At 46.3% G+C, this 143362-nt stretch overlaps 1 protein-coding gene across 17 annotated transcripts; it reads left to right on the forward strand.

Moving 5' to 3' along the window:
• Positions 1-40891: 40891 nt before the first annotated feature.
• On the forward strand, positions 40892-96983 carry BIN1 (bridging integrator 1). Of its 17 annotated transcripts, none has more exons than XM_045203035.3 (20): positions 40892-41229; positions 70879-70959; positions 75286-75340; positions 75559-75653; positions 75872-75967; positions 77044-77151; positions 78024-78116; positions 81836-81921; positions 82091-82166; positions 83549-83631; positions 85025-85069; positions 86743-86890; positions 88300-88428; positions 91326-91433; positions 91941-91964; positions 92898-93005; positions 93809-93898; positions 94149-94259; positions 94570-94671; positions 96546-96983. In XM_045203035.3, the coding sequence occupies exons 1-20, from the start codon at positions 41146-41148 to the stop codon at positions 96570-96572; spliced, it is 1749 nt and encodes a 582-aa protein (XP_045058970.1). In that variant the 5' UTR covers positions 40892-41145; the 3' UTR covers positions 96573-96983. The 17 variants fall into 17 exon arrangements, with proteins under 17 accessions (XP_045058970.1, XP_045058969.1, XP_045058971.1 ...); XM_045203034.3 differs by having other exon boundaries at positions 40897-41229; positions 96335-96983; XM_045203042.3 differs by lacking the exon at positions 40892-41229 and adding an exon at positions 65420-65440 and having other exon boundaries at positions 96335-96983.
• Positions 96984-143362: the final 46379 nt, after the last annotated feature.

The raw sequence follows: 143362 nt of genomic DNA on the forward strand, positions 1-143362 counted from the left end.
AGACTAACTTGCCAATGTTGTGTAGCCCTCAGGATGCATTAGCTCCATGCCTCAGGTTTTAAGGGGTATGTCAGCTGGACACGCTTCCAATTCAGTCACTCTCAAGAGAGGCCTCTGAGAGCTCCTCAGCTTTAATACCTGGCTGTAATGTGAGTCAAGTTCACACTGCTAAGCTCACTGATGAAGCACAGCTGAGGGGTCCTCTCATCTTTCCCCCAAGATGTGCAGCCATAGGGATCCTGAGCCCTTTTTGAACCACGGCATTCTGCTAAGAATAGTGAGAGTACAGTATGCGTGCCTCTGAAGACCTTACCACAGAGTCATAAGTACTTTCAGCACTTCCTGGAATAAATAAATCCTCAGCTTGCAATGCTTCTTTGAAAGTGACTTGTATTTTCTCTTCTGGGAGGATAAGCTATTGGGGTGGTGTGGGGAATTTAGGGGGTGGAGGAATTGAGCAAAAAGAAGAAAGGACTCATGGACATGGACAACAGTACTGTGGTTGCTGGGGTGAGGGAGGTGTAAGGGGACTAAATAGTAATGGAAAAAATACAGTAAAAACTTTAAAAAATCAGAAAAAAAATTCAGCCTTAAGTTCCCCTCCTTCAGGAATGTGTCTTTATATTACCAAACTTCTCTGATTGAATTTCTGTAATGACTAAAACTGAATTTGGCTGATGAATATATCAGTGCTTTTGAGAAGCAGGTCTTTGGGCTGTGAGGAAGGACTCTGGCCCCAGTATTTTATTTTGGGTAAACTAATATATAACATGAATATTAATTACAACTCTTTGGTTTTAAGTGACAAAAACCCAACCCAAACTTGAGTAGTAGCTGGGCTGATGGAACTAGGGACTCAGTGCTACCAGGATGTCCCCTCTTTTGTAACTACTGCTTCTCTTGGGACGTTGCCATTCTCTTCCATGACACACTAGCTTTTTCCACACAGTGAAAAGCATGACCCAGAAACTTCCAGGATGACCTCTTCACGTATTTGTTGCCTATGAGGAGTGGACTTTCTCCTGGCTCCCAGTTCAGAAAACCTCTGGGAAGGGCTCTGATTGGCCCAACCTGAATCAGGTGCTTGACATGGGTCAGACTATGTGGCTGAAGGGAGAGGAAAATCTTTCAGGGAAGGAGGTGACACTTTTTAGAGGAATGGGAGCAGTACTGAGCAGACAAACAAATGATATTTACACTATGCTTACTGGATTCTTTGATGCTGAAGCTGCTTGGGATGATAAGTTCTTGAGATATCAGACTGGGAGTGACATTTGTTATTTTTTTGTCTGCCTAATACCCATCCTTCTTTTCCATAACAACTACATCAATTTCCTTTTGGGAATCACCCTACTCTTCTCAGCCCATTTGTTGGGATGGGATCCCATCCCAGCCAGAAGTGAAACACATGGCCCAGCTGGTCAGTTAACACAGTCTATTCCCTGTGCTCCCCCTCACAGTTCCTGTGAGTGCCTTGAGGTCAGGGACTATGGGTCACTCCCTTCTGGACCGTCCCCCTACCCCCTGCCACCACAGCAGTGATTCTCAGACCTGGATGACCTAGGGGTCCCTTCCTAGATGTTCTGAATCTGCAAATTTGGGGCTGGCCCTGGGCATCTATATTTTTAATAAGCTCCCTAGTGAATATGGAAGATTAGGTTTGAGAGTCATTTCCCTCACTGTGTTTGTACACAATAGGTGCTTTATAGTTGCTGGTATAATGGGAAGGCTGGAGTCAGTTTTCTGACAGGTCTGATCATGGTAGCTGCCTTTGAATTGTCCATAAAAACAGAGCCTCCAGGACTCTGTATGTGTGTTTTGAGGTGATCCTGCCTTTTTCAGTTGGTGATCCAGGTCCTTCATGTTGGTCAGATGGCATTTACTGATGGGATCAAGACCTCCCAATTCCAGGAGCTGGTAGAGGCCCAGAGGTCTGGGTCACTTGAGAAGAGAGCCCAATTAGTTCCAATCAGGCTAGCTCAGGATGACTCAGTTGGAATGTCAGGGTCATCAGAAATTAATCTTTAGCCACCCTAAAACCAGCAGCTTGTGTAAAGTCACCAGCTTCTCCTTACCCAACAAAGGATTTGGAAACCTGGAGGAGCTGGGCCTGCACTGCCTCCATCTGTCAGTCCTTCAGACATTTTTCTGAATTTAGACTTTGCTAACAGACAGTTCCCTTCTGCTTTTCCTTTTCCTTTTTAAAAAAGCTCTCTTCCTTCTAACTGCACACAAAGGCTATTTTTATGGCCAAGGATTTCATTTCTCAAAAGTAGAATGACAGGTGATGGATATTTTATTATAATACCAGGTCCTTTGTTCTAATTAAAAGAATTTAGATGCAAATTCAATCCAAAATATTCAAAGCTTTTAAAGATTTTTTTCTGATTAAAAGAGTTGAATATAATTTTTATAAAAAATTCATATGATACTGAAAGCTCTAAAGAAGAAAAAATAATAATGACTTAAATTCATCATTCTGAGAGAAACACTTGTTGGCATGTTGGTACATTTTCTCTTAATGCTTTTTAACAAAACCTTAAATCCCACAGATTAAAAAATGCATAATTTGCATGTATGGAAGTAAATGGTAAATCCAAGCAAGTCCTTGGATTCTTTGTGTGATACAGTCTCCTGGAGGGAAAAAGTCAGATATCTGGAGTCTCTACATCAGTGTTGCTTTTAAACTGTTACTTTCACAGTCTGTTGGTTATATTATAAATGAAAACCTTCTGGAAAGCATTTTGGACTTATGTGTCCAATATTTATTTATTTTAAAGATTTTATGTATTTATTTTTAGGGAGAGAGGAAGGGAGGGAGAAAGAGAGGGAGAGAAGCATCAATGTGTGGCTGCCCTCCACTGTGGACCTGACTAGGTTGTGGACCTCCACAACCCAGGCATGTGCCCTGACTAGGAATTGAACCAGCCACTTCTCTCTTTGCAGGCCAGTGCTCAATCCACTGAGCCACACCAGCCAGGGATATGTCCAATATTTAAAAAGCCCTGCATACCCTTTAATGCAGCAAATACAATTATAGTACAATTATAATCCTAGCCTATATAGGAGCTTTTGTACAGAGCTTTTCAAACTTTCTTGGTCCTTGGTGTTTTCAAGTCTCAAGAATTTTTTTATGGTTCTCCCTAGTCCAAAGGAAGCACCTAATAGTTCCATTTATTAAGTAGTTAGGTCCTAACTTTAGTATTTTTTTTCTAACAACTTAGTGGTCATTTGAAAAAGTAGTACACATAATTTGAAATGATTATTGCTTAAGTAACATGCATAATTGATAATTAGACAGTATAATTAGTAATTAGAAGGAATGGAACAGTGTTTTCAATATTCTGAAGGAAAATGTTTTACAGTCTGAATGTTGTGTCTCCTATCATTCATCCCTGGATCTCCAGCACCTAAAAAGAGTGCTTGCCAGAGTAGATGCTCCATGAGCAAGTGTTACACAAACAAATGGCTGAATTAATGAATTTTTAGGGCCTGCTAGTTTCCTATTTTTCCTGAAAGTCTTTGGGGAAAAAAAGGCATCATCTATCACTGAAGCCTGAGTCTTAGAAAGTTGCTCTGCATCAGAGGCAAGGCAGAGGGCAGGAGGTGGAGAGGATGTGCACCACCCTCACTCAAAAATGTGCCATATGACCATTAGGGGAGAGGGTCAGGGAGCAGGCACAGGAAGCAAATGGCCTTTTGCTTTCAAAACCTGGTTTACAAGAGACTATGGTTCCATAGGCGAGGACCCCAAATAGCCAATTTTAGATTCTCCTTTGCTGGCTCACTTAAATCATCTACCAAACAGGAATAATAAGGGTATCTATTCTCATAGTGAGAGTTAAGTGAGTTTAATAGCATCTTGGCAAATGATTAGCACTCCATAACATCTAGCTCACAGTAAGAATTGGAGAAGACAACTGTGGGCACTACCCAGGCTTACCACAGGTCCATAGGACCAGGCCTTTCCTCTTGGCTCCTGCATCAGCTGCCTGGGCAGACTTGCTATGTTCCCCTTCAGTTCCTCTTCTTCATGTCCTTGTCTCAGCCCTCTTGCTTTTCACACCAAGAGGAACAGGAAGTAAAAGCAATAAAAGTAGAAAAAGAAAAGGACCTTTACCTGTACATAAGAAATGCCTCTTGAAGTGCTGGGCTCCTGTTGCCCTAGTCTTGGATTTGGGGTTTTTGAGGGCAGTCAACATGTCTTCCTGTATGGTCTTTGTGAAATTCCCTGGGTAATAAGGTTTAGGATTAAATTAGCTCTTGTAAGATCACGGTCCTGGTGGACTTCTTCATTCTCGAACTGGGAAGTGTGATTGACTCTCTCCCTGCAGTGCTCAGACTGCTCACTTGTGGAAATCCAACCAGTCTAGGTGATCCCAGGGAGTGAGAGGGATTTTGGAGGGGCTGAAGGTGGAGATGAAGGAAAGCTATTTTTAACACCCTTTGGGCGCTAGGCTCAAATAAGTTAATTGCTTTACTGAATGTTTGAAGTGAACCTGGGGTTTCCATTTACGCTAAGCAGGACTCCTAGGAGATAAAGTAGCAAATCATAATCATAACTATCATACAGCAGCTGCTAATTTAGCACCTAAAATGAATCAAGAACCATACCAGGCTTTTATGTACTTGACCTACTTTAATAACAATACATACTATATGCAATATATGTCATTTATATTATTTTGCGGTTGAGGAAATGGAGGTTAAAATTTGTCCAAGGTCACACAGGTGGCAAAGCTGATATTCACCACAGTGTGTCTGATGTGAAGTTTAATAATATAAGATATGAGAATATTAAGGAAAAGATTTATATATAATCATGACATTTGGAAATCTGCCTTTGATTTCCAACAATAGGGTATTGATTAAATAACATGTAATACATCCATAAAATGGAGTATCATCCAAGGATTGAGAATGACGTTGCTGTATTTAAAACAGGGGGATATTTGCACAGTATACTCTTAAGGAGAAATAGTATATATAGTGTGTGTGGTTATTTTTTTATTTGTAAAATACAACAAATGCTGTGAGACCTTACAAATATTGTTAAGAAAATATCATGTATGTATAGAAAAATGTCTAGAAGGATAAATGCCAAAATGTTATTAATCTTGGACATTTGCAAGGTTGGATTATAGGTGTTATTTCCTTTATTCTTTATTACTCACTTGTATTTTCTAATTATCCAATAATAGAGGAAAAGGAAGTAATGGTCTGCAAATAAGGAAATTCGGTGTTCAAATGCCAGTTCTGCCTCTGACTTGTGATCTGGGACAAGTGCTTTTCCTTCTGAGTTTTGGCATCTTCATCATGAGTGAGTGCTTAGCAGACAGGAAGGCTGTGAAGGTAAGGATCATGCATATTTTGTTCTAGAAGTATCTGCAGCATAGGCTGTGCTCAGTAAATAGTGAATTAATGGGTAAACAAATGAATGATATGATATTTGAGAATTAGGGCAGTGATGTGTGGGAGAGTTTCAGAGGCATGGCATGCAGCATGGTCCTCATACGCGGTCCAGAAGCAGAAGACGTGGAGGTTCTAGGAGTTTCTGTGGACACCATGACATAATTGTGAGACTGGTCTCTGTTAAATTTAGCTTCTAAACACAGGAAGTTGGTTCAGAGCTCTGGGTTCAGTGTGGGAAAAACATTGCTTTTGGTGCTAATGCTGCCATTTGCTAGCTGTGAAATCTTGAACAAATTATATGTATTTTCCCTAAGCTTGTTTTCTCATTTGTAAAATAAAAGTAAAAATTAGTACTAAGCTATAGATTGCCCTGAGCATTTGAACAATCTGTTTAAATATTAGTTCAAAATGACAGACTAAATTTCATCTACTTTTTCTTATCCCAAACCTTAGAAATATCAGGAAAGATAAAAACATATATAATTCATAAAAGTTCTGGCAAACAAGAAGGGAAACTTCAGTGGATTTGAAATTGTGAGTAATTCCTGAAAGAAGAAAGATGATGGAGTTGAAAGAAAGAAATCTCTGCCTACAATGTCAGCAGGAGAGACTTGCAGTAAGAAGTGAGAGAGGTACTGAAGATGCCCCAAGCGTGGAGAATCGATGAGGGTGGTCATAACTAACAGCATAATGGATTGGGATATTACAGTAGGAACAAATAAGACACCAGCTGTTTACTCCTCCAACCCCATCTTCCCTGTTTAGCCAAACAGCAGCAACAGAGATACCTACCTCCATCGTACAAATATGGACACTTAGGTGAGAGAAGCAAGGCAACACCCAAGAAGAATGGACACTGGTTACTGGAACACCTTTGTCACCAGTTTAGTTTGTTTCTTACCCTCTATCATCCCTCCCACACAAACACTGGAGACATCATCCATACATTGAGTAAGAAAGAATCTGAAATCCAAATGAGAACATGACCAAGAGTCATTAAGCATTGAGGAGAAACACCACCATGAAAGAGGCCCAGAGCACAATAAACAGAAGCATAGGCACCAGAGCTAGTAAAGCAGACAAATTAGACTTTTAGAAGCAACATAAACATTATCAGACAGCTATTAGTGAAAGCAGTCTGAGAACTGAGAGATAAAAAAATAAGATTCCCTAATGCACCCTCAATAAATGGACTATGAAGAAGTTGGACACAGATGAATAATAGCATATAAATGAGTTGGCTAGAAAATTGAATTGAGGAGTTCTAGAATGCACTGGAATAAAAAAAAAGAAATAAGTAGCATAACATAAAAGTTAAGATATGTGAAGAATAGATTCAGAAATTTCAATGTTCACCAAACTGAAGTTTCAGAAAGAGGAAATAAAGAGAAAGAAAGTTAGGAATATTGAAAAAAAATAGGGAAGAAAATTTCTCAAGGTGATAAAATGTACCTTATATAGGCTTACCACATGACAAGCAGGAAAGAAAGTAAAACAATGAGTAGACATGTCAGAAATTTAAAACATGAAGCATAGAGAAAAAGAAAACAAGATTACTTATAAAGGAAAGCAGGTTAGTATCAAATTCAAATACAGCATTGCACACTGGGATATTTTTAGAGATCCAAGACAAAATTACTTGACCCAACCAAGCTAACATTTAAGCATGAAGACATTATATATAAAGACAATTTCAGGTATCCAGAAGTAATAAAATAAATTACCTTTAATTTTACCTGTAAGAATGTATACTCTAACACAATAAAAATAAATGCCAGAGAAATCTACAGGATTCAAGAAGTGTAAAAAAATCAGTAGAAGTTTTTTGAAGTCTAAATAAGTATTAATTGAAAACAAACAAACATTGACATCTGGAACTGGAATTCCAAATGATATTAACATTGCAGGTGGAGAGAGAGGGAGAAGAAGGAAGTGGAAGTCAATGCTTTGTTGATTGGGTGATCACAAGAGGCACTATACTTGTATAGGCTATGAAATGGAAAAGATATTATTAGGTATTGAAGTTACAAACTTAAGCATCACAAATTAAATAAGACCAAATCAAGTGACAAAAAGTAAAAAGTAAGGAAAAACAGAAAATATGGTAAATATAAAATACATGATAAGATAGCAATAATAAGCTTTCTCTTATTAATAATCACAATAAATGCAAGTGGGTTACATTGTTTTATGAAAAAATAGCAAACCATGAGGAAAAGAAATCTCTAAAATCTAACTACATGCTGTTTCTAGGGGTGACAGATAAAACAGATAAAATGACAGAAAAGTTAAAAATAAAAAATGGATAAAGATATAGTAAATATATGCTAAGAAAAAGGGAGAAAGTCTCATGATATTAATGTCAGAAAAATGCAATTCAAGGCAAAAAAATTTTAAGGGATAAAGAAAATTATTTAATAATGATGTAGCAATTATAAATTTCTATTAACCTAACAACCTAACATTAAAATATACAAAAAACCACATTAACTGAAGCCATAAGCAAATAGGGTTTACTTAATAAATATAATATGTGTTAATAGATGAGAAGTTTAAAAAATTATAATATATTCCCTATAGATGAAGAGGTATTTGATAAAGTTCAATATCCCTTATTAATAAAACAATTAATGAATTAGGAATAGATGACCTCATATTTAACACCATAAAATGTAGACATACTGCAACCAAAAAAGAAAAGCACTAGAAATGTTCCTGTTAATATTAGAAAGAAGAAAGGCTGCCCCTTATCACCAATATTATTTAATATAGTTCTTTATTATCTAAAATATAGATAATTTATTGGAAAACTATAACAAATAATAGAGCATTCAGTAAGTTTGGGCATTTAAAAAATTAATATACAAAACACAGTAAACAACATATATACCAAGAACAATTAAAAGTTATGTAATGGAATAGATGGCTTTACAGACAATAGCAATAACAGAGATAAAATGCTAAGGTAGGTAGTGTCAGAAGTGTGTTAAGGTAGATCTCCAGAAATTTCCATTAAAGCTCAGAGCATCAGGGCCATGGAGTACAGCCAGCCTCTTTGTACCAGAGGCCCATGTGATGGCATCTACTGGGGATCCTGGGCCATAGGTCCCAAGGATAAGGAGTGACTACTGTATCCCTCCAGATAGTCTATGTACAAAGAGGAAAAAAGATGGCAGTGGAGTAGGAGAATATATCATGCACTTTCAGAACCAAATTGGAAATATAACTAAAGACAGGGCTAGACACCTGAAATAAACTGAAGACTATGGGGAAAAGAGGCTTTTAACCAAAGATGGGGGAAAAAATCACCACAACCAGTAAGAAAGTTAAGGTCATTAAAGTGGCCAGCCCATTCACAAGGGCAGTGGGTTGAGACACAATGCAACTGCTGGAGCTTCCTCTCGAAAGGAGAGAAGTGGGGAACACAAAACAGAGTGCCAGTGTTGGAATCAGCTGACTGTGTAACACCCAGTGGTGAAAGGCCTTTGGGTTTGTCTATGCTGGGGAGGGATGAGATATGCTGGAGTGGAAGCCACTAATTTTTTTGTTAATTCTTAAAGGGGCCAAAGCACAAGTCTACTGTTTGCAACCACTGACCTTGGGCTCCAGTGAAGGGAATGTGGCATGGACTGCAGTCTTGTGAGGAGGGTCCAGTGTAGGGGGCACTGGGGAAGGACATGGGAGAGCAGCTGTGGGGCTTTCTGTGAAGGATATACCTGCATTCTATGGTAGTCATTTTGCTTGAGAAGAGCAAGCTCCTCCCAGTGAGATATCACTCATCCCACTCTTCCTCTAAATTCCACTCCCTCTACCCTGCATCTTTTTTTCTTTCTTTTTCTGTGGTTTGTTCAGCTTCTTTTTTTATTTTGTGTTTGTTTTCCTTTTATTCTTTTTTTCTCTCCTTTCATGTACCTTAACCCCTGCTGAGGAGATAGCAGCACACACAGACTCAGGGGGTGTCAGAGACTGGCTGTAGGGTGCAGCCATACCACATACTCTCCTGGGAAACAGACTGGCACTTCCCTCTCACTGGAGAGCCATAGAAACGCCCTCCTGGTTTCTGGCAGATCCAAGATATAAACTCTGGAGGCCCCACCAAATAGCCTACTAGGGGCCCCACTCTGCTGAGTACATGGAAATAATACCAAACACTCACCAGTGGCTCTGGGTGAAGGACAGGGGAACTCATCAACCAGCCTCACTACAGTAAGGCCATATCCATAGGGAGAACCCAGCAAGCAAGCACTGAACTCTGCTGAGATGAATTCCACTTTGTTCTTTTTCATATGTTTCTTTTTCATAGTCCTTCCATTAGTTTTTTCTATTTTTTATTTCTTTTATTTTTATTGCTCTATTTTTTTTCTGTCATATCTCTTATTTTACTCTTATCATTGATTACCCCATTGTTCCCTTATTTCCTTTTCTTATGTTAGTTATTCTTTCCCTTTCTTTGTCCCATTTCCCTGTTTCCCTCCTTCAAATCATTATTTGTATTAGTCCCCCCTCTGTCCCCCATTTCTCCTCCCATAATCACTTTTCTGTCTTTTGGCTTCTCTTATTCTTTTCATTTTCCCATTTCCTTAATACTGCATTTCTCTCTCCACTTTTACTATTCTTGGATCTTTTGTCATTAAAATTGCTGTTGTAGTTGGGGGGTGGTTGCTTATTTTGGTTTCTTTTTTGTGTGTTTTGCTTTGTTCTGCCAGTACCTGTAAAACAGTGTATAAGATGTGGTAGGGGTTGAGTCTCTCAGTCAGCCAGCCAGAGGGGAGACATCACCAATGAAAAAACCAACAACAACTAGGATCCAAATACAGTAGGAGAGACCATGTAACCCATACCAAGGACATTCCTAGAGCATCTAGATCAGGAAATCAAGAAGTTTGCACCACTGGGAACCATAGGTGTCCTACCACATAAGGCTACCCCAAAAGACAGGGAGTCAAAGAAAAGCTAAAACATAGAAATAAACAAAAAGAGACAGCGAAAAAGGGAAGATAAAGAAACAAATTGCAAATGAAAGAAAAGGAAGAATCCCCATAAAAAGAGATAAATGAAATCGAGGCAAACAAGTGATCACACATAGAGTTCAAACTAAGGGTTATAAGGATGCTCAAAGAACTTACAGAAAATTTCATCAGCATGAAAAAGGACATAGAAACTATGAATACAACCAGCTGGAAATGAAGAATGCAATATCTGAAATGAAGAATACGCTAGAAGGAATTAGAAGCAGGCTAGACAAAGTAGAGAATTGAATCAATGATTTGGAAGATAAAGTAGAAAAAAATACTTAGAGCAACAAAATGAAAAAAGACTTAAAAAGAATGAGGATAGTTTAAGAGAGCTTTGGGACAACATGAAATGTAGCAATATTTGCATCACAGGGATACCAGAAGGAGAATAAAGGGAGGAAGGGATAGAAAACCTGTTTGAAAAAATAATGACCAAAAAATATTCCTAACCTGGTGATGGAAAAAATTCACACAAGTTCAGGAAGCACAGAGAGTGCAAATCAAGATGAATCCAAAGAGGCCAACACCACGACATGTCACAATTAAAATGGCAAAGTTTAAAGACAAAGAGGAAATCTTAAAGGCAACAAGAGAGAAACAATTAAGTTCCTACAAGAGAGCTTAAATAAGGCTGTTGGCTGATTTCTCAACAGAAACAATATAGGCCATAAGGGATTGGCATGAAATATTCCAAGTAATGAAAAGCAAGGACCTTAAACCAAAGATACTCTATCCAGCAAAGCTCTCATTTAAAATGAAAGGTGAAATGAAGAGCTTCTGAGAAAAAGAAAAGGCTGAAGGAGTACATTTCCAACAAACCAGCATTGTAAGACATGCTAAAGAGACTGGTTTAAGAAGAAGAAATAGAGCCCTGGCTGCTGTGGCTCAGTGGATTGAGTGCCAACCTGTAAAATGGGGGTCACCAGTTTGATTCTCAGTTGGGGTTCATGCTGGGGTTGCAGGCCAGGTCCCCAGTGAGGGGCCTATGAACGGCAGCTACACATTGATGTTTTTTTCCCTTTGTTTCTCCTTCCCTTCCCCTCTCTCTAAAATTAAATAAATAAAATTCTTAAAAAGAAGAAGAAATAGGGAGAGAGAGAGAGGAACACAGGTACAAAGTGACAGTGAATAAGTATCTATCAATAATAATCTTAAATTTATTTATTTTTCTTTTTTTAAAATTTTTATTGTTATTCAATTACAGTTGTATGCCTTTTCTCCCCATCCCTCCACCCCACCCCAGCTGAACCCACCTCCCTCCCCCACCTCCACCCTCCCCCCCGATTTTGTCCATGTGTCCTTTATAGTAGTTCCTGTAATCCCCTCTTCCGGCTGTCCCCACCCCACTCCCCCCTGGCCACTGCTAGACTGTTCCCAACCTCATGTCTCTGGTTGTATTTTGTTTGCTTTTTTCTTCTATTGATTATGTTCCAGTTAAGGGTGAGATCATATGGTATTTGTCCCTCACCGTCTGGCTTATTTCACTTAGCATAATGCTCTCCAGTTCCATCCATGCTGTTGCAAAGGGTATAAGCTCCTTCTTTCTCTCTGCTGCGTAGAATTTCATTGTGTAAATATACCATAGTTTTTGGATGCACTCGTTTGCTAATGGGCCCTTAGGTTGCTTCCAGTATTTAGCTATTGTAAATTGTGCTGCTATGAACATTGGAGTGCACAGGTTCTTTTGGATTGGTGTTTCAGGGTTCTTAGGGTATAATCCCAGCAGTGGAATTGCTGGGTCAAAATGCAGTTCCATTTTTAGTTTTCTGAGGAAATTCCATACTGTTTTCCACAGTGGCCTCACCAGTCTGCATTCCCACCAACAGTGCACTAGGGTTCCCTTTTCTCCGCATCCTCTCCAACATTTGTTTGTGGATTTGTTTATGTTGGCCACTCTGACTGGTGTGAGATGGTACCTCATTGTGGTTTTAATTTCCATCTCTCTGATGGCTAGTGATGCCGAAAATCTTTTCATATGTCTCTGGGCCCTCTGTATGTCTTCCTTGGAGAAGTGTCTGTTCACCTCCTTTGCCCATTTTTTAATTGAGTTGTTTGTCTTCCTGGAGTGGAGTCGTGTGAGTTCTTTATCTATTTTGGAGATCAGGCCCTTGTCTGAGGTATCATTGGCAAATATGTTTTCCCATACTGTTGGTTCTCTTTGTAATTTGGTGCTGTTTTCTTTAGCAATGCAGAAGATTTTTATTTTGATGAGGTCCCATTTGTTTAGTCTTTCCTTTATGTCCCTTGCTTTAGGGAACATGTCTGTGAGGATGTTGCTGCGTGGAATGTCTGAGATTTTCCTGTCAATGTTTTCCTTGAGGACTTTTATGGTGTTACGACTTATATTTAAGTCTTTTATCCATCTTGAGTTTATTTTTGTGTATGGCATAAGTTGGTGATCGAGTTTCATTTTTTTGCACGTAGCTGTCCAGATCTGCCAACACCATCTGTTGAAGAGGCTGTTTTTGCTCCATTTTATGCTTCTGCCTCCTTTGTCAAACATTAATTGACCGTAAAGACTTGAGTTTCTTTCTGGGCTCTCTGTTCTGTTCCATTGGTCTATGTGCCTGTTTTTATGCCAGTACGAGGCTGTTTTGATTACAGTGGCCGTGTAATACAGTTTGATATCAGGTATTGTGATCCCTCCTGCTTTGTTCTTCTTTCTCAAAATTGTTGCAGCTATTCGGGGTCATCTATGGTTCCATATAAATTTCTGAAATGTTTGTTCTATATCTGTGAAATATGTCATGGGTACTCTAATAGGGATTGCATTGAATCTATAAATTGCTTTGGGTAGTATGGCCATTTTGATGATGTTCATTCTTCCAATCCATGAGCACGGTACATGCTTCCATTTGTTTGTATCTTCCTTAATTTCTTTCTTCAGTGTTGTGTCATTTTCTGAGTACAGGTATTTCACCTCCTTGGTTAGGTTTATTCCTAGGTACTTTATTTTTCTTGTTGCTATATCAAATGGGATTTTTTTCCTGATTTCTCTTTCTGCAGTTTCGTTATTGGTGTACAGGAATGCCTTTGATTTCTGAGTATTGACTTTGTATCCAGCTGTTTTGCCAAATTCATTTATTAGGTCGAGTAGTTTTTTGGTGGAGTCTATGGGATTTTCCATGTACACTATCATGTCATCTGCAAACAGTGACAGTTTCATTTCCTCCTTTCCAATTTGGATGCCTTTTATTTCTTTTTCTTGTCTGATTGCTGTGGCTAGGACTTCCAATACTATGTTGAATAGGAGTGGTGAGAGAGGGTATCCTTGTCTTGTTCCTGATCTTAGTGGGAAAGCTCTAAGTTTTTGTCCATTGAGTATGATGTTGGCTGTAGGTCTCTCATATATGGCCTTTATTGTGTTGAGGAATGCTCCCTCTATTCCCACTTTGCTGGGTGTTTTTATCAGAAATGGGTGCTGTAGCTTATCAAATGCTTTTTCCGCATCTATTAATATGATCACGTGATTTTTGTCTTTGCTGTTGTTGATGTGATGTATTATGTTTATTGATTTGCGAATATTGTACCATCCTTGCATCCCTGGGATGAATCCCACTTGGTCATGGTGTATGATCTTTTTAATGTATTGCTGGATGCGGTTTGCCAATATTTTATTGAGGATTTTAGCGTCTACGTTCATCAGCGATGAAGTTTTCTTTCCTCGTTGTGTCTTTATCTGGTTTTGGGATTAGGATGATGCTGGCTTCATAAAAAGAGTTTGGGAGTCTTCCATCAGTCTGGATTTTTTCGAATAGTCTGTGAAGGGTAGGGGTTAGCTCTTCCTTAAAGGCTTTGTAGAATTATCCTGTGAAACCATCTGGTCCAGGGCTTTTGTGTGTTGGGAGTTTTTTGGTGACTGCTTCAATTTCGTCTGCTGTTATTGGTCTGTTCACGTTTTCTGCTTCTTCTTCATTCAGTTTTGGAAGATTATATTTTTCTAGAAATGTGTCCATTTCATCTAGGTTTTCAAATTTCTTGGCATACAGTTCTTCGTAGGAATTTCTTACCATCCTTTGTATTTCTGTGGTATCAGTTGTAATCTCTCCTCTTTCATTTCTAATTCTGTTTATTTGGATCCTCTCTCTTTTTTTCTTGATGAGCCTACTTAAAGGCTTGTGGATTTTGTTTATCTTTTCAAAGAACCAGCTCCTGGATTCATTGGTCCGTAGAATTGTGCTTTTAGTCTCTATGTCATTTAACTCTGCTCTGATCTTGGTTATTTCCTTCCTTCTGCTTGCTCTGGGCTGTCTTTGTTGTTGTTCCTCCAGTTCATGTAGGCGTAGGGTTAGGTTGTTTGTTTGAAATGTTTTTATCTTTTTTTTTTGTAATTTTTTTTTAAATTTTTATTGTTATTCAATTACAGTTGTATGCCTTTTCTCCCCATCCCTCCACCCCACCCCAGGTGAACCCACCTCTCTCCCCCACCTCCACCCTCCCCCTTGGTTTTGTCCATGTGTCCTTTATAGTAGTTCCTGTAATCCCCTCTTCCCACTGTCCCCGCCCCCGCCCCCCCCCCCCCGCCCTGGCTATTAGATTGTTCTTAACTTCAATGTCTCTGGTTATATTTTGTTTGCTTTTTTCTTCTATTGATTATGTTCCAGTTAAAGGTGAGATCATATGGTATTTGTCCCTCACCTCCTGGCTTATTTCACTTAGCATAATGCTCTCCAGTTTCATCCATGCTGTTGCACAGGGTATAAGCTCCTTCTTTCTCTCCGCTGCGTAGAATTCCATTGTGTAAATATGCCCTAATTTTTGGATCCACTCGTTTGCTGATGGGCACTTCGGTTGCTTCCAGTACTTGGCTATTGTAAATTGTGCTGCTATGAACATTGTGGTGCACAGGTTCTTTTCGATTGGTGTTTCAGTTTTCTTAGGGTATAATCCCAGCAGCGGAATTGTTGGGTCAAAGGGCAGTTCCATTTTTAGTTTTCTGAGGAAATTCCATATTGTTTTCCACAGTGGCCTCACCAGTCTGCATTCCCACCAACAGTACACTAGGGTTCCCCTTCTCCGCATCCCCTCCATTTGTTTGTGGATTTGTTTATGTTGGCCACTCTGGTGTGAGATGGTACCTCATTGTGGTTTTGATTTGTATCTCTCTGATGGCTAGTGATGTTGAGCATCTTTTCATATGTCTCTGGGTCCTCTATATGTCTTCCTTGCTTAAGCTGTTTTTATCTTTTTAAGGTAGGCCTGTATTGCTATGAACTTCCCTCTCAGGACTGTCTTTGCTGTGTCCCATAGGTTTTGGGTTGTTGTGAGTTCATTTTCATTTGTTTCCAGAAAGTTTTTGATTTCTTCCCTAATCTCGTTCTTGACCCATTCATTGTTGAAGAGCATGCTATTCAGTCTCCATGATTTTGAGTGTTTGGGGTTTTTTCCTTTGGGGTTGGTTTCTAGTTTCAGTCCCTTGTGGTCAGAGAAAATGCTTGACGTGATTTCAATTTTCCTGAATTTGTTGAGGCTTTGTTTCTGCCCTATCATGTGGTCTATCTTTGAAAAACTTCCATGGACACTTGAAAAGAATGTGTATTTTCCTTCTTTGGGATGAAAAGCTCTGCATATATCAGTTAAGTCCATTTCCTCTAGGGTATTGTTAAGTGACACAATATCCTTGTTGATATTTTGTTTGGAAGACCTGTCCATTTTTGACAGTGGGGTCTTAAAGTCCCCTACTATAATTGTGTTGCTGTCAATGTCTTTCTTGAAGTCCTCCAAGATTTTCTTTATGTATTTGGGTACTCGTATGTTGGGTGCATATATATTTACAATGTTTATGTCTTCTTGGTGGATTCTCCCTTTTAGTATTATGAAGTGACCTTCTGGGTCTGTCTTTATGGCCCTTCTTTGGAAGTCTATTTTGTCTGATATGAGTATTGCTATCCCTGCTTGTTTTTCCTGTCCGTTTGCTTGGAAAGTTTGTTTCCAGCCCTTTACTTCCAGTCTGTGTAAGTCTTTTGTCCTGAGATGGGTCTCTTGTAGGTAGCATATGTGTGGGTCATGTTTTCTTATCCATTCAGCTATTCTGTGTGTTTTGATTGGAGCATTTAATCCATTTACGTTTAAGGTTCTTATCGATAGGTAGTTATTCATTGCCATATTTTCCTACCTGTGTTCCTCTGTCTTTCTCTTTTCCTTCCTTTCCTTAAAGCAGTCCCTTTAGCATCTCTTGCAGAGCTGGTTTGGTGGAAGTGTATTCGTTTAGACTTCTTTTGTCTGGGAAACGCTTTATTTGGCCTTCTATCTTGATTGAGAGCCTTGCTGGGTAAAGTAATCTTGGTTGCAGGCCTCTGTTTCTCATTACTTGGAATATTTTTTGCCATTCTCTTCTGGCTTGGAGTGTTTCCATTGAGAAGTCAGTTGCTAACCTTATTGGGGCTCCCTTGTATGTTACTTCTTGTTTCTCCCTTGCTGCCTTTACGATCATGTCTTTGTCTTGGAATTTTGCCATTTCAATTATGATGTGTCTTGCAGTGGGCCTCTTTGGGTTCCTCTTGCTTGGGACTCTCTATGTTTCCTGAATTTGGGTGACTTTTTCTCTCCTCAGATTAGGGAAATTTTCCATCATTACTTTTTCAAACAGGTTTTCTATTCCTTGCTCTTCTTCTTCTCCTTCTGCTATTCCTATTATATGGATATTGTTACGTTTCATGTTGTTCTGCATTTCCCTTAATCCTTGTTCATTCTTTCTGAGCCTGTTTTTCTTTTCTTGCTCTTTCTGGGTGTTCTTTTCTACTTTGTCCTGCAGCTCTGCTGATCCGATCCTCTGCTTCATCAAGTCTGCTTTTGATTCCTTCAACTGTGTTCTTCAATTCAGAAATTGTATTCTTCATTTCGTCTTGGCCTTTGTTGATAGTTTCTATTTCCTTTTTCATGTTGATATCGTTTGCAGTGAGCTCATTGTAGTTTCCCTGTTGTTTCTGGTAGTTCTCTTTGAGCTCAGAGAGCTTAGTGAGCTTCCTGATGACCATTGCTTTGAACTTAGTATCTGATAGTTGAGTTTCCTCTTTTTCAGTTAGCATTCTTGCTGAGGCTTCATCCTTTCCTTTCATTTGGGAATTGTTTCTTTGTCTTCCCATTGTTTGTGAGACTCTTCTTGTTAGCCTCTGCTTCTTAAATTGATCTGTTCTGACTCCCTGAGTTTATGGTATGAAGTTCTTTGGTAGAATGCCAGTGGGATTCACTGGTGCTGTCTCCTTAATCTCCTGTGCTCACTGGTCTCGAGCTGATGTTTATAGGTGTAACACGGTCTATCTCTGGTCGTTTCAGCACTCCAGGTTTTGTTGTCTCACCTGTGGGAAAAAGAGGAATGGGGGCAAAAAAAAAAAAAAAAAAAAAGAAGGGAAGGAGGGGAAAAGGGAATAGAAAAGGAAAGGAAGGAAGGAAGAAGGAATAAAGAAAGATCAGAGGCAAGATAAGAAGGAATTTTAACAAAAATTAAAAGAACAGAATAAATAAAAGAATGCAGGAAGAAGGAATAAAAAAGGTAAAGGATGGAAAGAAGAAGGAATAAAAAAATGAAAGAAGGACAGAAATGAAGAAGAAATTCAGGGGGAAAGGAGGAAAGAAAAAAAAATAGTATTCAGCTGGCTTTAAACTGGTCAGGTTAGTTCTGCTGGTCTTCCTGTTTGTGGAACGGGAGGGGGTGGTTGGAAGGATTGATTTCACTTTTCTCTCTCCCTGAGCCACACTCTTCGCTGTTGTTCAGCCTTCAGTCCAGCTCCTCCGGGTCCTTCTGCTCCCCACTAGGCCTTTAGTTCACCAGCTGTGCTGTCCTTGTGTTGCACCAATTGGGGGCAACTCACACTCCACCTTCTTCCTCTTTGCTGTCTTAGATGCTAGGGGCTCTTCGTGCTGCTATGGGGTAGTTCAGCCCCCTAATGTGTCGAGTCTTTCCGGAGAATGCACTCTCTGCTAGCTCTGCAGCTCCCCTCTGCTGTGCATTCTGCCTTCCTCCTAGAGATCCCGTAGGCCCTGCAGGGTTCTCTGCGCAGGGGATAGGTAGGAGTTTATCAGAACCGGTGCTTTTGTGTGTGGTCGCCTGCTGGCAGCCAGGCTGTTGATCGGGTTGTGTGGCCGATCTCCGCCTTGGACTTGGGTTGGCTGTCAATCCCAGCTTTGGGTCTGTGCGTGGGGGCAGCCAGCCACTGATATGGTTGCGCACCCATCCAGGTGCTTTTTGTCTGTGCGCCCAGGCAGCCTGGCTGCTTATCAAGGCGTGCGCCCACCCGGGGTTTCCGGTGTGGGCCCCAGGCCACTGATTGGGGTACGCACCCACTGGGGCACTTTGGGTCTGGTACCCAGGCAGCCGGGCCGCTTATCAGGGCGCACGCTCACCTGGAGTTTCAGTTGTGGGACCCCAGTCCGCTAATCTGGGTCCCTGCCAGCCAGGCTTGAGGTGAGCACTGGGGCTGCTTATCCCGTGTTCACAGTCCAGCGGCTGAGGGGTGTGGGGTGCCAGAGGCAGCGGCTGCTGCAGAGAGTTCTCTAACTAGCTGCTGCGTGCCTCTATTTTCTTTTCCTTTTTGAAAAATTCTTCCTATTCAAGCCCCCCTGGTCCAAACAAGCACCTGGCTGCTCACACAGCCCAGCCTGGCTCTCTCCCAAGAATCCTCCAGCAGACCCTGCACCCAGGCTGGGGCTTCAGCCGCCGTGGTCCCCGCTCTGGTGCCAGGTACCTTATTGTCCTTAAGCACTCTTCTTACCATCAGATCTTTCAATGTCCTCTATCTTTGGTCTCTGATCTTTATATATGCTGGAATACTGTTGGCTGTTTGCTCTACTCCTCAGATCAACTAGGTATTTCACTGGCATTGAGGGGAAGTGGACTCCGCTCCCACCTATCTCGCTGCCATCTTCCGCAGACCTTCTTCATCTTCTTAAATCAGTCCCTTTAGCATATCTTGCAATGCTGCTTGATGGACGTGTATTCTTTTAGCCTTCTTTTGTCTTGGAAACTCCTTATTTCACCTTCCATTTTAATTGAGAGCCTTGCTGGATAGAGAAGTCTTGGTTGCAGGCCTTTTCTTATCATTACTTGGAATATTTCTTGCCATTCCCTCCTGACTTGCAGTGTTTCTGTTGAGAAGTCTGCTGCTACTCTTATAAGAGCACCTTGTGTGTTACTTCCTGTTTCTGTCTTGTAGCCTTCAGGATTCTATATCTTGGAATTTTGTCATTTTAATTATGATGTGTATTGGAGTGGGGCTCTTTGGGTTCCTCTTGATTTGGACTCTCTGTGTTTCCTGGACTTCTGTGACTTTTTCTCTACTCAAATTAGGTAAGTTTTCCATCTTTACTTTTTCAGGCAGGTTTTCTATCCCTTGCTCCTCTTCTTCTCTTTCTGGTATCCATGTTATATGGATATTATTATGTTTCATATTGTCCTGAAGTTCCCTTAACCCCTCTGTATTCTTTTTGAGGGTTTTTCTTTTCCTTTTCTTGCCCTTTCTGGGAATTTTTTATTTTTTCCCCTAACCTTGTCCTCCAGCTTGCTGATTTGATCCTCTGCTTCATATAGCCTGCTTTTGATTCTTTCTACTGTGTTCTTCAATTCAGAAATTGTATTCTTCACTTCATCTTGGCTCTTGTTGATAGTTTCTGTGTCCTTTTTCATTCTGATGTAGTTTGCAGTAAGTTCCTTGTAGCTTCCCTTTAGTTTTTGGTAATTCTGACTGAACTCACTGAGCTGTCTTATAACCATTGTTTTGAACTCAATATATGATAATTTACTTGCCTCTATTTCATGTAGCACTCTTTCTGGAGATTCCTCCTTTCTTTTCAGTTGGGATTTGTTTCTTTGTCTTCTCATTATTTGTGAGACTCTTCTTGTTCACCTCTGCTTCTTAAATTGATCTGTTTTGACTCCCTGTCTTTATGGCATGAACTTCTATGGTAGGAGACCTGTGAGATTCAGTGGTTCAGTCTCCTTATCTTCTGAACTTGATACTTTGGGGATGCCCTTTATGCTGTTTATGTTGGTTCTTTGGTTGTAATTAGGTTTTGATTGCTATTGGGTCATTCCTTCGTGAGTCCTTCCCTCCAGCTGGTTGACTGAGGGGCACTCCACCCACCATGTCTTGCATGCTGTTGTACAGGTGCCGCCAGAACATAACCACAAAGCCCAGGAAACAAACCCACATCTGCAAAAATATCTTCCACCAGCAATCCCACTATTAACAGCAAATGAACTAGTATTAACAAGCGTATAAATAGATTAGGACTATTATAAGAATGGAGAGTGAATATGAGATGACCTACTGAAGGAAAATGATTTTGAGACGGCAGAGGGAGGAACACTAATAAGAGTTGGGAATCAGAACAATGCAAAGAGAGAAAGTTAAATTTATGTCATAAATTAAAAAGGGAATAAAGAAGGTAGAATAGAGTAAGAGAGGGGAAGCATATAGCACTATGTTTCTATATAAATTAAAGTAAAATAAAATAAAATAAAGTGAGAGAGAGAAAGAAAAAGGAAAAAAGTAAATAAATAATAAAAAAATATGAACCCTATTAGAGAGAAAGATCTACTACAGCACTATCAAGAACAAATGAGCCAAAATTAATATAGGTGGGATGGGAGTAAGAGGGGAAAAAGAAAGAAAAGTTTAAGAGATGTCTAGAGGAATGGGAAGTGATTTTGAAATAATAGAGTGAGAGAGAATTTTAAGAGTGAGGAATGAAAACCAGGGTAAGACAAGGAAAAATTAAAATATGAGATGAAAAGAAAAAGAAAAAAGATAAAAAGGAGAATAAAGAAAAACAAAAGGGCAGGATGAAAGAGCAATAGAAGAAAGGAAAATGCAAGCTAAGACAGGGCAAAATTGAAAATCTGAGACAAAAAAAATGTAGGAGAGAGGACTGGTAAAATTTGAGATTTGAAATACCAAATTAGTGAAGATGTAGAGATAAAATTGAAAAAAATGCAACAACAGCTACCATATCCACAATGAATGAGCAAAGATTGCTAAAGGTGGAGAGAGAACATGGGTATTTTAAGAGTGAGGAGAAAGAAATGTTAGATGACCATTAACAAGAAAATTGGTTTTGTTAGGCTGAATGGGGGAGAAATAGTAAAAGTGTGGAATGGAAACAAGTGAGAGCAAGAGAGAAAACAAAATTTAAAACAAAAATAATGAGAGGAAAGTAGAAGGTAAAATGGGGTAAGGGAAAGGAGGGGCAAAATATGTGAATTAAAATAAACAATAGTATAAAATCCAGTGACTTAATATGCACAAATTTGATAGACAAGAAATGAATGTTAAAAAGCTATGCAGGAAGAAAATAAATCATGGAGAAGACCATGGTGGACTTCATCTTGGTAGCTTCTAGTATTTACTACTGTTTTTTCTTTCTGGATCCGCCTCTGGTGATGTCAGATGTTGACCCTGTCTGACTTTAGGCAGCCTGTTCCAGACTTCCAGGGGATCTACTGTCTGTGGCTGTCTCCTTCAGTTGTTAATCTAGTCACCCTGCACTCAGCAGTCAGGCTAAGCCTCATAGGGTGGGAGAGAATTCCTCCTGGGGTTTGCACTATTGTTTCCCCTTAGGCTTCTGCCTTTTGGAGGTGAGTGGTCTGCTTGAGCATGATGGCTACTGCTGTATGGGGCATGACTCAGCACCAGGACCCTTGTGGGTGCTTCCTCATTTCTCTCCCCAAAGCCACCACCCACAGCCTCTCATCAAGCATCTCTAGTCCACTCTGGCCCCCACCCTCCTTTGCTGGAGCCCAGGGTAAGTGGCTGCAAATGAAAATTTTTGCATTGGCCCTTTAAATAGCTCTTTGTTTCTCCAGCCATCCATGTCTGGCAGAGAGAAGCCCTGCTGCCACTGGATGTTATCTGTATACTTTTGGGGCTCTGTTGCTCTAGGGTGGGGATTCCAGCTTAGGATTTAGAACCCACACTTCTCATGGGAATCTGCCGGCCACTTAAGTATCCCTCTAGTGCTTCAGCTGTCACCTGTGTGCACTCAGCCAGCCCTCCACTGCACTCCTTACCAGTCAGGTTGTATTGAAGCTGATTCTTCTCTCTGTCTGAGGTTATAAGGTTCTCTCTTGCTATGCAGGTGTTTGTTCCAGGGTATTTCTCAACAATTGAGTTGTAATTCCTGATTGGTCCTGGGAGGGGGTTAGTTTAACTTCCATGTACTCTTCTGCCATCTTGGATCTCTCCTCCCACTCTATTCTTAATTGCCACACTATGGGAGTAGCACCTGCCAGTCCTTGTCTCTACTCCTCCTACCAGTCTCATCGTGGTTTCTTTATATCATTAGTTACAAGACTTCTGTTCAGATGTGTCCAGATGGTTCTCAACAATGCTTGTTTTATAATTTAATTGTAACTTTGATGTAGTCATAAGAGGAGGCAAGCACTGTATTTACTTACTCTGCCATGTTGACCAGAAGATATAACTCTTTACTTTGTTTTTTGTTTGTTTTCTTTTGTCTTTGTTTAGCATTCCTAAACTTCCAAGGACAAAATAATTGAAATATTGTCTTAAACTTCATTCACTGGTTTTAGTCCTCCAAGTAACCTTAGATATGTAATTTAAAAATTATTTAATGCATGTTGTAGGTTAAGGTAAATAAGTAAGTATACTGATTGAAGCCAAGATTTTCAGCTTAAGAGAAAAGACATATAAATGTAAAATAAGACAAGTTAAGGAAGAAAAACTCTATAACATTAGATTTAAATTTGAAATATCAGTTAGAATACATATTTTTTAAAATGTACATTTTCTAGCACTGTCCACTAAAAGGACCCAGCACCAATCACATATAGGGAGCAATGAGCATACCTAGCAACCAAATTTTGGGTTTTAATACCATTTTCCAGTGAAAGAAATTAGAACACTTAGAAAAATGACTGATTCTAGGGATGGGGAAAAATACGAGGTGAGTTTTGGAATATCTTATGCTAGCAATTAAGAGAGTCTTTTGTGCTAGGTAGCTCAGTTGGTTAGAGCATCCTCCTGATATGCCAAGGTTGTGGGTTTGATCTTTGGTCAGGGCACATACAAGAACCAACCAATGAATGCATAAGCAGTAAGTGAAATAACAAAGCAATGTTTTTTCTGTCTTTTTTCTCTCCCTTCTTCTCTCTCTCTAAAAGCCAAAAGAAAACCTTTGTGGTGGTAAATTTTATGTGTCAACTTGGCAAGACTGTGATGCCCAGTCTTGGTCAAATACTAGTCTAGATATTGCTGTGAAGGTACCTTATAGATGTGTTTAATATCTGCAATCAGTTGACTTTAAGTGAAGAACTTACCCTTGATAATGTGGGTGACATCTTAAACTTGAAGGCTTTAAGAGCAAAAATTTCCTAGAGCAGAAGGCATTCTGACTGAAAGTAACATAAAAATCATGTGGGATGCCCTATAGATTTCAAACTTGCTCAGCACCAGCAAGTGCTTAAAATTATATATATGTAGATATATATTATGTATATGTACATATATGCATACATATACACAGAACTAATATGATATATACATATATGTATAAATATTGCATTAGTTCTGTTTCTCTGGAAACCCTGTCTGATACATCTTCAAAGACTAATAGGGACATATCAGAAGGACAAGGAATCAGGTGAAAGAGACTCCCACTGAATAAATAAAAATCCATGAGTCCATAGCAATATTTAAAAAGAAAGAAAAAGGAAAAGCCCACTTTATTTACCTCCATCAATGATGATTATAGCAATTATTAATTCTGAAAATAAAGAGCAAAAATTAAGCATTTATGTTATCTTTTTAGCAGGAAATATAGAAGGAATGTTAGAATTAGAAAATAGCCATTTAGCAGTCTCCAATGAAATAATTGATTTGGGAATCAGTCAATGGATGCTAAACCCATTAGTTGAAAGTTTGCTAGGGATCATGATACCTGCATAGTGCCAAACTATAATACTACAGTTCATCCACTAATGGCAAGATAAAATACCTTTACAGTGGAAAGAATGGGCTGTCACTACGTTAGCCAAGTAACCAAACTGAGTATCACTAATAATGGGATCCGCTAATGTTCTTGCTGTGGTATAGTGTGAAGTACACAGCATCTCAGGTCAAGGAAGCCTGCCAAAGAGTAGTTAGACTTACCTTCCAGTTTGTAGTAACCCACGAGAACAAGTCAAAGCTAACACCAAGGAAACACATTTTGGAATATGGGACATTTTATAAGACACCTGACCTGATCTCTTCAAGCAGGCAATATCACATCCCCCAAAAGGTGGGGCCTGTTCAAAATGGAAAATGTCTCAGCAACAAATGCAATGTGTCAACCTTAATTAAATCCTGTTTCCCCAGAAAACCTCACAATATAAATGTCTTTGTGATTACTGGTAAAATTAAATCTAATTTAATATGCATTGGGTATTAGATGATATTAGACATATTGTTAAATTCCTCAGGTAATTAAATTTGTGAGAATTCTTTACTCTTAGGAGATGTACACTGAAGTCTCTAGGAATGAGGTGTCATGGTATCTGCAAATGACTTTCAAATGGTTCATATATATTATATAATATGTAAGTCACATACATTATATATGATATATTATACAGATAGTTAATATAATGTATGTGTAATTTTTACAAGTATATATAATTGTTTAGCACATATATAATACATGGCAAAGTGTTCACAACTGTTCCATTGGGGCGATGTGGATTTGAGTGTTTGTTGTCTTATCTTTTCCATTTTTCTTTATGTTTAAAATTTTCCATTAGAAAAAGTTAGAAAAAAACCAATAAAATCAAAATAACAAATTTAATGTGAGGAAGGATATTATTTTACTAAAAATAAATCATGCTTTTTAGGGTGACCAGTTGGATGCCAGCTCTTGCTGCTGTTTTAATTTTTAGGTGCAGCATGCCCATAGAACTCAGAGTCAAGAGAAGACTCAATTTTCCAACTACTTCCTCTACCCAAACTATTGTCAAACCTTTTTATAGAGCATTATGAAGTTGTTTGCCTTCTCTTGGTTTGATGCCAGTATTGACATATAAAATCTGCCTGTCCTTTTATAACTTCCATGAGATACAGTAATACTTGGTACAAGTATGATCGTGAATGGAAACATAAACTCCAGCCTGATGTGGCTGGTAGCACTCAGTCATAAGGTGGTCATGTAGGTGATCCAGGGTGACAACATTGATGGTTGCCTTCTCTCAGGTAATGACACTGGCGGTTCTAGCCTATCAGCACACTGAGTCTAGCACTGTGCCTGCTTTAAAAGTCACTTTCCCAAATTTCCCTGTTGCTAAGCAGGGATATGATTTAGTTCTGGCTAATTTGAGATGGAAGCACAAGTCACTCATCAGATGGGGCTTCTGATAACCTTGGCACAGGAGATATACTTGGAAAGTATGTAGCCTCAGTCCTTACCTTGTCCCTCCCTTTCTTCCTAACTAAAATGGAAATGCAACAGCTATTCTACAGCTGTGAAGATAAACATCCTACAAACTATTACTAAAGTAATGGAGTTGGAAGATGGAAGGAAGCTGTCTTTAATGGCATCCTTGAACAGCTCCATATGCCATTGACTGGCTTTCTCAAGACTTCTTATTACATAAGGAAAAATAAACTCAGGTGTTTAAACCAATGTTCATGGACTTGACTTGTAAATAAATTAATTCATAATATACTAATGTGAAATGTTTAGATTTCATATGTGGCATGAATGTAGATGCAAAAATTGTTAACAAATATTAACAAATACTATTCAGCAACATATAAGATATAAGTTTACATATATAAAATAGCCAAATTGGATTTATTCCAGGGAGGCAAGGCTGGTTCAATATTCAAAAATCAATTAATGTAATTCATTTATTAATGGCCTACAAAGAAGAAAAATTATATGATCACACCAGTTGATGCAGTAAAAGCATTGGAAAGAATTCAACACCCATTCATGATAAATACACTTAGAAAACAAGGAATAGAGGAAACTTCATCAATCTGATAAACCTACAGCTAACATCATACTTAATAGTGAAAGATTGAATGCTTTCCCCCAGACACTGGGAACAAGGCAAGGTTGTCCACTGTTATTCAACATAGTACTGGGAAATCTAGCCAGGTCAATAAGTCACGAAAAGGACATTAAAGGTCTATAGATGAGATAGATAGAAATTAAACTATCCCTATTTGCAAGTAACATGTTTGTCCACATAGAAAACCCTGATGAAAGGATACTAACTAAATGGAAACATATATATATAGTGTTTAGGGGTTGTGAGGCTCAACATTGTAAAGATGTCAATTCTCTCTGAATAGACATACAATGCATTTCCTATCAAAATCCCAGCACAACATTTTATAGATATAAACAAGATTATCCCAAAATTTATATGGAAAGTCAAAGGAACTAATATAGCTATTCCATTTAAATCCCAAGTATTCTGGAGCCAATGAGTGTACTGCAGTAAAATTCTGACACTAACCACCTGGATTTGGCACGACCTCACTAATTAAAGGTCATGGTCCCCAATAAAACTGCTCCCACTTCAATTACCAGCTACAAGTCAGGTCCTAGGACACCTGCATTTCTGACCAACTAGCTACAAATCTGGGGGTTCTCACGACCTCCTCTTGTTTGATAATTCACTAGCACGACTCAAAGAACTAAGGAAAATTCTACACTTATGATTACAGTATTGTTATAAAGGATATAAGCAGCCAAATGAAGAGACACATAGGACAGGTCTGGAAGGAAATGAGCTTCTGTGCCCTCTTCCAGTATAATCAGAGCACATCACTCTCCTGGCACCTCAGTGTGCTCACCAACTTGGATATTCCCTGAGTTCCAGTGTCCAGAGTTTTTACTGGAGTTTTATTATGTATTGAATCATTGGCCATGTGCTTAAACTCAATCTCTAGATCCCAACTGACTTCCTCAGATGTTGGGTTGATATCCACGTGGCTCAAAGTCCCAGCCTTCTAATCACATGGTTGGCTCTCTGGTAATGAGCCCCCATCCTCAGTCATTTCATCTCTTAGCATAAACTGAGGTGAAATCTTAAAGCTCATGAAAAACAGATACTCTTATTATTTGAGGAATTTCAAGGATTTCATTTATCTTTCAGGAACCAGGGACAAATGCCAGTCAAATTCTTTGTTATATAGTAATAGCTAAAATAATTTTGAAAAAGTGAAGAGAGGAAGGAACCACTCTGTTTTCAAGACTTATTATATAGTTGCTGTTATTAAGACTATGTGGTATTGGTAAAGGAATAGACATGCAGATCACTAGAACAAAACAGAGAACCCAGAAATAGACCCACACAAATATGGCCAACTGATTTTGACAAAGAAACATTTTTGAAAAAGAATATAGATAAATAGGAAAACTTCTTCAGGACTCAGACTTGATGAAGAGCTCTTAAACATGACATCAAAAGTGAATTCACTAAGGGAAAAAAAATGAATAAATTGAACTTCAAAATGAAAAGCCTTGGCTGCAAAAGATGCTGTTAAATGGATGAAAAGATAAGCTACAGACTGTGAGAACACACTTGGAAACCACACCACATTTCCAACAAATAAGTATTATCTAGAATATAGAAAGAGCTCTCAAAACACAACAGTGAAAAATTAGAAAAAAGGTGGAAGACATAAAGCGAACTCACTGAAGAGCATATACAGATGGTAAATTAGCACAGAGAAGATTCACATCACCAGTAGCCATTAGGGAAATGCAAATGAAGGCCACAATGAGATACAATTATACACCTGTCAGAAAGACTAAAATGAAAAATAATGACAACACCAAATTCTGGCAAGGATGCAGAAAGCATGAGTGTTTTATATTTTGTTGATGGAAAGGTAAAATTGTACATACATTCTGGAAAGTTTGGCAGTTTCTTAAAAAATGAAACACATACTTATCATATTATCTGGCATTTATACTCCTGGGTATTTATTCCAGAGAAATGAAAACTTACATTCACACAAAAAACATGTACACGATTGCTCACAGTAGCTTTATTTATAGTCATCAAATACTAGAGTCAACAAAAATACCACTGAAGGTAATGGTTAAGCAGTGTGGGGCATCCAACCACACCATGGAATACTGCTTAGTAATACCAAGGAATGAGGTATCTATCCATGAAACAGCTGGGAGGGATCTCAAGGGCATTATGCTGGGGACAAAGCCAATCTCAAAACATCACAAACTCTATGATTCTATGTGTATAACATTCTTGGAATGATGAAATTATGTAAATGGAGAACAGATTAGTGGTTGCCAGAGTTGAAGGATGGTGGGAGGGGAAGCTGTGAAGGGGTAGTATTAAGGATGTCTTTGTGAGGCTAAGGCTGGAATAGTTCTGTGGTAGTTAATAGGAATCTACACATGTAGCCCTGTCTGGGTAGCTCAGTTGGTTTGAGCATCATCCCAAGATTCCAAGGTTGCAGGCTTGCTCTCCAGTTGCAGGGTACACAAATATCAACCAATGAACAAATAAATAAGTGGAACAACAAATCAATGTTTCTCTCTCCCCCTTCCTTTCTCTCTCTAAAATCAATAAATAAAAATTAAAAAATAAAAAATATTAAAAAATCTACATGTAATAAAAAGACAAAGAGCTATATGCATACATTGTACCAATATAAAATTCTTGATTTTATATTGCTTTATAGTTATGCAAGATGTTACCATTAGGAAAACTTAGGTGGAGGGTCCCTGGGATTTCTCTATACCACCTTGCATCTTACTGTGAATTTGCCATTATTTCAAAAGTGAAAGCAAAGGAAAAATGGTGGCAAAATAAAGACGCCTTCAGAAAAAAAAAATTGGAATAGAGTGCATGGACCTCCTTGCACACCTCCATATACCTCATAGACCTCTGAGGCTCACAACCCCAATTTGACAATCACAGAGGTGAGTGGTGGGGGGGGGTAGGGGGTAGGGGGGAGGAGATGGGATTAAGTCCTATTATGTGTAGATGCTGTCTGGTTGAGGTTCTGATGAAGTCAGCAGGGCTTGTGGCAGAGGAAGGCTCCTAGTCATAAAAAGGACAAATAATATAATGTTTCTTGCTTTCTCCCTTGGGTTGGTTGAGCCTGGGAGTGCAGGAAGAGAAAGGCACAGAGGCAGGAGGGGCTGGCAGAAGGCTGCATATTAATCTAATATATTTGGGATTTATTCTAACATTTTGGAAGCAGTGAAAGGCAGGAGAGTGACATGGTCAAAATAACAGTGAAGAGGGCATGTTGGAGGGGATGGACCAGGATTTAACCAGCAGGGCAATGCAGGTGAAGTGGGATGCCTGAAGGAGGCACAAGGAAAAGGGTTCGGAAGAGGCAGTATTTGGGGGCAGAGTTAACCAGGGCTGCATGGACACAACACAGCTATAATGAATGGTTCTAGAAACCAGGCCAGGCCCCTCCAGGAAATATTGGAACACACTTCCTTCTGGCTGCCAAACTGTCCCTGCCTGGACTTTGGGGCAGGGAGGGCACAGCCCTGGGCTACAGCATAGTATCTTTTAAGCTGCTGGGTCAAGAGCTCACTCACTGCTTGGGAATGTTCCTGCAGGGACCTCCCCACCCACCAGGGAGCTGCAGTTGCAGATAGTAAAAACCTCAGGTATAGGTCCCACAATTAGAGTTACTAGGCAGTTGCTTTCCTCCAAAGGGGTCTATGGGGCTGGCCAAAAAGTTTGTTAGGTTTTTTTCTATAAGGTAGCTCTAGTAGCACTTAGTTGTCTTTAACTTCTCAAAGTAATTTTGTTAGATTGTATTGTGACAGCTGTCATATCAGCATGCATTATAAAAACTTATCAAAATTGGTGAATTTTTGTGTAGCCATTTTATTATTGAAAATGGAAGAAACTATGTGACATTTTTGGCATGTCGTTATTTCAAGAAAGGTAAAAATGCAACTGAAACACACACACACACACACACACACACAAAACAGTTGTGTAGTGTATGGAGAAGGTACCATGTCAGATCAAGCATGACAAAAGTGGTTTGTGAAGCTTTGTGCTAGACATTTCTCGTTGGATGATGCTCCATGGTCAGTAGACCAGTTGTTGATAGCGATCAAATTGAGACATTAATTGAGAACAATCAATATTATACCACATGGAAGATAGCTGACATACTCAAAATATCCAAATCAATAAAGTTATTGGTGAAAATGAATTTTATTTAACAGAAAAAACTAAACAGACTTTTTGGCCAACCCAATATGTTTGTATGTCTATAATTTAAAGCCAATTCAAAATATTTATCCTTGTTCAGGTTTTTCTCCCATTTGTAGAAGTTTGGGCAAGAAGTAGCAATTCTTTGTGTTACAGATGGTCACTTACTATGGGTTGTTTATAGAGTATTGTCTGTCTCCTTCCAGACTGAAGACTCCTGCCCTCAGGGATTTGCTGCATTCTCCCCTGGGGGTCTCCAGTGTCCAGGACCACCAGCTCAGTGCCCAGTGCATGCTGATGGGAGCAGATTCACTCTCAACAGCATTTGTTTCTGCTCTGACTGGCTGGCAGTGCTTGGGCCTTGTTGGACTATACAAAACACCTCCCTGCTTTATGTTTGCAGTGGGGTTTGTATAAGCTGTTTATATATATAAGCTATATATTGTGATATATACAGGATGGTATTTGGAATCCTAACGAAGGCTTCTCCCCTCAGCATTTTCTGTTACCCCGTTCCCCAGCCTGTTTCAAACAGATGAGCTATCTGCTTTGATTGCCTCAAGGAATGAACTTTTGAAAAGCCTGGACCTGTTTATTTAGCTCGTAGACTGGGGACAGTGCCTGATGAGTTAACCTAGAGCAAGTCTTCCTCTTATCAAATCAGAAAGGTATTCTTGCCCTGGCTGTTCTGGCTCAGTGGGTTGTGCATCAGCCTGTGAACCCTAATGTTGCCGGTTGGATTCCCAGTCAGGGCACATACCTGGATTGAGGACCAAGTCCCTGGCTGGGGACATGGGAGAGGCAACTGATTGATGTTTCACACACTGTGTGAGATTGATCTCACACATTGATGTTTCTCTCCATCTCTTTTTCCCTCCCTACCCCTCTCTAAGAAATAAATAAAAATCTTTTTTTAAAAAAGACAGCTATTCTTATAGTGGAATTGTGGGGAATCAGAGAAGTAGAGAATGTTGACACTTCCAGGTTCTTGAGAGATGCCCTGGTCCTGCTATTGGGACCAATACCCAGGAACAGGGAGAGTGAGAAAAATCCCAGCAGGTTTAAGAAAATCTGAGGACAGAATACAGCAGTCATGCAGAAGGCAGGAGAAACTCTGCCATCCCATGTTAGTGATGGGCCTAAGGAAGCCTCAGAAAGTTATATCTATGGCCCCACCATGGAGGGAGAAGAAAAATGATTCCTTATGTCTGCCCAACAGCCTGAGAGGCCACCAAAGTTGGGTAATCTAAAACCGAGTCATGAAGGATGTTTCTTTCCTGCCCTGGAACAGACATGTGATACAAATATATGGATGACCCATGGACCTCAGACTGAAGAGAGACAGGAAGAGCACACTAGGTGGATAGAAGTGGCCAGAAGATAGATGTGAGGATCTGGACCTTTAAGTCTGGAGACATGGGAGCCGAGGGCAGTAGTGACCTGACAATGAAATAAGAATTTGAGAGAGGAATAAAGGAAGTCAATTATTTCTTCATAGCCAGAACTGTGGATTGAGATCTACCCCATTACTATGAGTGTACATTTTGCATTCTTTTTTTTTTTTAATTTAAGGAAGCATTGTTTTGGGGGCAGAACCCATTGAATTGGGCATTGTCAGATGTTTACTTAGAATGAACAAAAACTATCATTATGTTGTGTCCTGCTCTGTAAAATATAAAATGCAAGAAACATGATTTCATTGCAAGAGTAATGCTGGCCACCTGCATTCTGTGAATGTGTGTCTCTGTCTGCCCTGATGCACCTGACACCCAGAGGTCCACCAGCCAGAGTTCAGCCATGTCCTCAGTGCTTTCACCAGCTTCCAGTGGCCATGAACAAGGCTGGGGTGGTAGAAGCTGACTCTAGAATACAGGTCATCAGGAAATAAGTGAATTAAGCATGGCCAATGACTTATAAAACCATTATATCATACTCATGATATGATGGTTTTTATACCATGAGTATCATACTCATCATATCATACTCATGATATTTGCTTACCAAAGCAAATGTGAAAGAGAGAGGAGATGACAACAGTGGGATCTATGAGAAAAGATGAAAAGGCAGGAGACTTTGAACAAATGCAGCTTTCCCATTTATGAGACACCAGCTATGACAGGTTTCATACTCTTGAGTCTTGAACACCTTCCCTGATCTTAGGTGGACTACTCTGAGAACCAGTGAAAACATCCAGCATACATTTGGTGAGTACCTGGTCTGTGCCTGGAGTCATGGAGGACATGGGGTCAGAGCCTATCAGACCCAGTCCTTGCCACCCAGAAGCCGTAGTTGGAGGCTGTGGTTTTCAGATGGGGAACCATATAATAGAACCAGAGGCATGGAAACATGGAACAGACTGACAGATGTAAGAGGGGAGGAGGGAGGTGGGGACTGGTTGAAAGATGGGAAGGGATTAGTCAAAGAACATATATGAATAACCCATGGACATGGACAATGGTGCGGGGATTGACTGTGGGAGTGGGGGGAGGCTGGGTGGAGGGGGGAAAAGGGAAAAATTGGGACAACTGGAATAGCATAAATAAAATATTTAAATTAAAAATAATTAAAAAATAAAAACAGAAATTAAAAAAATCTATGAGCATCATGTAAACTCAAAGGCAATCACAATTCTTTGCAGGAGGTTGTCATTTCTCAAGTTGGAGTCTGAATGATTCTTCCCTACTAAGGATCATAACCTCCCCCCCACCCCCAACTCTGGTCATCACCAGGCCAGGATGAACACAGTAGATGCACCCTCATTAACTGTCAGAATTAGGAATTGGGTCCCAGAGTGCCTTCCCCCCAATATTACAAAATAACTTTTGGGCAAGCACAAGATTCTGGGGAGTACAGTGAAGGGCTACTTAGCCCTGCCTAAGTAAGATGGGTTGAAGAAGACTCTCTGGAGAGGTGACATGTGAATAGATCTGAAGGACAAGGAGGGGTTGTCAGGTAGCAGATAAATATGAGGGAAGGAGAGGTGGGCAGTGTGTGCAGGACTTTGGGAAGGACACATTAAAAGTCCCAGCGTACATCAGGGGCCTGTCTGAGCTGCCCAGATCTCTTAATCCAGGCTGTTATTTGCAGCCATAAGAATGCTCAGGGGGTGAAATATGTAGCTGGGCTCACAATTAGACTTCAGGTACATATGATGAACTTGAGTAGAACATGCAGGAGGAAAAGATAGAAAAAGAAATATTCATCATGAGGAAAGAAAAAGAAATCTGTTATAAGGTGTAAGTGGCTCTGGGCAGAGCTCCAGTTGCTCCATATCCTAAGAAACATTTGATGTTGTCAGTCTTTTTAATTTGGGGGAGTGTGTAGTGTTAGCTCATTGTGATTTTAATTTGTATTTTCCTAAAGACTACTGAAGTTTAGCATCTTCTCATGTGCTATTGCCATCCTTTTTGGTGAAGATTAATCTCTTCATATCATTTGGTTCTTTTGTTTGTTTGTTTTTTAGTGCATTATTTGCCTTGTTATTGCATTACAACAGTGTTTATATACCCTGGATACAAGTCCTTTGACAGTTATAAGTATCATAAGTAGTTTTTATATGAGTGAATTACTCTCCATTTTCATAATGATATCTTTGGAAGAGCAGACTTTCAAAAATTTTAAGAAGTTCCAGTTATCAACTTCTAATGGTAGCTCAATATTCAAATATAGATATACCAAAATTTAGAAATTTAACTCACTTAACCAACTCGTGCTTGGACATTTGGGCTGTGTCCACCTTTTCAGTATTTTATTTGTTCAAAGGAATATCACTGTACTTAAAACTGTGTTCTAAGGATAGTACCAGATGTATCTCAAGAGGCAGCATTTGTAAGGTTTTTGTTTTACACCCTGGAATGGCTTTCCTAAAGGGCAACTCGTATCTTGTCAGTGAAGCCCAGTTTCAAGTAACTGGCCAGTCCTCTTAATATTCGGTAGCTTGTTAATTTGTTTATAAATAAATAAAACTTCAGAAATGCTTAAAAACATACATGTACAATCTTGTCCTACACTTTGTTTAATAAACCATTTTTTCATAGATAAAGATAATTGCCCTGGCTGGTGTGGCTCAGTGGATTGAGTGTTGGACTGTGAAGCAAAGGGTCACCAGTTCAATTCCCAGTTGGGGCACATGACTGAGTTGTGGGCCAGGTCCCCTGTAGGGGATGCATGAGGAGCAACCATATGTAGATGTTTCTCTCCCTCTCTTTCTCTCTCACTTTTCCTCTCTCTAAAAACAAACAAACAAACAAATAAATAAACAAACCTTTTTTAAAAAGATAATTATAGTAAATTTCCAGTGAGCAATTCCAGAAGCTGAAATCTCATTTCTAAAGGAACTTAGCAGTGATTTATTGAAGGAGTGCTGGGCAAAGTGTGCTTTTTTGAAACTCTAATTACCCATCTGTGAAGCTGGCAAAGGTCAGCCTACTGTGTCTCACCAGCAAAGAGGCCACAAACCAGATTAACTAAGAGACACTGTTCCTGAGCTGAAGAACAGGATGTCATAATAGTAACCACCATTTACCCAGGCCACTATATCCTGGCTACCTTTAATCTTCAACAACTGCCTTGCTTGCTATTATTGTTCTACTTAGAAGGAGCAGGCAGTGGCTGGTTCAAGGTCACATGACTGATAACAACAGAGCCAGAAACTGGCGGTATAAAGCCTATGTAGTTGTCATTTTCTTCGCCTACTACCTTCCAGCCATACCAGAGAACACACACAGGTCACTAAAAGTTTAAAGACATGTGGGAGGAACACAAAGAAGTCCGTTATATACGAATTTTTTTTTGCTTTTGGAGAGAATTAATTTGCTGGTGGCAAAAGAGAGTAACTGGGTTGTGCTGGAAGCCTTGGAAACATCCTGGAGCCAGTTGGTGGCCCCATGACTAGCCGGGCTACTCCTGCATGGCATGGTTAAACTGGATCAAGACTGGAGCTAAACATCTGGGTCTGTAAATTTGGAAGCCAGGAGGTAAAGTCTGGGGACATGTCTCCTTTCAGAAGGTCCTCTGGAGTGTCACTTTCCCATCTCTGCAAGGATCCCATAAAGGATGGCTGGAAAGGCCTGGAGAATGGACAGGTGCTGTGTCAGTACCGGCTTAAACACCAACTGTGAACTGCATGACTAGCCTCCTCTCCCACCTTTATTCTTTAAAAAAGAAAAAGATTTTATTTATTTTTTGAGGGAGGGTAAAGGAGGGAGAAAGAGAGGGAGAGAAGCATCAATAGGCTGCCTCCTACACGCCCCGACCGGGGACTCCTTTCCTTGCAGGATGATGCCCAACCAACTGAGCCATACTGGTCAGGGCTCCCACCTTTACTCTTAACTCCAATCCCCCAACTTAGGTGCTTAGATATCACAATTTGCCTAGGACAGTCCTGGTTTATGCCTACTGGCCGGGTGTAACTATTTTTATCCCCTTGCACTCAAAACTGAGTTTAGATAGTATATATTAATTCAGATGGACCTGGTGGCGACACTCATGAGAAACTCTACCTTAAAGCTCCATTAGATTTGTTTTAAGAAGGACATTTTATGATAATATATTAGTCATGACCCTGTAGATTGCAAGTGACCTCAAAATGACTTTTGCAAGAAATATTGTTACGTCCGTCTCTCTGCCTCTTTTTTTTTCTCTGTCCCCATCTCTCTAACTCTCAACTCTTGATGATTTTATCTTGTAGGCAGGATCTTTAATATGGTGGGCAAGCTGGCCTCTGGAGACTCTAGACTCACATCCTCCCATTTTAACAACTCTAGCAGAAAGAGGAACTTCTGTGTCCTAAAAGCATGCATCCTTACAAATCCAGGGAAGGCTCTCAGTGGCTCTTCTTGGCTCATGCATTTATCCTCAGGCCAACTGTCATGGTTGCAGTGAAAGGCTCACCTATGGTTCAGAGTCTCTTACTCAATTCTTGAAGAACAGAATAAAAACATGGGTTGGTGCTCTTTTCTCTCCATGGGAAGGGAGGGCTGCCCTTTGTTTGACTGAGTTCTTCATGGTTTGAAAAATCACTTCCCCAGACTTCACAGTTCAGATGTGCAGGCACAGCACACACGCTCTCCCCTGTGCTTTCTCTTTCTACTCTACCACATTGTGGTTGCCCAGCTAAAGTCTTGGGGGGCAGTTGCCTCATTTCAATAAAAATATTTGTATTTTTAGCCCAGGCTGGTGTGGGTCAGTGGATTGAGTGCTGGCCTGCAAACCAAAGGGTTGCAGGTTCGATTCCCAGTCTAGGGCACATGCCTGGGTTGCAGGCCAGGTCCCCAATTGGGGGCACTTGAGAAGCAACCACACACTGGTGTTTCTCTCCCTCTCTTTCTCCCTCCCTTCCCCTCTCTAAAAAATAAATAAATCTTTGAAAAAATGAAAAAAATTGTATTTTTAATAGCATTTCTTTCTGACTACATGAATAATACATATGTAAAATTTGAAAAAGAAAAAAGAAAAGAAAAAATCCCTCATTCCAAATTGCTCCACCCAAAAGTCCCAATACTAAACACATTTGGATAGCAGTTAACACTATATTGTTATACAACTTAATATCCTGTATTATTTTAACAATACATTATGGTACCTCACCATCACAAGAAACTCCATGAGCATTATTATTTTGACAAACATTTCATGTATGTTTATACTGTAGTATAGTTAATTACAGGTGGCAATAGACCTTTTGCAGGTGTCTGGGGGTGGGCTGGACAGATGGGCCCAGTGGTATCTGCTGTGGAGAGCTGGAGGCATGCAGGGATCAGAGGCTGGACTGCTGAAGAGGCAGAAGAAAAGGGAGGCCAGTAATGCACTGAATATTTGCTTGTCTGTCATTTCTTCTGGTCTCAACATTTAAGGGATCTGTTAGGCACCAGACTCCCTCCCTGTTCTGTCAATGCTGACTTCAGGTCTTCAACATCACCCCTTCAAAGAGCCTCCAGTCCCTCCCTACATAGGGATGTATCCCTGGAAGGGACTTCATTGAACCCACTGCTGTTTCTGCAATGAGCCTAGGGCTGGTACTTCATGCTCAGAAATGTTTGCAGGCTGAGGGAGTGAGCAAGCATGAATGACAACAGTTCACACTCACATGCTTTCAATTTTTTACAATTATAATAAATCTGATGAACATCTGTGTTATTAAAGCTTTGCTAAAATTTTGAATTTTGTCATAGACTTAAGATTCTAGGGCTGAAGAATAGATATTTTGACGATTCTTAACACATATTGCAAAATTGCTTTTCAGAAATTATCAGTTACAGTCTCAAAAGCAGTATGTGAGAGTGTCTGTCTCTGGTTTTAAGTAACGTAATTTAAAAAGTGATTTTGCTAATTTGATGAAAGTGGGGTCAGGAATGGTATCTCACTGATTTAACTTCTTTCCCTCCAGTAAAACTGAATTTTAAAAACCTATTTATTGACCATTTGCATTTCCAATTTTGAGAACTGTCCATTTGTAGCATACACTCATCCATTTGTAAAAGTGGAATCTTAATGTTTTCCTAATGAATTGTAAGAGTTCTATTTTATTTTTAAAAGTATTTTCCTAGTTTTTTACACTTCAATTTTTTATGCCAAATTTCTTTCCAAAATGGAAATAGCTGTTTTGTTTTTTTTTACCCCAATAGTAAAGACAATGGGCTACAATGGTAAAAATAAAAATAAATAAATAAACACCCCTGACTGGTTAGCTCAGTGGATTGAGCACGGGCCTACAAACCAAAGGGTTGCCAGTTCGATTCCCAGTCAGGGCACATTCCTGGGTTGTGGGCCTGGTCCTCAGTGGGGGTGCATGAGAGGTAACCACACATTGATGTTTCTCTCCCTGTCTTTCTCCTTCCCTTCCCCTCTCTCGAAAGTTAAATAAATAAAATCTTTTTTTAAAATCCCCTAATAAAAAAAATGAACATTATAGAAAATCACACAGAAGAAAGTAAAAATCTCCTACATTCCTACCCTTGGACTTATATTGACATTTTGACATTTTTGGAGCATTTCCTTCCAAACTTTCACCCTATGTATTGATGGTATTTTTTGAACTTTAAAAATTTTAATTTTTACATAACACTAAGCTAGAATTTTTGATTTCAATATATCTTCCAATGCTTTTGTGCTTGGAAAAGTCTTTCCAATTTAGAGATCAAATAAAGAATTACCTTCTTAACAATAGAGCTATATTTGGTTTTACTTATGAAGGCATTAGAGAATATTACAGAATATTTAGGAAATTAAGAGAAAAAAATCAGCCATAATGGCTTAACCTTAGCACATCTATTTCCTTTGTACATAGTTCTTTTGAGTCTTTGGTCATGAGCATTTATATTTATTTTTATGTGGTTGCAAGGATAATGTAGACAATTTATCTTCTTTCACTCGTAAGTATACCATAAGCATTATTTTTATGTTGCTACATAATCTCTGTAGTTGTTCTTTAAAGTGATCCTCTAATGGCCCCTCTTGTCATTGTGCCATCTAGCTGACCCTATCCTGCTGAAAACCATAGAAGTTGGTTCCATTATTGTCAACTGATATTTCAAAATACCAAAGAGCAGCAGCAGAGCAGACTCTCCCACTGTTCCTGGGGCTGACTGTAATAGGATTTGACTTCTGATCATTCCCTCCTTTCCTCAGAGGAGTGCTGGAAGAAATTGCTCTTTGAGAGTGGTTAGAAAAATGACAAATATAAAATGAGGAGAGAGACTAGAGGTGAGAGCATATTGAGCTTTTAGGAGAAAGCTCCCTTGAAACTGAGGCTGCACTATTTAGGTTTTGTTTTTGTGACTCACATGTCAGGTATGAGCTTATAATAATAATTTTGACAAAACACTTTTCATTCAGGTGTGCTTGGTGCTTTTTCTGGGAAGCAGTTCGGTGTATTGACTGAGGGCTTAGTGCAGGAGGGCCTGGGTCTGAATCTCTGATTATCTGATGTGACCTTAAGCCGCTGCAGAGCTTCAGTCTATCTTTCTGTAAAATAGGAATAATTGGCCAGGAGGGAGGGCTGATCAAGATTCCCACTTATAGGTGCTGAGCAGTAATGGCAGGAACCGGGAGTATCCAGAGAGACTACAGGGGGCCCACAGGCAGAGGGAAGAGAGAATGGTTGTGGAACCCAGGCTGAATCTCTTATTCTTGAGCCTGTTTCTCTGCTTGTATAAGGAGGCTTGGCTTATGGTCTACAAGGGTCCTTCCTGCTCCTAGGGACCCCTGGCTCCTGTCCACACACTGGACATGTCTGGGTCTTGTCATTCTCAGCCGGGCCTCCAGGACACCTCTCTCCATTCAACTCAGCCCATAGTCCCTGAGGAAACATCTACCGAGGCAAAGAGCTGCAGCATCCTTCACAGCCCTGACATGGTTTGGGGGGGGGGGGATACATACAGGGTGGGGCAAAAGTAGGTTTACAGTTGTTCATATGGAAAATAATGCAATAATTAATAAATAATACAAGAATAAACTATGTTTCACGTAGTCACAACTGCAAACCTACTTTTGCCCCACCCTGTATTTATTCATGTTGAATAATTGTCATTGGTCTTTTGGCAAAGCTGGTTAGCAGTAACCGTATCTTCTCTTTGAGTACTGATCATTAATCATTTTTCTTCCAGCAAGCAATAGGAGCCCCCTAGGGTGTAGTGGTTGAAAACCTGAGAGTTAAGAGCTGGTTCCTGGACTCTCTGTGCTTCATTTGTAATATAAGAATAACACATTTATTACATTAAAATGCATTTTAATGATAGCACCTAACTCATAGGGCTGTTATGGAGACTGGACGAGGTAACACCTGTCTGGGAAGCACCTAGGAGAGTGCAAGCCCACAGTGAGCGCTCACTAACGTTAGGTTATTATTATAATAAAATAACTCTTGGCAAACTGGAAGACTGAGCGCCTGGTTGGCGTGGGACTACGCTCCTGGGACACAGACGTGAACATGTCCGGGAGGCATGAGAGAACCCAGGTAGAGACCGCTGAGTCTGCAGGCCCGGAGGAGGCCGAGAGTGGAGCGCGGGGCCACAGAAACCCGGGAAGGAGACGGGGCTCCTGGATTCCAGGGGCACGCACCAATACCGCACGTTATGTCTGCTTTTTGAAGGCACCCTGCTACGGCATCTGGCCTCCTTTCCTGGGCTGCGGGAGGTGACTAATGGAGAGAACCGGGCCCGCGGCGGCGCGGGACCCACGACTGTCATAGTAGTCCTCGTCCTGGGAGTCTCGCTCCGGGAAGCCCAGCGCACATGCGCGCCGCTCGCTCTGGTCAGGCTGAGTGGTTCCCGCGCGTGAGAGGCCCTTTAAAAGGCAGTGTCTAGTCGCGCCGGGTTGGCTGGGGCCGCTGACCGCCCCCGCAGGTTCGGCCCCTCCTCTCCTCTCCTGTCCCCACCTCCGTCCCATCTTCCCTCCCTCGGTCCCCGCCTTGCTCGCGTGCTGGCTCACGGGCGCAGGCTCCCCCTCCGCCAGTCGGCTCGGGTATTCAGCGCGCGGCTTGGAGCCGGACCCGACCCCCGGAGCCGGTGGCCCGAGCTGGGAGCTCGGTGCCCGACACCGGGCGAGGTCCTAGGCGCGATGGCAGAGATGGGCAGTAAGGGGGTGACGGCGGGGAAGATTGCCAGCAACGTGCAGAAGAAGCTCACCCGCGCGCAGGAGAAGGTGAGCGAGCAGAGACCCGGCAGCCGCACGGTTCCTGCCTCCATCCCTTCCGAGGGGCTGGTCCTCACCAGGGGTCGGGCGCTGTAACCTCCGGACGACCGCTGCTGAAGGCCTTCGTGGCTACACGGGCTGCGCTTCCCGGAGCTCTGGTCTCCTTCTCCGATCCGCGTCATCTCTTTTCCCCACCCCCCACGGCGTGCTGGAGAGAGCGCAGCTGTCTCCCTTTCCATCTACCCTCCGGGACTACTTTGTATTTTCCCCGCAGGTCTGCGGAGAAGCGGCGGCCCACGCTGATCTCCGGAGCTTGAGGTCCAGGCTAACTCCGCCCTGGAGGCCGAGGGCCGAGAGAATTGGGACGAAGTGGCGCCCCCGGCGGTTCAGGCCCCCACGGGTCCTGTAGGCGGACAGCGCAGGGGGAGGGCCCTCCGCCCTGGTTTTCTGAGTAGCAGTGCAGAGGGAATCCCGAGGGTGCCCCTCGGCCTAGGGGCCCGCGCGCTAGCTGCTGGTCTCTGTCGGCCCTCCTCCCACTCCCGCCTTGTGTCCCCGCTGGCCGCCGGAGGATTGGGTTTCCTTTTCTGAGGGTGCCCGCGGCCTGGAAGCTCTGGGGAATGCAAGGCTGCGCACCCCTTGGGGGCTTTGCATTTCCTGAGGCGGGGAAGGGGCTTTTGGGGCTCACAGCCGGGGTCGGGAGCCGACCGACCCGTAGGAGGGCGGCGGCCCTCAGGGTCGAGGAGGGCACCGCGGGAAACCTGAGCCCTAGAGTCGGGAACTACTGGCTACGGGCCGGGCCTGGAGCCCGGCCTTCTGCGGTGTTTAGGAAATGTAGGACTCGGGGCGGAGGTCCTGCAGGCTCGGCCTTCTGCTCCCAGCCACCTCTGGCTTATTGCATTGTATTGTGCCAGCTGCTGGCGCCACTTCCCCTGCCCACTCGGACTCTGAAATCTGAGATTGCAGAATATGTGCTCCCTGCCGGGGTGGCCCCTGTCCTCCCCACCTTGGGTTCTGCCCCGCGCCCGCGAGATGCGCGGACCAGTGGGAACCCGGGGACCGCCGGCCTTCCCTTGCAAGGCTTGTGGCTGTTTATAAACAATGACTTTTGCACAGCTGGGACCTGGGGGCTCCCTCAGGATGCAGCCACGTGATGGAGGAGGTGCACGGGCTAGAGCTTCCCCTTGCCTCCCTCACAGTCCAGCTGCTCATCCTGGTGGTCCTGGGCTGAGGAGGTGAATGGCAGTGGGTGGAGGTGAGGGCCCTCAGCCAAGCTGCAGATCTGGTCTGTCCCAGCTGCCCTCCCTGCCACCTTTCCGCCCCAGGTTTGGAGGCCGGATTAGGGCCCTATAGATTGTCAGTGGGTGCTGGGAAGGCTTCAGCCTCCTCGGTTAAGGAGGGCAGATGCTGCTGCCTTTCCGTCCCCACCCCTCCCAACTCCATTCCCTTTTTGTGACTGGATAATCCATCTCCTTGCCTGGAGGGGCTGCTCTGGGCCTAAACCTGCTTCCTGCTGCTAAGGGGCCAGGAAGATGAATGGGAAGCAGAGAACTGAAACCAAGTTCCCTGCCCCCACTCCACTGAAGTCCTATTCCTTCTTGGCCCCCCTTTGCTCTTGCTGTGTCCCCTTTGCCCTGGTTGCCTTGTCACTGCAGAGGCATCTTTCAGTAATTCAGGGGCAGTAGGCTTATATGAAGTGTTCCCTTCATATAAACTGTAATATCATCACTGGCCCCTCCGAGCTGCCACCCCTCTCTCTTTAACCCAGTTTGTGGCCACAGGCAGTTAGTTGGCTGACAGCTGGTCAGCTATGGATGCTGATCTTCCACGACTGCTGGCCCTACCTGAGCTGGGACTGGAGCAGCTTAATGCTACTGGTGGGCAATGGTTAGGATATTGTCCCTCATCAAAAGCCAGAGCAGCACAACAGGCTTCCTGGCTAAGTCTCAGAAAGTACCCTTTCTTCTGTCCTCTCCCTTGTTAGCCCAGCTGGGTACCCCTTTCCAGGAAGTCTGATGTGTCAACCCTCCAGGACCGTTCCCCTCTCCCTCCTGCAGCTCAGAGTCTGTCACAGCCTGAGTGCCATGACCTGGCTGCCTCCTAGCACCTTCTGATAGTGACAAAACCACACTGAACCCACATTGTCAAGTGGTCTCACAGGCACCCCTGTCCTTGACCCACCTGTCAAATCAGTGAGCAATGTGGTGATTCCAGTTGTCCAGTTGCTACAGGAGGACACTTTCTGAGCAGGACCAAACAGTAGCTCAGACTGTCAGGACTCGGAGGGTGACAGTGTGGTCAAGGAAAGCTTGCTCTGTGGTGCCTGTGGAGCCGGCTCTCCTGTCCCTCAGCTCCGAGTGTCTCTCCATAGGTCCTGGCTTGGCAACCCATCGACCAGCCTATATCTACCACTGCTCTGGGTGCTTCCTGAGGGACAGGGCATTCATTTGGTCCCTGCAGGTGCTGAGTGACTGTTGATGAACAAATAAGGGTGTTTGGAGGCTTGGCTTGGGAGCTCTTACACTGATCTGTGGGTGGGCTGGTTTGTGCTGTCTGCTCCTTTGCCTTCCCTTGTTTAGCAAATCGTGACTGGACATGTGTCCTGTGCCTGATCCTTGGCTGAACCCAGGAACAGTGGGGAGCAAGGTGTGCATGGCTCTGGTTGGCGTGGAGCTATGGTTGTAAGGTCCTGTGGCCTCTGGGCCTGGTGTGGGGAGAACATGAGAATATATGGGAAGGGTCACCAGGGTCTGCCAGCATGGCACCACTGCTGCTCACCTTCCAGCTCCCAGTTGCCCCCTGGGGTGCAGAATGCATGCCTGGAGCTCAGGCCCCTGGCACCATGAGGTCATCTTCCCATTGTGTTTGGCTTCTTGGACCCTCTATAAATGACACTGTCCATTTTTGGGCCTGGTAGGGTGGTTGGGCAGAGCTAATTTAGGGTGGAGCTGGGTCAAATGACAGAGGATTAGAGATTGTCTGGCTTGGCCCCTTGGGGGAGGAGATGGTTGGGGAGAAGGGACAGCTGGAGTGGGGGTGGAATCTGGCTTGCTCCCCACTAAGGTCCACTGCCCAGAAGTCCTCATAGACCGTGCACGAGGGAGGCTGGCCTTGAGCTGAGGGTCTGGGCTGATGGTGAAGGAGAAGGCCCTGTGGGGGCGAGTGGGTGAGCGTGTGTACTCTTTGTCTGGTGGGGAGGCCCCTCTGAGAGGGACAGGGCCTAGGGCTGTCAGTGGACAGAAAACCCTGGAATGTGGGAGCATATGCTTCCTGGAGGAAAGGTGCAATGGCAGTTATTTATAGAAGTGTGACACATGACCAGGGTGGCACCATGCTTATCTGGTGATCAAGGGCTTCTCCTGCAGCATCCATTTTGGTCCCTCAGTAGGAGTCAGGCCTTTACAATCTATGCTTATTCTCACACCAGCCTCAAGAGTAGCCTCCTTACACCAAAGAGCAGGCCCTGGGAGCAGCAAGCCCACCCAGGTCTCCTCCTCCCACCCCCCATCCCCCTTTCCCATGCCCTAGTCCAAAGGTTCTCCTCCTTACTTATATTCTCCATTTCTGTTTCCCCTTGGCATCCATCTCTCTGCCCTTGAGCATCTGAGGAATTTCCTGCTCTCCTGCTCCACTCACTCATCGGTGCCCCAGCCCTCCTTTTCCTTGCTTTCTCTCTCTTTATGTTCCTGGTCTGTGTCTCTCTCCTTTGAGTTTTACAAGCTTTTCTGCACCTCTTGAAACTCAGATCAGCTTCTCTCTGAGCTCGAGCTGTTGATATACATGGTTCCATTTTGCTGGAGGAAAGAAGGCATCGGAGCTGGGCATCATCTCTAGGTGGGGTGTTTACAGGGGCTTGGTGGACATCTGGCTAAGGAACGTGGATGTGGGAAATGGGCAGCCTGGCCTCCAGTCTTCCCTGAGGCCCATGGGCCCTGTATGGGTTGAGTCTGCTGGTTCATGGCAGGGCTTAAAGTGAGGCTAAGGCTGTTTTGCTCAGGGGCCTGCAAATAGGTGAGCACATTGGGCTGCGTGGGGTGTGGAGTAAGGTGTTTCTGGAGGGTCAGTACGGACCAAGGTATAGTGTGGGTGTGAGAATTGTAAAGCTGCCTGTACAACTGAAGGGAAGGGGTGTGGTGAATGGTGGGTGGGCAGTAGATTCGGGCCATTTTGATCAAGTTTTGAATCCAAGGGTATTTGTGTACCCTGCGGGTTCTCAGAGAAGCTGAGGCTTGAACGCTTGTGCATTCTAACCCCACCAGAGCCCCTTCTCACCTTCATCCTCTGGCATCTGGCCAGGCCATGCCCTGGACTCTGCCATCTCAGTCCAGCTCATGCTGTACAAGCTGTGTGAGTTGGACAATGTGAGGAGAATGCACTGCCCCTCCCTCCTCACATGGTTCTTTTTTCATGAGGTTCTGGAATTCCTGGGTCCTACTCTTGGTGGTAGGCCTCTGTCTTACCAAAGGTGAAGAGGGAGTGCATGTGTGGGCATGGCAGGTAGGCTGTCCTGGGCTCCCTGCTAGTCAGGACCTTGGGCAAGTTGCAGGACCGTCCTCAGCCCAGTTGCCTTATGTATAAGATGGGAATAATAATGGTTCCTCTTCACATGTTGTGGAGTAAAGCCTTGGACAAGTGCTCATTAAATACCAGCTCTGGGGCAGAACAGTGTGATTGAATGCAAGCTGCAGCCTGTTACAGGCCTCGATAGACAACTAATCCCTGCTGAGCCCTTGGCTGATCAGGGATTATGATGTTGCCCTAGTCCCAGGAGGTGTGTGTGTGTGTGTGTGATGTAGAGGGGTGGCTTGCAGTGGGGAGTGAATCAGACAGCTCGGGGTGATCTTGATTTGCCTGCATATAACTGTAGGTCTGGGTCAGTTTTCCCTCTCTGGGTTCTGCTTTGGCTCTTGGCAAAGGGATGAGGATGCTCAGTCATTCATTTATTCGTGAAACAAATGTTGAGCACCTCTAGGTGGTGGACACTGTTCTAGGGACAGGGGCACAGGCCAAACAAAACCAAGACTCACATTCAGGGAGCTGACATTCTAGCTGAAGAGACAATAAAGAACATGCATCTGTGGTGGCAGGTAATTATTATAAGGGCAGTGAAGCAGGGAGTGGTGGCCTTTAGCTTTTCCTCAGCAGAATGTGATGGATAGGCTCAGCTTTTCCTGAGCATCCCCAGTGCAGGTGCTGAGGACTCAGTATGTATGTGGATATGGGTTCTCACACAGGAGATTGGTAGGGAGAAGCTGAGTGGAAGCTTCTTGTCTCCAGGTTACAAGACATCTTTCACCTGGGGGTGAAAGGTTTCCTATGGGATGTCACCCTGGTATATTATGTTTCTCTATTGTGTTTGGTAAGTCTCCTTTTGGGATTAAAGGTGCAAAGAAAAGGACACTAGTGTTAAAACCAGCCATCAGAGGGCAGGTGTGGGCAGCCTTGGAGGGCAAGGACTCCCGCCCAGGATATAGGATGGGGAAGTGAGAGGGCTGCTAAAAGAGGAGAAAGGCAGCAAATATGGCCTAGTCTGAGCAGGCCACTTGTAAGACTTTCACATCAAGCATCACTGCAGTATGGGAAAAACCACTTGGGCTCTGGACCTGTAGGTTTGGATCCCTCACCATCAATTACGAGTAAAGTCACATTTACTTCACTGAGCCTCAGTCTCCTTATCTGAACTAGGTGATGTGTACCACAGATTAAATGTTGTGCAGATTAAATGGACAAGAGCAAAGGGCAGGGTCCTGGTTCCCTAAAGGAGCTGTTGTCTGTGGGAGGGGCACACCTCATGGGAACTGGCTGGAACCCAAGGTTCCTTGTGCCCTCCCCAAAGAGGTGTTGCCTCCCAAAGAGGCCACATGGTTCTCTGGACTGAGCAGGGAAGCTGGCTCCATGCCAAGGCTGGGGACTTGAAAAGAGAAGGGCAGGTTACTGCCCCAAGGGAACCCTTTGTTAAATATTAACTTAATAGTAATAGCCCTGGTTTATTATGTAGCTGAGTGCCAGGTGCTTGGTAAATATTCTCATCCTTACAGCAGCCTGGTGAGGTCATTAGGATTCCCGTTCAGTAGACGAAGAAACAGAGGCCCAGAACAGTGGTGTGATTTGGGCTGTCCTGGTCAGCTGTCTGGGTTGTCTGGGGGACTTGCAAATAAGATGAGTGAGGCCCTCCTGACCAGGAAGGCTATCTCTTAGTTGGGGGGTGGGGGGAGCACTGGACAGATTTTCATCCCTAAGACCTCTCCCTTTCCTATTAAATGAGATTTGGGACCCCAGTCTCCCCCTGGATCCCCACCCACTATTCATTATGAAAGAACACCCTTTATTATGACATATCTATTTTTGTTTAAGTGTTTCTTTGATGAATGATGGTAATACTAGCTGTTTCTTAATGTTCTTGGGGAGGAAATAGTCCTGCTGCTGATCACACCACATAGACGTACACACATATGGGGAAGACTTTACTTTTCCAGGTGTGGAGTCTGAAAGTCTGGAACCTACTGCTCTGGGAGCTTGCTGCCCACCCTCTGGACTGGCCATGTGGGTGGGGAGGCAGCTCTCCTGGGTCCAGGCTGCAGGAAGGCCCATGATATTCTGGGGCAAGGTCCCTAGAATAGCTGCTCCATGAAATTGGGTCCTGCCTCCTGTAGTTGCTCTGGTGTCCCCAGCTTGGCACACAGGTATTCAGTGTATACTTGTTGCACAGATGTATGGGTTCTTCAGGGAGGGGAGAACACAGGCTGATGGCTGACAGAGGCCCAGGAAGCTCATTGGGTTTCAGGGTTCAGGGGGAGGGAGCAGTGGCTGTAGGATTTCAGCCTTCAGAGAGCAGGGGAGGCAGCAGTGGGAGCTCAGGTCTTGGAGTCAGATGGAGGGGCACATCCCATCCCACTACAGGCCATTCGGAGGGACCTGGGCCTCACTGCACAGCACCTTCTCCTGCAGAAGAATGGCTCAGAGCTGTGGTGGTGCTTGCCTGAGCCAGGGGTTGTGATGTTTGGGCCAGAAACGGGGTTCCCGGAAATGGACTGGGGCCCTTCTGGGGAGTCCTGCCTGGCTTTAGGCCATATGCCTGGACCCTCTGCAGGGGTGCTCTTCCCACTTGAGAAATTTTTTAGGTGACACAGGTGCTGGAGGTCGCTGACCTGGGGGTCAGCTGGACCCGAGACCTCACTGTTTAGGGGCCAGTGAGCTGTTGCCCTCACACCCATCTCCACTCTTTGCCAGGCCTCTTCTCCCTGCTTCCAGGACTTCACCTGGGGTGGGATGGGGACCACAGCATGGGGAAGGGTGGGAGTGGAGCCTGATGGTGGGCAGTGGTCTGTGGGCACTGAGAACTTTCCGTGCTGCCCCTGGAAGTGGGCATTGGTGCCCCCTGTGCTGTACCCACGCCTGGGGCGAAGGGCCGGGTCCCACTGCTATTTCTGCCCCATGGAAGGCCAGCAAGCTGCAGATATCTCCACCTCTGCAGTTCAAAATCATGGAGCAGCGAGCAGCAAGCAGTGTATCTGGAGCTGAGGGAGTGAGGGGGTAGCTACAAGCTGCAGTTACCACAGGACTGGAGGAGGGACTCACCACTGGCCTGCTGGGCTGGGGTCCTAGGCCTTCTTGGTCCCTGCAGGCCACCATTCTGGATGGAGCTCCCGGGGCACCTTTGGGTGGACATTCTTGCTGGCTCCTTGTTCCAGGAGCTTCAACTTCATACACTGAATTATCTCCAGTGGCTGTGATGACCTTATTCACTGCCAATGTCATTCTCTGTCTTATGACCCATACACTGTGGGCCAAGATGCTGAGGCACTGAGGGCACTGAGAAGAGAACCTGCCCCTGCTCCCAAGGAGCTCCCAGCCCCTACAAAGTGCCCAGCACAGCACTGGGGGAACATTAGGGCAAGGGCACTAGGGCCCTGAAGAGCTTCCCATCCACCCTGGGCAGTCAAGGAAGGCTTCCCAGGGGATGTGGCCCCTGATCTGGGTTTCAAGGGCAAAGGAGGCAGGTTGTGGAGTGGGGAGTGATGTTTCTGGAAGCCTGTTCAGGGTGGCTGGAATGTGTGTGAGGGGGATGGGGTGGGATGAGCCTGAATCTGAAGACAGGTGAGGGAGATCAGGCCTTGGAGGACCAAGAGGGGCCAGCAGGCTCTGCCGCCAGATCCCCATTTTCCCAGCCTGTTCACCTTTCTTCCTCAGATGTGGCCTGAGCCATTTGTTCATCTCCCAGTGTGCTCACTGAGGACCCATTGTCTCACAGTCCTGGGCCTCGGAAGCCTCTGGCTTTCTAAGGAACAGGAGGAGGCAGAGTGAGGGGTGGGTGAACCTCAGACTAACCTCAGACTCAGGTTAGAATGCAGCCCTGTCCAGGAAGGCACAGGGGTCTGGGAAGGGCTGCTGTCCCAAGGTTTACCCCTTCAGGGCTGGGGTCACAGGGGCTGGTTGGTGCTTGTGCCCTAGCCTTACTGGAAAGGTAGGTGTGTATCCCATTACATGGATACCTGCTCCACTGTCTTTTTGGGGTCCTCAAGGTGACACTGAGGAGCAGGGGACACTGCTGGGCTTGGAGAACTTAAGAGCTGGGAGGGGCCATCAGTAGATCAGTTCGCCCTTCTCCACAGCACGCTGTATACTCTGCCCTTCGAGGTCAGGCTATTGACCAGACGGGGTCCCCTAGCTTCTGGGTCAGAACTGGGGAGACTCCTCAGAGCAGGAGGGTCCTCACAGGAGGAGGGGGCATGCCAGCTGGTAGGGATGTGTGGCTGTAAGCCCCGCTCTCTGGGTGGGGAGCGGACGGCTGTATGGAAATGTGTGGATGGAGGGTTAGGGGAAGCAGTGGACTGTTGAGAGGTCAGGGTTTCCACACATGCCTGTGGCCTGAGGTGCCTTAAGAGGCCATGGGGCCAGAAGAGGGATGGGGTGACAGGAGAGCCCTTGCTAGAGGCCACTTTCTCCAACGGTTGCTGCTACTTTCTTTGGAGCCTTTGCTCAGCTCAGCCTCTCCCCAGAACTATAGCCAATGTGTCTGAACCTTGGGGGAGCCTGGACCCGACATGGGCAGTAGGGACAGACCTGGTTCAGGGAGACCTAGGCTGGAAGAGACCCCTCCGAGGGGCCTTGCCTTCCCCCATCCCATCTGTTGTGGCTCCCTCCCCTCTTTCTCTGCTCCAAGATAGCATCAAGTGTCCCCTCACATGTCCTCCAGCCCTCTGATAGCTACCTCAGTGATGGGCACATGAGGTGCGAACCCTGGGCCTGTGAGCACTGCAGCTGGGCAAGGGTAGAGGAAGGACTGAAGGGTGAAAAGGGAAGAGACAGTTAGGAGGTTTGTCTGGGAGGAAGACAGACCCAAATACGGAGGAAAAGGAATATGGTCTCAGTGACCACTTGCCCTCTTTGGGACCCTGTGCAAGCCATGCCCTCCCTGGGCCCTCATTTCATGCTCTGTCAATGGGCATGGGAGTTCCTGCCCCAGGATTTATGGAGAGGGTCCAGGAGGAGGTGAATGTGTGGTCAGTGCCTGGTCCCTGGTGGGGGTCATCTTGGGGAAGCCCCCCAGAGCCCACATGTATGTACCATTCTGGCTTTTGTGTTTTGAGCCATTTGTTTTTGTGTATGACAGATCCTTGAAATTGAATTGCAATGCATTTCCTCCTTTTTTCCTGTATAGTCTGAAAAAGCTAAACTGGGAGGTAGTGGTATCACCTCCCTGAGGTGGGAAGTCAGAGTGCCCCCCCCCCCAAACAAAAGCCTGACTGAATGGGAGAGGGCAAATGGTTCCAGGTGGTGTTGTGGTTTGAGAGTCCAGATAAGGGCAGGGAGCTTGGGGCAGACGTGAGGGGTCTCCCATCATTCATTCATTCATTCATTCATTTATGGAGCCTGATGTGTAGCAGAAGGGCACACAGGCTTGACAGACTTGAGTTGATCCTTGACTGGACTCCTGAGTATATGTCCACCAGGGAACCGGGAAGTTGAGATCCCCATCCAGCCTGTGCGATGCAGTGACCTCTAGGACTCCTGTAGGTAATAATGGCAGAGCTGAATTCCTGCTGGGTCCAGCCAGGTCTAGATGGTTCAGGAAGGGAGGACAATCTTAACATTTCCATGACACTCTGTAATTTACTAAGAACCTTCACACCCACGGTTTTTCATTTGTCTCATGGTGTGAAGTAGCCGGACTGGAATGTGGTTCCCTTTGACAGACGAGAGCCCTGAGGCTCAGGGAATCCCTGGGATTTTCTCCCTGGAATTTCAGTCATCAGACTTGGCCCCAAGTTGGCCTTTCCCAGATGCTACCTCTGGCCATCCCTGAATGCAGGGAATCAGAGGGTGATAGTGACAATTAAAGTGCAAATATGAGTGCTTAGGAGTTTTCAATGAAAGTGTGGGGGCTGCTTTTGTGGGGCACACACATGTTGTCTGCATTGTATGTGTGGGTAGCTTGGAATCCTTGGTTATGCCAGGAGGCTGGCACACTAGAGGAGAAGATGAACCTGCAGAGCAGGCCCTTCAATGTGTTGGGGAACCCCCAAAGGATCCATGATGGGGCAGTAGGGGGGTCATATTTGGAAGGAGCTGGCCCAACTTTGCACTCCCTAGGGAGCCTCAAGATAGAGGAAGAACTGGGCACAGATACTACAGCTTCCACCTCCCACAAAGAAAGAGTTGAGGAGGATCCTGGGGCCAGGGAGACTATTTAAGACATGTTAATGGTCAGGAATACAAATTGAATCTTGTGATCTAAACCAAGAAAAAGGATCCACAATTAATTGGATGCATTTGCTGAACCTGGGCCAGGACCCAAATATTACTTTTCTGAAACTTAAACTAAGCCAGGAGTTTATATATTTGTGTCCTTCCCGCCCTCCTCCCTGAGGACTCAGTGGAGCAGCCTACTCTGGAAGCAGGCCTGGCTGAGCTAGAATGCCACCGTCTTCCCCAAGCCTGGCCCTCCTGGTTGGTGGACGGTGGGCCTGGGGGATGCCACAGCCAAGGGAGGCCCTAGATCCTTTTTGAGTGTCAACGTAAGAAACATTCAAACCTGTAAGAACTGTTACAAACTTATTTAAGCCAAACTGACAATTGCTGGGAAGCAAACCCTCAGTGGATTGAGAAAATACTCCAGAAAATGGTAGTTTTGCACCTTATTTTATGCATTACAATCAAAAGAGAAGATGTAAATGGGTTGCATGGAATCCACTGGTGATAGATTAGGGAGATGGGAGAAAGCAAAATGGAGAAGCTTCTGGGATTGGATAAAAAGTAACATGATAGACACATACTTCTTTTACATAGGTGGGTACAGGATAGGTAACAGTCACCAATTAATTCAATAACAATGAAGGGATTTATGGTTTTTCTCTCTGGTGTGATACCTATGTTCTGAGTGGTCTGGAAAAAGGAAATTTGACATTCTGAAGGCATGTTATAGTAGATGCAAAAAGGGAATAGACAGACTCACTAAAGGTAAAGATTGACTTGTGCCAGGGAAGATTCTATCCTGGAACATGACTACCCACCATAACCTGCCTCCAGTTAGAAAGTTTTAATTTCAGACCATCCTATGTTTTTTACTTTAGGTGTCTGAGATTGCAAGGCCATCACACAGGCCTCCTTCAGGTTTACCCTTTTTGTCTACATGAAAATTTTGAGCACCATCCTGGGTCCTGATCTTTGCCATACTGGCCTGGGCTCTGTGAAAGCTGCCTTGAGGGCAGGTGTGTGCAGGGCCTGGGGAGGGAAGCTGAGTCATCACTGTGGGGAAGCCGTGGTCAGCTAGTGGGACAGAACCTGATGCCTGTGTCCTAACTTTGTACCACTGTACTCGTGAGTCACCTTGCCTGCTATGCACTCCAGGAGACTAGGGGAAGCCACCTCCATCTGCTGCAGCCAGCACTGCCACTCCTGAGCAGATGGTGGAGGGAGAGGCCTGGGTAATCAAGTGTGCTCAGCATACCTGTAGCCCCACATGGTCCAGAGCTTGTTCCTTTTTCCCTCCACCTGGGACTGGGACCAGCTACTTAACCCCTCTCACTTTGGTTTGCTTCCTGTAAAGTGGGGTAACTGTCTCTCTCCCGGAGGTTGAGCCTTGAAGGGTGGAGGCTATGACCCTGGCACTGCACATAGTAGGTATTCAATGCCAAGTGAATTGGAGTGTGAGGCTCCTGTACATAAAGGATGAGAAAGGTTTTGCAAAGCATCTTACATAGTGTGGCAAGGTAGAAGACCCAGGCTCAAATCTCAGCTCTGTTCTTCTCAAGCCCTTGACTTTGAGCAAGTTACTTATTTCCTCTGAGCCTCACTTTTGCTATTTTTGAGGATTAAATGGGAGAACAGTGCCTCCATTTCACACTCAAGGACATGAATTTGAGGTAGCAGCTTGTGGTCTCAGTTCTGTAGGGTTAGGGTGGCTGAGATGCCTTAGGCAAGTATGGGATGTTCAGTTGTACCCATGCCCTGTGTGTGTGTCCTGTTGGGCCATTCTGCCCAAGTCCAGGCTGGTTTTGGCCCATCAACAGCCAAAAAGTCAAGGCCCAGCTTGAAATCCAGATGGTGGGGCCTGAGACCTTAGGGGAGAGGATTGCTCTGAGAGGACCTATGGGGGCCAGGGGCCAGGTGACAGCATGGATACCCCTCCACTTCGCACCATTTCAGACCTTCTACCCTGACCGCCTCTCCATGTAGGCAGCAGGAATCCCTTCCAGCTTTTAGATGATCTGGACATTTCCAGAGCTGCAGCGTGGGATGGCCAAGGGCCAACCTCCAGGACCGGGGGCTGGGCGTTCAGACTGAGACCTAGTCCCATTCTGCTCTTTTCTGTGTTTTTTGCATGCTTCCTTTGGCACGCTCCCTTGATTTTGTCTTTTTTTTTTTTTTTTTAACAAAAGGGATTGGTTACTGTGTGGCTACTCAAATTTCCCCGTGTTTCTCCTGGAAGACAGTAGGCATGAACCCCTCCCCAGCAGGCAGAAAGCATGTACTGGAATTAGCTGTGGTATCTAGAGGGGACTTCTGCCACCTCTCCCTGTCCTCACTGCCTCAGCTTTTCTGGAGCCTTTGGAGGGAGCCTGGAGGTATTAAAAGGAAGAATGTGGGCCAAGCCCCAGAGACCTCCTGAGATGGTGAGACAGGGGCTCTGGGGTGGACCCTGCCTGAGTCCTGGGAAGCCAGAGCTAGGTCTTTCTTGCTCACCTGGTCCTCATGTCCCTCCTCCAATTGTAGAGGTGGGACACTGAGATCTGGAAAGCTATGAACCACCTGCCCAGGGCTCTGGTATGGAGTCATAAGGCAGTGAGGTGGGGCCCTCTGTGTGCTGACCTGCATCTGCTGGGATTGGAGGATGGTGCCTTCTTCTTCAGTACCCTGCTGTGCACTCTGTTTCTCTTACCCCTCCATACCCCACTAGCATAAGAATAGTAGGGTACAGGGTTAGTAGGAGGAAGCCCGGAAAAGCCCGTCCTGCCTCCTGCCTCCTTCATTCCAACTGTTGAGGCTGGGGTAGCCATGTGATTCCCCTAGTTCGTTCTTGGTCTGCTCTTGCTCTTCTGCCCCCCAGCCTTGACCCTTAACCTGTAAGTTGATCAAACGCCTCCTCCTCTTCCAGACCCTTCCCACTCTCCTCCATCTTTGGCCCTAGTGGAATGCAGTGGAGCTAGCCCTGGGCTGGGAGCACGGCCACCCCAGAACCATCAAGTCCCCGCCCTTGATTCTCTATCAAGAAAGTGAGAAATCTTTTCTGCGGTGGCCTCATAGGTACTGGGAACTTGTGTGCAGTACAAGGCTGAGGCAGGAAAGCCATTAACATAGCTCCCAGGCAGAGGAGGGGTCGGGAGTGACTTCAGGGACTGGTATGAGGGCCAGCCCTCCTCACTTTTGTGTCATGTGTGGTGTGCACTTAGGTGGGTAGGACTGGATGGAAGCTGCTTAAAGGTGACTCTGGGCATTGATTGACTCATTTGAATTACAAAAATAACAATAACCAAAATAATAGCAATAATGTGTTTGAAAAAATATCACATATCTTATCTCCTTTCAGTACTATTTAATAGTTCCAATTGCACAGACCTGGAAATGGAGGATTCTGATTGGTAAAATGAATGAATAACCTGGTTGCACATTTAGGTTGAGCTTTTCAGACAGGAACAGACATATGCAAAGGGCTGAGGGCATCTGGAGGGACAAGTGAGTGTCTTTGTGTCTGGGGTAGGGTCAGGGAAGGCTGCTTGGAGGAGGTGACCTGAAGGGCCAGCATGGTTGGGCATCAGGAGGGAAGCAGGTAACCTAATGAAGGCTATGGGGGTTTTGTGGTCCTCCACTGGTCAGACCTTTGCTGGGCCCCTAGGAAAGGCAGCTGGGTACAGGCAGGGCCTTGGTCCTCTCTTCCCTTGTCCCTGTTCTTTTCTGTGGGCTGTGCCCATGCCTGCTGCTCCTCTGAACAGGCTGTTCTCCCACTGAGCCCAGGAGGCAGGTGCTGAGGGGAAGTGGGTGGCCTGGGGACAGATTCTGCCCATGTTGATGGCTGGTATCCAGGAGCCCAGGCTGAGAATAGCACCCACACTTGCGTGGAGCAGACAGGTGGGCGGGTGGTGACTCTTGGGGTGGCTGTGTTGATATCTCTGAACAGGTGGCATGGAACACTGAACGTCCCACCCAGCACAACACAAGGGCCAGTGGGTGGCCCTGGCTGTGGCCCTCTATGAACCTCTCCATAGAGTGGGCTGTATCCAGGCTTGGCTCTGGGATGTTGAATATCAAGGGCCATCAGGCTGCCCATGTGGCTGCTGGTGGTTGGAAGAGGCCAGTACTTTCTGCTGCTCCTTGGTTTCCATGGGGCCCTTATCATTTTACCCTTCTACCAAAGGCACCAAGGTGTGTGTGGGCTTGCAGAGCCGAGGGGTTAGGAGGCTGCTGTGGGGATGTTGGGCCAGGAGAGGGAAGTGGAGTGGGCTGGTGTTTGCTCTCTGTGAGGAATGTTCTGTGAGAGCCCAAATGAGTCATGGGGAGCAGGTGTCCTTGGCTGCAGGATCCAGGCACCAGGAAAGGCTTGTGTGGGCTGGTGGTAGGGAGCGGGCAGGGTGGGGACTGGTTGAGAGAGGCTGCCAGAGCTTTCTGGCTTGGGTGGGAGGTATCTTGGGTCAAGATACAGTAATGGAGCAGGAAGGAAACCAGGCCTCTTACCTCTACAGCCACACATTATCCATCCTTAAATTATCCTTAGACAGAGAGGGCTTGGCTGTTTCACTGATGAGGCTCAGGGCTCAGAAAGGTGGAGTTCCCTGCCAGGGTCGTACAGTTGGGCCTGCTCCCTGTACCTCCTGCCCAGGGCCTCTCCCTCACATAGGGGTCCATAGCAAGAGGTGCTCATCCCTGCCCCTGACTCTCCTTCCCCTTTTCTTAGCAGCTGTCCAGACAGAGGGGTGTTCAGACACTCTGAGCTGGCCACCTCCCGGAGCTAGTTGCTGGAGTAGGTGTGACTGAGGCAGGTGGGCGGGGAATGGGGAATGGCAGGAGTCTGATGTAGGTCTGTGCTGCCACCCCAGGATCCCTAGGCTGGTGTGTCCTTGCATCCCTCCCTGATATCTTTGTATACCTCAAGCTCACCGTGATCCCTAGGTGTCTCCATCTTGGATGATGGCACGTACTTCCTTGACATGGCTCAGACCCTGGAGTCCCCTTCACTTCTCTTTGCCACCTCTTATTTTTTCTATTTCTCACCATGTCCTGTCCTTGCCCAAGCCACCATTGCCTCTCACCTGGGTCACTGCAGTCACCTCTAAACCAGCTCTGTGACATCTAGCTTTGCCATGTGTCCCCCCACACAGCAGCCTGCGAGCTTTTAAAACTGCAAGTCAGGTCAAAGCTCTTTAGTGTCTGTGTAAGAAATGCGCAAACCTTTAGGGAAGGTTTTTGAATTTATCTGAGCCAAAGTGGTGGCATATGCCAGGGATCAGGATCTCAAGGGCTCTGGAGAATAATGGGCTTATAATTTCTTCTGTGCATTTGAAATTATGGAGGGAATGAAAGGAGGATGACGTGAAGGTGGGAAAAGGCAAGGTAGGGATTGGATATAATGTGCTTTCTTTAGGGCTAATACCCCCTTCAAGAGGTCTCACTTCTGGTATAGCAAAGGCGTGTTAACCTAGATGCACAGAAACAAGGGGCAGGGTTTGCTTAAGGCAAAGAGAAACCTTTCACTAAAGAAGTTATGTACCTGGAGTATGAGTACGTACTATGACCCGCCCAGTTAGGAATTTATGAGCAGATCACCCTGTGAGGTTACTTCCTCCCTTTTTTTGGCCACAACCCTTTCTTCAGACACATTGGCTTTGCTTTTCCCACCTCAGGGTCTTTGCACCTGCTGTGCCCTTTTTCTGGCATTCTTCCATCCTCAGGTCTCATGTATCTCTTCCCAGAGCTCCTCTCAGGAGCAGTACCTCCCTTGCCTCACCCACTCTGTGCCATGTTGGATTTTTGTTAGAACGTCACATGCTTGTCCTTTGGAGCACTGGCCCCTCCTGGGCAGGGACCTCGCTTTGCTCCCTGCAGAACAGAGCTATGCAGGCTGGGGGAGGGCATCCACGATGAGTCCAGTCCTCATAGCCCAGGGGCAAGGTCCAATGTCCATGGTGGGGGCTCCTCACTGGAGGGGCCATTGGGTCAGTGCTGTGAAGGGTGAAGTCAAGTGGGGGCCACTGAGGAAGGAGAAGCAGTTTGTGAACAGTCCTTTCTTCCACTGGAGTGTGGGCTGGGTGGGGTGGAAGGCTAGTAGGGAGGTCTACATAGTTGGGTGGCACTTGGTTATAAAAGGTAGGGGTCCACCTTGGTCTGGCTGGTTTTGGCCCTTCCAGAAGCCCTCCTACCCCCTGTGGACTCCTTGTTCTGCGAGGCTAGAAATGGGCTTAGCTTAGTGGGGAGGGGTTCCCTGAGGGGAAGAGAGCCTGTCACCACCAGCCAGGGCCCTCCAGTACTCCCTTGGGGCCCCAGTGTTACTTTAGCCTGTCCTCCTCTTGGCAGACCCCACACCCCTGTATGCACAGTGGCACCTTGGGGTTGGGAGCTGATGTCTGTGTTCACATCCTAGGTCCTCACTCACTTAGCCCTGAGATCAGGGACTTTGAACCTCAGTTTCTTCTGTGGAACACCTCCATCTTCTCACAGGGTTTGGAGGACCCTTGTAGGTCTTTTGGATGCCTTTGGATGAGTGGCTGCTGCTGTTCTGTGGCCTCCATCTCATCCCCCAACAACCCAGCCTGGCCCCTCCAAGGGCCCTGAACCCATTCCCCATCTTGGCTTTGGTCCCATCTGCCTCTCCTCTGCTCTGTTCTAGTCTGGTCTAGTTACCTAGCCCACCCTAGTTCTTCTAGGGTCTGGGTGGCCCTACCCTGGCCCTGGACCCAGCTTATCTGCTGAATGGGATGGAATTTCAGGTACACTGGCTGGGGGTAGAGAGCGGAGAGGAGGGAGGGAGTCTTCCAGCCTGGAGTCAACTGGAAAATCCCCACCTGAGGTGGAACCGTCCCTTCTACCTGGAAAGATGGATGTGAAGGGGGAGGAGGAGACCCCCATCCCTCCAACTTTCTCAGGGGTGGAGTTAAGCTGCCAACCCTGGGAGTGGTCACAGTGGAAAGGGCCTGGGCTGGGAGGGCATCTCTGCACTTTGGCTTTTGACCAATCAGTCACATTTCAAGGCATTATTGTGTGTTATGCTTTTTGTGTATCCAGTTAAGGATGTAAAAGAGGAAACCAAACATCATTTTTTACTCCTGACAATATTTCATAATGGGAAGAGAAAGTAACTAAAAGAGGAAGGAGATAATTTTAGAGGTGTAGTCTCCCAAGAAAGACCGGTTGGCTTGCTCAGTCAGTCAGCTGTTCTGACCAGGGGCCCACAGAAAAGGATGGTGAGCCTTTTTGGACTGGTGACAGGCACAGCGATTTTCAGAACACAAGGACTTAAAAAACAAGTCGCCAAGTGTGGCTGAGGCCTTGGAGCTTGGGGTGGGGATGGGCAGCCCAGCTGCAGTTTGCCAGTAGGAACCTGAAAATGTGTTCCTAGTTTTACATGTTGTTGCTGAGCTCTTTGCTCAGATTTTGTATTCTGCTATACAATCTGTACATCTGTATTAGTTATGTCACAGAAATGTTTTTTCTACCAGTTTAATTTTTGGAATGAAGAAGGATGGAGTGGGAATCCTTTGCAGTAAACCCTAGACATACTGGCCTGTTACTCCCAGGTGTCTGTGAATCCTGTTTGAGAATCACAAGTTGAATAATCGGGTTTGGGGTCCTGGTTCTGCCACTCATTAGCTGAGTGACTTCTTTGAGCCTCAGTTTCTTCCTCTGTAAAATGGGGCCAACAGTCACTACTCCAGGTTGCCCTGGGGACATGAGATCACCATGTCAGGGGTGGTGGGCCTCCCTCAGGGTGGGTCTTTGGACCAGGCTCTCGGGGTCATGCTTTGTTATGTGATTTCATTGAGGCTTATTGGAGGTCAGAAGTGGGGACAGATGTAGTGCCTGCCACTGGTGTCCATGGAGAGCCTGCTGGGCTGGCTGGGTAGGTGTGTGACTGAGAGATGGAATCTGATGCTTAGGGATCCCTTCTGGAGTGTGAGCCGAGTTAGCCATATTTGCCCTGGGAGGAAGGCAGGAAGGCAGACAGCTCATTCCCAGAACCAGCCTGGAGGAACAGAGGTCCTGAGTGAGGATCGGGGGCAGAGAGACTAGGGGAGGGGACTTAGGCCCCTAGGCCAGGCCTGACTCTCTGGGGCAGCCCTGTGTGTACGCATGAGTATGCCCCGGAACTGGACCCTTCCACGTTGGGCCACCGCTTGTTTCCCTTTCTCTGATTTTTTTTCTCCAACTCTCCTTCATCATTCAGGTTCTTCTGGCAGTTTCTCTTGGCCTTTGCTCTGGCTCCATGGCCTTCTCAGGCTGAGGCAAGAGCCCTGTGTGTGAGTGTGTGCACAGACAGGTGGCAGGTATCCCCATGTGATGTGTGAGTGTGGCGAACCTGTTTGTGTGCAGAGGGGCGCTGCATGGGGGCCTTAAGTGCTGGGGAGCATTTTTGCCTTTTACGGATGGGATGCAGTTCCTGGTTCTTGCCCAAAGCCAATGTTTCGAAATTTGTCTTTCTTACGTCATAAAGCCTTTGGATAGTTGTAGGGCAAAGCGTCTTGGTGCTACATGAGGCTAAGGGGTTTTGTTGGCCAAAGCCTCTCAGCCATGTGTCCTGAACTTTCTTTCTGGGACCCTGGCTCTGCTCTTAAGCAGGAGCCTGAGCTACTTATCCCTCAAGCTGGTCTGGAGCTGGGCCCCGGGGTCCATAGGCTTAACAACCCTCTCAGGGAGGCCAGGCCTCTCTTTCTAGCCCCTCTCTCCACAGTCCCTCTCAAGCCAAGGGCACTGAAGCTGCTCTGGAGCTTCTGACCAAGCCAAACTTGTCACTAGGAGATCACAGGCCTTGGTGAGCAGTGCTGCTTTGAAGGCAGAATTGCCTGATTCCTCTATATGCATGAGTTCACTGGGCTCGCTGGAGGGAGAGGCAGAATTTCCTGGGCTGAATGAGAAGTCAAAGCTACCCCCTCATACAGTTACCCACCAGTCTGGGTCAAGAGCCACACCCCAGGAGAGATATCTTGTAAAAGAACCCAGGAGTCAGAGTACCCAGGTCTGGTTCTGGCCAGCTCCCAGGTCCTCCTGTGTCTCATCCTCTCACTCACTAAGTGGGAGTACCACAAGCCCAACTAGAAGAAGAGGCCAAGGAAGGCAGGCCCTGTGGAGGGCCAGGCTACAGCACTGTGCTGTAGGGACCCCTGGACCCCAGCTGCCTATTGCAGGAGCCTGTTGTCTCTTTGCAACCCACCATACCACAGTCACCAGAGAAGCCTTGACTGTGTGGCCTTGACTGGAATGCAGGAATGGCCCCAGAGGACAGCTGCTGGGGCTGTCAGTCTAGCTGGTTTGCCAGAGTAGACGAGATTTGAGCCATACTTGTTCACAGCCATCACAAAGCCACAGAGTCCTGACTGTGCTCCTTCTTAGCCATGGGTCCAAATTACTTAATGTTTCAGCATTCCTTTTCTTATCTTTAAAGTGGGGGTAAGCATAGAGAACCAAGATGGCGGCGTAGGTAGACACACTGCTCCTTCTTGCACAACCAGAACTGACAGAAAATCGAATGGCAAGGAAGTCCGACACCAAGTAGATAAAAAAGAAACATACATCCAGACCGGTAGGAGGGGCGGAGACGGGCATGGGGGGTGGGGGGGTGGGGGGGGAAGAGGACTCGCGTGGCCGTGGTGGGACCGAGACTGGTGGAGTGTGGGACGAACGGGACAGGCAGTCTGACCACTAGCAGACCCTGCAGCCCTGCATTCGCGCACAGATAAACCGGGAAGATCAGAGGGGAGCGAAGCAGACTGCGTAACCCAGGGCTCCAGCTCCGGGGAAATAAAGCCTCAAACCTTTGATTGAAAACTCCCTTGGGGGTTGGGGCGGCAGCAGGAGAGACTCCCAGCCTAACAGGAGAGGTTGTTGGAGAGACCCACAGGGGCCTAGAGTGTGCACAAGCCCACCCACTCAGGAACCAGCACCAGAGGGGCCCAATTTGATTGTGGGTAGCCCAGGGAGTGGCTGAAATCCCCTGGAGAGTGGAGCGGGCGCCATTCCTCCCTCTCGGCCCCTCCCCCACATACAGCATCACAGCGCAGGGACCAGCGTTACCCCGCCCCAGGGAACACCTAAGGCTCCGCCCCTTTAATTAACAGAGGTGCCAAGACAAAAAAAAAAAATGGCCCAAATGACAGAACACTTCAAAGCTCCAGAAAAAATACAACTAAGCGAGGAAGAGATAGCCAACCTATCGGATGCACAGTTCAAAACACTGGTTATTTAGATGCTCACAGAATTGGTTGAATTTGTTCGAAAACTAGATGAAAAAATGAAGGCTATGCCAAGAGAAACAAAGGAAAATGTGCAGGGAACCAATAGTGATGAGAAGGAAACTGGGACTCAAATCAATGGTGTGGACCAGAAGGAAGAAAGAAACATCCAACCAGAAAAGAATGAAGAAACAAGAATTGGGAAAAACGAGGAGAGGCTTAGGAACCTCCAGGACATCTTGAAACGTTCCAACATCTGAATTATAGGGGTGCCAGAAGGAGAAGAGGAAGAACAAAAAATTGAAAACTTATTTGAACAAATACTGAAGGAGAACTTCCCCAGTCTGGCAAAGGAAATAGACTTCCAGGAAGTCCAGGAGGCTCAGAGAGTCCCAGAGAAGCTGGATCCAAGGAGGAACACACCAAGGCACATCATAATTACATTAGCCAAGATTAAAGAGAAGGAGAGAATCTTAGAAGCTGCAAGAGAAAAGGACACAGTTACCTACAAAGGGGTTCCCATAAGACTGTCAGTTGATTTCTCAAAAGAGACCTTACAGGCAAGAAGGGACTGGCAAGAAGTATTCCAAGTCATGAAAGGCAAGGGCCCACATCCAAGATTACTGTATCCAGCAAAGCTATCATTTAGAATGAAAGGGCAGATCAAGTGCTTCTCAGATAAGGTCAAGTTCAAGGTGTTCATCATCACCAAGCCATTATTATATGAAATGTTAAAGGGAGTTACCTAAGAAAAAGAAGATAAAAAATAGGAACAGTAAAAATGAGCAAACTCACAGTTATAAACAACCACACCTAAAACCAAAACAAAAGCAAACTAAGCAAACAACTAGAGCAGGAACAGAACCACAGAAATGGAGATCACATGGAGGGTTATCAATAGGGGATTGGGAGGGGGAGAGAGGGGGGAAAGGTACAGAGAATAAGTAGCATAAATGATAGGTGGAAAATAGACAGGGGGAGGGTAAGAATAGTGTAGGAAATGTAGAAGCCAAAGAACTTATAAGTATGACCCATGGACATGAACTATAGGGGGGGAATGTGGGAGGGAGGTGGTGGGCAGGATGGAGTTGAGTGAAGGGGCAGAAATGGGACAACTGTAATAGCATAAGCAATAAATATATGAAAACAACATAAAAAAAATAAAGTGGAGGTAAGCATAGATAGACCGGGACATGGCCTAAAGATTCAGTGAGATGCCTAGGAGTAATGACACCTGTACCAATAAGCACACCTCTTCCTGAAGGGAAGGGATCAGGACTCCTTGGAGAAAAGACTTATTCTGGGCTGGGGCAGGGAAAGTACCAGCTGAGCCTATAATAACATCTCAAAGTGTCAGAAAGCAAGGAAGTTCTTCAAGACAAATGGAGATATGGCCACAGGCTCCCACTGGCCAAAGTTAGGAGAGTTTAAGCATCAAAAAGAATAATGATGGTAACAGATTCAAACACAATGGTGATGTCCCCAACCTCTCCACATGAGGCACAGGCAGAGGCAGTTGTTCTGTATGGAATGCCAGGTCATGTGGGACATGGTAGCCGCCTTGGGTGACCTGGTTTGGTCAAAGCTGACAGGTGCAGTGCTGCTCAGACTTCAGTGTGCATATGAGCACCAGGGGACTTATTACAATGCAGAGCCTAACTCAGCAGGTCTGGAGCAGGGAAGATGACACTGAAATTCTGTATTTGTATCAGCAGGGCTCCCAGATTGTTGTGATGCTACTGATCCTGCTTGAGTAGCAAAGTATTAATGGATGGTAAATGCGCTGTGTGAAAATTTGTTGGCCTCAGATATTCACACGGTGGCAGTGTGTCACCCCTCAGATAATTGATTACCAAGAAGAAAGTTACCTTTACAGCAGAGACCTGGCAAACACTGCCCCACCAAGGGGTCAAGTTCAGCATACTGAGCAGGGCATATCCCCATGTAATGTGGCCAGAAGGATACAGCATCATCTCTGTAGTCCTCTTGCCAAATCAGTGTTTAACTTGAACTTAATCACAAAGAAATAATCAGATGAATCTAGAGTGTGGAGCATTTTTGTGACTGGTTCCTACTTGTAAAAATGTATCATGAAAGAGAAAAAAATGTATACAATAACAAATAATCAGTAGGTGTAGTGGGTAATGTGCTATATTAAAGGAGAGAAGAAACATGACATTCAAGAGAGACGTGTGGGCCATGTTGGATCCCAGATCTAAAAACAACAGAGACATAGGAATCTTTTGGGAAAGACCTAGGGATATTTGAATATGGGCTGCTTATCAGATAATAATACTAAATACTTAACATATTGGGTGTGCTAATGGTTCTATGGGTATTTAGGAGAACATTCTCATTTTTAGGAAATATGCTAAAGTATTTAAGGGTGAAGTATTTGGGAGTAAAGGATCATGATGTCTGAAGCTTACTTTGCAGAAGCTCGGCAAATATGTAAGCCAACCACCCATATTGTTTTACCGACAAAAAGAGAGAAAACAAGTGTGGCCCAGGGGTAATAGTTAGTGCATGTGGGGAAGGGTATCTGGCAGTTTGTTGTACTCTTCTTTCAACTTCCTTTGAGGTTTATAGTTCAAACTAAGAGGTTGGGAGGGGCATGTGGAATGTGGCAGTGAGTGGTGGGCTGGAGCTGACCTCTTCTCCTTCCTCCTTGCTGTCTTTGCAAGCACTCCTGAGACCCTGCCCAAATGACTCCTGGTTCCTGGGAGGAGTGTGGGAACAGGGGAATCCACTCTAGTGTCAGATCCCCCTCAGGGGGCTGAGGAGCCTGAGGCTGGCTCTGCACTGTCAACAGCCTTTGCAGCGTGGCTGCACACTCATAGCATGAAGACCCCAGGTATGGGCAGAGAGCCAGAAGCCCAGGGGTCCATGGGCAGAATATCCTGTCTTGTAATGTCTGCCTGGGGGAGGGCAGCTCTGGCCGCTGGGTGGCCTTTGACCCACTTCTAGTGGCCCTGCCTCACTTTTTCCTCTTGGGGTATAATGCCCAGAACAGGGCCCAGCTGTGTGTGTTGAGAGGTCTGTGGGAAAACCTGGCCTTCCACTTGCCTGACCATCTGTATATTGGCCCCTGCTTGTCTGAGAGCCTCTGTGTGAGGGTTTGAGAATGTACATCCTGTCGCTGTGGTCCCCTGACCACAGCTTTGCTGGGAGGAAGCAGTGAGGTGGTACCGCCCACCACCCCGGGTACAACTGGCTCAAAGACTGAGGCTGATTGAGGCGGCAGATGAGCAGGGCTGGAGGAGATGATGAGGAAGGTGAAGGCCTTCTGGGATTCCAGCAGCTGGGTGGTGGGTCCCTTAGAGGGAGCTGGATGAAGCCCCCCTCGGGTGTGTGAGTATGAGTGTGTGTGCAGGTGTGGGTTGGGGTTCTGGGGACACTCTGAGTGAAGAATGATGGGTAGCCATGTAGGATGCCTTCTGCAGCAGCTGTTACGGGCTGCTGGAGGGGCCCTCAGCTTTGCTACATGGCATAGCACCTGGACACAGGGCTGACTGGGAAGGTGGGTCATCTCTCCCTCTGGCTTCCCTCCTCCCCAGCCTTCGGTTCTAGAAAGTACTTATTCCTGCCTAGTGGTGACACATGCCATTCAGATGTGGGCATGTGTCACCACCAGTATGGGGGTCTGGGCACTCTGGGAGTCAAAGTCCCCAGGAGGGGATGGCCTGGGGCTCAGGGCTCAGCAGTCCCAGCAGGGCCACCCAGCGTCAGTGCAGCAGGTGAGCCTGCAGGTACAGTCTACACCTGGAGGGCCAGCTGGAGTGGCATGGGCAGGGTATGGTCTCCCGGGTGCCTGTCCTCCGGTTTTGGAGCTTGGGAGCAGCAGTGTTATTTAGCTCTCAGTCTTCACTATGAAGACCTTAGGCTCAATGTCCTGATTTATCTCTGCTTACCTGGCATCTGTTCATGGAGGTGAAGACATTTACCTGTGAGGAGGGAGTACTTGATGTCTGTAAAAGCTCCAGGTTCAGGGGCCAGTAAGTGATAAACTCTTCTTAGTTCAGGTAAGACTGGCCCCAGGGGGCCTTCTGCCCCTGTGGGTTTGGTGGCCATGCAGCACATCTATGCAGAGGCACTTGTTCATCATGGGCTTGCCCATCCCATGGGCTGTTTGCTGCTTGGGAGGACAGGAGAGGGCTTGGCAGGCCTCTGTCCATGTTCTGGGCTATGAGAAAGGCCACAGCCGTGAGGCTGGGGCAAGAGCACCTCTCCCTCCATAGCACTCTGGCCACAGGGAGCGCCTGCTGAGCCCGGGCTCCAGGGGGCATTCATTTGTGTCTGGTGAGTCTCCCTCATTCCCCTAGGGTGGGGCTGCTGGCCCTGTCCACAGCCAGGTTCAGAGAGGCTGAACTGTGGATGTTGTCAGAGGGGGCTCCTGTTTCTGCCCTGCCCGGAGTGGGATTGTCACTTCTGAGGCATTTCAGCTCCACCCCTATCTGGCTGAGCTGAGGATGTGGTGAGACGAAGGAGTGACACTGATAAGGCTTCCTACACAGCTGGCAATTATGCTGCTGAATTTGTCCCTCCTTCCTTCTTCTAGGCTAACACCAAGTGTGGTGGGGTCTGTGTGCCTGCCCTCTGTCCCACCATCAGAAGACTCCCTTTGCTTATCACAAAGGGAGATCTGTGGCACAGGAGTGTCTGGGGCTCCCCTGATACATAAGCCTGGACAGAGTGGGAATTCTGACTGTCCGCCAGCAGGCCCTCTTCCTCACCCAGCTTCTGCTTATCCTTCAAAACACAGCTTGGTCATCTTGCATTCTCTGAGCCCCCATAGGCCAGGCCCCTCCTGAACACCCAGAACCCTCCTGCTGTTCTCAGTGGTCTGTCTGTGAGCTTGACACAGGGAGGCCCCACTAACCATGCATCGAATGGATGGAGCATCTGTGTTCCCAAGGCCCAAGGTCACAGCTTTCTTCTCAGCAGGTGGAAGGTCTCTGCAGTCTGAGCACCTAGCGACTGCTGGATGTGACAGCAGTCCTAGTTACGGAGGGTGGGAAGTAAGAAGCAGGTAGCAATTGAGGGTGTGGGATTTTATTGGACTGAATTGTGTCCTGGTCCCTGCCCTTGGGCAGGTGGTGCTCAAATTGTTTTCTCTTCCAGTAGCCACACTGGGAGCTCCTTGAGGGAAGGGACCCGGGCCATGTGCCCTTCTTCCCTCATCTATAAAATGGGGGTGGATTTAATTAAGGATTAAATGAGGCCAAGACCAACATACATTTACTGAGCGATTTCCTGAGCCTCAGCCATGTGGTTACAAGTATTGCTCCCACGTCAGAGGTGGGGCACTGAGGTGTGGAGAGCTTAAGCAGTTAGCCTGAGGTCACTCAGAGCCTCCCAAGCTGGTCACCCCTTCCACACTGCTTCTTCAGGGCTGGGACCCACAGGAGTCAGCTTGGATTACCCAAGACCAGACTTTGGATCAACATGGATGCTAATTCTAAGCCTAGTTCTGATGGCTACGTCTCACGACAAGCTGTTATGTATGACCATAAGAGGAGACAGTGTAAGAGGAGACTGAATTTGAGAGATGGGATGTTTTGTTCAGTGTCATGACTCTACCCTCAAAGCCCATGGCTCAGATGAGCCAGTGGCCACCAAGAACATACTGCATATCTTCCCTGTGCACAGCCTTTTGTAGGAGCTGGGGACAGGGAGCCGGACCTCAGACTGTTCTCATGGCTGGGGCAGGGCCAGTGGTGGACACTTAGGCACCATTACACAGCAACAAGGAGTAAAGTTCCCAGGCCTTAAGTGGTACAGAATGATGTGGGAGAGGGAGAGGGCAGGGGCAGCTTCACAGAGGAGGTGTTACCAGAGCAAGGTTTTGAAGGATGAGTAGGAGTTTGCTGTGTGTACATGCATGCCCATGCATATGTGAACAGTTTGTACATGTGACTTCTGTCTAGCATCTTGAGATGCCATCGGTCTGGACCTAGTGTGAGGGTTAGTTGTTGTCAGACCTGGCCCTTAATTGTGTGCAGGCTGCTCTGAAGGCCTTTGAGGGGCTTGCTGTTACTTGAGTATGTGCTGTGGGCCAAGGTACAGAGACATATTTTACAATTGTGAGCCTTAAGGTGGATGCTAACGTTTTATTTCCCAGATAAGGCACTTGAGGCTAAGAGAGACAGAAAGAGTCCCTTTTCTCAAGGGTCTTCTCACTGCCTGGCATAGTGTCACTGTAGCTGGCCTTTCTTAAGTCCTGAAGTTCTCCCTGGTGGCTTTGGCCATCTGGGTGTAGCACACAGCTGTGTCTGGGAATGGGAATGGTGTGTGTGTCTATGTGTGCGTTGGGAGGCCTGATGGCAGGTGTGGATCTTTGCTGATTGAGTGCATCTCCTCAAGGAGGAGAGGCAGAGGTGGACAGGGCGACCTCCCTGGTCCTCCAGGATTGAGGGCTAGCCAGGCCGTGATCCTGCTCCCTGGGAGCCTCTGGATTACTCCATGACCCCTCTGATTTCTGGACATTCTTTCCTACCCACAGGTCCATTTCTCTCTTTGGAATAGAGCTATCTAAGCTCAGACACTTCCGCAGCTCCACTGTGTTTCCTACAAGACCAAATGGAGGTGGCTGCCATGGGAAATGGGGGACAGTGGGTGTGGTGGGGGCTTGTTTTGCTCTCCTTCTCTTACCTCAGTGTCTTCTTGGTATCCAGCTGCATTTGTCCAATAGATTGTATGCTGACCATGTAGCACAGAGTTGTTCGTGGGCCACTCCCCAATGTATATACCCTTGCCTCTCCTGCCACTCACATTGTCTGTCACTATCCTCTGTGACCTCAGGTTGCCTTGAATAATTAGAAATTTCTTGGTAATGTACCTCATCTTTCTAATCTCCTTGCCTTTGCTGTAAGTTCACCCTCCATATGAGCTGCTGCTTCCCCCTGGAAGTCCTCCTTGATTGCCCAGGCTAGATATATCTCTACCCTGGACTCCTACAGGTCCATGGGTCTCCTTCTCTCTTGGGGCTGGATCCATATCTGGTTGATCTGTGCTGCCCCAGCAGAGATGCTTGGCACTGGGCACAGAGCAAGTGCTTGGTGACAGATGGCCAAATGTCCTACTGAGTGCTGATTGGCCTGCTGTGGCTCCTAGGACAGCCAGCCAGGAGCAGCAGTGAAGCCCAGGCCCTCCTGGGCCAGGCAAGGGGAAGGATCCATGGTCTGCTCAGGAACTGGGCATTCCTCAGTCCAGAACCCAAGTCTGGGTCTTGGGTGGGCAAAGCTGGTGCTCCAGGTAGTGTAACCCACTTTAGGGTCTTTGGGAGGAGAATATAGCTGAGGGGAAAATGGTGAGGACCTGCTGGCCTCAGACAGCTGCTGGGCTGGCTCTGCTGGTCCCATCCACTGATACTCATCCTTGTCCTGTCCCAGCTTTTCTTCCTCTGCCTGCCATCCTCACCACCACCTGTTTCCTTCTCATTCTTGTTGGGTTTTGGCCACTGCCTCTACTGAACATCTCAATGTTTTCTTCCGCTGCTTAATGGAGGTGCTGCCCTGCACTGTAGATGGCAGTCTCTGTCTCCATCTTGATCTCTGCTTCCCTCTCCCTGCAACACACCCCCCCTCTTCCTCAGCATCCCCTTTCTGAACCACCATCTCTCATCTCTCTCTGCTCTTCTCCCATGGTTTTCACCCCTCTCTTTGCCTCTTTATTTTGTGCCTCTCTTTCCCTCTCTCCCCCTCTCCTTCTCCTCCCCTCTCCTCCCTGCTTCTTTCTCTTCCTCCTCCTCCTGGGACTGTGGGAAACAGGACCCCCGAGTGGGGAATCTGGGAGAACCTGATGGGCCAGCACTTGAGTATGTGCTTTCTCCTCTCCTCCCCTCTCCTCCCTGCTTCTTTCTCTTCCTCCTCCTCCCTGGGACTGTGGGAAACAGGACCCCCGAGTGGGGAATCTGGGAGAACCTGATGGGCCAGCCCTTCTCTTCAGGGCTTCCTCTCAGGCTCCTCTCCTGGTCTAGGATCTGGATCTCTCTCTTTCTCTCTCTCACACACACACTCTCTCTCTCTCTCCCTCTCTGCCTTTACCTATTTGTGCCTTTTACCTCTGCCCTTCACCTCCTCACCCGCATTTGACTATGGCAGCTAGACTGTGGGGGCTGTGTGTGTGTGCCCAGGGAGGCCTGCTGCCCTGTGGAAAAGGGAGCAGGGTGGCTAGTGTGGGTCATATCTGAAAATTGAGTCAGATTGGGAGATGACTCCTAGTGACACAGAGCCTAGTCCCTGGCCACCCCCGGCTGCCCTTCTCACTCTGGGTGAGAAGGGTGAGAAGGGCACTGCTCTGCTTCTCCCTCTCTGGGATTCAGGAGCCTTGGGCCCAGGATATGGAGCCATGTGGGGAGGTGGGTCCACCCCTGGTATTCAGCTCACTTTTCAGCTGCCAGGGCTGGGGTGGAGCACCCCAGGATGCCATGTGAGATCATCAAGGAGGGGTGCCTGATTCCTCCTGCTATCTTTGAAGCCCCCTTCTCCTGGTTTCAGTCACTACAGCAAACCTGTCCTAAGTTCCTCCTCTTGGCTGATGGGAAAGCCCTAGAAAAAGGATGGGGAGGTCTCAAGACTTGTGGGTGCAGTCCTGCTCTTGGGGATCATAGCAGCTATGAGACCTTCCGATGGTCCCAGTGCCCTGGGCTGGTGATATTGGCTGGGGGCCTCTCAGACCCAGGCTGTGGTAGGGAAAGGCCTGCAGTATTGATGACTGGGCCCTCTTGGTCTGGCCAGTGTCATTCTCAAGGTAACACTTTTTTCTTCTCCCTCTGGCTCTGCAGGTCCTCCAGAAGCTGGGGAAGGCAGACGAGACAAAGGATGAGCAGTTTGAACAATGTGTCCAGAATTTCAACAAGCAACTGGTGAGTGTGGGTAGCCCTTGGCCTTAGGGAGCTTGTGAAAAAGGGACTGTGGCTGCCAGGTGGAAACTGTCAAAAGCTGAATTTGTGGAGTAGGGGAGGTTGGAGAAGGGGATCGATGTGGGCTGACAAGGTCACAGAAGACTTCCTGGAAGAGGGAGCATTGGCACTGGGCATGGACCATGGTGGGCAAGAGGAAGGACAGGGGTATACATGAGGTCCTTGGTGAGACACAGAAAGGGTGGTGGGGAGATAGTGGTGGCTGGGTGAAAGTAGACAATAAACTGTGGCCAGACTCTAGACAACTTTGAAGGTCACATCAAGTGGGAGCTATAGAAACGTGTAAGGCAAGGGTCATCTGCAGGGTTTACTGTGGGAGCAGAACAGACTGGATTTGATTTGGATCCCTGCTGAGCATCAACTGTGCCTGACTTTAAGCCAGGCCATTTGTAGATAGCTTGTGGATATGTCCCAACAACTGTATAAGGCAACCAGTATCACTGTTCCCTTTCTGTAGATGAAAGACTCAAGGCTCAGAGAAGTTAGATAATTTTCCCAGGGTTGTCCAAGTGTTGGGGTGGATTCAGACCCATACTTGTTTGCTTTCAAAGATTGCAAAGGACTTGAAGGGCTTCCTTACCAGGTTCCTTTGTAGGCTAGTGGCCAGTTACAAAAGGGCTTAGTCACATGGCAGCCTGGGGGCAGTGTTTAGATAGGAGGAAGGACTTTCTGCCTGAAAGGCTCTGGATGCTGTGCCTGGGTTGTCCCTGAAACCACTCCCCCATAGAGTCTTGAATAAAGCACAGCTGTGTCTGAGACAATAGAAGGGTAGAAGGGCAGTGAGAGGACCCTGTGACTCTCCCATCCCTGGGAAGGGCCAAGGCAGTAGGAAATGAAAGAGCTGGGGCCATGACTGGCTTCTGCAGCTGTGCACCAGTGAGTGACAGATGGAGATGGAGGCCAAAAGAGGCGATAGGGATGGGAGTGGGCATGGGAAGTGAGGGTAGGGTCTAAGCTGTGCTAGGAAAGGGGCCAGCTGGGCACCCACCACCATCTCTACAGCTGGAATGGAACCCAGGGAAAGGGTCCTATTTTGGAGAACTCTGACAGCTCACTGGCCAGGGGCCGGTGAACATGCTGGCAGAGGGCCCAAGGCCAAATCTACCTTCAGGAGCTTGATTGAGAGATTTCCAGGGCAGGGGTAGGTGCCCCCATGGCTGCTTGTCCCACAGACCAGCCATAGGGTGTGTTTCACGGCCCCAGTAGGCACCATGGCAGAGATTGCCTCTGTGGCTCTGCTCCTTCGGTCTCAGTTTTCTTGACTGTGACATAGATGGTTGAACAAGAAACCTGAAGCTTTTGCTTCTGATTCTGTCTCCTGTAAGCCTGTGGGACAAGTCCCCTATTCATCTGTCCTCCTCAGTTATGGGATACTTCTCTGAAAGTCGTTTAGGCATTGTTGTTAGTAGAGTATCTACCGTAGACCTGGTCCTGTGGTGTGTTTTACAGACATGAGCCTTGCATCCCTGAGCAGAATGCTAATATTCTCTTTATTTTACAGAGGAGGCACTTGAGGCTCAGAGAGATTAAGCAGCTCTTCCAAGGCTACATAGCTGGTGTGGGGGCTCAGGAGTTTAAATCCATATCTGTTTACTCTCAGGTTCCCACTCTGGAGCTGAAGCCAGTCCTAAGGGCAGCTGACTGCCTGGAGAGAGATGTTAGGGCAGCCTGAGCTGGGAGATGGGGCTGTCCCAAGCCGGCTGGGCTGTTTGGTAGAAGGTGAAGAAAATGCAGTCTGGGAGCTGGGGTTTTCTGTGGCCTGGTCCCAGCACTGTGACCAGAGAGGTGCTCTCTGCATTCGTTCCTCAGAGTCATTGCCTTTGTGCCCCTGGCTCTGGGCAAGTAGTCACTCATTGATCCTCAGGCAGAGGGGTGGGCAGTGAGGCCAGGGCTAAAGGTGGCCAGCGCTGGTGGGTCTCTGGCTATGGACATGGAGTGGCCACTTTAACTGGCACTCTTTCCATCTTCAGGTTAGTGGGGTGGACAGCTTTTCAGGGGCTAAGGGTGGTAGCAGAAGGGGGCAAATTTGAGTTCTCATTTGAGACTTGGGGTAACCCTCCCTTAGGGGTTTAGGCAGCCAGTCAGTTCTGGATTTGATTGGTGTGTGGGGGTGACTGGGCCCTGGGGGTGGGTGTCAGGATTTACAAAGGTGTGCGGGTCACTATTCTGCAGGGGGCGAATTTAGGGAGCTGAAGTGGGCTTAGCCTTTCCAGCCTCCTGGGCTGGGGGGACCCTCCGAATGACAGGGAGAAGATTGAGTATGGGGATCCTTGAAGCTGAGCATCCTCCTGTTCTTCATCTCTGAACACCAAGCTCAGTGGGCCCAGCACCAGTCAGGGACTGGGATAGCAGGGTATATGATCCTCAGGGAAGCATATTCCTAGCCCTTCCTGTTGAGGTAGGTCCTAGGAGAGGGTATAGGTCACCTTGCTGTGTCACTTGTTATCACAGCCCCTGTGGGGCTCACCCAATACTAGTAACAGCACCCCTGCCCTCTGTGCCTGCCCGGAGAGATCCTGGAGGCCTGTTGCCATTCCCCCCCCTGAGTGCTGTAAACCCAGCCCAGGCAATCCTGGAAACCATGCAGGGTCCTTCAGGTGGGCCAAAACCTTCTCCTAGGGGCCAACTATAGCCTGTACCCCAGGGACTCATCCTTGCTGTCTATCCTTCTTGTCCCTAGGGCCCATCCAGGCTCTGCTCCAAGTAGGCATCCCAGTCCTGGAGGGAAGACCCACTGGCATTGATGCACAGTGGCAAAAATCAGCTGCAGCCAGAGGGGCTGCATGCAGGAGGGCATGCCCCTACCCTTCAGACCCACGGGGAAGATGGAGCTCAGTCTTCAGGCCACCTGTGGGGGCTGATGTCAGGGATGGTGGGGAGCACCCTTTGGAGGGAGAGGTACTGTGGAGATGTGGGGTGCTGGCTGAGCTGCCACCATAGAGCTGTAGTAGGTATTGGTCCTACCTCCCTAGTAGGTATTGTGCTGTGGTGCCCTTCCAGACTCGGGAGCCTGGAGAGCAGGCCAAGGGGGCAGTGGGTCCAGAACTTGATCCTTTCCCCAGCTGCTCTGTAAGGAATATAGTAGAACTCTAGGCAGCTCCAGAGAATTGAAGGAGTGGGTTTGGAAGTGAGTGAGCACACAAATTCTGTGCTGGCGGGCCTGGGCACTGCCCTGTAGGAGCAGCTTGATGGTGAAGGGCTGTGTCTGACCCTGGAGACTGACCTTGAAGCTGGTTTAGGGCCCCAGCTGCAGTTACACGTGGGTGGCAGACTCTGGGCAGCGCCTTGCACATCTGTGTCCCACGTGCCTGCTCACAGTGTGGCCTTGTCTGGGAGGCACAAGGGGCCCTGGTACAGCTTGATACCCGGGCAAGCTCAGCACCCCACCCCATGAATGACCCTTTCCTTGGGGTGCAGTGTGCACAGGTGCTGGGGCTGGTGGGGAGGGGAGTGAGATGATGGAGGCTGGGCAAGAAGAGAAGCTGGGTTTGGAAGTGTGACCCCTAGCAGATGAGGTCCAGGATAATGGTAGCCTCCCTACCTGGCCCACTCCCCCTCTTACATCCTACACCCTCCCTCTCAGTTGGGCCAGTGTCCTGAGAGTCCTGGACATGACCTCCACACTTCTCTGCACCCTGGTTAGGCCATCCCCTTCCAGGGAGCCATCCTCCCTGCCTGGCACACTAAAGTGGGAGCCCGTTGGTCTTGGGCACCACCTAAGCTTTTGGAACAAGGTGCCTCTGCCCCCGACCCTCACCCATGTTTCTGTGCTCATTGGTCACCCATTCTGGGGTTGTATGAGGGTGGGCTTCTGCATGCCAGTTCCATCATACGTGTGTGCTCTGCCGTGTGTGTGTGTGTGTGTGTCATTCAACCATGTCCTCGGTGTCTCGTTCAGGGTGGAGGGGTCTCTGTCTTCCTAACTTCCATAGAGGACTGAAAATAGTGCCTGGAAGAGACAGACAGGTGCCGACAAATTTGGGATGAACATCCCTTCAGGCACATGGCTCCTACAGCAGGGATGGTGATGAGAACACAGTGGGTGCTCAGTACGTGTTTCTGGACAGAGAGGTGACAGCTGCTCTGCTCTGAGTTGAGCTGGTGCCAGGGCCCGGCCTGGAGGTGTTTACACATCTCTCTTCTCTACTTCTCTTAATGTACTGATGAGGACAGCCTTTATTAATTAGCCTATGTGAGAGTGTAGAAAGAAGAGGGTGGGTTCAGCATGTACCCTCAGGTCCTCACCTTGTTCTCATCTTTTCTTTGCAGAATGAGGGCACCCGGCTGCAGAAGGATCTTCGGACCTACCTGGCTTCTGTCAAAGGTAAAGGGCAGACCTGGCCTGTGTGGGCCAGACTTCACAGGATGCAGGGAGGGGCCTTCCCCATGTGGAGCAGATGCCTAAAGAGCTAGTAAGGGTGTCAGGGTATGTGAGGAAGGGGTGAGAACTGTTTTGGAGGCCCACATTTCTCCTTGGCCTCTGAGGGACCCCTATCCTCGGTTCCCATGGCTTAGCTGCAGCATGGCCCTTCTGTCCCACAGCCATGCATGAGGCTTCCAGAAAGCTGAACGAGTGTCTGCAGGAGGTGTATGAACCCGACTGGCCTGGCAGGGATGAAGCGAACAAGATCACTGAGGTGAGTGGGGGCAAGAGGCTCGGCCCTCCCACAAGGCCTTGCTGGCCCCAGCTGCCAGCGCATTTTACAGATGAAGAAACTGAGGTTTCAGAAGCCACCAACCCTTGAAGTGATGGGGTGAGAGCTGATCCCCAGGTCCCTGGGAGGCAAAAGCTGTGGGCTGGGGTGGCTAGCAGCCCCAGTGGTGCATTCGCATTCATGTGCTCTTGCCTTTTCAGAACAACGATCTGCTCTGGATGGATTACCATCAGAAGCTGGTGGACCAGGCACTTCTGACCATGGACACATACCTGGGTCAATTCCCTGACATCAAGGTGAGAGACTGTCGAGCTAGCCAGCTTGTGCAGGGAAGGTGGCGAGGGAGATGGGCCAGGGATGGGGGCAGCCCAGGGCTGGCTCAGGCACTGCCATGACTCCACCCTGAAGGCAAGCATCCCCTTCACTGGGTACCTTATCCCTCTAGGGCTGCTCCTGCTGAGGCTAGCCTGCTAGCTCCAGACTTGGGCTTTTCTGAACTGGCATCTTTGGGCCCTGTGGCACTGGGTCTCTGGGCTAGGGGAACAGACCCCATGGTGCCTGAACATGTGTGTGGCTGAGGCACTGTGGAGTCTATGGGATTGAAAAGATGTTTTAAGAGGATGTCAGGCCTTGGCATTTGTGCTTAAAGGGGTCTTGTGTTAGGCTGTGTGTGCTTGGAGGGGAATGCATACATGTGCATCGACCCTTATCTGGATGTATTTGTGTGATTGTATATGTTCAAAAGGACAGCTGCCTCTGCTGGGCCTGGGTATGTGCTGTGAATTGCCAGTGTGCCATCCTCTCCACTGAGGCCAGTGGGACCTGGTGCTTTAGCCATGGAAGAAGGGGTGTCTGGAGCCCAGGTGGTGACTATCATGCTGGACCTGATCCACTGGTGGTCATGCTCCATGCTGGCCCCCTCAGCCACCCAATGTGGGTGCCTCAGGCTCCCAAGGTGTCTTGTGGTGAGTGTGGTAGGCTGACAGTGGTAGCCTTGGAGAGGAGAAACCTGGAACCCACAAGGCATCTTTGAGGATCTGAGGGCTAGTCTAGGGAAGAGGCTCCTCCAACACAGTATTGGCTGGTGGGTGCTGACAAATGGGTTAATATTTGCAAGGAAACGGTTTCACTTCTAATAAGAAAGGACCACAGAGGACACATTGCTTTGAAGAAGTGAGCTCTTTGCCACCAGAAATGTTGGAGCAATGGTTTCTCAAGCATGCATTAGACATTCTTACTGAGCCTGGGGTCTGCTGCATGGCTCCTCTGGCTTCACTCAGGTCCCCACTTCTCTGGGCCCAGCTGGGTCAGCATCACAGCAGGCCCTTTGCCAGGCCCTGTTCAGCCCTCTCCTCCTCCATTTGTTTCCCAGTCGCGCATTGCCAAGCGAGGGCGGAAGCTGGTGGACTATGACAGTGCACGGCACCATTACGAGTCTCTCCAAACAGCCAAAAAGAAGGATGAAGTCAAAATTGCCAAGGTAGGGGCTGGAGAGGGGCCAGGGCAGTGTTCTGGGAGACAAAACTGGGGTAGGGGTGGGGGTGGGGGTGGGGATGTTTGCAGGCACCAGGGAGCCACCCTCTTGGGCTGCACTTACCTGCCCCTTTGCACCCTGGCTCTCACACTCCCCTGGGGGTGGGAATGCTCAAGCCCCTTTATGGAAAAGTTTGCAACTGTGACTAGTACCAGGTCCCAGAGCTGGGGTGGGTGACTGAAAGGTCCTCATGGTCCCCTGGGAGAGGGCCTACCTCTGGCTCATTCTCTGGTGCCTACCCTGGCCCCTGACCCCTCCACTCAATCTGAGGCCACTTTCCAGAAGAACAACAAGCTTGGGGTTCACTGGGAAGGCTCTGCTTGGCCTGGTATGCTTTGAGTAGAATTCCGTCATGTGATATGATGTGACCCTGTCTTCACTGGAACAAGCAAGGCGGTTGGGTTGGGGTTGGGGATTGGATGTGTAAGGAGTATGAGCCAGTGGGAGAGCACAGGACTTGGGCTGGCCACATTCTCCCCAGAGTCCTGAGGATGAGTCCCCCAACCCACCCACCCCAGCCCAGAGCAAGATCTTGCTTGCAGAGCTCTCTGTGTCTGCTAACAATTCTCACATTTTGCTTTGCAGTTGGATTTCACTACCTTCTGTGCCCTGTTGGGGATTTCCCTTAATTCTCTCAGCCTGCTGAGGGTGGCTGGATCCCTGGAGGGGTGGGCTGGATCCCTGGAGGGGCAGCCAGCGTGTCTGTTGCTACCTTCGGGACATTTGGACTTAGTGTTTAATATCTTTGTCTCTGTTTCTCTCCCCATTTCCCTCCTGTTTTTCACGTTCCTTTGCCTTGACTGCCCTGCCCCCACCAGCCTGTCTCGCTGCTTGAGAAAGCCGCCCCCCAGTGGTGCCAAGGCAAACTGCAGGCTCATCTTGTAGCTCAAACTAACCTGCTCCGAAATCAGGTGACGCTGGCTTCTAACCTTGCATGTGCTGGCACCTTATGGTCTGTTGTCCTGTCCTTGTGCTGCACTGCCTGGCTGGGGAGGGCTCAGCCCTCCTTCTGGGTCGGGAGGCAGGGGTGGTTTCAAATACCTGTGCTAGGAGAGTTCACATTATAGATTAAGACCTGAGGTAAAACACAGGAGGGGATAGGGGCTGGAGACTCTGGTTGGCTGGGGTGGGCTTGAGTCTGTTGCTCAGCATTCGGGGTCTCTGGTAGTCCAAAGACTGAAATTTTAGCGTCCAGAAGCCCAGGAAAGCCTTGGAACCCTTTGTCCTCTGTGAGGGCTACTGTCCTGACATGTGTTGTCCTTCAAGCCTCAAAAGAGCTGTGAGGGTGCTTCTGAATTTATTGAGGAAGCAATCTGCAGAGGGGCAAAGTCTCATGCCCAGTGTCCCTGAGCCACTTAGTGCCTGAGTTGGGGCTCACATGACTCCAGGCCTAGCTGCTGGGCCATTTTCCTAGCTCACTGCCCTTGGGCTCCATGTGGGTAGTCCTGCCACAGGTGGCCACACTCATGGGAAACCTTGGGATCTGTGAGTCCCCATGATGCCCCTGGAAGGGACACTGGGAGCGCTCCTCAGTTGAGCCGGTACCCTGAGACCTGGGGTTGCTCTTTGGGAGTTTCATGGAGGGCAGTCTGCACCACAGTGGTCCTGGAGGAGGTTCTTGGTACAAAACTCCTAAGTGATCCTATTGCTCTGGCAATACTTCAGTCTTCTCAGGCCCTGCTCTTGGAATGGGCTGCATGTAGCCAGGGGCTGCTGGACATAGTACCCTGAGAGAAGTGGCCTGATGGCTTTCTCTTCAGTGAAACTGACCTTACTCTTGTACCCCTTCGTCTTCATGGTTTTGGGGTGGGGGCAAGCGACAGGCCCAACCCAGGAGGTTGGGTTTCTCTCTAGGCAGCTGACCCATTTTTTGGGGGGGCACCTTCTGATTTTATCATCTTCAACCTACATGTATTGAATGCCGATGATATAGAGAGCTTTGGGCTCAGCATGGGCTTGTGGCCCAATTTTTACCTGACTTGCTGCCTGATTCTTTTAGGCCAAAGCTGTGGGCTGATTTTTGAGGGTAGGGTGACCCAGGATTTACAGGGTCTGAGGGAGATGGCATAGGGAGTTTTTGATAGGCCTCTGTGTCCTCTGCTACAGGAGGTGCAGGAGGAGTGAGGGGCTAGAGTGGGCCTTTTGTAGAGTTTAGGACTCTGGCTGGAGGGGAAATAGGGCCACTGACCCAGAGACAGGGTTTCCGTGTAACTTCCCTGCAAAAGTTTGGCAGGAGGCCAGGTGAACATTTTTGTTGGGTAGACGTATCCCTGAGAGCCTGTGGGGCCTGGGGTGCGGCCTGGGGCTGCTTTTGGGCTCCTGGGGTGTATGCAGTTGAGGATCCTGCCTGGAGGGCCCCACACTTGACCCTTGGGGAGAGGCAGGGGAAGCTAAAGCACATGATGTCATCTTTGGATGTTGGACTGCAGATGTTTTGTCTTTCAGCCAAATTTGCTTTCCCATTTGGATTCAGTTTTTATTTGAGCGTATCCTCCTGCTCCTACCCTGCCTCACGCCTGGCTGGGTTTCCATGGGCAGCTGGCAGATGTTAGCTGGGTACTTGGGACCTGGGGCTGCCTTGATGGCTGCCTTGACTTTGGGGAGACAGTACAACCTTGTGGGACTGTGATCCCTCCAGCTGCCAGCTCCAGGTGTTCCCTGGGCTAGTTTTGAGCTGTTCTTCACACTTGCCATAGCATCCCAAAACTTGCCTGCAGGACCTGGGCGGTCTGGTGCGCAGTGAGCAGGCCAGTTTTGGGGCTGCTGTCCATGTCTGTTCATCAGCATGTAGCAGAGCTGCCAGGGCTAAAGGCCTCCTCCACAATGACAGCTCTCCTGTACTCCCTGCCACCCAGTTCTTCTCAGAAATCCAGGACATGAGAACATGACTCAGAAGGAATAAAAGACTTAGGCCCTGACCTCCAGGAACTCTAAAATGGAGCCACCCTGCTCTTGCACTATTGCTGGAATATTGGGACAGTCCATGGCACATGGTGAGGAGATGCTGTGCCACTGTCATTGTCATAGTCATGATTGTTTATTAGGAAGTTAGGACCAGCATTATGGGGTGGAGGCTGAACCCTTAGTGAGAGCGGTCTCTGAAGGCACAGGAGCTGGGTTAGTTGAGGTGGGCTCCTGGGGCATGTGGGCCTGGAGTCAGACTCCTGGTTGTGGGTGGGAGGCATGCATGACAGTGTGAGGTGCTCACAGCCAGATGTGTGGGAGTCACTCCCTTTGTGGGTTTTACAAACCGTCATCAGTAGCCCCAGTCAGGCACAGGGTACCCAGACCAGATCTAATCCATCCAGGAGCAGCTGAGGCATGCATGTCTAGAGAGATATCTCTCTTTTTTCTCATTCTATCTTTAATTTTTAAATTACATTTTTAAAACTTAGGCAAGGAGCTTATACTCATTCTAGTCCCAACAACCTGAGGGTAGCTGTAGTAGGGAGAGATAGTGGCCCCTCTCTCTTCCAGTCCTTACCCCAAGTCACCAGGCTCAGCTCTGGGCATAGTGGAGACAAGGCTGACTTGGGCTGGTCTCAGTGCCTGAGGCTAGGTGGGCCAGCCTGGTGGACTTGGGGAAAGCTTGTGCTTTGTGACACTTTGGCATTCAGACCAGTTGGCTGCCTTGGTCAGAGGCCTGAGAATTTGAGGCTTCTGGAGGGAAGTTTTCTCCTGGGTGGGTCCTGCCGCATTCCTGGGCCATGACTCAGACCCTGAATCTGAGTTACCCTTGCCCCAAGTCACTGTTTCCATCAGTGCCCTCCAGAATGAGCTGGCAGATCCCCTTCTGGGGTGGAGTCCTATGACTCACCTACACACATCCCTGGCTCTCCACCTTTAGAGGGGGCCCCTGCTGCTGCATTTCTCTCCATTCTTGGTTCTGTGATGGGGCCCAGTACCACTGCTTGGTGGATTTAAGCAGCTGGAGGGTGCAGGGCTTGCCCGGGGAAGAGGAAGGCCTTGGAAGTTGGCTCAGACACCCTGCCCAGCTGCCCAATTCCATACTTCCCTGGCCTTGCCCTCCATCTAGAGTAGTGAGGTGATAGAGGAGAGAATGATGGGGTGGAAGGAGTGTAGGAAAGACTGTCCCAGGGAGGTGAAATGAAGGCTGGTGGCTGAGACTGAGTAGGAGGCAGCATTGAGACAGGAAGAAAGGAATACTCTGAGGGGAGAGCAAGGCCCAGAGAGCTGGGCAGCAAGCTGACACCTAGCCTCAGAGGGGTCCACATGTAAGTGGACAGGGTCTTCACCTGGTGGGTCTGGGGCTGCCTCTTCACCCTCCCTGTGCCCTAGCACCCTAGGCCCCATGTCTGCACCTTGTTATTGTGCCCTACTCATCCCTCACCTCCCTGGTTTACCAGGGCCAGAGAGAGAGGCCCTCCCTTTTGCTCTGCTCTCTCCTTCCTGGCGCAGTCCCTGAGGCCCTGGCTACAAGGTCCCCAGGGGCCACAAGGGGCGGTCTGCCCAGGTATCCACATCCAGGTCCACCTCCATCTAGCCCAGAGCCCTGGTCTGAGCCCATTAGGTGGGAGGTAGGGGGGCCGATTTGGGGGGTTGGCCTGGCTTGGTCTTGGCTGGCTGGGACGGGGGCCTAGCAGAAGGAATGACTGGTCCTGCCCCTCAGGCTGAGGAGGAGCTCATCAAAGCCCAGAAGGTGTTTGAAGAGATGAATGTGGACCTGCAGGAGGAGCTACCATCTCTATGGAACAGGTGAGGGCCAGGAGGTGGTATCTGAGCCTCAGCCTCCTTTCCAAGGCTGCACAACTCTGTCTTGTATGTCTGTCCGTGGTGCCCCGTGTTGTCTCAGGGCTGTATCTCTGATGAGGGTTGCCCACCCTGACCTGCATGTTAATTTTGTCTGCCTCCCTCCCCCATGCAGCCGTGTAGGTTTCTATGTCAACACGTTTCAGAGCATTGCAGGCCTGGAGGAAAACTTCCACAAGGAGATGAGTAAGGTAGGCCTTGGTGACTCCTATGAGCCTCAGGGACTCTGGGCCTTGCTCCGTACACCCTGCTTGGGGCAACAGTCAGAGGCACAGAAGGGGCTGGTGAGCTTTCTTTTCCCTGCTGAGGTTCTGCACGCACTATTGACCACAGCACTCCCTCTGGCCCCTGCACTCAGAGTCTTCTGCCCAGTGGGTGCTGCTGGGTGTGCGGGGAGAGGCTGTCAGGCTGTCAGCAGAGCTGGAAGGTCCAGCCCCAGCCTTCGTCCCGCTCCCAGTCCTACTCTTCCTGCCTGAACAGAACCAGCACCACTCACACTATAAATGTGTTCTCAGACAACTTTGGTCCAGAGAGCTCAGTGTCAGAAAATGGTGCTGGCTTCCCAATTTGTAGGCAAATAATAATTAAATTGCTAGGATTTTCTCAATTTTTAATGTTCTTTCATGTGTTCTAAGACATTGAAACATGTCTTTATCTGCCAAATCTGATTTAAGGAAAGGTCTGATTAGCTTAAATTTCTATGTTGTGTTATTTTCATTTTAATTTAACTGGCAGTTAAGCTCAAAGCTGAGTTGGAGAAATTCAGTCTTGGCAGCTTTTTTCCTCTGTGCAAGTGGGTGGATCTGACTCTTGTCTCGTGGGCCCAGAGGAATGAAGTGATGGTGGTAGATTCCAGGCCCAGGGCAGGAGGTGGAAAAGCAAGCTTGGGGCCTTTCCTGAGTTGCCACCCTGAGGATGATTTCCTCCCTTTTAGGCTGTCCCTTTCCTCCTTCTTTACTTTTTCCCTTTAGAGACTTGAGACAGCCTAGGAAAATTTAAAAAAACAGGCAGAGAGAGGCGACTTGGGGAAGAAAATATTTATATGAAATAGGAGGGAAATTAATCTCTGAGCTTCCTAGTAGCCAGAAAAAAGAGGGAAATATTCTCAGTAAAGAGACTCACTGTGTGCACAGGATAAACCTCTTTCTTCTCCTGCCTGTGCATTTGGTGGAATCTGGCAGTTGTGTTGTGACCTGGAAGCATCTTTGGCAAAATGACCTTAACAAGCAGGATCAATAATTAGTTTGGAAAAACAGTTTTAAAAAATTTTAAAATAGTATAACCTCTGTGTGGAATTTTAGGAAATCCCTACATGTAGAAAGAAAAGGAAAGATGGTCCCCAGAAACAATAACTATTAGCAGAGCATTCCACCTCCTCCATTGCTCCCCCTGGATTCCTGAGTGCGGTGTGCTGGTTCCCAGCTCCCACTGACAAGGAAGGAGGAGCTTGTTTCAGGAGGGGACAAAGGGTCAGAGAAGTGATTAATAGGGGAGAAGTGGGATGGTATTGGGGAGAGCGGGGCTGCTTGGTGATTCCGGAGGCCCCCCTACCTGGTTTCTATCCTTCCTGCAGCTCAACCAGAACCTCCACGATGTGCTGGTGAGCCTGGAGAAGCAGCATGGGAGCAACACCTTCACGGTCAAGGCCCAGCCCAGGTGTGTGATGTCCACTGCCCTCCAGGCTGCTGGTGGGTGTGGGAGGTGTGGCTTGGGGTGGGCTTCTGTTGCTTGCTGCTCTTGCAAGGCTGGCACAAGGCTTCTTCTTGTGGTCCCACGGGTTTGGCCTTCTTGTGCTTAGGGGAGCAGGTGAGGTCACTGCCATTTCCTGTATCTCCTATCAGGGGAGGAGCACTCCTCAGCAGTCTGCACAGCATCTGAATCTCACTTCCTGTGGAGCAGGAACAACCAGGGTACCTGTGTAGGTTTGGGAGAGGGTAAGGGGGAACTGAGTGATTCACAGGTATGGAGCCTTCTGGAAAGTGAGTAGTCCTCTTAGATAATGGGCAGCATCTTTTCTCTCTTGTGCTCCCAGGAAACCCAAGTCCCAGGATGGTGGCATTCTCCACACCTGCAAGGTTATCCTTGTTCCTGGTGTTAGCCCAGCCCTTGCTGCCTCCTGCCTTGCTGCCTCTGAGGAGATACCTGTTTCCTAATGGGCAAGCAAGAGACAGGAGACGAAAGGTCTTGCCCTTTGTCTTTGCCCTTCGTGATGGGAAATTATAACAAGTCTGGAATTTCCCTTCCCTTCTGGCCATCGTAGCACAGTGTGGAGAGCACAGGGAACCTCACTTTCCTTGTCTATAAAATGGGGTGATTGTATCTGCTTCCTGGGGTGATTGGGGTGTTACCTAGGACTAAGGAGGCATTCAGTGAATGTCATTACCCCTCTTCTCCCCGGAAAATATATAAAATATATGTGAAACAGAGGGGCCCAGAGAGTGCACTGGACTGAGGAGTGCTGGGGGTGGAGTGGAGTAGAATAAAGGCCAAAGGTAATTTCCCAGGTCACTGGAGGGAGGACCTGCCACCCCTTGTGCTGCACTGCCTGGCCTGACTGAGGTCATGGTGGGAGTGTCCAGGTTGGGTGTGAGGGCAGGGGTAAGTGGTTGTCATCCTGGGCAGTTGGACTCTCAGCCAGCTATTCTGTGGCAAAGGGGCTAGTCATTCTGAGGGAAGAGCGAAGGACATGGAGTCTCGTGAGCCTTCCTTATACCGAAGGAGGCCTGCTTGCCTCCTCTTCTAGGGTCCCATGTGGCTAGCTGACCCCATTCCTTCCTGGTCCCATTCCTCTGGGCCTGGAGCTCCCGTGGGCTGGACCTTGGCAGCATGCCTAGGTCAACGGGGAAGGCAGGGGGTGTGGGTTCAGGACTGGAGATGGTGGCCCAAGGGCAGTGTTGGGTCCTCTTCACAACCCCTGGGTGTTAGGGGAGACATTGCTTCTTTGCTCAACCCCTTTGTTAGGGGTTGCTGATGAGGGATGGGGACAGGCCAGCCCCACAACCAACGTTTCCCCCAAATGAAGACCTCCACATCCTGTCCATCCCCACAGAAAGAAAACTAAACTGTTCTCCCGACTGCGCAGAAAGAAGAACAGGTACCGGCAGTGAGTGCTGCATTTTGGGGGCACCCCAGGCCAGCATCCTGGCTGGTGGCCCCTGTGCATGTGCCTCATGCCCTTCTCTGAGGGCGCCACTAACCCCTAACCTGCCTTCCTGTGTGTGGTGCTGCCCACAGGGTTGGGGCTGCGTGGTGTTGTGTGTGGCTGTGGGCCAGGCAGAAGGGTCATGGCAGGAGCGGCAGGCAGACAGCGTGGGCTCAGTTTAGCACCTGCCTTTGCAGACCCATGTGTGCCGGCTGCGGCTGGACTCAGAGCGTTAGCAGGTGGACTGTGTCACCAGGAAGGAGGCCTGGGTGGTGCAGGGAGGGCTGTGCAGTGCAGTGGTGGTTCTGAAGAGGGGTGTGCCTGTATGCTGTCCTTACATATTTTTTCTTTTTCTTCCTTCCTTTCTTTTTTTAAGATTTTATGTATTTATTTATTTTTTGATTTAATTTTTTTGCATCTTCTTTCCATTACTATTTAGTCCCCTTTTACCCTCCTCCCCCCATGTATATTCTTCCAGGAGACAAATACATCCCATGAAATGCAAGTTTAATAAAGATGGGGCAATACTAGCAATGTATCTCACACATCTGTTCTGCTGTCTAGATCTCCCTTCCCTAGGTGATTGGTCACTATCCTGTCCAGCACAGTGGCCACTCACCTCATGTGGCTGGCCAGCATTTGGTATGTGACCACTGTAACTGAGGAGCTGAATTTTTAATTTAATTTAATTTGAATATAAATGTAAACACCTCCTATGTCTTGTGGCTAGTCTTGGTCAGTACTGTCCCAGAATTCATGTGAGTAGAAACATAGGTGTTTATTTTCTGCCCCCTTTACATCCAAGTGGAGGTTTATGCACATTTGCCTGGTTTTCAGTACTGAACAATCTGGCTTAGAAGCCTCACCCTGTCATCCCAGCTGCTCTGCAGTAGTCACTGCCTCCTGTTCACCCACCTGCCACAGCTTCTGGGTGGTCTCCCATGTTTTCCTGGAAGGGCCCCTTGCCTGTGGGAGCAGAGGTGTGGAGACAGTGATGGCGTGGTGTGGCTGGGAGCGTGGTGTGGTTGGGAACTGGTGTGGATGGGAGCCAGGCTGTGTTTGGCATTCTGGTGGGAGTGGGTAGACAGACAGGGAGGCAGCAAGAGGCCTTTGGGGTCAGGCTGAGTGCCGGGGCTCAGCCTGCACAGCTGCTGTGTGGAGTGTGGGCTGAGGCTTACTTTGCCTCTAGGATGTTTGGCTTCCTCCTGCTGCGGGGAGCTCGGGGACAATGCGGGCCTGTTGTGGGGCTGCTGGGCTGCCTCTGGCTCAGGCTCCTGGAGACCTGTCCCCATCCCCTGGGGACCATGGGCCTCTAGCCCAGAGCTCCCCATATGCTGCGCGGTCTCATTTTCACCAGTCCTCAGGCACACGGACCCGCAGTTTGACACGTGGGGACAACGCATTTTCCCAGTCCGTGTGGACCCACATTATACTCAGTTTCACAGACATCTCTACATGCTCATACATATGCACCTGTTTTCACGCACATGGACCCCAAGGCATCTATCTGCACATGCACACGCCCCCGCACACGCCCCCTCACACGCACACCTGTGGATTTGCACATTTCCTTTCAGTTGTTGGGACCTCCCTCCACGGGGCTCTCTCTTGTTTTGTCTCCACAGTGACAACGCCCCTGCAAAAGGAAACAAGAGCCCTTCACCTCCTCCGGACAGTTCCCCTGCTGCTGCCCCCGAGATCCGAGTCAACCATGATCCTGAACCGGCCAGTGAGGCCACCTCTGGGGCTGCCCTCCCCAAGTCCCCGTCTCAGGTATCTCAGTGGCCTGTCCCCTTCCCTCCCTGCTCTTTTTCCTGCTTTGCTGTTATGCCCACTCTTTTCTAGTTCTCTTGTTTCCTTCCTGGGCCTTGGTAGGTTTGGAGCTGGAGGCTTTGCCCAGAGGGGGCTGAGCCTGGTCTTGTTCTCCCTTGGGCCCTGCCTGGTCCAGGCTTACCTTAATGGCCCTGGCCCTTTCAGGGGCATCTGTAAATGATTCTTTCCTCCTCAGTGTCCCCCAGCCCCACGGCAGTGTCCCCCCACCCGACAGCAGTGTCCCCCCTTTCTCTTCCCTCCCTGGATTTTGGGTGGCTTGACTTCCTCCATCTTCTTTTCCAACTGAGACACAGGTCCTTGGGAGTGGCTGCCTCCCCTGTCTCATTTTCTCTTTCCTGGGTGGTGCCATGCAGGCCCTTTAGAGGGATAACAAGAGAAAGGGCTCAGGAAGGGTTATGTGAGGTGGGTAAGGGGATAGGCCTGTGCTTCCCATCTGGCCCCTGCTGGAGAAGCCTGGCCTCTGTCCCCAACAGGTTTCTCCAGGTTTCTGCAGCGTCCCCAGGAGCTGGAAGGGGAGGGAAGAGGTACAGTGTCCATGGGCAGACCTTACTGAGTCATGTTAGACTGTACCCCAGTTCTTTTGAGTTTATGCCATCACCCCTTTAAACAGCTGATTAGGACAAAGATATTAATAGTGATGAGAACCCACACTTAAATAGCACTTACTTTGGGCCAAACACTGTGCCAGCACTTTCAATATTTTCGTTAATGGAATCCTGACAATCACCCTTTGAATGAGATGCTGTTATCAGCCCAGCTTGACAAATGAAGAAGCCCAGGCTCTGGGGTGTTGTGTGACTTGCCCGAGGCCCCCCAAGTGGCCCGGTGTGTGACAGTCTTTCTTAGGCCTCCTCCAGGCTCTGGCTCTGTCCTGGCCCCCTCAGGTGATGGCAGAGGCCGAACTGGAGCTCCTCTCACAGAATGTGGTGGAGAGAGCCCAGGTGTGCAGGAGAGTGGAGGCCTGAGAGAAGGCGGGGTGCTTGGGCTGTGTCTCTGCTACTGTTTGTTTCTCAGCCTTCTTACTGGGTGGTAAGCCCTCCTATGGCTACTCCCTTTTTCTTCCCTCTTCTTTCATCTCCTTCCCTGGTCTCTTCTTTCCCTTCCCTTTTCTCCTTTCTCTCTGCACAGTGTTTCTGGACCTCCTGCCGTGGGAGGGTGGCCATAGTCCTGGTATCTGTCTTGGGGAACAGTGACTATTCTTGCTTCATTTGTCTCAGTTGCCTGGGTGGGGCCATAGCCTGGGATGTGACTAATCATGGCTTTGTCTCTATCTCCCCACCCTTTCCCACCCGACCTCCATGCTCTGCTGTGCCTCCCTGTGTGGTCTCTCACCCACTGTTGAACCGCAGCTCCGGAAAGGCCCACCAGTCCCTCCGCCTCCCAAACACACCCCATCAAAGGAGGTCAAGCAGGAGCAGATCCTCAGCCTATTTGATGACACCTTTGTCCCTGAGATCAGCGTGACCACCCCCTCCCAGGTCAGCCGCGGTTGCCGCGGCCCAGCCTCCCCACTCCTCTTGCTCTCTAGGGGTGTGCATGGCCTTCCCTCCATTCCACCCCCTATGCCTTTGCCTCAAGAGCCGGGAATCTGGCCAGATAGCCTGGCCCTGAGCCACCTGCTCACTCATTCCTTCATCCTTTCACCCATCGTCCCTCATTCATCTCTGAGCATGTATGTGGCCAGATTCAGGGACATAGGTGAATGGTCATAGCAGAGATGGTCAGCTCAGCAGTGGTCTTGTGGTTCCATCAGTGCTATGGCCAAAAGGGGTGGGGAGCATGGAGGACCTGGGCTGGTTAGGACAGGCTTCCTGGAGCAGGTGGCTGCTAGCTGAATCAGTGGCATGTGCTTAGGGCAGGAGGGGTGAGAGATGGACTCAGGAACTTCTGGAGTTAAATGCCATAAGGAGGCACATAATGCTCATTCATACATGGACAAAAGGAGGGCTGAGCAGGGAAAGTCACTGTGGTAGCACTGGAATGGGATGCACGTAGTGTGCTAACTGCTCCAAGCCTGGTACCCAGGCCTCTCCATCAGGCCCTTTCCATGGGAGGCTTGGTCTTGTGTAGGCTACTAATACCAGGCTGTGGTGGGCCTGTGTTGGGCTGCTGCTGTGGGGTTGCCCTGCCTGGGGAGCTCTGGGCTCTGTCTCCTTAGTACAAGCTCAGAGACCTGGAGGGGAGGGGCAGAGCCAGAAGGCGTGAATGTGGAGGGAGAGGTGGATAGGATCTGATAGAGGTCTCTGCTAAGAGGGGTCTTGGGGCAAGTAGGCTTCCAGCCAGCCCCCAGGGAGGACTTTGGGTCAGAAGTAGGAACTTCCCGTAGGGGGTGCTAGCTGGGTGCAGGGTGCTGCTCTGGCTCAGGGGCCCAGGAGGTGTTCGAGCCCCTGACTGTAGAAGATGGCTGAGTCTGGCCCAGGGGCACTCCTGGAGCATTGCAAAAAACAAGTGGTCAGACTCCAGGGCAGCATGCTGTGGGGATGTTTGCAGCTGGAGCGTGCCTCTGCCTGGGGTACCTGAGCACCAGTGAACCCTGACTGGGGAGAGGTGCTGGTACTTACCTACCTACACAACCTTGTTCAGTTGTCAACCACCCTCAGTGAGGGGGTTGTGTCCATGTAACAGGTGAGCCTGTGGGCCTGACCGTTAGCCAGACCAGATCACCTGTCCTGAGCGTGCCCATCTCCACATTCACTGCATGCTGGCCTCGCTGACCCTCCGCTCACTGCAGGGAACTGGGTGTCTGCCCAGTGGGGATGGGAATGTACCCTGTGGGTGCTGTTGCCTGGGGCTGGGGTGGGCTTGTCCCCATCCATGAAGCTGTGCTGACAGGGCTGCTCTGCTGGGTTGTGGTAAGTAGCCTGTGTCCCTGCAACAAGGACAGTCCTGGTCTTGCATGGTGGGGATGGTGGCCATCTGTACTTTGACCTGGTAACCGTGCCCTTGGAGCATGAGGGGGCTGCCGTCTGGGCCTGAATGACTTCTGAGAAAGGTGGGTGGTGTGGCTACTTGGAGGAGAGAGATGCTAGGAGGGCACCTAGTGGCTGTGCACCTAGGGTGTCCTGAGCATATATTTTCGTTGAGACAAAGGGTTATGGGGACAGAGCAGTGATGTCTCTCCCCCAGGATCATCAAACAGGGTTTGACCTAAAGAAAAAGTCAGTGGTTGAGATGAGCTTGGGGCAGGATCTCTGGGACCAGGGCCTCCTGTCCAGGAAGAGTCCATGTGGTCTAGGCTCACTAGGTTCTGTGGCTTGGCACCAAATGTTCATTCTCAGGCCTGAGGGTTTTGGCTCTGCCCTAGCAGGCCATACCTCAGCTGTGCAAGCCCCTCCCCACGCTTCCAGGTCTGTACGGAGGGCCTCAGAGCGACAAGGGCTAGAGGGCGCTCCTTGTCAGTGCTGAGTGCCCATCAAGAGCAAGTGGAGCTGGGCCGGAGTGGGCTTCTGAGGGCTGTGGCCCTCCCAGAACTCTAGGAGGGTGGGGAAGGAGGACCCCAGCTGAGCCAGTTTCTTTCATGACCCAGAAAGGGAGACCCTTCATACTAGATGGAGGCCACTCCTCCCAGGAGGGCAGCATGGTGTCTGTGCTGTGGTGTTGAGCTGGCTGTCCTCTGTAGGTGGCTCTGGGAAAGACGCTTTCCTCCCATGATTGTGAGGCCCAGCTTACAGTGCAGCTGGTTCTCCCAGTGTGATCGGGGCCACTGTGTCACAGCCTCCCAGGACTGTGTTTGTCACGTGATCATTCTTGAGCTGTACCCAGACCCACTGAATGGTATTCTCAGGGTGGTTGGAGCAGGATCTTTAATTTAATTAGACACAAGTACCACAGGTGTTGGGGACCCTACCTTAGTGACTGGGCTCCTAGGCAGAGTGACTGGCTTGGCTCAGCCCTGCCCTTGCTTCCTGGAGCTGGCTAGTAGTTGGTTGTCTTCACAGGGTGGCCTGCCCATATGGGGCAGCAAGGGGAGGCTGAAGCCTGTCCTAGGGGCCCTATGGGTCAGGGGTACCAAGTGTGGTCTTGTCCAGCCTGGTCTGTAGCCTGCGCTGCTTCTGGGGGTGTGTGAAGTCTTGGGAGTTTGTGGTGCAGGGAGATGAGAGGCACAGGTGTTTCCGTCAGCCTGCAGGGTGGTGACCAACCAGAGAGGGGGGTGGGGCTTGGCATTGGTCTGGCAGGTAGTTGGCCTGTTGCCAGTGACTGAGGTGGGTGCCAGGCTTGTGTGGGTAGGAACGTGTGCCGGGGTCTGGCATGGAGAGTGCTGCTTTGTGTGTGAGGTGGACATCATGTCCTGATTGTGGGCGCCTGCTGTGTTTGTCTGTGTTGAGTGCTTTCTACCTGTTACTAACTGCCTTCTTCCTCTGCTGCTGCTGCCAAGTTTGAGGCCCTGGGACCTTTCTCGGAGCAGGCCAGTCTGTTAGACCTGGACTTTGACCCCATCCTGCCTGTGGCGAGCCCTGTGAAGGCAGCCACGCCCTCCAGTCAGGTTGGTCTGAGTCCGCCACCACCCATGGGCCCACTGGCTTCTGGGCTACTGGGCCCTGGGCTCATGCCTGCCCACTAAGCCCTGTGGGCCCATGTAGGCCTGGGCCTTTAAGGACCTTCTCCCAGTCACACTCTGGTCCCTGGCCCTTGTCACCTCTCTTGTCCTGGTTATAGGGGAAGGGAAGATAGCAGACAGAGGCTGGTGAGAGGACCCCGGGAGGAGAGTCTGAACACTTACCTGGCAGTGTACCATCTGTCCCAGCACCCTGTGCCTCCCCTGAGAGCAGCCCTGTGTTGGCCACTCCCTGGCCTGGTGTTGTAGCCCCTGAGATGTGTCTGGGACTCAGCTATCTGGGGCCTGCAGAGCCTGGCTCAGGGCTGGCCTGTACCTGCTGGCTCGCCCTGGATGGTGCAGGGGTGGGAGAAGGCGGTCACTGGGGACTGCCCTTGCCTGCCCCTGTCTCTAACTTCTGTGCTAACTCTGTCCTTGTCCCTGTGCTGTGCTCAGCCGATCCCCTGGGACCTCTGGGAGGTAAGCCATGTTTGCTCTGTGCCTGTCCCTAGGGGTGGGATGGGTAGGGGAGCTGCTCCTCCACGTGTGCTGGGCCCACTTAACTATTCCTGCATCCAGCCTGTTCACAGGTGCATGGTGGCTGTTCTGCTGCTTCCTTCTGGGGAAGTACCATGCCTCCACCCAGGCCCTGTGGGAACAGGGCTTCTTGGTGTAGTCTAAGAACGGGGTCCTTCTTGGTGTGGCCCAGTTTTCAGGACCTGTGAGTGGCCCTAGACAGTGACTAGCTGGTCACCCAAAATGGACATGGTATACTCATGCTGGGCTGAGACCTAGAGCTGGAGGGCCTTGGTATGGAGGGTACTTGCTCTTGAGGAGCTTTCTATCCACAGGGGCCACATAGGGCAGTGGGATCAGGGGGCTGTTGGAACAGAGAAGGAGGGGAGGGAAGGCAAACTGAGATTAGGTGCCCTTATGTGAGCAGGACCTGCTGGGCATGTGGCATCAGAACCTAGTGGCTCTGACATAGAGGGTCAGGGAGGGCATTGGGACCTGCCCTGTAGGAGCAGGGGCTGGGGTGACAGTGCTGGTAGCCAGGCTCCAGGCCACTTGGGAAGCTCCAGAATGGGGTTTCACTTTGGAGGAGGCCTGGTGGGAGCCAGCAGAGCCATTTGGATGAGCAGATTTCAGTGGGTGCTGAAAGTGTGTTGGTGCATTCACACACCTGCCTGTTCCTTGGCAATGGTAGGATCAAGGCATTGGAAGTAGGTGTCCTTTCAGAAGGTCTGCATCTGTTCCCCGCTGGGCTCTGGCCGGGTGGCCTGCCACAGGCACCACTCTCCCCTCTGCCTGCACTGGTGGCTCATGCCTGTCTTCTGTCTCGTGCCCTGCCCAATACCTTTTCCTCCCTGCCCCCTACCCGCCCACCCTGTTCTCCCTGGTGGCCATCACCAGCCCACAGAGAGTCCAGCTGGCAGCTTACCTTCCAGGGAGCCCAGCGTTGCTGAGGGCACCTTTGCTGTGGCCTGGCCCAACCAGCCGGCAGAACCGGGCCCTGCCCAAGTAAGTGCCCACCTACCAGCCCCCTATCTGTTCCTAGTATCTGGGGGTGTAGCATGGAAGATGAGCCAAGAGAAGGAGCACAGGATGGACAAGGCCACCATGAGACTGACGTTGAGGCAAGGGCCATGAGCCAGGTGCCTCAGAATGGGGCTTGTCATTTGTGTTAGGGGTGGCTGGAGTCAGATTAGCCCCTCTTCCCTCACCACCCTCACTCCAGCCTCCTGGCTGAGGCCTTTCACAGTGGGGGGGAGGAACATTTAGAGCACCCACTGGTTTGTGGTGGGAACTTTTCAGATTTTTCTCATTTAACCTTCTCCCTATGCTCGATGTCTCCTCCTCTTACAGAGCTAGGGAGGTTGAGAGATTGCTCCCAGAGCTTGAAGTGGCCAAGTTTGAGTGTTGGCCCTGGGCAGCCTGATTGCATTCAGGTAGCGTCCACTTGGTCTTGTCCAGGTCTCCAGCCTGTGCTTCATCCTCCTCTGGGAGTAGCCTATGTGGGCACGTGGGCCAGGCAGGTTCAAGGAAGCTGAGGCTAGCCCAGATCTTGTGCCCAGGAGTGGAGCTTGTGAGGGAGGGTCAGGGGTGACCCCCTGGGGCCTGTGCTGTCTTGTGCCTATCAGCACCTTCTCCAGCTGCTCCCCAAGCCCAGGGCCTCCTCGTCCCTCCAGGGGCTCTCTGTACTGTGCAGAGACACTGGCCAACTCTGGACACCCCTTGGGTGCTGCCCTTGGTGGCCCTGTTCTTTGTCCTGGTGGCGGTGCCTCCACCCTGCATTTGACCCCATGCCGGCATTTATGTTGCAGCCAGCAGAAGCCTCAGAGATAGCGGGTGGGACCCAACCTGCGGCTGGAGCCCAGGAACCTGGGGAGTCAGCAGCAAGTGAAGCAGCCTCTGTAAGACTCAGGGACCAGGGCTCTGTCTTTCTTCCCTTCTGTCAGTCTGTCAGCCTGCCTGTCTGTGCCTCCTAGCTCTGTGTCTTGCCTGTTCTCTTTGCTTGGTCCAGGTCATAGTTACTGTCGAAACTGGAGGAAGGCTGGGCTGGCATCAGGCTCAGACACCCCCTTCCCCTGCCAAACAACCCCTGCCCCCTGGGACTCCCTCCTGCTCAGGCTGACCTGTGCTCCTCCCCCAACCCCTGCCCAGAACTCTCTGCCTGCCGTTGTGGTGGAGAACTTCTCAGCAGCTGTGAATGGCACTGTGGAAGGAGGCAACGGGACTGTGCATTTGGACCTGCCCCCAGGGTTCATGTTCAAGGTGAGCCCAGGCTATAGACTCCACAGCCTGATTGCTACTGTCTGACAGTGTTCCGGGGGTGGGATCACCACCTTTATAGATGAGAACACTGAGCCCTAAAGGCTGTGTGGTTGGCCCAAAGTTGTCCTGCTTGTACAACTCCTGCTACCCAATTGGAGGGGTGGTATCTGGCTTTGTGATGTTCACGCACTCCTGGTCACTGCTGCACACCACACCAGGGCCACCACAAACTCTGGTGCATTGTTCAGGGTTGCAGGTGGGACTAAGGGCCTGAGAGGGGAGGATGTCCAGCTCTTCCCAACCTCTGCAGGTGCAAGCCCAGCATGACTACACAGCCACTGACACAGATGAGCTGCAGCTCAAGGCTGGGGACGTGGTGCTGGTGATCCCCTTCCAGAACCCTGAAGAGCAGGTGAGGCTGGTATGGGGGTAGGCTGGCTACAGGGTGGCTGGGCAGTAAGGGACTTCTCTCCTCCCCTCCTCTCCTGTCTTTTTCTCTCATCATTCATTATCCCCCACCCTTTCTTCTTTCATTCTATCCTTTCCCTCTGCCTTTTTGCTGGTTCATCTCCCATGTTGTCACATTCCCTGCTCTGTTGCTGTCTGCCTGACTGTCTCTTTCTCTTTCCTCACTTTCTTCCTCGAACTTTGTCTGCTTCCTTCTTCCTGTTTCCTTCTTTAATCAGGCTCTGTCCACTTTCTCCCAGCTTTGTACATATTTCTCCACTTTTCCCCTCCCTGCCCCGAGTTCTCCCTCCTCCTAGGACAGGGTCCCTGGCTGTGCCTCTGTGAATTTGCCTGCCCTGCTCACTGCCACTTAAGTTGCTTGCTCTGTTGGGCTCTTGCAATCTTGCATGCCGTCCCCTCCAGGCTGGCCCTGTGCCCATCCACACAGGACCCACAGGGACAGTGTTTGGTCTCTAGCAGTTTATGATCCCTGAGTAGCCCAGCTGTTTCTCACCTCAAATGTCTTCCAGAACCTTCTCCTCCTGCTATGGCTTCTGCTTGTTAGTTTTTTCAGTTAGAGTGGGCTCCCTCGTGGCCTGGACCTGGCCAGATGAGACAGAACTATCTCCTAGGTTGGGATGGGCTGCTTTGTGCATGTAGACGTGTCTCCTCAGCAGTAATTTCACTGTGTGGTGTCGATGAGCCTTTGCAGGGTACCAGTGGTGATGTGGGGGTGCCCACCTTGATATCCAGGTGACATTAATAGTGCGTAAAAGACCTGGTTAGACGACCTATTTAGTTATCCATATGTCCATGTGGCTTAGTTGTCAGGGTGACTGAAGGTAGGAGGAAGGCTGGGTGTGGGATGAGGCCAACTTGGGTGGGGGTCCTGGACTGGGCTTTAGGGCACCAGCTTCTTACTGAAACCACACTGGGCTGGGTGAGGTTTTCAGAAGCAGAATCCTGGCCCCTGGCCCATAGCTGGAGTCAGCTGGGGCAGATGAAACAGCAAAAACATAGGTGGGTAGCAGTCACAGCCTGGCTGAAGGGACAGTGATGGCCTCAGCCACAGACCAGGTCAGTGGCTCCTGCAGGCCCAGGCTCAGGGTCAGGAGCCTGGGAAGTCATTGTAATCCCTGGGAGGGGCAGGGTTAGGGCAAAGGTCCCTTTGGAGGGTTTGGTGGGGTGTCACCCTAGAAGCTTTTAATTCTTAACAGAACTTTCTGGAGTTGTCTGTATAAGTCTGGAAGGACAGCTGATATCTTCAGTGAAGTGTCCTCTGTGGGCACCTGACAGTGCGGAGTTCCTTGGCTGGGATTGAGGGGTTGTTAAGACATGTTCAGACCCGTTCAGACCAGTGCAGCCATCAGCCTGCCTTTCCAGAGTAAAGACGACTTGCCAAATGATGAATTCAATCCACCTGCTGAAGGGCAGATAGCTTCTGGGGCAGTTAGGCTTGGGTCTGGGGAGATTACCATGGAATGCTGCCTGGAGGAGGCATTCTTTAAGGGGCAGTGTGACAGGCTAGAGGAGGGAACATCCTCCCAGCAAATCCCCAGCGAGACACATACTCTGTAGGGTTCAAGTACCCTGCTTCCCCATCCCTGGGTGCTCTGCTTCCCCTTCAGGATGAAGGCTGGCTCATGGGCGTGAAGGAGAGTGACTGGAACCAGCACAAGGACTTGGATAAATGCCGGGGTGTCTTCCCTGAGAACTTCACGGAGCGGGTTCAGTGAGGGCAGCAGCTGGTAGAGCTCTCTGGGTGTGTGAAGAACATCTTTTCCCAAAAAAATGTGTGTGTTTATTTTTGTTTATTTTTTTTCTTTAATTTTTGGAAAGCAAAGGGAAATCAAGAGGAGAGACTAAGCCAAGAGGTGTTCTCCCAAAGATGAGGTTGTTTTCCAAAGAGCCTGGTTTCGGCAAGTTTGGTCGAATCACCAGTGTTCCTGAAGCTGCTGTGTCCCCTAGTTGATTTCCTGGCTGCCCCTGCCAGCACCCTTTGGGTTGCTGCAACCGCTAGTGCCCAGCTGAAGGGCGGGGCCTAGGAGCCTCAGAGCCACCGTGCTTGCCTGAAGCTTCGGCTGAGCCATTTGGGCAAGGGTCCTCCTTTCCTGGAAGCTGCTGTGGGTGAATCCAGGCTCTGCAGACACCTCGGGACCCAGATAGCCACCTGGCCTTGCCCTGACCTGCAGACCGTCTGTGTGCCGTTTGGAAATAAATCATAGTGTTCAAAACAAAATGAAACAAAAACACTGACAAAAGCACTCAAAAAATGTGTGTTTATTTTTCTCCATCCATTCCTGTTTTCTGTGCATTGTCATTGATTACCTCTGGCTTTCCTACGACGCAGCCCTCCCCTCAGGCCTTCTTCCTGGGTGGTTTTACTGGTGGTTGGATGGGAGGTGACAGGAACAGGTGACAGCAAGGGAAGACCAGGAGCTTGAAGAACCAGCTGTGTGCCAAGAAGTCTGCAGGTGCCTCCCTGAGCGATGTGATTTAATATATGTGAGAATTTGGGGTCAGGGGCCAGGAATCCATGTCACAGCTTAGAAAACAGGCCTGAGGAGATTTGATAGCTTAGAGAAGTGGTGGGATGGGTCTGAACCTGAGCAGCTGGTCCAGGCACACGGGAAAGTCCTGTGCCTAGTGTGCCAGGACCAGCAAGCTTGGCTGCCCAACTGCTCCAACCAGGTTGTCTGGGGCTGACATCAGGGTCAGTGTGTGACCAGGAACATAATCCACGAGCATTTGTTCCTCCATGTTCCAGGAAGAATGGTCATCTGACCTCCCTGCCCCCACTGCCTCCATGTCCCAGAAACTGTTCCACCACTGGTTACAGTACGAACAGTGTGTGTCCTTCAGCCATTTGGAGACTTGTGGCAGCGGGTGCACCTGAGTATAAGTTCAGTCTCCTGGACACACACTCACTCACTCACTCACTCACTCACTCACTCACTCATCATTTCCCATATAGGCATTGAGGTTATAGGAAATAAAATGTGGCTCCTGCCCCTGATATGCTCACAGTTGGGGAAAGCAGAGCAATTGAGACCACAGCAGAGGCTGTCATGGTAGTGTGCTCAAGGTTCTGGAGACAAAAAGCCACCGCTCTGGCTTCACATGAGAGGAGGTGTCTGCTGGGCCTTTAGAGTTAGTGGGGGTACCCAGGGACTGACTGATGCAGGGAATGCTCATTTTAGGCAGAGAGAAGCAAGTGGGGCCAAGAGGTTACAGTTAAGTTGGAGAGGCCTGTGGGGGTTCAAGCTTCTGCTGAGGAGCCTGGAGCTCAGAAAGAGGTAGAGACTGAGACCAGGGAAAAGATGAAGGCACCTGGTGGAGGAAGGAGGAAGGAGAGATTCTTGTGGCAAGGACTGCTGAGGAGCTGTGAAAGGCCTTATGAGAACTCCCTCCTTCAGAAGTAGTGGTCCATGAGGCTGGACAGAATGGGGTGGACAGTTGACCCAGTCTTGGCTGGCTTGCTCTGGGGTCCCCAGGGCTGCCTGAGAGGACACAGGTAGGCTGCTGACAGGCTGGCTGTCCTTAGGCAGAAGAGCAAATCACTAAGTAAAGACCCTTTTCAGTGTAATTAAAAAGGATAATTAACAGTGAGCATTGGAGCTACCTTCCTGGCAGCCCCTGATTACAGATGAAGATCTGGACTGCTGGTGGAAGAAAGGGAGCTGAGATTTCCCCGTCCCAGTTGGCCCAGGTCAACTCCCATGGGCAAAGATGAATGTGGAGACTTGCTAAAGGAAAGGCTTGGAATCCCACCGTGGACAGAGGCTGTGTCCCCCAGTCTGTCAACCTTAAGTGTTTAGCTCATGTGCCCAAAGTGCCCTGCCCTGTGGGAACTACCTGGGGTGATCAGGAAGGAGGCACAGCTCTTCCACCAGGAGACGACAAACCCATGATGGGCCAAATTTTATACACAAGAGATCGTCCCAGGGCTAAGGCAATGGGATTTTTTGTTCTGGAAGCCTGTTCTTATTTCAATAGGTCTAGAGCAGAGGTGTCCAACTCATTTTCACGGGGGGCCATATCAGCCTTGTGGTTGCCTTCAAGGGGCCGAATGTAATTTCAGCTCCTTAACAGTTAAGGAGTAGTTACATTTATACAATCCTAAAATTATTTCGGCCCTTTGAAGGCAACCGTGAGGCTGATGTGGCCCCTGGTGAAAATGAGTTGGACACTCCTGGTCTAGAGGACATGTAGTTTCTCTAGAGCAGAGTCTTGGAATGGGCTGGGGAAGCGCTGGAAATTCATCCTTTCACTGTGAGCTGGTAACCTCGAATCTATGGCTTGAGGTAGGTGTCCTCACCTAAGCTTTAGGTGGGTGTTCTAACTGTCCAGTTTTCCCAAATGCCCATGGCACCACAGACTTTATGTTCCTCTAGGCTGGGCTTGTCAAATGTAGCGCAAGCCCAGGATCCTGCTGGGTGCCTACCTAATACTCATCTGTCCCTTCTCCATAACAACTCTGATTTTGCTCAGGTACCAGTGAATTCCACTGAAGTCACTCTGCCTTCCCTGCAGCTTTGGGTGGCTTTCTGACACAGTCCTAGCCAGTGAGATGAGGGAGGGCATCATTTCCTAAACGAAAAGTCAAAGCCTTCTTAATAGAAAGGCCCTTACCTCCTTCCCTGCCTGGAATGAGGGCTGTAGGTGCAGCAGGCATTTGTGAACCTGAAGCTATAGGTATGAGGACAAAGCCACTTATTGAGGATGGTAGAGTGGTGGGACATCATCACAGAGTCATGTTCATTCCAACCTAATTACTGTCTCCTGACATTTTTTTGTGTGTGCAAAGTGTAAGCCCATCACATTTGTGGGAGGCCTCTGTTACTTTAAGTGTTCCTGATGTGTGCCCCAGTGTCTGTCACCAAGTCCCCTGACTGGCCTCATTTCCTTAGTTCAGGCCTTGTCACCTTCTGCTGCACAAATGTGATAGTATCCTGGTGAGTCTCACCAGGAGTAATGGGGGTTCATATCCCTGGAGTATACCATTGCTGCCAGGGTGGTTTTTCTGAAACTTATTTCTTACCCCCATTACTCCTGTGTTTAAGCCCCCCAGTAGTTTCCATTTCCTGTACAAATCCAAATCACATACCCGGACTCTGCAGGTTGTGGCCCCTGACTCTCTCTGTACTTCATTTTCCTCCACTCCTGGTTTTTAATTTCATGTCCCAGTAACATTGCTGAGCTACACGTCCTCTTCCCTCTGTCCATCTTTGCTATGCTGTGACCAACTGTTCCCTCACTTGTTCATGTCTACTCCCTAGTAGGACTTGAGTGACCAGCCCCGGGGGTTGGCTGCCTCTGAGCTCCCCTTCATTTGTCCATCTATCACAGAGCAGTGTTTAGGGGATTGAGCTGCCCACCTTTCTCTCCCCTGACTGTAGGATCCAGGTTCAGGGTGCTTGGAGAGTGCTGTGTTCCACTGTGCTCTATCACACGCTGCTCCGTCCCTGCCACGTGGCCACCACTGCTTATTGCAGAAACCACAGGGCATTGTTTACTAGAAAATGAAATGAGTCATAATCCCACCCCAGTAACCTGTTTCATTTTTGCCTGTTTTGGGCCGTAGTTTTTAAAAACTCAAGGGCAGACTGGTATTTCTCTTGGCTGCATTTTACCGTTAGATTTAATCCAATAGCCGAGATTGTCAGTCCTCCATTGGCTCTGAGTCAACTGTGGCAGACCTGTGTCTCAGTCTGTGTACTAACAGGGCAAAGCCTGGTGCCCAGGTGACAGGCAGACAGAGGGACAGGAAAACAAATCCTGACTCTGCTCAGTATCTACCCTCTGTGGGACCTCCAACAGTCCACTTAGAGGCCTCAATCCCAGCTTCCACATAGGTTTAAAAAAGAGGTGGTAACAGAATTACTGTGTTCTACAAGGTCAACTCATGCCTGCTCACATAGTCTCTTTTAAAATACTGGTTTCTCAGAGTTTGACCTCCCTTCGTTGTCCTGCCATCTAACTAAACTGTCTCTATTTTATTGGCAAGACCATGAGATCCCAAGGCAGCAATTACATTTTAAGATATGTGTCCATAAGTTTTTGAGCCAGCAGCTCATTCAAGTGAACATTTCACACCTGTCAGATTGGCTATCATCAATAAATCAACAAACATGCTGGCGAGGGTATGGAGAAAAGAGAGCCCTTTTGCACTGTTGTTGGGTATGCAGACTGGTGCAACTACTGTGGAAAGCAGTATGAAGTTACCTCAAAAAATTAAAATTGGACCTGCCTTATGTCTGGGCGATCCTACTTCTGGGACTATATCTGAAGAAACCCAAAACACTAATTAGAAAGAACAAGCACCCTTATGTTCATTGCAGAGTTATTTACAATAGCCAAGATATGGAAGCAGCCCAAGTGTCCATCAGTACATGAGTGGATAAAACAACTATGGGACATTTACACAATGGAATACTACTCGACCATAAAAAAAGAAAATTTTACCTTTTGCAAAAGAATGGACGGACCTGGAGAGTATTATGCTAAGTGAAATAAACCAGTCAGAGAAAAACAAATACCATATGATTTCACTCATACATGGAATCTAGTGAACAAACTGAACTACTGAACTAACGAGCAAAATAGAAAGAGACTCATAGATATCAGGGTGACAGCTATTGGTGGGGGGAGGTTAGAGGGTAAAGGAATTGAGCAAAAAGGAAAAAGGACTCATGTACATGGACAACAGTGTGGTGATTGCAGGGAGGAGGGGGGTATAAGGAAGTTAAATGGTAATGGAAAAAATACAATACATTTTTTCAAAAAGATATGTGAAAAAATAGTGTGGGGTGTGTGTATCCTTACTCTCACAAAGACTGAAGCTGCCCAGCATATTCTAGAATCTCCTCTCTGGGAAGTGTCTTCAGGCCAGTAGCAAATGCACGCACTGCATGCTGACAGCTTATCACCTTCTGTTGGGGAAATTCGATCTTTATGAGATAGGAAGAAAAATTATATTTGAAAAGGTGCTTATGATTTGAAGTAGGGGAAGCAAAATAATTCTCTAACAGAGTTGAAAGGTCAATTGTTGGGGAAAAAAAATACCTGACTGATTATCTTTGATTCTGAAAGGTGATCCCTCAGCTCCCATCATAGTCTGAATGGGAGAAGTCAAAGAGATGAATTGTGCTGTGTGATAAAGTCATTTTGCTTCTGCCTGTGGGAAGGTGAGAGGTGGATGTAAGGACCCCTAAAAGGGGAAGGGTGGAGAGAGAATGAGAAGAGTCTGGAGGGAGAGGGCCTGCAGAGATGGCAGTAAGCCCAGCCTGAAGAAGGACCAATGGGAGAAATATCCCTACACCAAACACCTAATGAATTTGTAGGGCACTGAAGACTAACATTCGAGTTTCTAATTCTGTACTGGGCTGAAAATCACCTCTAATGTTAAAACTTTATCAGTGTTGCTTTGAAGAATTCAAGGAGAAGGGGACGAATTTCACATGGAAGCTGACACAGGGTGAAAGAAGAGAGGGTTTGCTAGGAGCAAAAGTACAGAGTAGTGCATTGGAAAAATGCCATCTCCCTTAGAACCCTCTGCCCAGCAAAGGTCTTAAGAGATAGCAGGGCAGGAACAGAAAATTTCAAAATAAGTAGGAAGGAACAGAGAGTAATTTTACCCTGGAGCAAAGGAAAGGGTGAATCCTGAAGGTACCGGACACAGGGCAATGACGCAGAAGTCTGGGTTATGTTCAGGCACCTGGAGGCAGATGCTGGGTTGGTTAGATCTGAGCTCTCTGGCAGCAGCGTTGCTCCGGACCTGTTACCCATCAAATAGTTGTGACAGCACAATCAATTCACAGTGTTGTTGCATGAGTTAAGAAATTTTGCAAAATATTTTTTAAAAGGTACAATCATACATACATATGATTACAAACCATACAGACATACAAACCATACAACTAGAAAAGTAATACATCTCATTTAATTAACGAGATACAGGCAGTTATATGGGAACTGGATTTACAGAGCTGTATAGTCTGTTCTGGACAAGATTCCTGGTCATTGCCTTGAGCAGGAATCATATGCCTCTCTGTCAGCCCACATTAGCTAACTCAGTCTCTACAGAACTACAACACATCCCAACCCCAGTCCAAGGCGTGCACCCACAGAAGTGGACAGTCCCTGGGAGTATAGTAGGTGAGGCCTAGAGTCCCATCCCTGGTTTAGGTTCTGTCATTTCCCCCCTAACGTGTTTTTCTGTTCCAGGATCCCACTACATTTACTTGTCCTGTTGCTCGGTTTTGATGGCCCTGACAGTAGTACTGAGGGGTCAGGTATTTTGTACAATGTTCCTCACTTGGTATTTGTTTCACAGTTTTCTCATACACTGGGTGCATGTGTTTTGACATGGAAGACTACAGAGGTAAAGTGCCTTTTTATTCCAATGGATCAAGAGCACACACTCTCAGTATGACTTTTGGCTGTTGATATTGTCAGGTTTCTCCACTGTAAAGTAACTCTTCTCTTCAGGGTCTTTGGAAGCAAGTCATGATGTATAACCCACACTTAAACAATAGCCAGCTATGCCCCACCTGTGTTCATCTTTATCAGAATGGACTCATGGCATTTTAAGCTCCGGTTTATCATCCAGTGCTACTTTATTTGTTAAATTGTTCCAGCTTTGGTCAGTGGGAGCTATTTCAGTTGAATCCTGTGTCCCTTTGACATAACCCCATCATTGTGGGGTTATTTTCCTGACACTTTTTAAGTTTCTGGCACTACAAGATGCTGTAGGTTTATTTGAATATTTCCTGCTCCATTCTAGAGCCACCAATTTCCCCAAAAGCCCAGGGCACACATTGTTAAAGTTCTCTCATACATATTGCTAAACTATTCGCTAGAGAATTTGCACTGTTTATGATTCAGACAGCACTGCATGCGTCTATTTCTCATACCACATTGGTTTAAAACCTATCTAAAAATAATGTTTTATCACTTCTAATTTGATTTATTATTGACATTATCTAATTTTTGTAAGTTTATTAGTCATATTTAACTTGGTAATGTCATTTTCATGTTCTTAACCCATTGCTTTTAACTTAAAAACAATAAAAGACTTTAATTGGAAAGTTTTAAACATGCACAGAAATAAAGAGGATAATGTAATGAAAACTTCTTACATAACCATCCCTCAACTTTAATAATTTATCAATATTTTCCATCTTATTTGAGCTATCCCTTCTCTTACATTGTTTTTTTTAAAATCTGGAGTTCTTTTAAAAAGGAAATTCTTGAAGCATGTAATTTTACCTATAAATATTATACTATGCATTTCTAACTAGCAAGGGCATTTTAAAACCAAATACCTCACATTATGACCACACACTCAGTCACCATTCGGACATGCTGTCTCATGGGGTCCTAGGATTCTCCAGGCAATAGGATGTCCAGGTGTCTCTCACTGAGGGGAGACGTGGCTCATCCATCTGGCCTGTCCCCAACAAAACAGTACAGATTTACCCAGTTCGGCCTTCAGCAGGAATGCCCATGTGCCTTGTGCCCACCCACCTTCAGGAAGTCAGGTGCCCTACACCTGCACAGTCCTGGGCTTTTAATTAGGCCTGACTTTCCACACACCTGCTTGGTTCCTGGCGCCAAAGCTCCTCCTGACTTGCATTGCTTGTGCCTGCACAGTATGTGCCTGGGCCATAGAAGGCTTTTTAGTAAGGGGGTGCTGAGCTTTTCAGCAAGGTTCCCAACTTCCTACATAGCCAGCGAAAAAGGTGGGACAACTGTAAGTGAGCAACAATAAATTTAAAAAAACAACAACAAAACAAAACAGATTTCACTGTGCTGACAATTGTGTGAGGCAGCAGCTTTAATGTGGCCACAATTGTCAGTCCCCATTTGGACTTGATGCCTGATGGGGTTCCCGGTGTAGGGCCCTATAGTGAGGCACTCCAAGATATGCTTCTCTGTAATGAGGATAATTTCAAGCTCAAGGCAACTGAGACCCTGTAAGCTCATGAGAAACTTTTACCTCTCTCTTAAAGAATTGAAATTAGGAACTGGTCCCATGACAAGAGTTATCATCAGAAATAGCATTTTATGACCTATGTATAGTACAGGGCAAGCTTGTGATTATTAAACATTTGCTCTTCTTATTGTGCTGAGAATGACCTTCTTCCCCTCTGAAGCCCCAAGGTGCCTTGCCTTATTCTTGGCTCAGAGTGTCACATACAGGGTCTGGCACAAGTAACACCCCCTTTTTATTACAAAATCTTATTAAAAAATCATAAGCATGTAATTCTGTAACATAATATCACACTCAAGCACACTATATGACATTCTAGGTGAAACGTTCAAATTAAAACTAAATTATTACACCCATATTATTACCTTACCCACATAATCAAGCAGGTGTTATTTCTGCTGGACCCTGTATATGTCATATTCCTTTTCTGTCTCTTAACCTCTCACACATCTGGTTATTTTTTCATGTTAATCTCTCTCATGTCTATTTGATTATTAGATCAAGTAGAGGGTAGATAACAGTTTATTCCTCTTCCTCAGTTGGTGCTGTGAGCAGGACACCTCACCAGCTAGGTGCTGTTCACCCAGAGGTTGCTGCAGTAGGGCCTCCATCATTAGCTGGAAAAGTAAGAATTCTTGCCCAGGCAGACTCCTGGGCAAGAATTCAGAGAACTGCAGTGTTGAGTGGAAGAAAAATGGCAAGAGTCTTCTCCTTTTCTCAATTTGATTAGCAGGAGAACATATTTGTGTGACTTGTTCTTTGGGCTTAATGACTCTTTCTTTTTAACCTAACTCAAGGATATATATATATATTTCACTGCTTTTAGAGAGAGAGGAAGGGAAAGAGAGAAACATCAATGTGAGAGGAAAACATTGATTGGTTGCCTCTTGTAGGCACCCGGACATACATATGTGCCCAAACCGGGTATCATCCCAGCCGGACTGGGGAATGGACCTGCACACAACTATGTGCCCTGACTGAGAATCAAACCTGCAAACTTTCTGTTACAGGACTATGCTCCAACCTACTCAACCACACCTCCCAAGGCTGGGCTTAATGACTCTTGGTTATTCAGTTTCAGTACTTGTGGATTTTTCTGTTTTTCTCTGTCTCTGTCAGGTGTCTCTCCTTTCTTTTCTTTTTTAATTAATTCTTTTTCTTTAAAAAATGTATTTTATTGATTATGCTATTACAGTTGTCCCATTCCCCCCTCCTGCTTTATTCCCTTCCACCCTGCATACCCTCTCCTACCCACGTTCCCCCCTTTTAGTTCATGTCCATGGGTCGTACATATAAGATCTTTGGCTTCTACATTTCCTATACTATGCTTAACCTCCCCCTGTGTACTTTGTACCTACAATTTATGCTACTTATTCTCTGTATCTTTCCCTCGCTCTCCTCCTCCCACTTCCCCACTGATAACCCTCCATGTGATCTCCATTTCTGTGATTCTCTTCCTGTTCTAGTTGTTTGCTTAGTTTTTTTTTGTTGTTGTTGCTTTATTTTTTTAGGTTCAGCTGTCAATAGCTGAGAGTTTGTTGTCATTTTACTGTTCATATTTTTGATCTTCCTTTTCTTAGATAAGTCCCTTTAACATTTCATATAATAAGGGCTGGGTGATGATGAACTCCTTTAACTTGACCTTATCTGGGAAGCACTTTATCTGCCCTTCCATTCTAAATGATAGCTTTGCTGGATAGAGTAATCTTGGATGGAGGTCCTTGCCTTTCATGACTTGGAATACTTCTTGCCAGCCCCTTCTTGCCTGCAAGGTTTCTTTTGAGAAGTCAGCTGATAGTCTAATGGTAACTTCTTTGTAGATAACTCTCTCCTTTTCTCTGGCTGCTTTTAAGATTCTCTCCTTATCTTTAATCATGGCTAATGTAATTATGATGTGCCTGGGTCTGTTCCTCCTTGGGTCCAACTTGTTTGGGACTCTCTGAGCTTCCTGGACTTCTTGAAAGTCTATTTCCTTTGCCAGATTGGGGAAGTTCTCCTTCATTATTTGTTGAAATAAGTTTTCAATTTTTTGGTCTTCCTCTTCTCTTTCTGGCACCGCTATGAATCGGATGTTGGAACGTTTAAAGTTGTTCCGGAGGTTCCTAAGCCTCTCTTCATTTTTTTGAATTCTTGTTTCTTCATTCTGTTCTAGTTGAATGTTTCTTTCTTCCTTCTGCTCCAAACCATTGATTTGAGTCCTGGTTTCCTTCCCGTCACTGTTGGTTCCCTGTAGGTTTTTCTTTATTTCACATAACGCAGCCTTCCTTGCTGCCTGAGTCTTTTTTATGCTGTTGCAGTACCCAGTGAGATCCTGGAGCATCTTGATAACCAGTGTTTTGAACTGTGCATCTGAGAGATTAGCTATCTCTTCATCACTTGGTTGTATTTTTTCTGGAGCTTTGAACTGTTCTTTCATTTGGGCCATTTTTTTTTTTCTCTCAGCATACCTGTTACCTAGTAAGGGGCAGAGCCTTAGGTGTTCACCAGGGTGGGGCAACCCACATGGCTGTGTTGTGATGCTGTGTGGCGGGGAGGGGTCTGAAAGGGAATAGTGCTGCTTGTTCTGGTGTCTGATGGTTTTCAGTCACTTCCCTGGCTACCCACAATCAACTTGGGCCCTTCTGGTGCTGATTCCCGGGTGGGTGGGTTTGTGTACATTCTACAAAATGTGGGTCTCTCCAGTGAACTCTCCTATGAGGCTGGGAGTTTTTCCTGCTGCTTCCTCTACTCCTACAGGAGTTTTCAGTCAGAGGTTTTGATGCCTCCCCCCCCCCCCCCCACCGCTGGAACCCTGTGTTGTTGTGCGGTCTGTCTCACTTCCCAGTTGTTCCTCCCAGTCTATCTGCATGTGAATGTGGGACCATCTGGTCCGCCAGCCGCTGCCTTGCCAAGAGTACTCTCTGCCTGTCTGCCCATCTCTGTCCCTCCTACTGGTCTGGGTGAATGTTTCTTCTTCAACTCCTTGGTTGTTGGACTTCCATACAGTTCAATTTTCTGTTAGCTCTGGTTGTTTTTTGGTTTTAAATTTGTTGTTGTCCTTGTTTTGGTTGTGTGATGAGGCACAGTGTGTCTACCTACACCTCTGTCTTGGCTAGAAATTTCTCCTTTCACCTTTTATTATGTGTTCTGAGATCTTGGCCTTATCACCAGTGAGAATATTTTCTCTTTGGCCTTCACTATCTGGAGGATGCACTTGCCGGGGTGTACTTGAGCTCTGGCTGTTTCAAGCTCTCAAGGGAGTTTTCTATGTGTCCCTTTCCTCTGACCGATGGTAAAAACCGAGCCCATCATTCTTGTTCTCTGCTATATACCTGTTGGGCCACCTAGTAGAGTGTGGATCTGAGTTTAGGGAATCCAAACACATCATTCCAAAGGGGGAGGATACATGCAGTGTCCTATATTTTGGAATGCCATTTCTAACTCTGGAAGTGATCTTTATCTTGTGAGGGTTGGATCTTTTTGCACTCTCATTTGGGAATTCCTCTTGTGTCATGTAGCTCCTATCAGTTTGCATTGCTATTAAGATTTTACTTATCAAGACCAGATGGTGGATCCTTTGAATTGGAAAAACTTCTAAGTTAAAAAGGAAGAAATTGTTTTTAGAGAGTTGTTATATTGGTAGTCATTATGATTTCCTTAATAAGCTGGAAGGACAGAAATTAGAACAAAAATTAAAGTCCACTCAGCCATCTTGTTATTTTCCTCTAGACATGGGCAGATATTGTAAAAAGTCGGGACACTGCAAGTACAATTGTCTTGGACTTAAGAAGCAAAAGGAAAGAAATGACCAAATAGCCCTGGCTGGTGTGGCTTAGTGGACTGAGCGCTGGCCTGCAAACCAAATGGTCACTGGCTCAGTTTCCAGTTGGGGCACATGCTTGAGTAGCAGGCTGGGTCCCTGGTGGGGGGTGTGTGAGAGGCAACCACACACTGATGTTTTTCTCTCTCTCTTTCTCGTTCCCTTCTCCTCTGTCTGGAAATAAATAAATAAAATCTTAAAACAAAAAAAGAAAAATGGCCAAATACTGCCAAAAGATAACCTAAAAATGTAATGATAAGAACTTGACTTGGTAACTGTCAGGCAAAAGCACCACAATATGATCAAACAGAAATACAGGCTAAACTTCATTTATGGCATGGCTAGGGTCCTACCAAACTACTGCCAGCACTCAAGGAATTATAACCTAACTTACAATGACAGTTATGAAGAATGTTCCAATTAGGTTATATCCTTTAATGTGCTTTTAAAAGCAAGGGCTTCCAAATCAAAGAAACAGAAACAGATATCCATTTAAAGATATTGATAGGTATGGAACAAAGAGAGAGTCACAAGACTTGTCCCAGCAGGATGGAAGTTATTAGATGGCTATAAGAAGATGGGTATAAATAAAATAGACATCGATGCACTCAAAACAAAGGTTTTAGTACAACACTACCAAAGGCTGGATGGTCCAAAAGTGACCCACCATTTGTCCCCGAATGTTAAAGGACCCCACACAAGTCTGCTGTATTCACCCCAGTTTAGAGAAATTTAAAAAGCTGAAAGGCTGAGATTAGAATGAGAAGCTTGGCCAGCGATCACTTAGGGTAGTAGTCAGGCCAGTGAAATGAAGTTAAAGATTGATAACAGGGCCAGGGTTCCATGACTTGACCCTTTGCTGGGGACCCAAATCCTTTTTACATAAGAGTGGGTAAAATAGGGGATAGAAAGAAACTCCAGGATTCCTTGATATGAGAATTCTGTGAACTATGGTACCAAAGCCCATTGGTGAATTCCTGATTCAGGCTACGATTAGAGTAAAAGGATACAGACATGTAAGATTGATAAGATTATAGAAATTAGAATGTTAAAACAGGTTTTATGTAAAGAAGTTATGTCAGCTTTACCTGAATGTTTATGGAAATGGATATTAGGTATGGTTGTTAGGCAGCCACATGCACCTGCCCCCCACCACCCCAGTGGCTGTGGCCATGCCCCCCCGTCCCTGTCCCCACACGGCCGAGCTGGCTCACTAAGAGGAAGGAGGAGGTGCCCCCTGCAGAGGAAAGCAGTAGGGTGTTGGGGAGTAACGCTTCTGCTCAGTACTATAAAACACAAACCTGTGGATAAACTCCTAAAGGAGCCTGTAGTTAGAATGTAAGAGTTGATGGAATTAAGGTACAAGCTTGTAGGCAAATTGGCACATTTTGAACAGGTTTAATGTGAAGTGATTACCTTTCATTTATCTGATTATTTTGTGGAAATAAATACTGTGTCTTACTGCCTAATATTGTAACATTTCCATGCCTAATATTGTAAGTCAGAAGGTATATAAATCCACTTTTCAAGTAATATTAAGTAGACATTCTAGAAAAAAATGTAATAGCTTCATTGAAAATTTTGTTGTGATATGCTAATTAAAAAATTGAGGAGAAGATGGCAGTGAGGTAGGTGGGAGTGGACCCCACTTCCCCCTGTGCACAGGTGGAACACCTAGCCGATCTTCTGAGGAACTGAATGAACAGCCAATGGTATCCTAGCATATGTGAAGGTTGGAGGCCAAAATAATAGAGGACATTGAAAAACAGACGGTAAGGAGATTGCTTTGGGATGGTGAGGTCCCTGGGACCAGTGCAAGGACCAGTGCTGCTGCAGGCCCCGGCCCAGTGCCTCCTGGTGCCAGCTGCAGGATCTGTGGAAGAGAGCCGAATCAACAGCTCCCTCCCCCCGCCAAACACAGAAGATAGAGTGGCACCAGGATGGACCTGGATGCTTGATGTCTCTGGGGGGAATAAAGATGAAGTGGGAGATGCACAGGGGTGGTGTTCACCTGCTGAGACTGTGGATGCTGGCTGGGTCATTACCAGAGAAACTGGGGAGGTGGGTGACACCTGGAGAAGGGAGAAGAGTTGGGCCATGATAGACCCTGACCTGGGTGGTCTCCTGTCTGGTTGGAAAGTTGGGCTGTGTGAGAGGATGGGCGATTATTAGGAATGGCAAGCTTGAACAGGAGGATTTTGTTCAAGGAAGGGCTCTCAGTGGCTGCTTAGCGAACTCTCCTGCAGAGGCCTAACTGCCACTGCAGCCATGCCCCAGCAGCCGCCAGAGCTACAACCTTGGCCAGACCCCCACCCTTGCTACCACAACTGCAGCCACACTCTGGCCTCCACGCCTCAGCTGCAGAGATCGCACCTCTGACCCCTGACACTGCAGCTGCCACATGCACCTGCCCCCCCCACCCCAGTGGCTGTGGCCATGCCCCCCCATCCCTGTCCCCACACGGCCGAGCTGGCTCACTAAGAGGAAGGAGGAGGTGCCCCCTGCAGAGGAAAGCAGTAGGGTGTTGGGGAGCTTTGTCCAGAAGAGGCCCCCGGCCATTGTGGATGAGAATAAGTCTAACAAGACATGATCTTCTTGGGGAGGAATGGTGGCCAATATCTCAAAGGACAAGGGCCTTGAGCCTGTTTCTCAATGGGCTTTTATTGGGTTCAACTTGCACAGGAATACAGGTAAAGCTCATCAATCATTGTCAGGAAGTAATGATCAAATAGATAACATTCAAAGAACTAGGAGGGCTTATTCTGAGTCAGGGTCAGTTAGCTAAAGGGCCATAAAACTTTGGGAAACAAAGTCATAAATGCTTGGACCCTTATCAGAAAATTGAGGGAATTCTTAGCAAAGCAGGTCTCACAGGATTTTATGCATCCTTTCTTAGGCCTGACAGCCCTGGGGGAACCACCCATTGCTGCCCAGGGCTGCACTGCCCTCCGGCATTGTTTTGGGCTTAAGTCAGTCAGGGGAAGTAAGGCAGCCAAGAGATTAGGAGACTTCTTACAGACAGAATGAGGACTCAGGCTATGTCAAAGCTGAGGGGTGAGGGTCCATCACCCCCTTTTACTACAGCCCCCCAAGTCCTTCCCTGATGGTCCCATCTTGACTGTGCCTGTCTTAGGTCACCCCTCCCTTGAGGAACTTACCTGTCATTGGCTAACCAGTCATCTGCCCTGGGGCCAAACAAGGTGAAGTAATGGGGGCAAAGGCAGTGCCCCAACTGGGAAGATAAGCTTTGTCTCCTTAGTGGCTTATGGTCTCAAGGTCTTTTACTCAGCCTTAGCCATGGGTTGTGGAGGGCGGTTACAGCTTCTGAAACCAGGCAGGGCAGTTCCCAACAGTAGGGCTCAGGGAGTTAGCAGTCCCCAGAAAGACTTAACTCAGTGGGGGAGCTGTACTACCCTGAAGAGACTTGGAGAGTGCCTAGCACCTAGGACAACAAAGAGTGAAAAGGTGGTGTGTGAGTTGTCCCTAATCAGTATACCTCAAGGCAGCATGACTGGTGAGTTGAAGGTGCTGGCCAGGCACAGACAGGCAGAGGAATTGGGCTGGAGGCTGGGCAACTGTGAAGATTGCAGCCCAGACCTGGCCCCATCCTCAAAAAACCATAGGAAGGGAGAAAAGAGAAGCTCAAACCCCCTGAGCCTATGGGAGCCAGGAAGACCAGCAGAACTTGCTTGGCTGGTTTAAAGTCAGCAGGATGCCCGCCTTCTTTCTTTCCTTCCTTCCTTCCTTCCTTCCTTCCTTCCTCCCTCCCTCTCTCCCTCCCTTCTTTCCTTCCTTCCTTCCTTTCTCTTTTTCCTTATGTGAGACGATAAGACCTGGAGCCATGAAAGGACCAGAGTCAGACCCAAAGAGGGAGCACAAGGCTAATCCCAACAACTGACAAACAGACAAATTTCACTTTGCTGTTCCAGAGAACTTGCAAGTTATTGTTTATTTGTATTATTATTATTTTTTCATTATTTTTATTTCTTTTATTTTATTAGTATTTTTTTATTTCTCTTCTTTCTGCTTAATTTTCGTTGTTTTAGTTGTTTGTTTTATTGCATTGTTCGACTGATTTTTCTTGTTCTCTCTTTCATAGTGTATTTTAATTTTCCTTCTTTCACTTCACTTGTGTTCCAATAGCACACTACTCTAGGTCGTGTACTTCCTATTCTTGTTATTCAGATCATATAGTATATGTCATATCATTGTTGTTCCAGTATTATTGTAAATAATTGTTGTTCCATACAATTAATTGTAAAGACTACACAGCACCCTCCCGGATCTTAGCCCATTTCACTATCTTCCAAATTTTATTGCTGTTGTGATTAACTCTATTCTCTCACATACTATGCCTATTTCCTATCCTTTACTCTCACTCTATTTCATAATCTGACCTCCCAAAAGTTCTCTGTTTTCAGGATTCAAATCACAATGCTTCCCCCCTCTAACAAGAGTATTATCTCTTTTCCACCCTTTCTAAAAAGTGGCTAGTTGGGTGAAATATCATGGTTAACACTATACTTATCCAAAGGATCTCCTATCTCTTCTTTATAGGTTGGTAGTTTAAATGGTAGTGTATCCCATATAATACACTCCCGCTGTGTTAGTACTTTTTGCTTTCCCCACCCAACTGATCACATAAAAGAGTAGGTGGGGAAATATACCTACTGGTATATACTAATATACCTACTGGAAGAGAGAACGCACCAACAAAGGAGCCACCAACAGATAATAAAGGAAGATAGCAGAGGAGTCATACTAACGTCCACCCAGGACCAATATGGAGTTACAACTAAACGGTGAAGAAATTATCCAGAACAAACAACTGAATGATAGCGAGAGAGAAGCCTCATAACGTTTGACAGAAGAAGAACCAACTTTGACACAGACTGTCCACACCTGCAAACAGCATAAAAGGCATGGTTGATGTGGTGACCCTCAGTTAATCAGCTAGAGGGAAGGACACCCAGAAGAAAGACCCCCAAACAATAAAAATCCAAATAGATCCAGAGAGCCAACGTAAAGAACAGCCCAAGATCAGTAAGCTCAGGAGATCAAGGAGACTGCATCACTGAATCTCGCAGGTCTCCTACCATAGAGGTTAACATCAAAAAATCAGGGAGTCAGGACAGATCAATTTAAGAAGTAGAGGCTAACAAGAAGAGTCTCACAAACAATGGGAAGACAAAGAAACAAACCCCAAATGAACGGAAAGGAGGAAGCCTCAGAAAGAATACTAAGTGAAATAGAGGCAAGTCAACTATCAGATACCGAGTTCAAAGCAATGGTTATAAGGAAGCTCAATGAGCTCACTGAATTACCAAAAACTATAGGGAAACTACAATGAACTCACTGCAAATTATACCAACATGAAAAAGGAAATAGAAACTATCAACAAGAGCCAAGAGGAAATGAAGAACACAATTTCTGAACTGAAGAACAGAGTAGAAGGAATCAATACTAGGCTAGATGAAGCAGAGGATCGAATCAGCGAGCTGGAGGACAATGTACAAAAAAAAAAAACCTCCCAGAAAGAGCAAGGAAAGGAAAACAGACTCAGGAAGAACAAAGAGATGTTAAGGGAAATGCAGGACAACATGAAACATAATAACATCCATATAATAGGGACACCAGAAGGAGAAGATGAGCAAGGGATGGAAAACTTGTTTGAAAAGTAATGATGGAAAACTTCGCTAATTTGATGAGAGAAAAAGTCACACAAATCCAGGAAACACAGAGGGTCCCAATGAAGAGGAACCCAAAGAAGCCTACTACAAGACACATCATAATTAAAATGGCAAAACCCCAAGATAAAGAGAATATCTTAGAGGCAGCAAGGGATAAACAGGAAGTAACATACAAGGGAACCCCAATAAGACTAGTAGCTGACTTCTCATCAGAAACACTCCAAGCCAAAAGGGATTGGCGAGATATATTCCAAGTAATGAAAAACAAAGACCTGCAACCAAGAGTACTATATGCAGCAAAGCTCTCAATTAAAATGGAAGGCTAGATAAGGAGTTTCCCAGACAAAAGAAGGCTCAAATAATACACTTCCTCCAAATCAGCACTGCAAAAGATGCTAAAGGGTCTGCTTTAACAAAAGGAAGAAAAAGAGTGAGAGAGAGAGGAACACATATATGAAGGAAGTAAAATGGCAATGAATAAGTAACTATCAGTAATAACCTTAAATATAAATGGATTAAATGCTCTAATCAAAAGACATAGATTAGCTGAATTGAGAAGACATCACCCGTGCATATGCAGCCTAAAAGAGACCCACATCAAAACAAAAGACCTACACAGACTGAAAGCGAAGGGCTGGAAACAAATGTTCCAAGCAAATGGGCAGGAAAAAAAAATCCAGGGCAGCAATACTCATATCAGACAAAATAGACTTCAAAATAAGGGCCATAAAAGGAGACCCAGAAGGTCACTTCATAATATCCAAGGGAAGAATCCATGAAGAAGACATAAACATTGTAAATACACATGCACCCAACATAGGAGAACCCAAATATATAAGGGAAATCCTGGAGGACTTCAAGAAAGATATTGACAGCAACACAATTATAATTGGGGATTTTAACACCTCACTGTTAAAACTGGATAGAACTTCCAAAGAAAATATCAACAAGGATATTGCAGCATTGAACAATGTCCCAGATCAAATGGATTTAACTGATATATGTAGAGCCTTTCATCCCAAAGAAGCAAAATATACATTCTTTTCAAATGCACATGGAACATTTTCAATGATAGACCACATGATAGGACACAAAACAAGCCTCAACAAATTCAAGAAAAATGAAATCATAACAAGCATTTTCTCTGACCACAAGGGACTGAAACTAGAAACCAACCTCAGGGAAAAATCTTGAAAACACTCAGACTCATGGAGATTGAATAGCATGCTATTAAACAATGAATGGTCAAGAACGAGATCCAAGAAAAAATTAAAAATTTTCTGGAAACAAATGAAAATGAACTCACAACAATCCAAAACTTATGGGACACAGCGAAGGCAGTCTAGAGTGGGAAGTTCATAGTGATAGAGGCCTACGTAAAAAAGATAGAAACAGCTCAAATAAACAACCTAACACTACACCTACAAAAACTGGAGGAACCACAACTACGACAGCCTAGAGCAAGTAGAAGGAAGGAAATAACCAGGATCAGAGCAGAATTAAATGACATAGAGATGAAAAGCACAATTCTAAGGATCAATAAATCCAGGAGCTGGTTCTTTGAAAAAAGAAACAAAATTGACAAGCCTTTAAGCAGACTCATAAAGAAATAAAAAGAGAGGACCCAAATAAACACAGTCAGAAATGAAGGAGGGGAGATTACAACTGACACCATAGAAATACAAAGGATTGTAAGAAATTACTATGAAGAACTATATGCCAATAAATTTGAAAACCTAGGTGAAATGGACACATTGCTAGAAAAATATAATCTTCCAAAACTGAATCAAGAAGAAGCTGAAAGCATGAAGAGACCAACAAGAGCTGGTGAAATTGAAGCACTAACAAAAAAACAACCATCACACAAAAGCCCTGGACTGGACGATTTCACAGGAGAAATTTACAAAGCATTTAAGGAAGAGATAACCCCTATCCTTCACAGACTATTGCAAAAAATCCAAGGAGATGGAAGACTCCCAAACTCTTTTTATCAAGCCAGCATCATCCTAATCCCAAAACCAGATAAAGACATAACAGAGAAAAATATATATATACGCCAACATTGCCTATATTTGATGAAGTCCCATTTGCTTATTCTTTCCTTTAAATCCCTTTAATTATTGAACGTATTGGTGAAAATATTGTGGCTGAAGATATCCTGCCTCTGTTTCCTCTAGGATATTTATGGGTCATGACTTATATTTAAGTCCTTTACCCATCTTGAGTGTATTTGTGTATGGTGTAAGTTGGTGGTGAAGTTTCATTTTTTTGCATGTAGCTGTCTAGATCTCCCAACACCATTTGTTAAAGAGGCTAGTTTTACTCCATTTATGCTTCTTCCTCTTTTGTCAAATATTCATTGACCATAGGGGCTTGGTTTATTTCTGGGCTCTCTGTTCTGCTCCATTGATCTATGTGTCTGTTCCTATGCCAGTACCAGGCTGTTTTGATTACCGTGTCCTTGTAATACAGTTTGATGTCAGGTATTGTGATCCCTCCTGTGTTCTTCTTTTTTAAAAAAAAAATTACTGTAGCTATTTGTATAGAACAAATGCTTGTTCTATATTTGTGAAATATTTCATTAGTATTTTAATCAGGATTGTATTGAATGCATAATTTGCTTTGGGTAGTATGGACATTTTGATGATATTAATGCTTCCCATCCATTAAGATGGTATATTCCTCCATTCATTTGTGCCTTCCTTAAATTCTTTCTTCAGTGTTCTGTGCTTTTCTGAGTACACATCTCTTAACTTCTTGTTTAGGTCTTTTCCTAGGTACTGTATTTTTCTTGTTGCCCCAGAAAATGGGAATTTTTCCCTGATTTCTGTTTCTGATATTTCATTGTTGGTATGCAAAAATGCATTCAATTTCTGAATATTGACTTTGTATCCTGCTGCTTTGCCAAATTCATTTACTAGGTGGAGTAGTTTTTTGGTGGCGTCTATAGGGTTTTCTATGTACACTACCATGTCATCTACAAACAATGAGAGTTTTACTTCCTCCTTTCCAATTTGGATGTCTTTTCCTTCTTCTTGTCTGATCACTGTTGCTAGGACTTCCAATAGTATGCAAAATAGAAGTGAAGAACGTGGACATCCTTGTCTTTTTCCTGATCCTAGTGGGAAAGCTTTTAGCTTTTGCCCATTGTGTATGATGTTGGCTGTAGGTTTTTCATATGTGGCCTTTATTATGTTGAGGAATGCTCCCTCTGCTCCCACTTTGATGTGTGTTTTTATCATAAATGGGTGCTATACCTTATTGAATGCTGCATCTATCCAGAAAAATTGCATCTATTGTTGTGATCCTGTGATTTCTGTCTTTCCTTTTGTTTATGTGATGTATTATGTTTATTGATATGTGAATATTGTACTATCGTTACATCTGAGATGAATACCACTTGACCATGGTGTATGATCTTTTTAATGTATTGCTGGATGCAGTTTGCCGATATTCTTTTGAGGATTTTAGCGTCTATGTTCATCAGCGATGTTGGCGTATATATATATTTTTCTCTGTTATGTCTTTATCTGGTTTTGGGATTAGGATGATGCTGGCTTGATAAAAAGAGTTTGGGAGTCTTCCATCTCCTTGGATTTTTTGCAATAGTCTGTGAAGGATAGGGGTTATCTCTTCCTTAAATGCTTTGTAAATTTCTCCTGTGAAATCGTCCAGTCCAGGGCTTTTGTGTGATGGTTGTTTTTTTGTTAGTGCTTCAATTTCACCAGCTCTTGTTGGTCTCTTCATGCTTTCAGCTTCTTCTTGATTCAGTTTTGGAAGATTATATTTTTCTAGCAATGTGTCCATTTCACCTAGGTTTTCAAATTTATTGGCATATAGTTCTTCATAGTAATTTCTTACAATCCTTTGTATTTCTGTGGTGTCAGTTGTAATCTCCCCTCCTTCATTTCTGACTGTGTTTATTTGGGTCCTCTCTGTGTTTTTATTGATGGGTCTGGTTAAAGGCTTAATTTTTTTTCTTGTTAAAAAGTCAGCTCCTACATTCATTGATGCTTTTAATAGTTCTTTTAATCTCTATGTCATTTTATTCTGTTCTGATCTGGATTACTTCTTTCCTTCTGCTGACTCTGGGCTTCATTGTTGTTCCTCCAGTTCTTATAGATGTAGAGCTGGGTTGTTTATTTGAGCTGTTTCTATCTTTTTTACGTAGGCCTCTATTACTATAAACTTCCTTCTCAAGACTGCCTACACTGTGTACCACATGTTTGGGACTGTTGTGTGTTCATTCTCATTTGTCTCTGGAAACATTTTTATTTCTTCCTAGATGTCATTGTTAATCCATTCATTGTTTAAAGCATGTTGTTCAGTCTCCATAAGTTTGAAGGTTTTTTAATGTTTTTCTTTAGCTTGGTTTCTGCTTTCAACCCTTTGTATCTGAGAAAATGCTTGATATCATTTCAAGTTTTTTGAATTTGTTGAATCTTGTTTTCTCTCCTATCATGTGGTCTATCTTTGAAAATGTTCCATGTGCTATTGAAAAAAATATGTATTTTGCTTCTTTGGGATGGAAAGTTCTGTATATGAGTAAACTACATTTGATGTAGTGTGTCATTCAGAGCCACAATGTCCTTGTTGATAATTTCTTTGGAAGATCTACCCATTTTTGACAGTGGGGTGTTAAAATCCCCTGGTGTATAAATGTGTTGCTGTCTATCTCCTTCTTGACATTCTCTAAGATTTTCCTTATGTATTTGGATGCTCCTATCATAATGTTTATGTCTTCTTGATACATTATTCCCTTGAGCATTATGAAGTGTCTTTCTTTGTCCCTTTTTATGGCCTTTGTTTTAAAATCTATTCTGTCTGATATAAGTATTGCTATCCTGTGTTTTTTTTTTCCTGTCTGTTTTCATGGAATTTTTTTTTCCCCAAACATTCACTTTGAATCTGTGTAGGTCTTTTGTTCTGGGTGGGTCTCTTATAGGCAGAATATGTGTGGATCATGTTTTCTTCTCCACTCAGCTACCATCTGCTTTTTGATTGGAGCATTCAATCCATTTACAGTTAAGGTTATTATTGATAAGTACTCATTCATTGCCATTTTTATTCCTTTGTTCCTGTATTCCTCTCTCTCTCTCACTCTTTTACTTCATCTTCTTAAAAAATACCTTTAGCATACCTTGTAGTGCTAGTTTGGTGAGTTGTAATCTTTTAGCCTTCTTTTGCCTTGGAAACTCCTTATTTCTCCATCCACTTTTAATATGAATCTACTGGGTAGCGTAGCCTTGGTTGGAGGCCTTTGTTTTTCATTAGTTGGAATATTTCTTGCCATTCACTTCTGGTTTGTAGTGTTTCTGTTGAGAAGTCAGCTTCTAACCTTATTGGAGCTCCTTTGCATGTTACTATCTCTTTCACCCTTCCTGTTTTTAAGATTTTCTCTTTTGACTTCCGGCCAAGATGGAGGTGTAGGTAGACACACTGTGCCTCATCACACAACCAAAACAAGGACAACAACAAATTTAAAACCAAAAAACAACCAGAGCTAACAGAAAATTGAACTGTATGGAAGTCCAACAACCAAGGAGTTGAAGAAGAAACATTCACCCAGACCAGTAGGAGGGACAGAGATGGGCAGACAGGCAGAGAGTACTCTTGGCAAGGCAGCGGCTGGCGGACCAGATGGTCCCACATTCACATGCAGATAGACTGGGAGGAACAACTGGGAAGTGAGACAGACCGCACAACAACACAGGGTTCCAGCGGCGGGGGGAGGGGGGGGAGGCATCAAAACCTCTGACTGAAAACTCCTGTAGGAGTAGAGGAAGCAGCAGGAAAAACTCCCAGCCTCATAGGAGAGTTCACTGGAGAGACCCACATTTTGTAGAATGTACACAAACCCACCCACCCGGGAATCAGCACCAGAAGGGCCCAAGTTGATTGTGGGTAGCCAGGGAAGTGACTGAAAACCATCAGACACCAGAACAAGCAGCACTATTCCCTTTCAGACCCCTCCCCGCCACACAGCATCACAACACAGCCATGTGGGTTGCCCCACCCTGGTGAACACCTAAGGCTCTGCCCCTTACTAGGTAACAGGTATGCTGAGAGAAAAAAAAAAATGGCCCAAATGAAAGAACAGTTCAAAGCTCCAGAAAAAATACAACCAAGTGATGAAGAGATAGCTAATCTCTCAGATGCACAGTTCAAAACACTGGTTATCAAGATGCTCCAGGATCTCACTGGGTACTGCAACAGCATAAAAAAGACTCAGGCAGCAAGGAAGGCTGCGTTATGTGAAATAAAGAAAAACCTACAGGGAACCAACAGTGACGGGAAGGAAACCAGGACTCAAATCAATGGTTTGGAGCAGAAGGAAGAAAGAAACATTCAACTAGAACAGAATGAAGAAACAAGAATTCAAAAAAATGAAGAGAGGCTTAGGAACCTCCGGAACAACTTTAAACGTTCCAACATCCGATTCATAGCGGTGCCAGAAAGAGAAGAGGAAGACCAAAAAATTGAAAACTTATTTCAACAAATAATGAAGGAGAACTTCCCCAATCTGGCAAAGGAAATAGACTTTCAAGAAGTCCAGGAAGCTCAGAGAGTCCCAAACAAGTTGGACCCAAGGAGGAACAGACCCAGGCACATCATAATTACATTAGCCATGATTAAAGATAAGGAGAGAATCTTAAAAGCAGCCAGAGAAAAGGAGAGAGTTATCTACAAAGAAGTTACCATTAGACTATCAGCTGACTTCTCAAAAGAAACCTTGCAGGCAAGAAGGGGCTGGCAAGAAGTATTCCAAGTCATGAAAGGCAAGGACCTCCATCCAAGATTACTCTATCCAGCAAAGCTATCATTTAGAATGGAAGGGCAGATAAAGTGCTTCCCAGATAAGGTCAAGTTAAAGGAGTTCATCATCACCCAGCCCTTATTATATGAAATGTTAAAGGGACTTATCTAAGAAAAGGAAGATCAAAAATATGAACAGTAAAATGACAACAAACTCTCAGCTATTGACAGCTGAACCTAAAAAAATAAAACAACAACAACCAAAAAAAACAAAGCAAACAACTAGAACAGGAAGAGAATCACAGAAATGGAGATCACATGGAGGGTTATCAGTGGGGAAGTGGGAGGAGGAGAGCGAGGGAAAGGTACAGAGAATAAGTAGCATAAATTGTAGGTACAAAGTACACAGGGGGAGGTTAAGCATAGTATAGGAAATGTAGAAGCCAAAGAACTTATATGTACTGAAAGGTTTTCTTAGGCTCTGCTGAGGAAGAAATGCCAATCAGCCAAAAAATTAGTCAGTACAGAGCTTTATTGAGTTTTGTGCATCCGGGTGATGTTCTGTGGAGTGGGCCGAGAAGTCGCGCGCAAGCAGGGAATATGGCGGGGTTTTATACACCAAATTCTTGTTGGCTTTCCTTGGGGGCTAGGGATTGGTCTCCTCGAACAAAGTGGCAATCCATCATTGGTGGTTCCCCTCGGGGTCAGGCTGCCAGGCGGATATCCCCACCCATCCTGACATGTACGACCCACGGACATGAACTAAAAGGGGGGAATGTGGATAGGAGAGGGTGTGCAGGGTGGAGGCGAATAAAGCGGGAGGGGGGAATGGGACAACTGTAATAGCATAATCAATAAAATATATATTTTTAAAAAGATTCTCTTTTTCTTTAAAATTTGTCATTTTAATTATTATTTGTCTTAGTGCAGGCCTTCTTGGGTTCCTCTTGATTGGGAAGCTTACTCCTTGATAGCTTACTGGTAGTCACAACACCCACCTTGTCTTGTATGGTGCTGATTAAGCGCCGTGCCCCCCTGGCCAGTTTTGCACATATTCCTAGTTCCTGTAGGCAGAGGGGGTCTGGGCTACACTTTTCAATTCTTGGGTTCAGCAAGGTTGGGGGCTCCATCAGGGCTACAATAATCATAGGTATACAGTTTCCAACCCATGCCCTCAGAACACTTTGTAGTCTTCACTCTCCAGTATGCTCAGTTGTGCCTGGCTATTGCTGATAAGTCACCTTGCTTTCCTTCCCTTTTATCAGTCCCTGAGGTACAGTGAGTGGGAGCAAATCATGCCCATACTCTTCCCTCTTTGCTGGTCTGGCCACTGAGCATGGAGGTCCCAGCACTCTGTGCCTCAGGTCACCTTTTAAAAAAGTTTCTTGGGCACTGCTGCTGCTCTCAACCCCTGCTGCCCACCTTATTCAATCCATGAGGTGCCCTCAGTGGGAGAAAATTGTGCCCACACTCCTCCCTCTTTTTTGGCCAGGCTGCTATGCTGCGAAGTCCCAGCACAGTGTACCTCGGTTCTCCTTTTGAGAAAAGTCTCTTTGGGCGCCACTGCTACTCTGAGTCCCTGCCCAGCTTTCCACACACTCCAACACTCTGGGGAGTCCAGAGTGTATCTGGGTCATTGCCAGTCACAGCCCTCCTCTTCTCCTCACTCTAGGTGCCACCAAGATCCCCCAAATTCTCTAGCACTGTCCCAGCCAGAAACTGTCACACCAGCTTGGGTATACTGCTGGCTGTGTGCACTTGCTGCCTTCTCCTCCACCCCAGTGACTTTATGTGCTCAGGTCTCTCCTGGTGCAGGTCTGGGATTTCCCTGCCCTGGGGGGGGAGGGAGTGTAGGCTGCTATCACTGACCTGGCTCTGCTCCAAATTCCCCACAGCAGCTATAGTTTTTTGTGCCCGGCTTGGACACCTACCCCACCAGCCTATTAACACCTCCTTATTGGCTGTTTTGAAGCATCCTCTGCACACTTTGGCTTGCAAACTTCATATCAGCTAAGAGTCTGTTGTCTATTTACTTTGTTTTTTGGAAGATTGGCTAAGTGTCCCAGTTGGGTGCAAGAGCAAGTGGGCTCAACTCCCACCTACTTGGCTGCCACTTTCCAAACTCCTTTATAGTGTTTTGAACTCTGCATCTGACAGATTGCTTATCTCCATTTTGTTTAGCTCCTTTTCTGGAGTTTTGATCTGTTTTTTCATTTGGGCCATGTTTGTCTCCTCATTTTGGCAGTCTCCCTTTGTTTGTTTCTATGTATTAGGTAGAACAATTTTGACTCCATTTCTTTGTAGTGTGGCCTAATGTAGTAGGTGTCCTGTAGAATCCTGTGGCATAGTCTCCCCATCACCCAAGTTGAGTATTTGAAGTGCACCCTTCATATGGGCTGAGTATATCCTCCTGTTGCAGTTGAGCCTTGGTGCCTTGGTTGCTGTTGGCAGATCAGTGGGAGAGATTTACCCAGGACAGTCTGCTGCAGGAACAGGCTGTGACCATTGACCACCAACCTCCACCCTCTGTGGAGGATCAGCTGTGCAGGGGCAGGGTGTTTGTTCTCCAATGTGGTCTGCAGCTATGCACTGGGTACACTGGCCCTGGGGTTTCCCTGGTGGTGCAAACCAAGGTCAGTCCCCATTTGTTTTTTGTCCAGGGCATCCTGCCTGGGCTGTAAAGCAATCTTAGATAGTGCTACTTGTGCTTTGTTGCAGATTCCCAAGTGAAGCCAAGCCGTGAATCTAATCTGGCTGCTGCTTGGGTTCACTGAAGCCAGCAGTAGCTTGTTTGATAGGATTTAGAAGCCAAGACCAGCCATTCTTATGGAAAAATAGCTTGGGTGGGCCCATAATTTGGGTGGGGCTCTCAGGTTCTCCAAGGTGGGTCAAGCATTGTTAGCCAGGTTGAGGGAGTCTCAGATATGGCACCAGCTTACCAGCTCTGTTGGGGGAGGGATGAGGGTAGCAAAATGACGATGGCCTCTGCTTGCCTTGATGCCAGACATTTCAGTTTCTCCCTTTATATCACTGGTGCCTTTCAAGCTGCTACCCCAAGTGTTGGAGCTCAGAGGGAGTGAGTCCGAGTAGCAGAACCTGTGTGTGGGTTCTTTAAGAAGAACTGCTTGGGGCTCCAGAATTTTCTTCAAGCAACTCAATCTGCTGGTTTTTGCAGCCAGAAGTTTTGGGGACTTATTTTCCTGACATTGGATCCTGGGCTGGGGGGCCTGGTATGGGTCTGGGACTCCTTGCTCCCAAATTTTTATCTACATGGGTGTAGTGCCAACCTGTTCCAAGGCTGCACTCCTCCTGCCAGTGTGTGCAGATGTGATTTCTCTAATTCTGTAGCTGTCAGACTTCTATTCAAGTTGATTTCATAATTGTCAGACTTCCATTCAGCTCAATTTCTGATGTTTCTGAGTGATGTTTTCCTACATTTTAATTGTAATTTTGATGTGGTTGTGTGAAGAGGTGAGCCATGTCTGCCTACACCACCATTTTGTCTGGAAGTGTAGTGTACTTCTTTTTCTGTTATTATAGACTTTGTTTTAGCTTTGTTTTAGATCTAAGCATTTTTATCTCAGCTTTTCTCCTTTTTATTAGCAGAAAACATTTTTTCCCATTTCTTTACTTTTAGTCTCTATGTATCTTTTGTTCTGTGGTGTGTCTTTCGTAGATAGCACATATTTGGGTATTATAGTTTTATCCTGTTGGGAACCACCCTGTCTGGTTTCAGAAGCTGTAACCCCCATGGTTAAGGCTGAGTCAGAGTTGGGACCATAAGCCACTAAGGAGACAAAGCTTATCTCCTTGGCAGAGGTGCCATGTCTGCCCAATTCATCCTTCTTGGCCCTGAGCTTGACCAGTTAGCCAATGATGGGTAAGATTCCTCAAGGGAGGAAAAACCTAAGACAGGCATGGTCACGAAAAAGGCCCAAAGGGAAGGACTCGGGGGGCTATAGAAAAAGGGGGTGATGGACCCTCGCCCCTCAGCTTTGAAATAGCCTGAGTCCTCATTCTGTCTGCAAGAAGTCTCCTAATCTCTTGGCTGCCTTACTTCCCTTGCCTGATTTAAGCCTGAAGCAATAACAGAAGGTGGTGCAGTCCTGTGCTGGGAGGGGCGGATTCCCTGGGGAATCAGGCCTAAGAAAAAATGCATACAATCCTGTGAAACCTGCTTAATTTATACCCTCAGCTTAAATGATAAGGGTCCAAGCCTGAAATGAGTTTGCTTCCCAAAGTTTTATAGCCCTTTAACTAACTGACCATAACTCAGAATAAGCCCTCAAAGTTCTCTATAAGTTATGTATTGTTTGACCCTTGCTGCCTGACAATGATTGATGAGCTTTATCTGTATTCCTGTGCAAATGAACCTAATAAAAGCCCCTGGAGGAAAATGCTTGGGGCCCTTCTCCTTTGAGAGATTGGCCACCTCTCCTCCCCAAGCAGATCATGTCTTGGTAGACTTATTCTTCATCTGTGGCGGACCCGGGGCTCAGAGATAAAGCTCTGCAACATTATCCATTGAGCTACCGTATGGCTTTTGATTGGAGCATTTAATCCATGTATATTTAAAGTGATTATAGATGGGTACATATTTATTGTCATTTTATGTCTTAATTATGTTCTTCTGTTTTTTATTTTTTCTTCTTCTAAAAGCAAGCCTTTTAACATTTCTTTTAATACTGGTTTGGTTGTAACAAACTGTATTAACAGTTTTGTGTGTGTGTGTGAGAAGCTCGTTTTTTCTCCTTCAGTTTTATTTTGTTTTATCTTTTTTTAAAGACTTTTTTTTCACATTTTTTATTGTCGTTCAAGTATAGTTGTCTCCATTTCTCCCACCACCACTCCACCCCACCACAGCCATCCCCACTTCCCACCCTTAATCCTACCCCTCTTTGCTTTTGTTCATGTGTCCTTTATACGTGATCCTGAAAACCCTTCCCCCTTTTCCCCCAATTATCCCCTCTGACCTCCCCTCTGGTTACTGTCAGCCTGTTCTCAATTTCAGTGTCTTTGGTTATATTTTGCTTGCTTGTTCATTTTGTTGATTAGGTTCCTGTTAAAGGTGAGATCATATGGTATTTGTCTTTCACTGCCTGGCTTCTTTCACTTAGCATAATGGTCTCCAGTTCCATCCATACTGTCTCAAAGGGTAGGAGCTCATTCTTTCTTTTTGCTGCACAGTACTCCATTGTGTAAATGTACCACAGTTTTTTGATCCATTCATTTACTGATGGGCACTTAGGTTGCTTCCAACACTTGGCTATTGTAAGTTTTGCTGCTATGAACATTGGGGTGCATAGGTTCTTTTGGATTGGTGTTTCAGGGTTCTTAGGATATAATCCTAGTAGTGGAATTGCTGGGTCAAAAGGCAATTCCATTACTAGTTTTCTGAGGAAATTCCATACTGTTTTCCATAGTGGTTGCTCCAGTCTGCAATCCTGCCAACAAAGCAACAAACAAGTGTTGGAGAGGTTGTGGAGAAAAGGGAACCCTTGTGCACAGTAGGTAGGATTGCAGACTAATTATGGGCTTTTAAAAAAAATGTTCCTCATTCTGTTGAATCTTCACTGAATTCTCATCACACTTAACATTTCTGTCAGTCAACTGGCTCTTGCTTTCTGCATCTAATATTATTATAATTTAACTCGATGTAAGATTCTTAACACAGCATCTTTGCTACATTCTTTGTAGAATGAAGATATCCACAATTGAGTTTTGCTTACCAACCTCTTCCTTGTTCCTAGGAATGGTTTATAGGAAACTCCTTGATAGCACTGACTTAATTTGGTTTACAGACGAATCTTTGAAAGATGAATAGGATGTTACTGAACTGGATGTGCAATAACTTTCATGGTGAACATAATTACAGGTTTTTATTTACCTGAATATGATCTGCAAAACAAGCTGAATTAGTTGTTCTAAGTCTTCTCAATTAGCCAAAAATCAAATAGCCAATATTTGCATTACAGGTAGCTATGCCCTTAGTATAGCTCACAACTCTAGGATGTTTTGGAAGCAGTAGGGCCTCTTAACTTTCTCAGCTTAAATGAATAGAAAATAAGTTGCAGAATTATTTTATGTCATATGAAATGGAAACAATTGCTATTATCAAAATTCCAGAACACTCTAAAGCTACCACCATGAAAGCAATAGGAAATCATGTAGCTGATGCTGCTGGAGAGGCAGCATTAAATAGCCAAATTATCTAAACATGAAAATGTTCTTCACTTCCTGTTAAATCAATAAAAGACTATCTTTTAAAGTTCCAATAGACAGCTGCAGAAAAAGAAAAGAGGATATGGAAACTAAAATGGGGAACTTTTGACCCTGATAAAAAGATATGGTCCCAATCAGAAACCAGTCTTACCTGCGGGGACTCAATTATCTATACTTTAATATGTACATGAGCTAACACACTGGGATCTTAAAAAGATGATTTCATAGAGTAAACGATATTGCTGGAAACCTTCTACTATGGCTTGTAAAGTATATATCAGATGTTCTATCTGTCCAAATATAACCCTGGAAAATGATTTCATGGGTCCCAAGGATATTTCTCACTTCCTTTAGATAAATTTGAGGTATGGTAATTGGATTTTATCCAAATGTTATCATGTCAAGAATACAAATATGCCCTGGCTGGTGTGGCTCAGTGGATTGAGTGTCAGTCTGTGAACCAAAGGGTTGCTGGTTCGATTCTCAGTGAGGGCACATGCCTGGGTTGCAGGCCAGGTCCCCAGTAGGGGGTGCCCAAGAGGCAACCACACATTGATGTTTCTCTCCCTCTCTTTCTCTTTCCCTTCCCCTCTCTCTAAAAATAAATAAATAAAATCTTTAAGGAAAAATCCACAATACTAGTATTTTGTATGTTTTTAAAAAATAGGTTGAGGCATCTCCTTGCAGAAAAGCAACAGCCTTTACAGTAGCTAAATTATCATTGTAGAAAATTTATTCCCAATTGGGGAATTCCCTTTGAGTTACAGGGACTGAGGGACTTATTCACTGAGCAAATAATGCAATTCATTTGTAATATTTGGCCTATTCTACAGTATTTTCATTTTGCCTATCATCCAAGTTCTCTGGATTGGTAGAACATACAAGTAAAACTCATCTATGTAAATTTTCAGAAGCTGAAAATTTACATAGATGAGTTTTACTTGTATGTTCTACCAATCCAGCATAGATGGAACTGGAGAGCATTATGCTAAGTGAAATAAGCCAGACAGTGAGGGACAAATACCATATGATCTCACCTTTAACTGGAACATAATTAACAGAAGAAAAAAGGAAACAAAATATAACCAGAGACATTGAAGTTAAGGACAATCTAACAATGGTCAGGGGGGAGTGGGGAGGGGACAGTGAGGAGAGGGGATTACAGGAACTACTATAAAGGACACATGGACAAAATCAAGGGGGAGGGTGGAGGTGGGGGAGGGAGGTGGGTTCAGCTGGGGTGGGGTGGAGGGATGGGGAGAAAAGGCATACAACTGTAATTGAATAACAATAAAAATTAAAAAAAATTTTCAGAAGCTTCTAATTTCCCTTGGCCAAAAGCTTTCCCAATACAACTTGTTAATCATGAAATCTATGTCTTTGGTAAACACAGCCTTTCTCCTTATGAAATGGTCACCAGCTGCTCTATGAATTAGGATGAAGGGATGTATAAACCAACCTTGCTGAAAAGAGACATTTTATGTATTGTCAAAAACTTATTGATGAGCTTATAGGGTCTGATAAATTAGATACATTCATTTCACACTGCACTCCCAGGAGACAAAGACTTCAAATGCATGACTTACAACCAGATTTTGTACATTGGAAAAGACATTAATTAAAGTCTCTCTCCAACATTGTTGGAAGGTTCCTTGTAAGGTGCCTAAATGCAAATAGATATCTGTCTTTGTTTTTCACATTTGCCTTTGCCTACAGCAGAGATGAAAGAATTCTTGAGGATGAGAAGCCACTGACATCAGAGATAGACAGCTTTCCCAAGACATCAATAAGGTCTGTATACCTACAAATTAGTGTTGAACTTTATTAGTTTAATTGTCTTTACCTGTTTGCTAATATTAATCATTAATAAAAATTGTACTTGTTCTTTGGGCTTTTCTCAAAACTTGTGTATACAGTCCAACTGTTAATAGTTGCTGAAGATGTATAAGATAAATTTTGTATTATAAATAATACTCTTTTACATTTTCTCTTTTGAAACTTAAGAAGAATATTATTGAAAAAAAGAGAAAGAAAGGAGTACATGTGTTTTAACAGAAGTTAAAAGTAACTAGCTTGTCCTAATAAGTTAGTTATTTTTGAATGAGTAAAGACACAAAGTAACATGAACAAGGGAAGTTATAGAAGGTTAGCAGGAAAAACTTTTTACAAAGAAATTTTGTGTATAAATATAGAACCTAATTATGAGAATGTACTTACCCAGTAGTCCCCAACTTTTTGGCACCAGGGACCAGTTTCATGGAAGACAGTTTTTCCATGGATGGGAGGAGGGCAGGGACAGGAGGCAAAACTTTTCTCATTCACTCGCCACTCAGCTGCTCACCTCCTGCTATGTGGCCTAGTTCCTAACAGGCCATGGACCAGTAGTGGACCATGGCCCGGGGGTTGGGGACCCATTCCCTAACCCAACAAGGACTACCAACTATATTAATTCAGAAGGAAGCTAAGTGACTATAAAAAGTTGGCCCTCTATAACTGCTGCTGAGACACAAGAAATTTACTTATGAAAATTTTACTGTCCTCCTGGCATCTGGAATTATAGATGGTAATTGTAATTTATAACATCTTGTTCTTACATCCTTGGCCCCAATTAAATTTTAAGGTTACAGCTTCCAATTGCAATACTAGCAGGAATCAGATTAATAATAAACAGCACTTGAGTGCTTCCAGTGGGAGATAGATGATCAATAGTAATAGTCACTCACCTCATATATGGTCAGATTATGAAAACTGAAGCAGTATACGATGTGCTCTTAAACTATAAATAAATCTTGTAATAAATGCAAAATACAGAGAAGTGAGACAGGCAGGAAAACCTGGATCCTGATAGCTTATAGGTTAGAAATGATCCAGAGTGTTTTTCTTAATGAAAGCCCAGGAGAACTGACTGCCTCCCATTTACCTGCTCTTCACATTTGAGAAAAATTCAGTCTCAACTTTCATCCAAGGTTACAGTCTGACCCCATCCCCATTAGTTCATTGTTCAGCAAGATGAACTCTGAGTCTGAAATTTCCTAGGGATGAGCTTTCCTAGCACAGTGGGACCACATTATCCAACCAAAAGGTTGGTTATCAATTCATCCTTTGGACTGACTTATGATCAAAGAGGGGATGTGTGGATGAAAAGGGGTCACATAGGTTTAAAATTAAAAGATACAAAAGTGGCCCTTTTATTCCAGTCTAAAGTCATTCAGTTCCCTTCCCCAAAGGCTCCAATATTGTTGCTTGCTAGTTTCTTCTTCTTTTTTTAAAAAAATATATTTATTGATTATGCTATTACAGCTGTCCCATTTACCCCACTTCATTCCACTCCATCCTGCCCACCCCCTCCCTTCCACATTCCCCCCCTTTAGTTCATGTCCATGGGTCATACATATAAGTTCTTTGGCTTCTACATTTCCTATACTATTCTTACCCTCCCCCTGTCTATTTTCCACCTATCATTTATGCTACTTATTCTCTGTATCTTTCCCCCCACTCTCCCCCTCCCACTTCTCTGTTGATAACCCTCCATGTGATCTCCATTTCTGTGGTTCTGTTCCTGTTCTAGTTGTTGGCTTAGTTTGCTTTTGTTTTTGTTTTAGGTGTGGTTGTTAATAACTGTGAGTTTGCTGTCATTTTTACTGTTCCTATTTTTCATCTTCTTTTTCTTAGATAAATCCCTTTAACATTTCATACAATAAGGGCTTGGTGATGATGAACTCCTTTCACTTGACCTTATCTGAGAAGCACTTTATCTGCCCTTCCATTCTAAATGGTAGCTAAGCTGGATACAGTAATCTTGGATGTAGGTCCTTGCCTTTCATGACTTGGAATGCTTCTTGCCAGCCCCTTCTTGCCTGTAAGGTCTCCTTTGAGAAATCAGCTGACAGTCTTATGGGAACTCCTTTGTAGGTAACTGTCTCCTTTTCTCTTGCTGCTTCTAAGATTCTCTCCTTCTGCTTAATCTTGGCTAATGTAATTATGATGTGCCTTGGTGTGTTCCTCCTTGGGTCCAGCTTCTTTGGGACTCTCTGAGCTTCCTGGACTCCTGGAAGTCTATTTCCTTTGCCAGATTAGGGAAGTTCTCCTTCATTATTTGTTCAAATCAGTTTTCAATTTTTTGTTCTTCCTCTTCTCCTTCTGGCACTCCTATAATTCAGATGTTGGAACGTTTCAAGATGTCCTGGAGGTTCCTAAGCCTCTCCTCATTTTTCCGAGTTCTTGTTTCTTCATTCTTTTCTGTTTGGATGTTTCTTTCTTCCTTCTGGTCCACACTGTTGATTTGAGTCCCAGTTTCCTTCACATCACTATTGGTTCCCTGTACATTTTCCTTTGTTTCTCTTAGCATAGCCTTCATTTTTTCATCTAGTTTTTGACCAAATTCAACCAATTCTGTGAGCTTCTTGATTACCAGCGTTTTGAACTGTGCATCTGATAGGTTGGCTATCTCTTTGTTGCTTAGCTGTATTATTTCTGGAGCTTTGATCTGTTCTTTCATTTGGGCCTTTTTTTTTTTTTTTTTTTTTTTTGTCTTGGCGCTCCTTGTATGTAATGGGCCGGAGACTTAGGTGTTCACCTGGGTGGGGTAACACTGGTTGCTGTGCTGTGACGCTGTACATGGGGGAGGAGCCGAGAGGGAGCAATGGTGCCTGCTCCACTCTCTGCCGTATTTCAGTCACTCCCTCTGCTACCCTCAATCAAACTGGGCCCCTCTAGTGCTGATTCCCAAGTGGGCGGGGTACTTGCTTGCCCCGTTTGTACCACAATCTTCCAGTCTCTGGGTCCGGCCACATTGCCACAAGTCCCGTCTGCCCTGGCTGCCTGTCTCTGCCCCTCCTACTGGTCTGGATTAATGTTTCTTCTTTATCTCTTAGTTGTCGGACTTCCGTGCGGTTAGATTTTCTGTCAGTTCTGGTTGGTTTTTGTTTTTAAATTGTTGTTGTCCTTCTTTTGGTTGTGTGAGGAGGAGCAGTGTGTCTACCTATGCCTCTGCCTTGGTTCCCTCCTGCTCTTCTAGTTTACTCTTCTAGAAATATGTAATTGCATACACATACATACTTTTGTATGCTAGCATACTATGTGCACTTTCTTCATATAACAACTATCTTGGAGATTTTCCACATCATTTTTTTTATGGTTACTTAGTATTCCATTGTATTGTACCACAGTTCATTTTCTATTCTCTTGTTGAGAGGTATTTATATTATTGCCTTTATTTTGCTATTAAAAACACAACTATGAGTAATTTTATTCAGAATTTTACTCTAGTACATTTCTTGGGAAGATAAAATATATTCCTAGAAATGGCATTGTTAAGTTTAGCCATCTGAGTTCATGGTTACCATGGGAGGTGGGGCTCTTGCAGGAAAAAGTTTATGTGTGCATAATATATCCGGAGACAACACCAGTACCTCGACATGCCAACAGTCATAGTAGGATTAGAGTTACAAGGAATTCACATCCTTGGAAAGATGATACTTTTTTCTCTGACAACTTGAGGCAGGACATGCTGGATGGTGAGGGCTGACTGTGTACAAAGGACCAGAAGAGTGAGGGGTCCTGCGTGGCCTGGAAGAAAATGCACATTGAACTGTTCTTAAGGGCAAAAACCAGAATTATTTTCACATGTAAAACTGATCTTATCCAGATATTGTTTAAAATGAGGACTGAGGTAGTTGCTGAATCTTACCCATCAAGAACTTGCAGTTTTCCTGACCCTGCCTAAGGCCCAGTAACTATTACTGTAAACTCTTGAAAAATTTAAAACCATTGTTTTACTCTGAAAGGACCTCCAGTTCAGACTTTGTGCCAAGTTATACTGGCCTTTTTGCTAAAATAGAAGAAAAAAGCTTTTTCAGCTTTGAGGGCATGCAGGCTCATTATTGTAGCTCTTTCAGTTGCAGTTCTCAGAAATGGCCGAATGATGGCACTAGAAATGATTCTTCCAGGTTTAAAGGACATAGTGCTCTCAGAGGTGTCTCAAAACCCCAAATCTGCTTGAGCTTCCTGGCTTTTTCCTAAGCTTCTGAAGCACATAATCTGTAGTAGAACATCATGCTAACAAATAAGCCAAAAAATGGGAAAGGAAACAGAATGAAGGAGTAAAATGAGTCTTTTAACATGGCAGAGGGTTAGCTAGCTTCATCATGCATGGAGCAGGCATTAGCCTAGCATGCTTTCCTTGCCCCTAGCTCAGTTCATAATATTCTTGTTTTGGCATCTTGGGTGTAGGGATAGGTTGCAGTGACATACATTTTTATCTGGAACTCTAACCAAGACTGCCAAGACTCCAGTCCTGGAGGCATCTGTTAGGGACTTCCCATACCTTCTGTGGGTCTGCCTAAGAAGATGGCCTTCACCTCCTGTTCCTGTATCCCTGATCTCCCATTCACACTCAGGGCAAGGGCTCCTATCCCATTGGCTCAAGGGGTTTCTGGTCACTCTGGCTCATCTGTGCTCTGGATCTGTCTGGCCACTCCAGGGTAATTGCTGGCAAGAGTCAGATTGGGAAGCCCTCCATTGTTTCAATTTCCAGCGCTGACTGTGAAGATGACAGTGCTGCAGAGACTGTCACAGTATTGGTAACTTATAAATGTCTGTTGGATAAACCAAACAATAGATGAGCTCCAGACAAGGCAAAGGAGTTGCTGAAGGTTATATGGAGAGCTGTATGTGAGCAGAGGCCAGGTCAGCTACCTGGTGCCTGACCCTGGTGCTTGTGGAGAATTGTATGTGTATGCACCTCTTGTAGATGTTGACACCAGCTGCCAAGAGCTCTCCAGCTCTCTCTTTGCATCCCTTTCTTTTCCTCCCTTCTCTCCTGAGCAAGGTTACATGGCAGAGGTTGGAAAGACTACTCTATTGGGCACAAAGCAGAGCTTCCTTCTCCTTTTAAGCATATGGGTGAAACAGGGCTGTGCCTGGACAGGTCTTCTGTGACCTGTAGCCAGAGGGCTATCTTTTGCAGAGACCTAAGTAGTGGGATGGGCATGTTTCCTGGCTTATGGAGAGATCTGGGTCTAGACAAAGGTCGGAGGTGGTGGAACTGTTGGAGTCCAGAGTGACAGTTGCCTCATCTACCTCTGTGAGATAGGGTCTCATCATCTTGCATAGCAGTCTTGCATGTATTCACCATCACTGATCATGGCTCAGGTCTGTGTTGCTTCTGATTCTTCTCAGTGTTGTGTGAGGGATGCCTGACCCAGGGAGGAAGTTTGAGTGACACACGGATTATGATATTCTAATACCCAACTGCTCTGTGGAGAAGGTGAAGGGCCAGTAATGGTGATCAGCCTCAATTCTGTTTAGCTAGACACAAAGAGATGAGGAATAGGAAAAACAAAAGGAAGAGGCAAAGCAAAAAAAAAAAAAGGGAAATCTTTAGAGTTTTAGTGAGCCACTTTCTGGAACTGGGAAAAGTTCTAAGGAAATAAGTTGGAGAATGGCACAAAATCTGACTTTCAAAGACCAGAACTTTCCATGGGGCAAAGAAGGGGACAAAAAAGGTCAGAGGTGTCCTCTAAAACAAGCTTTTTCTTACTTTCTGTACATGCCTGAAATATTAACCACAGGGATGAGAACAGTCCAGCATTATACACAGCTTCTCCAGCTGGCCAGCCCTGTTCCTGTCATACTGTGGAGTGGGGCAGTGCAGGCAGTGGGCAGACTTGCCAAGGGCAAAGAAATGATGGAGCTCTTTGTCTCTCTTTGATAAAGTGGATAATGGCTGTCTTTTATTGACCACTTGGTAAATGCCAATTTCTGTGCTAAGTTTTGCACATACTTCTTTTTATTTAGAGCTTGCATCAGCTTTATGAGCTAGGTTCCACTACTATGTCCATTTTACAGATGAGAACAATGGATCTCTGGGAGGCTGTGCAACTTGTTGGAGGATTCCACACTGCTACTTGGGCTGGATTAGAAGCTAAGATTCAGCTGCAGATGCTCCATGCACTATCGCTCTTGCTGTGAGTGAGATGGGATCCTGTTGCTTATACTCAAACCCACATGCCCAAGGTTTCAGAGAAAACCATGCTCTTAAGTTTGGGGAAAGTCAGTCAGAAAAACCTCTGCCTCCACTCTGGGCTATGATCACATGCTTTCTGTCTGCCTGCTCTTTCTGCTCTCTGACCTCCTCACTTGGCCACCTGCCCACCACCAAGAAAAAGGGGTGAATACCTGGGATTGTTCAGAAACATTCTCTGATATGAGAGAGGTGTGGAGAGAGACAGGGGATAAGAAATGGAAACAGACCAACCTTTGCCCTCTCTGCTGGCTGGGAAAGCCTTTGGCTTTCTGTCCAGAGCTGGGCAAGTGGCAAAGTTGGCAGCATTGGGTGACTATGTCTTCTTTTCTTGGCCTCTTTTCTTCTCTAAACATATTTGTTCATCCTTCCTGAGTGAAAGAAGATGTGGCTCCTGTACACTGGTAGTTTTTCAGCTCACTGTCTGCTTAGGATCATCAGTGCTGCTGAGCAGTGTGGGTTGTGAAGAGACCCAGGTGGGAAGGTGGAAAATGGTGGGGTTATTAGGGCTACTGTTAGAGCAGGGATGGTGGAGACCGTGGACATGGGAGTCCCACTGTTGAGGGAGGAAGAGGGGCAAGTCAAGTACCTGGTATGGAGCTAGTAGTCATGTATTTATTCCCCATCTTATTTAGACCTAAGAACAATTCTGAGAGTGTGCTGTAAATGTCACTCCCTGCTTGTAGGCCTCATCTCTGTCCTGGAAATACCCACTTCCTGCATCCTTGTTGACTAAGGCAGTGATGGACAGGTGATTGTCATGTGGTGCAAGAGGCTGAGCTAAACCAATCACATTCATTCTCTCAGCTTGAACTTGAACCAAGAAATGGGGACAAAGGTTTCAGGGTGTCTGTGGAAGACTTCATGACCTCATAGAGGATTGTGGAATCCCTGAGTGCCAACTGGATGTTGAAGAGGTAGGAACAGAAATCCAGACTAAAATTAGCTAATGGAGAGCAGAGAAGAAAATAAAATCCTGGGAAGCAAGCAGAGACTAGAGAGATGCGTGTTGGAGAGGTTGTGGAGAAAAGGGAACCCTAGTGCACTGTTGGTGGGAATGCAGACTGGTGAAGCCACTGTGGGAAACAGTACGGAATTTCCTCAGAAAACTCAAAATGGAACTACCTTTTGACCCAGCAATACCACAGTTGGGATTATACCCTAAGGATCTTGAAATACCAATTCAAAAGAAACTATGCACCCCAATGTTTATAGCAGCACAATTCACTATAACCAAGTGCTGGAAGCAACCTAAGTGCCCATCAGTGAATGAACGGATCAAAAAACTGTGGTACATTTACACAATGGACTACTGTGAAGCATAAAGAAAGAAGGAGCTCCTACCCTTTGCGACAGCATGGATGGAACTGGAAAGCATTATGATAGGTGAAACAAGCCAGGTAGTGAAAGAGAAATACCATACGATCTCACCTATAAGTGGAACGAAATCAACAAAACAAACAAGCAAACAAAATATAACCAACCAGACACACTGAAATAAAGAACAATCTGACAGTAACCAGAGAGGAGGGGGCGAAGGAGAATAGGGGATAATAGCAGGGCGGTGGGGGTGGGGGGGCATCAAGGAACATGTATGAAGGACATATGGACAAAGCCAAAAGGAGTGGTTTCAAGGATTGGAGGCAGGGATTGGTGTGGCAAGGAAGGCGTGGTAGGTTGAAAATGTAGACAATTGTACTTGGATAACAATTAAAACAAACAAAAAACCAAAACAGCCTGCTATGGATCAACCATGACTTTACTTAAGCCCTCCCTGAACCTGTTTGTTTTTCATTAAACTCTTTTATTAACCTTTTAATTTTTTTTTTTTTTTTGCTGATGTACTCAGGGCATTGACTTCAAATCCTTTCCCTAGCTTCAGTCTCAGGGTTTCTGAAGCCTATGGGCATCTCAGGCCTCAGCCTAGTGCCAGAGCTGCAGAATTGGCCCTCAGGCCCTCCTGTCAGCTGCATGCAGCTTCCTCCTCTTGTTCCTCCTAAAGAACCCAGAGGCAGTTTGGACCTACACCTTCCCCTATGCATTCCCCATTTGTTTTTTAAATACTTAATCTAAAACAACAAGTCTTTGCTGGTAAAATTTCAGGCTGCCATTGCCTAGTGGTAGAGCTATTTTTGGTCAGGGAGGCCTTTAAACCTCACTTCTACTGTGTGTATGGGATAGTATGTGACTCTTAATTTTGGGTTTGACAAAAATAACATTGATTAAAGCCATATTCCATTGAGACAATTAGTAGTTTGCAGAAGGACTGTGGGACCAACTTAGGAAATGTGCAGATGACCTTGAGACCTAGTAGTGGTCAGCCATTGACAATTGGCTAGTTTCTATAATTGATTTGTGATTGAACTTCTGGAGCTTGTTTTGTTTTCTAAAACTAAGATGCCATCTCACTGGGATGTTGATTCTAGTGTTTTCTGACAGTGGTGGTGGTGGTGAGAAATGCCTCACAGAAGCCTTTCGTTTACATATATTTAAAGCTCTAATTGAAGCAGGGTGCAGCCAAGAGGAGGGCCCCAAGAAGGGATTTGTAATGGGGTCCAGGACTCAGGGTGTCCAGGAAATATTAGAAAAATGTATGTAGGATGTCTTCACCCCCACAGGCCTGAGCCAAGGGGGATGGGACACATGGAACAGGGCCATTCAGAGTTGTTTTGGGTAGCAAGAGCTTTGCAGCTAACCCCTGGCACAGTCATTTAACATATCTATAACCTTTAACTGGTTTCATGGATGTGTTAAGTAGCTGTGGCCCTGCTTTGAGCCAGGGAGATGGGAGTGGCTTCCACCCAAGATGGGACTGGGAAGCAACTCCCCCTGGTTACAGGGCCTGCGTGAGAGCTTGGAGATGATTGGCTCCAAGCCATGGGGCCACACCTGCCCAGACTTACTATGGCAGCCCAGTAAAGCTGGAAGAATACGGGGATGCTGGCAGGTGTAGCTGACTGTAGGAGGAGTCGGAAATGGGCTGCAAAGGAAGATGGGAACTGGGATTTAACCTAGGCCCGGCAGCCATAGGTAAGGAGAGAGACCATGTGGCTCTGAAGGGAAGAAGAGACCATGTGGCTCTGAAGGGAAGTAGAGACCAGGCGGCTCTGAAGTAAAGGAGAGAGACCACGCGGCTTAGGCAGCAGGAGAGACTTTGCAGCCATAGAGAAAGGGGAGAAAGGACTCTTGCTGCTGGGCCATGAGAAGGTGCCACATGGCTTTGGATTAACTGGAGATCGCAGCAGCCACACAGCTGATGGTGCTGGGAGCCTGAATCACGGACTTCTACTTCTTTTCCTGAGACACGGTACCCCGGACTGGGCACAGGGAGAGGGAAGGACTGTGCATCTGTGGGTATTCTAGAGGACTTTAGTATCTTACTGAAGACATTAGGTCATTATTCTAAGTTTGTGTAACTTTTGAATAAACAATTCCTTTCCTTTTCACCAGTCTCTGGCATTGAGAGACGTCTTTCCTCTGGCGGCGGGCATTGCAAACCTAGCAGGTGGGCGTGGGGGGAAGGAACCTCCAGAGACAGAAAGGCGGAATCCTTTCTGTAATAATTTATCGTGAACCACCCCCACCCTCTTGCTCTGTAACATAATGGTGATGTGGCCTAAAGGTTGGACATGAAGTTGACCTTTGGAATAGTTGGCTACTGATGTTCCTGTCTGAATTACCCTCTAGAACAGTTGTTCACTGATAATGTTCTGCAGCAGATTTAAAAAAAAAATTAGTGTAAAAAAAATCCATTCAATCCATCCATTCAATCTATTCTCCCTCACTTACCCAGAGTGAGTTCTATTTAAACCTGGCACAAAGAATAACAGGAGTGGTTATGTGGTGCAGTGGACAGAGAGGAAGTGAGCTCCTATCACCTGCCTCTGCTCACCTGGTTTGTTAGGTCAGGACACAGCTTTGCTGGTCCTGGTCTATAGGGAACTCTTCCATGCGTGGGAAATGTAGCCCAGCCCCGTCTCAGAAAAGCCAGTGGGGAGTGAGGTCCAGCACACAGGACCCATGCCTACAGATAGGTTCTCCCGTGGGGAATCAGGCCTGCATTGTACCTAGACTGCTATGAGGCTTGCTTTTGCTAAAACTCCCTCACCCTGAATTGAGGCAGCAAATGTTTACTGAGTATCTTTAACTTCCTAAAATCTGAGCTAAACCTCCCAAGTATGGAGTGTAACCAGTTCAACCACTTTTCCCTTTACATTTGCAAATATCCTTCTTCTTTGATGTAATTAGCAACATCCTCTCCTTTGTTTTCTGTAACCACCCAAAGCAAACCTGTGCATAGTAAATGAGGACCATCCTTGATATAATGTGCCTAGAAAAACAATGAAAGACTGTCCAGGCAAGGGTCGCGGCCCTCTCTCTCACTTAGAGAGCAGCCATGGAGTCCCTTTTCTCCACAGGATTTCTGTAGTCCATGTGAATTTGTCCATTGCTGCCACAACACAGGGATCACCCTGGCCAGGATCCGCATCACTGGTCCTCTGGGGTTATTACTTACCTTTCTTTTCCTTCTTCTTCTTCTTCTTTTTTTCCTATGCACAATTGGTTTATTTTTTATTTAAAAATAGACTAAATTTATTGGGATGACATTGCTTAATAGGCTCATATAGGTTTCAAGCATACATTCCTATGATACTAGATCTGTATATTGCACTGTGTGCTGACCACTTATAGTTAAACCATTTTATGTCACCCCACCCCCAACCCATTTCCCTCTGGTAACCACCACATTGCTGTCTGTGTTCATAAGTTTCAGTTTTATATCCCACGTATGAGTGAAATCGTATGGTTCTTAGCTTTTTCTGACTGATTTATTTCACTTAGCAGAATATTCTCAAGGTCCATCCATGTTGTTGCAAATGGCAGTATTTTGTCTCTTCTTGTGGCTGCGTAATATTCCATTGTGTATATGGACCATATCTTCTTTATCCAGTCCTCTATTGAAGGACACTTTGGTTGTCTCCCTGCCTTGTCCACTGGGAATAATGCTTCAATGAACATATTCCCATATATCTTTGTGAATACATGTTTTTGAGTTTTTCTGATAGATATGCTGGAGAGGCATTGATGGGTCATACGGTAATTATTCTTAATTTTTGAGAAATCACCAGACTGTTTTCCACAGGGGCTATACCAGTCTACATTCCCATCAGCAGGGAATGACGGTTCCTTTTTCTCCACAACCTTTCCAGCACTTGTTATTAGTCTTGTTGATAACAGCCATTCTAATGGGTATGAGGTGGTATCTCATTGTAGTTTTGATTTGCATTTTTTTTAAGTATATTTTATTGATTATGCTATTACAGTTGTCCCAATTTTTTCTCCCCTTTATCTACCTCCTCCCTGCACTGCCCCCTCACCCTCCAGCATTCCCCCACCCCCACAGCTCATGTCCATGGTTGTACATATAAGTTCTTTTGTTGTTCCATTTTTTGTACTATTCTTAACCTCCCCTGTCTATTTTGTGCCTACCTATTTTGCTTCTTATTCCCTGTACCTTTTTCTCTCATTCTCCCCCTCCCACTCCTCACTGATAACCCTCCATGTGATTTCCGTTCCTGTGATTTTGTTTCTATTGTAGTTGTTTGCTTAGTTTTAGTTTTTGTTTTTAGGTTCAGTTGTTGATAGTTGTGAGTTTGTTGTTATTCGACTGTTCATAGTTTTTGATCTTCTTTTTCTTAGATAAATCCTTCTAACATTTCATATACTAAGGGCTTGGTGATGATGAACTCCTTCAACTTGATTTTTATCTGGGAAGCACTTTATCTGCCCTCCCATTCTAAATGATAACTTTGCTGGATAGAGTAATCTTGGATGTAGGTCCTTGCCTTTCATGACTTTGAATACTTTTTTACAGCTCCTTCTTGCCTGTAATGTTTCTTTTGTGAAATCAGCTGATGATAGTCTTATGGGAACTCCTTTGTAGGTAACTGTCTCCTTTTCTCTTGCTACTTTTAAGGAACTACTATAAAGGACACATGGACAAAATTAAGGGGAAGGGTGGAGTTGGGGGAGGAAGGGGGGTTCGGCTGGGGTGGGGTGGAGGGATGGGGAGAAAAGGCATACAACTGTAATTGAATAACAATAAAAATTAAAAAAAAGATTCTCTCCTTATCTTTAATCTTGGAGAACTTAATTATGATATGTCTTGGTGTGCTCTTCCTTGGGTCCAGTTTCTTTGGGACTCTCTGGGCTTCCTGGACTTCCTGGAAGTCTATTTCCTTTGCCAGGTTGGGGAAGTTTTCCTTCATTGTTTGTTCAAATCAGCTTTTAATTCTTGCTCTTCTACTTCTCCTTCTGGCACTCCTACTATTCAGATGTTGAAGTACTTAAAGTTGTCCCAGAGTTTCCTAAGCCTTTCCTCATTTTTTTGAGTTCTTGTTTCTTCATTCCATTCCAGTTGGATGCTTGTTTCTTCCTTTTGTTCCAAACCATTGATTTGAGTCTTGTTTTCCTTCCCTTCACTGTTGATTCCCTGTATATTTTCCTTTATTTAACTTTGTGTAGCCTTCATTTCTTCCTTCATTCTGTGGCTGAGCTCAATCAATTCTGTGAGCATCCTGATTACCAGTGTTTTGAACTCTGCATCAGACAGGTTGTCTATTTCCTCATTGCTTAGTTCCTTTTCCGGAGTTTTGATCTGTTCTTTCATTTAGGCCATATTTCTTTGTTTTGGCACACCTCTTAGGTGGTAAGGGGCAGAGACTTAGGTATTCACCAGGACTCAGCAACCCAGGTTGCTGAGTTGTGGCATTGTCTGTGAGGGAGGGGACAGAGAGGGAACAAAGCAGCTTGCTCCACTCTCGTCCCACTTTTCTCACACTTTCTGTCACTTCCCTCTCTTCCCACTAGCAGATTGTGCCCTTACAGGCACTGATTTACAGGTGGGTGGGTTTCTGTACTTTTTAGGACCCTGTGGGTCAATCCAATGAACTCTCCTGTGAGGCTGGGAGTTTCTCCCACCACCACAACACCCACAGATTTTTTTTTTACAGCCTGGGGTTTTGAGTCTTTATTTCCTGTGCTGAAACCCTGAGTTTCCTGGTCTGTATCACTCCCCCATTGTTCCCCAGGGCTTGTCTGCTTGTGAATGTTGGGTTGTCACTGCGGTCCACCAGCCTAAGCCTTGCCCACCCGGTCCTCTAGCTGCTACCTTGCTGCTCATCTTCTCCACCTGGCTGCCCATCTCTGCCCCTCCTACCATATGGGTGAATGTTTTTTTAACTTATTGGTTGTTGGACTTCCAAGCAAGTGTTTTTTTCTGGCAGTTCTGGTTGTTCTTTGTTTTTAAATTTGTTGTTATCCCTATTTTGGTTGTGCTAGGGAGTGAAACGTTTCTGCCTATACCTCCATCTTGGCCAATGAAAGAGTTCCTGAGAGGACAAAGCCGCACCACTGAGAGTCATGGGAGAAAACCCTGTTGGTATCAGGCAGAGAGCTTGATTTGCATATCTTAATAGCTAGTGAGGTTGTACATCTTTTCATATATTTGTTGGCCATTTGGATATCTCCTTGGGAGAGGTGTCTGTTCAGGTCCCTGCTTATTTTTTAATTGGATTGTTTGTTTGGTGTTGAGTTTTATGAGTTCTTTATATATTCTGGATACTAAACCTTTGTCGGACCTGTTGTTTGCAAATATCATCTCCCATTCAGTTGGTTGCCTTCTTGTTTTGTTGTCAGTTTTGGTTTTTTATTTTGGGTGTGCAGAAGCTTTTCAGTTTGATATAGTCCCATTCATTTATTTTTGCTTTTACTTCTCTTGGGGTCAAATTCATAAAAAGCTCTCCATGACCAAGGTCCATAAGTTTAGTACTTATGTTTTCCTTTATGTAATTTATTGTTTCAGATCTTATATATAGCTCTTTGACCCATTTATAGTAACTTTTACATTTATTATTATTATTTTCAATTGTCATTCAGTTACAGTAGTCTGTCCATTTTCCCCCTTGCTCACCCAAACCTCATACTCCCCCACTCTTACAGTCAACCCCCACCATTGTCTATTCATGTTCCTTTGCTTGCCCCTTCAATTTCTTTCCTTCATTATCCCCCTCTCCATGCCCCTCTGGTCACTGTCAGATTGTTCTTTATTTCAATGTCTCTGGTTGTATTTTGCTCTTTTTTTGTTGTTGTTGTTAATTAGGTTCCACAGAT

This window comes from Desmodus rotundus, chromosome 2 (assembly GCF_022682495.2).
Source record: "Desmodus rotundus isolate HL8 chromosome 2, HLdesRot8A.1, whole genome shotgun sequence".
Lineage (NCBI taxonomy): Eukaryota > Metazoa > Chordata > Mammalia > Chiroptera > Phyllostomidae > Desmodus > Desmodus rotundus.

Coding starts and splice junctions, on each gene's coding strand:
- BIN1 (XM_045203034.3), top strand. CDS start 41,146: ATGGCAGAGATGGGCAGTAAGGGGGTGACGGCGGGGAAGATTGCCAGC. Junction 70,960..75,285: donor AGAATTTCAACAAGCAACTG/GTGAGTGTGGGT, acceptor TTTTCTTTGCAG/AATGAGGGCACCCGGCTGCA. Junction 88,429..91,325: donor GCGTGACCACCCCCTCCCAG/GTCAGCCGCGGT, acceptor GCTGCTGCCAAG/TTTGAGGCCCTGGGACCTTT.